At 42.8% G+C, this 136,589-nt stretch overlaps 2 protein-coding genes and 1 non-coding gene across 4 annotated transcripts; 1 reads left to right on the forward strand and 2 right to left on the reverse strand.

Moving 5' to 3' along the window:
* Positions 1 to 14,464: 14,464 nt before the first annotated feature.
* On the reverse strand, positions 14,465 to 14,536 carry TRNAE-UUC (transfer RNA glutamic acid (anticodon UUC)). Its single transcript has one exon. It is a non-coding gene; the product is annotated as a tRNA-Glu (tRNA).
* A 20,279-nt stretch (positions 14,537 to 34,815) lies between these two features.
* NUFIP1 (nuclear FMR1 interacting protein 1) lies at positions 34,816 to 69,229 on the reverse strand. The gene is made up of 10 exons (XM_019650296.1): positions 68,816 to 69,229; positions 66,695 to 66,777; positions 64,062 to 64,160; positions 63,238 to 63,300; positions 62,492 to 62,568; positions 55,887 to 55,979; positions 49,596 to 49,789; positions 43,154 to 43,270; positions 36,451 to 36,683; positions 34,816 to 35,105 (listed from the first exon to the last, which is right to left on the reverse strand). Exons 1-10 carry the CDS (start codon positions 69,201 to 69,203, stop codon positions 34,986 to 34,988), a joined length of 1,467 nt encoding a protein of 488 aa, XP_019505841.1. The 5' UTR covers positions 69,204 to 69,229; the 3' UTR covers positions 34,816 to 34,985.
* A 102-nt stretch (positions 69,230 to 69,331) lies between these two features.
* GPALPP1 (GPALPP motifs containing 1) lies at positions 69,332 to 97,949 on the forward strand. 2 transcript variants are annotated; one of them, XM_019650320.1, is made up of 9 exons: positions 69,332 to 69,512; positions 74,068 to 74,200; positions 74,986 to 75,093; positions 77,803 to 77,908; positions 84,757 to 84,888; positions 85,307 to 85,468; positions 88,828 to 88,926; positions 94,165 to 94,383; positions 94,990 to 97,949. In XM_019650320.1, exons 1-8 carry the CDS (start codon positions 69,425 to 69,427, stop codon positions 94,381 to 94,383), a joined length of 1,047 nt encoding a protein of 348 aa, XP_019505865.1. In that variant the 5' UTR covers positions 69,332 to 69,424; the 3' UTR covers positions 94,990 to 97,949. The 2 variants fall into 2 exon arrangements, with proteins under 2 accessions (XP_019505865.1, XP_019505866.1); XM_019650321.1 differs by lacking the exons at positions 94,165 to 94,383; positions 94,990 to 97,949 and adding an exon at positions 92,769 to 93,118.
* Positions 97,950 to 136,589: the final 38,640 nt, after the last annotated feature.

Raw genomic sequence — 136,589 nt, forward strand, 5'->3', positions numbered from 1 at the left:
CGGGAGTCGAACTGGCAACCTTGTTGTTAGGAGCACGTGCTCTCACCAGCTGAGCCCTCCTGCCACCTGTTGGCAGCTCAGTGGCAGCTCAGCTCAGGCGCAGCTCACTGGCCCATGTGGGAATCGAACCAGCGACCCTGCGACCCTGTTGCTCAGAGCTCACGCTCTTAACCAACTGGAGCCACTTCGCCGGCCCCTGAGTGAGCAATTTTTGGAGAAAGTGCCAGGCAGGAGAAATTCAGGTCCCTTTGGAAAGAGCCATGTCAATGTCCAGGCCTTGGAGAGCTCAGCGTTCCTTCCTTGAAGGCCCCATTCACCTTGAGAAACGATCTACCCTTTGAAGATTGCTCAGCTTCATCAAGCACTGAAGAAAATACAGGAGCAACTGATTTTGCTTTTTATCCCCGGCCTGCGGTACACCGTCCCTAAGCATGGCCTTGTCCCATCTTTCTCCAAATACACTTCTAAGCAATGTAACAGCAAGTGACATGGCGAGCTGGAAAGAGCCAGCATGCCGCCTGAGATGATCTGGGCTCCAGTCCCAACTCTGCCTCTGAGAAGTCCCCACACACTCTGAGAATAAGAACTCCCCCTCCTCCCCCAGGATTATTGTGAGGATTCATGTGGTCATTTACATGACAATGCTTTGCAAACTAGGGAGCGTTATTCTCCTGTCAGCTGCTGTTTCACACGCCTTAGCGCCTTCGCGTTGTATTCTGGACTCAGCTTCCCCGACACTAATATACAGATTCCTGCTACTCTTTCGTGACTCCCTTCATCAGTGCCCCTCCTTCCATCTTTTGTTCGTGTTCATTCAAAATCAGGGCTATGACAACTTCCCCTCACAGCCATGTTAGTTCCTTTAACAGCCTCTCCCTTTTCTTCCTTGTGATTTTTTTGTCCTGGTACAGGTGGGGTGTCATTTAAAGCTTTGTAACCTTCCCAGGTCCTTTCAGAGTCATCCTTAAATCCAAACCCCAGACATCCCCCTATTCCATTTTACCAACTTGGAAAATCAGACAGTGGTTTCTAACCCATATCAAAATGCTCTCTCTCAGCCTAATGTCATTAGCCCTTAGCTTTTGCATGAATTCTGTCCCATTTGGTGGTGGCCTTGGAGGAACCGTATGTAAGCCATGGGCGTCAGAATTCCCTTGAGGGTCTGGTATGGGGACCCTAGAGAACCTAGTCCTGTTGATCTGGGAGACTCCTCACACCCCAAAGCTTTCTTAGGCCTCCCAGATCCATTCCCCGCAGCAGGCCTCATCAAACCAAGGAGCTGGGTCTCTGTTCGCAGGCCTCCTGCCACAGAACACCACCTCAGCCTCCCAGGCAGTTGGGGCAGGATGGGGAAAAGCGGGGCGCCACTCACACCTGGTCTGGGAGGCAGGCCATTCCTCCCAGAACCCTCCAGAGGCAACTGAAGGGCGAGCGTCTCTTCTCCATCCGGCGGGCCACCTCTAACCATGGTGGCAACTGGCCAGCAGCGCTAATGCCCTCTCTGTCCCTAACAATCACAGAGGGCTTTGCAAGAGGGTCATAATCCTCCCTGGAGAGCGGGAATTCCAGTGGTTTCCAGGTGACATCATATGTGGGGACTGGGGAGAACAGCTGAGGAAGGTGAGCAAGGAGAGGCTGTGGATTCATTGGGAGTGGAAGTACAAACAGGCGAAAACTTGAGCACATAGGAAGAAAACTAACATTGCTTTTTTTTCCGCACTTCAGTGAAAGAGGTCACTGGGTCATTACGATTTCTTCATTGGAAGGGTCTTGCTGCCAATGGCAACGAACAGGGAAGCAAATGGGATGGATGACAAAACCCTGGGTTGCTATCGTGAGGGGCAGGGACAGCCTGGTGACACCAGCGTGCACAAAGCCTTTTCCAAGTGAGGGCACCTTGGCGGGGTCCTCGCCTTGCCGCCCTGACCAAGGCAGTGTGATCCCTGGAAACACACACAAAGGGCATCCCATTCAAAAGGGTGCAGCCCTTGAGCAAAGAGCCAAAGCACAGAGGGGCTTGGCTGCACCCCAACTCCCAGACTCTGACCTCTGCTTTACCAGGCGACCGTCCCTTTCTCAGAAGTGACTCAGGGATCCCAGGGGAACATGCATGTATTTTCAAACAAAGACACAGAGCCCTTTGGTTTCTACACAGGACAGAGCCTCTCTTCTTTCTATTTTCAGGCTTCTTAAATCACTCTACCCATCTTCCATAGTCATTACCAAATGGCACCGAATCCCCCGTGTCAGGTAGGAACAACTGCCGTTTGCTTGGAACACAGGTTCATTTATATGCTGAAATGTGACACATCTTAGCAATGGCAAATCAAGAAGCACTCTGAAAAATAAGTACTGGCAAAAAAAAAAAAAGTAATTTTATATCGTCCAAAACACTCAACTAGGAAATGCCATAATTTTCCCCTGCTACAATCAGAACTATCAGCAGGCCTCATCTTCCTCGTTCCGAGCACTCTTTAAAATGTGTGTCCCTTTCGGCTCCGGCAACTAAAGCCTGAAGTTCTTGTTGTTTGGGTTATGACTTCAGGACTGTTCAAGGGTTTTCTTAGAGTTGTTTAAGAAAGCATGCCCCTTTTTAATTCTCTCTCTCTCTCTCTCTCTCTCTCTCTCTCTCTCTCTCTCTCCCTCTCTCTCTCTCTCTCTCTCTCTCTCTAAGACTTTCATGTTATGGAAATATTGACCCATGAGGATTTACTTAAATCCTCCTTGGTTATAGGCCTCCGAAGACAAAGCCATATCCATGGTAACCACAGGCCGCCCAGCAGAAGAGCGCGCACACCAGACACAGAACATAATGGCTCTGTTTGCCGATGACTCAGATCTTGAAAGCACTACTGTACATTCCGACTGCAGCTCAGGGCAGGAGTCCAGGCTGTCCTCATCCTCCAGCCCCGGAATCTGTAATCAGAGCCACGGAAAGGGGGAGAAGCCCTCTTCCCAGCCCTTGGATGTTCCTGCTCCCTGGGAGGGAGGGATGTACCACTTCTCCCAAAGCTCTGGAGGGGTCCACAGGAAAGGAAACCCTGGGCCCCCACAGAAGGGCGCAGGGATAGGGGTGGGTGGGAGTGCACCTGCTGGGGGCCTCGCGGCCATGGGGGATTTCCCTGGCTAGCCGCATGCCCTCTGAGGCCATCCCTGCAGGTGAGGCCACCTCCGAGGCAGAGGCACACGCAGCAGGAGCAGGCCCTGCGAGAGCCCAGTTCACAGCCGAGTGTTTGGGGATTTACCCTTTGAGCCCGTTTGCACCAGGATGCCTCATTCCATGTGCCTTTTCCATGTGCCAAGAAGAGCCTGGGAAGCACACAAACCTGGGTAACACCAAGCTACACCCCACTTTCGGACATGGGTGCAACACAAGAACTCACACAGTTCTCATCAAACTGCTTGACGAGAACAAATGAGGACTCTCGGGCTGCCCACCCGGCATCCCTCCGAGGGGAAAGTGCTCTGGCCCAGAGCACTTTTGTTTACACCCCAAGCCCACCACAGCCCCCCCCTGGGAAGACTCCAGTTTCCAGATCTGGGAGGGAGCGGGGAAGAGGCGAGTTGAGGAGCAGCGCAGGGGCCAGCAAGCCATGCGTGTGTGGGTGTGTGTCCATAACCCCCAGGGGCTCCCAGCAAATGAGCAAGACCACCCGATGGCACTTAGATTGCAGGAAACTTCCATCTACCAAGGAGACGCAGAGGGAACAAGCCAGGGGCTCCCTTCCTAGCAGCTTGTGGGTTTATCGGTTTTCTATATCTGCCTTCTACATGCATATTTATTTGACTTTTTTTTTTAAGTTCCAGCAGTTAAAATAGTTTGCAGATCACAGCCCTAGAGATAGGAGAAGAGGACGGAGAGCAGGAAGAGAAGGAGGGGAGGGCAGGAAGCTTGGAGTGGCTGCTGGAAACCTCGCATGTCAGCTCAGTCAGCCATTCTCACATTGACCTTAACATGTAGGCACTGCATTTTCTGTGGTTGTTTCAGATGAAGAACTGGGATTTGAAGAAAAGACAGGATTAGGGCCAGTCGAGTGGCTCAGTTGGTTAAGAGCACGAGCTCTGAGCAACAGAGTTGCCGGTTTGATTCCCACATTGGCCAGTGAGCTGCACCTGAGCTGCGCTGCCGTTGAGCTGCCATGAGATGGCAGGATGGCTCAGCTGGTGAGAGCACATGCTCCTAACAATAAGGTTGCCGGTTCGACTCCCAATGGGATGGTGGGCTACGTCTACCCACAACTAAGACTGAACATGGCACCTTGAGCTGAGCTGTCATGAGCTACTGACGGGCAGGCGACCGAACTTGGAGTTGAGCTAGCTGCGCCCTCCACAACTGAAATTGAAGGACAACAACTTGGGTGTTCCCCTTCCCCAATTCCCCAATAAAATCTTTAAAAAAAAAAAAAGACAGTATTTCTCCCCCAGATCACACCCCAGGTCACACGCTGGCAGAATCAATCCCAAGTCGTATGTCAGTTGAAGTCACATCCCAGAGCTATTTGATTCTCCCTCAGCTTTATTTCTCAATGAAAAGAGTAGTTGTTAGCATAGGATTGCAGATGACAAAATAAGGGTTACAAGTCTGCAACAGCTTTGCCAAGATATTCAAACTATTCAGGGAACCACTAAAGTCCCAGCAGGGCCCAAGTTGATGTAGCCACTGTGACCAAACCTTCAGTGTCAGGTTTATGCTACATCCTAAAAGCTCCAGGCTGAAACGTGGGACTGTTTCTTGTCACCAGTACCCCAGGCACCCTTTGTGTGAGATGCCTGTGCTTTCGAGATGTTTATTAGGCTGCTCCATTCTCACCATCATGGACAGAGAACTTCTCGTAGAATTGCAAGGAAATGGAGCCAGCTCTCTGCATTCAGGGAATTTTCCACAGTGTCCTGGCCAGAAAAGGAGCATGGGCTCTGCGTATGAGGCAAAGTGAAAAGAATTTGCGAAGCGCTCCATTCTGAGCTGTGTGCCCGGCAACCGCTGACTGCCCAGAACCAGCTTTCACGCTCCAAAAAGGCGCATGAAAATAGCCAGAGTGCTCTGACCCAACCTGCTACTTGTTTGCATATGTCTGCTTTGGCTGAAATCTCACAGAGAGGGTTGGGTCTCCCCAGGAAAGGAACCAGTGAAGTCACACTGCCCCTTGGGCCACATCTTCTGCTCAGCATCTGTCCTTGAGATCATCTTACTCCTCGCCAACGGCTTGGGGCCCAAGAAGAAGTTGGGAGGATGAATCCGTGACCCGGACTTGAAAAGGGATCTGAACATTGGCTGCTCGCTTGATCCCTCAGAACATTCCCAGGAACGAATGGACCCAACTCAGCGCTGGGCAGAACAAGCAAGAAGTCAGTGGTGAGGAAAGGAACGGAGGTCCTCGCGTGTCTACCCCGGACTTCAACTGCAGTGCCGGGGACACGCATTTACACCTCACCATTTAAAACTAAACAAGCAAAACCAGGAAATGAAAAGCCCACGCAACCGACTGGAGTGCTGCCCCTCCCCCACCCCACCGCCCCCAAATAGTCAAGGAATACAGCTGTGGCTCCCTCTGTCTGGAGATGGAACAATAGAAGCTTCCAGTCTCTGCATCCACTCTACCTCCTACTCCCAAGCCAATCAGCCTCCATTCTCCAGCATCTAGCTTTATCTTTGTGCCACCGTGGGGGCAAACTCTTGTAGCCGGTACCTTGAATCTACACAGTCCTTGGGTTCCTATGCTCATCATGCTCACTTCTTTTAACTTTTCTATGGCAAAATATTTACAGGTTTTCATTTACCTGAGGGAAGAGCTATAGTCTTACTTGCTATACACGCCCCCCCCCCAACTTCCGCATAGGTCTCTTTGGAGACACAACCTGAGGAAAACAGTCATTGAATAGGAAACTGGAAATTTATGAACTCTTGAGTCTAACTTTCTGGGAAGCAGAGTGATTTCCTATGATACGTGCGTATGCGTATCGGTCCATGTGTATCGTGTCCTCAGAAGATCGTGTTTAAAAGATCAAGCACCCTCTCTAAACACCCAGGGTTTCCATTGTGTTTCTATTACTCTTGATATGAGCCTCGCATGGACTGAATTTCATTTTCCCTTTTCGTGATGTTATGTGTCATCTCTGACATTGGCCTCTTTCTAGCTTGTGAAAACACCAGTTGTTTTCTGCTAACCCTCAAATAAGAACTCAAATTATTGTGATTCTTGTCATAGAAATTCATTTTGACAAATCTCCCCAGGGCCTTTTACACCCAGCTGAAGAGGAGTGGGTCAAAACTCCCCAGGAAAATATTTAAAACAACAACAATTTGATTTTCATTTGCTAAAGAGCAACAAGGCAAGAGCACATTACCAGATGCAGAAGTCCTAACTAGATTCAGATTGTGTACTTGAAAAGTCCTTAAACACTAGAAAAGAGCTTCATGATTATTTGTTTGCTTGCTTGTTTTTCGGGTACAGCTAAAATGGCATTTCTGTGCAAGGCCCAGGGCATCTAGGTTTTGTTTTCAGGTGAGAAGACTGACTACCCACACGCATCACCCTGGGTGAGGGCACGAAGGGGTGACACAGTGGGCATGGAGCCTGTGTCTTCTGCCCCCCCCCCTACTTCGTGGCAGAGGTCAGCCCAGAAACCCAAGTCTAAAGGGCAAGAGCAACAAATTAAGGCCCACGGAAGGTTGACAGCTCTGAGATAGCCTTGTGCTAGAGGCCAGCTGAGAGCACTAGAGGACCTTTCATATCACTCAACACAGACTCCCGAGTTACATGAATTCATTTCAGGGGAATAGGTTACTGACCACGAAAGGAATTACATACTCCAAACAATGTACAAAATTGAAAGAAGTGTAAGGAACAAAAATAATAAAATCACTTGTAATTAATTCTACCCTCCAGATATAGCTAGCCACTGTTAACTTTTTGGTATAGTTCCTTCCTGTTTTTATGTATGTGTGTGCTTCTTTCTATAAACAAATTAATATGTAATACAAAGTTGGACTCAAACTATACATAGAGTTTTAGATCCTGCTTTTTTCTGTGTCATTAAATAATCTTGGCTATAAATAACACCACTGTATAATAGTCCATCATATGGGTGTACCAATCTGCTCATCCATTCTCCTGTGGCAGGATCTTTTTCTCACTTCAGATATTTTTAATGCTATATGGTGCTGTAAGGAACAACATCCTTGTTCATAAATCTCTATCTTTGCCCTTCCTGACTCTCCCCTTGATGCATATTTCTAAAGGTAGAATTACCAGATAAAATGAAGAAACACATTTATGGCTCTTGATATGTATAATATACTAAACGGTTTTCCATGAAATTTGTACCAACTCACCTTTCCAGGGTGTCCCACAATCACACACAAAGCATATGCAAGAAGCTATGTGCCAACATTAAAAAGCCCAATTTACAAAATAATGAGTAGCTCGGGGTCTTTGATTCTTCACATAATGCAGCAAAATCAGAGGGGACTGGAAAAGGTACAGGCTTTATTAAGCAAGACTTATATTAAAAAAAAAAATAACCTGACAAGCACCCCAGAGCCTCTGCTATCTTATATAGCACCTTCGTGCAAAGTGGAAAAAGTCACACCTTCCTCAATACACTTTGCTGCCATCTGCCAGAAAATTATCATAATATCAAATCTATGACAACTGCGATGGCACCGGAGGCCCTTGGAGCTGGGCAGTGCACAGTTGGTGCACTTGAGATGTCTGTCACTGCAGTCCTAGAGGTTTACATACAAAAGTTTGCTTCTGTCACTGCAGGCCAGATACAGGACAACACCCCTCTCGCCTTCCCACGCCTACACTCATGGCTCTCCCCTTTCTTTCCATCACCCACTGCTTGCAACAGCCAGGCGCTGTTCAGTTAGAAAACCCCTAGGCCCCCCATTTGCCTGCAAATAACAATTGCCCTTGTAGGTGTCTACTTTCACAGGTGTTCCATCAGCCTGAATTTCCTGTGCTCTCAGGCTGTTCCATTTAGAGGTCCCAGCGGTGCCTTGAATTTGTCAGAGGAGACAAATCTCATTCTCTCTGCTCCACTTCTCTGTCTCTCTGGGGATGCTTATCGTCTTGGGGTTGTCAACAAATCATCCCCTCCCTTAGCACCCCACCGCTGAGCCGATGCCAAATTCTGATTATCCCTCCTTCGTGCCCTGAGTGCACTGCTCTCTCCGCCCCCCACCCCCCCTTGAATCCATTAACCCCAATCAGGACATTAACGAGCACAGGTTGTGGAAAATTACTCCAGCTTCTGATAACTGTCAGCTTCACTGTTCCCACCTTGACTCAACAAATACGTTTGATGCTCACAAAATCTCCTGCCTTCGCCTATATGACCCTGTTCATCCCTGTATTAGAGCTTAGGATGGAAGACAGCACTGGACAGAGAGGCACCCAGAGGCAAGAAATAAATGGTGGGGTCCCTGCCTTTGGCAAATAGACTTGCTAAGTTTATACACCATGAGAGAGTCACAGTAGGTGACACAACCAGACTGCGACAGGTGTTGGGACAATGTAACTAGAACCCCCTGGGCATGGGGCAGGGTGGCAGGGGTGGGGAGTATGGAGGGGAGAAGGGAGGGGGGTTCCCTGATAAGAAGGCGAACTCCCCAGGTCCACTGTCAAATGTCGCAAGATCTGGACTAACTCCTGATAGGCACCCATTTTCAGCATGCAATTCGTAACCTTGCATTGGCGTTTCCAGTGGGAATCCTAATGCAGGCAACACCCCTCAGACTCGCTTGTGGTTCTGATGAGGCAGCCACCCCAGTGTCACAGACCCCAAGGGCCCATTGTTTCCCTTTTAAGATCAGAGCATGGTGATAGAGGCAGCCAGCCACAGGGTGTGGGCCTCGGAGAAAACCTGCTGTTCCCCACAGCCCCTCCTCACCCCTCTTTCTGAAACTTCCTCTTAGAAAGTCTGGAGAAAAAATGGCAGAGGCCGGAGCCAGTACGAGCCTGTGCCCTGAGCACTCGCTTATGTTTTGGCAAACAGTTCAAGGCCATAACCAATCCTGTCTCCTCCATCTGCATTGAGAAGAAAACGAGGGAAAAAATGGCTCGTAGTCAAGAACATGGCCTTGCCCAGAGACATCTGGTTTTTGCCTTGGCTTCTGGGAAGTAATCTATGTCATGCCTGATAGGAGTGTCTTTGTTTTAGGGCAGGGGCTGGCCACACCTGATAGTTTCAGGGTGGGAACTGGAGCTGCCAGAAAAACCAACCATGTGACCATGTGACTTGGGGGTAGGGGCTCTGAGTCACTTGTTATTAGTCAACCAAGGGAGTTCAGTCACATGGACAATCAACCAACCAATCAATCAATCAATCATGCCTACATAATGAAGCCCCAGTGAAAATGAGATGAGCTTCTCTGCTTGGCAATATTCCATGCGTATTGTCACACATCACTACTGGGACGGTAATGTATCCTGACTCCACAGGGAGAGAAGACAACAGAAGTTTGGTGTTTGGAGCCCTCCCAGCCTCTGCCCTGTGTGTCTCTTCCTCTGGCTGATTTCAATCTGTGCTCTCTCCCTGAAAAAGCCATAACTGTGAACACTACAGCTTTCAGCGAGTTCTGTGGGTCCTCCTAACACATCATTCAACTTGAGGGTGGTTTGGGGAACCCCCTACCCCCTATACCCGCCAACCTGCAGTTGGTGTCAGAAGTGAGGGCTGTCTTCGGGACTGTGCTCTTAAATTTTGTAATTTGGCCAACTTTGGCAAACGGGCTGAAAGCAAAGTATACTGTAATCTAGATTAGTCCATAAGGAAACGTTACGTATTTTATGGCAAAGTTGCCAAATTCTGAAAATGAGGTTATGGAAGCCATCTCCAGAGATCTGTTCAAATATTCTCATCTTCCTACAGAAGTGTGCTTGGTGTTGACCCCACAACTGAGGGCCAGGCCTGGAGATTCTCAGAGCTTCTCCAGTTCGGGGGGTCTCCTCCTGGGGCTGGAGCTCTCGTCCGTAAACCTCCAGCGGCTTCCCATCACATTTAGAATGAAAGTCAAACTCCTTACCTTCTTTATGCGTGTTTGTGTATGTGTGATTTCCCAACTAAAATGTAAACCTAGATCAGTGCTGGCATGTAGCGGACACACTATAAATGTTTGCTGAATAAATGAATAGCTCAGACAAAAGGAATATGAAAATGCTTATTTTTCCAGCAAGACTTTATTTCTGGCTTAATTTTTTTCACTATTTTTTAATTGAGATATGATGCACATACCATAAAATTGAGCCTCTTACAGTTCCGGGATTTTTGTTCATAGTGTTCACAAAGTTGTGCATCCGTCACCACTATTTAAGTTCTCTGTCTCAGCTTTAATCCCTGTTCCTCCTTCCCCTCCACCAGGTGGTTCTAAGGAGAACTGCTGATCATAATACCCTACACAGTCAACCAGAAGAGGCCACAGGACCCAGGGGAGGCCGCCTTCCTCCCCAGCCCTTTCCACCAGAAACCAAGGAAAGAAAGGCCTTCTGGAGGCTGGGAAAGCAGCAAGGAATGGGCAGTGCCCAGCTCGCCTGCCCTGTGGAAGCAGCTGACCCATAACAGATGAGGATGAATCTGACACACACGGAGACAGCGGGAGGGAACACTGGCTCTGGTCGTCCCCGAGGCCCGCCACACCACTGCACTTCCCACAGTTTGGGTATATAAGTAAGTCAATGAGTCTCTCTCGGGCCTGAACTAATTCCAGTGGTTTTCTATAACTTGATACCTAAGGTGTTTCTTGGGACAATCCAGTCCTTGTCTGGTTCCCACGTTCCCTCAGCACATGTTTATTAAGTGCTTACCGTGTGTGCAGGGCCCTGGCCTTGGAGTATACAATGTAGTGGGGCCATGGCAATGAGAGAGGAACGTCGGAGCCAAGTGCGTCACCCGCTGTCAGTGGGCAGGAGGGGCTTTCACAGGAAATAACATCTAAGCTAAGACCTGAACTTGGAGGGGAGTTTGTATCAGAAGAGAAGTGCACAGGATGCTAAAGGGAACCAGAAGAGGTTCCCACTGGCAGGAGGTAACGGAAGCTACATGAAGGATGAGACATTGGAACTAAGCCCTAAAGCATGAAGATGAGATGCAGCTACTTAGAGAAAGGGCGTAAGAGCACCCCAGTGGAGGGGAAAATGAGCAAAGGCCAGGTACAGGCACAGTGGGAAGGTACCTGGAATCTGGGGTGTGTGGAGAGAAGAGGGAAGGAATCAGGCTGCAAAGGTAGGTTTGGAGGGCACGGCAGGCCAAAGCCCTGAAGGTTTAGGCTCAGGGGAGCAGCCTGCTCGGCTCCAAGCTGTGAGAGGCAGTGGACCAGAGCCTGCAAAGATGGGCGTCGGAGAAACCAGTTTGGCGCCTATTGCAAGAGTCCAAGGAACAAGCCATCTGACGCAGCACAGTGGCAGGGGAAATACATAAGAACATGTGTGGGTGCCACTGAAGTGGTAGAAATGATCAGATGTAACGCTGTGATTAGAAGTGAAGGAGAAAGAGGAACTAAATGTGGGGGTGGGGGTGGGGGTGGGGGTGATGGCAGCCAGTGTCCATTGGCTCGGAACTGGGCCAAGCATTTTGTAGGCATTTTCTCATCCAACCTTCGCCAGCCTACGAGATAGGTCCTCTTATTACCCCCATTTTTTAGTTGAGGCAAGTAAGGAACACAGAGATGAAGTAATTTGTGCAAACAGAGCCTGAATGATACTTTTAAAAAATAAGGAAACCAGGCAAAAGAGACTTGGGAAGGAGGGTGAGGCCATCTTTGCACAGACTGAGTAGAAGCTGCCTATCTGGGTGAAGCTGAGTTCTGAACTTCGGTTTAAATGTGTCGCTGCCAGAGGGCAATGGTGTTACTTACATTTTCTTCACGCATACACAACAAAACAGAAATCCCAAACTTTCTTAAATCAGGATAGATTATCTTGATGGCTCCCCCCATCCACCGTGCCTGTCACTCTGTGACAAAAGGAAATTAGATTCACCTGATAAGCTTCGCTTTTCACCAAGCTATGTGGGATGATTACCCAGTACCCTGTGGTCTTCTAGGTGTTCGCAAATTGATTTTTTTGATTATTTGTTCCAGTGATTTTCCAAGTATTCAGTGTTTTTCCAAGTTCTTCAGCTTTACAATATGGGCAAATTAAAACCCGTATTTGCCTTCCCTTCCCTATATTAATATAACGTTTCTAGGTTGCAGTTATTTAGGATATTTTTGGCATGAAGAGTGTGTGTCAGGGAACGTACATACAAATATATATGACTACAAATACATATGCGAATGGGCATAAAGTGGCCGCACAGAACCCCTCAGAATGGATGACTGCGTGCAGAAATGGAAACATAGTGAGAACATACGGCTACTTCAAATACCCCAAATAAATTAAGATGATCACTTTCTAAAAATGTGTATATGCTACATAAAAAAACCCCTTAAAACCTCAAATAGAAAAATTGTTCTGTGTTCATGTAGCTTCCCTGTGAACATTAACCAAAAGCAAGATACATTTTTAAAATTCATCTTCTCTCTACCCTTCCCCAAAGCCAGGATTTGCGGGGAGTGGTATCTGGCCAGGACACCAGGCAGAGATTCCTTTTTGTGTGTGTGTGGATATAATCTAAAGTCCATGGAAACCAGAGGAATAGAACTAGAGACCAGATGCATCATGGGTGAAATGAGGGGCTCCATTAAACAACTGTTAAGGGCTTTTGCAGCTCAAATAGTCTATGAATCTAAAGACCTATTATAAGGATGATTAATGAGAATTATGGCAAAATGTTTTGCAAAAATGCAAGACTGTAAAAATACCAAATGTAACTCAAGCAACCATCTCCCCCACCAAGTTAAACTTTTCCTTCTATTAAGTACGTATGTTTAGAAGTATCTACTATGCTCTCTGAGCATCTTAAGTGTCATAGGTATCCAAAGAAAGCTTTTGCCAAAATCCTATTTTGTGAAAATGAATGGTTAATAGGATGAATAGATTTGACAGCCGTCGTTTGAATGAAACTCACCTGCCATATGAAAGCAAAAGCAAATCTCAAAACAAACAACAACAAAAACCAGACAAGCACAGGTCCTCGCCAGCAGCCTTCTCCATCAGCTACCCGCCCTCCCCACTTAGGCCCAGGAGCCCTGCAGACTCCCTAAACCCTAAATAATCCCTAAATAGTCCCTTTATTAAACTCTCTGCTAAGAATGTGTCATCAGTTTCCTACCAGGCCCCTTGCTAATACAGACATAGTAATATTACCTAATAACAAAATAAGGATTAAATTGAAAAAAAGTATGTAAAGCATTTAGCCTGGTTCCTATTACATACTCAATAAATATTACCTATTATTATTATTGGGCTTTTTATTTTCCCATCAGCTCTGTCCTACTTGATTTGATAAATACAGATTACCAGCTAATGATCTATTTCTCCTCCAGCCTCTTTATTAGAAATTTTGAATCAGCATATAGTTAGCCTAGTGTTTTTCTCATGAAGGATGACATTTGTTTTTGTGTCCCTCAAAATCCCAAAGACTTTAAAATGAGCAAATTTACAACAAAGTTATATGGTCACCAAGTCTTTTTCACAGTCATTTCTCAGTGTTAATGGCAGTCTGGGAACAAACTGGGGAACTTTCAGAGAGACACAAGTGTGCCGTCTAAACGCCTTGCGGTTTTTCCTAATGGCAGCTGTTTGGAGAGGTAAGCAAGGTAAAAAACAATTCTAGCAGAGGCTGCACCGACAGTTGGAAACTGTCTGGTCACATCAATACTAAGATTTCGAATTCTCGTTGAGTAGATCACGAATTCTTGACGTTTTTTAAGCAGGCTGCGTCCAATAGATGTTAGGGTGTGAGAAGAAAGTTGTTTTTTGCCTCATTCCTCGATATTTGTAATAACCTAATTTTCGTTTTTCCTCCCCCACTCCCAAAAAACTCTTTTATGAGCCTTTACAATAGATTGTACGCTGAACTACTCTGCCCTTAATACTATGTCTTTTCAGGGAATCTTGCTCTCCTTCTCAAAGAAATGGCTTCAGGCAACTATAATAAAAGCCTTGTCATGTCCTAAACTGCGTGTTTTCTTTTTCTTTCAAAGAAGAGCACTTTTTCGTCATTTGCTCCATATCACAATACAAGGGGAAATTACAACAGAAAAACCAATTGAACATATATGTGAGCACGGGACTCGGTGGCTCCCCGCTTTTTTATTTTTTAGTTTCAGATGCAATCCCTTATGCAGAAGCTGGCTTCACAGTGTAGAGTCACCGCCTCTCCTTTGCTGCCTGTGCCCGGGGTTTGCTTGGGCTTCACCCCCGCCCTCGCTCCAGACGTCGACTCTGTCTGTTTCCCCTCAGCCCCTACCTCCCCAGGCTGCTCAGAAATGAGGTTGTAGCGTTTTTTATCTAAAAAGACCAATCTTTCCCTTGTTAAGGAAAGCCTAGTTTTTCTTTAAAGAGAAAAGGGATTGGCGTTCCCACACCGGGAGTCGAACCCGGGCCGCCTGGGTGAAAACCAGGAATCCTAACCGCTAGACCATGTGGGAGACGACGAGGGCTGAGCCCAGCGGAGCCAAATTGAGTCTTTCCCACGGGCTTCCGCCCTCGTCGCCACGCCCACCCGCTGCCGGGCTCGCCCCTGCGCCTGCGGGGAAGCTGGCGGCGGCTTAACCCCTCCCTGCCCGCGCTCCGCCCTCTGCAGAGGCCGGGAGTCTCTCCCTCCGCCCGCGTCCATCGTGACCCAGCCCGTCCCGTCTCCGGACTCTAGATTCCACGCGTGCACCGATGTGGACGCTGGACTGGATGAGTCGTTATTCAGAATTCCTCAGCAGAAGTCGCGCAGCGTGCGAAAGGCCTGGGGCTTTGGGTTTTAGACTCTTGACTAGGAAACCAGAGCTGGGGTGAAGTGAGACCTCCCGCGCCGAGGCCAGAACGCAGCCGGCGGGCGGTCCCAGCGGCGGGCGGCGGCCCCGAGCGCGCCGTGTCCGGGCCTCTGCGCAGCCCCACGCCCGGCAGACCCACGTGGGCCCCGCACGGGGCGAAACGCCGCGGGCCCGCGCCCCCGGACCGGCTGGGCCGCAAATCCCCACGGGGTCCGCGCGCCCGGGGCCCTGCCCTCCTGTCGCCGGACGCAGGCCCCGGCCCGGCCCCGGGGCTGCCGGGCAACCTGCAGCTCCCCGGGGCCTGACGACTCGGCGGCGGAAGGCAGGCTCCGGACCGCCGGAAGCGGGCGACGGCGGTGAGACGTCGCCCCCGGAGCTGGGCCGCGGCCCGCCCTGCGAGCAGCGTGGCTGGTGGCAGCGCCTGTGGCTCCCAGACCCCTCGTCCGGGGCAGCGGCGTCCCTCCGGGAGCGGGGCAGGCGGCAGCTGCCTCCCGTCTGGAGCAGGAAAGGAGATGCCAAGAGCCCGTCGTTCCGGGCAGCCGGCGTGGGGACGCGGGTTCCGGGGTCCCCGTGGGGGCCGACGCCACACAGAGGTTCTCACCCGCGGCGGGCACGTCGGAGCCCGTCTGAAAACGGGTTCTGGTTCTGGGGTCTCCCTCCTCGCTTCTCACCTGCCAAAGGGACTTGGAAGGCCCTTGCTTTCTCCCTAACGGGGGCTCCCTAAGGCTTCAGGTGTGCCATGCAAGGGGGGGGACACCCGAAATACAGGACTAGGTGTGCATTCTGTTCCTGCGTTTATTCACGCGGAGGAGGCTGCCTGGCAGGGCGTGACCGTAGCCCAGCATCGCTGAGACAGGGACGCGCTGAAGAAAAGCTGGACCCTGCGGACTAGCGACCTACTGTGTGCACCGGACAGGTGCCGACAGGCGTGCTCCTCAGTCCTCACGGCGGACCGTCTCATCCGCCTCTGGTGGTGCTTCCTGTACCAGTGGTGCATCTCTTGAGGTTTTATTTGTTGGGGGGTTTTTTTTGTTTTGTTTTAATTTAATTATTTTATTTTATTTGGTTTTTTAATCAGTGAGACAGCTGTCTTCCTTTGGGCAACATCTGTTTTGGACACGAAACTCCCTAAAAACAAACCTCATCAACTGCAGAAGACCCCGCACCTGGGGTGCTGTCTGGGGGCTGAGATCTCACATGGACCTTTCAGCTTTGTGGTTCCACTTGACGATAGTTATTTCTTTAAGTATCTTAACAGTTTTAAAGATAAAAGTTCCCAACGTGACCCATACATTGGACAGACACCATCCTGAGGATGTTGCCAACATGCGATTTTACTTTTGTCTCTTACCGTCCCCAAACTGAAATGGGTCCCCTTCTTCCCGTGCCACCGGATGAAAACGTGCGCTCATTGTAAATAGTTCTCCACGGCCAGGCTTGGGCATGGCGTCAGGCCAGGGGCAGTGGTGACGAGGCTCCGGTGGCGTCGGCCCCAGTTAGTTGTGGGCGTCTCTTCCCCACTCTGGTCAGTGACCTCGCGTGGGTAGCCTGAGACGGCCATGCCGGAGCATTGCACCGCGGGACCAGGCCACGTCTCCAAGGCAGCGCCTCTCACCTGGGAGAGCTGGTGTGCCGGTTAAAAACTAGTGATGTGCTGCTTCAAGATGTACCAGCACGACGCAGCCAGAGGCCGCCGTCCAGGAAAGAGACGAACCCACGTCTCACTTGTTCCTTCTCATTTTCTCCCTTAGGGGCTCCAGGGACCTCCAAGATGGGAGGTGGGGTGGGCAAGAGAAAGGGGGACCAGACATTCCTACTGGACCGGTACTGTCAGAAGGCCTGCTTTCTGGGCCTGAACGTGTTTGGGGGCTGACTGTTCCTCAGTGGTTCTCTGTGGATTCACCGGAGTCTCCCCGGCCTGGGCCCCTTGACTAGTGTTCTCCCAACGCAGGTGTCACCAGTGGTACCACGATCACTGGTGGCTCTGTGTAACTGCAGATTCTCTAAGTGTAATTGCAGATTCTGTAAATGAGAACTTCTGAGAGCAGGGCCCGGGAGTCTGAATTTTAACAAGCATTTCTTCCCCTCTCCCCCAAACGATTTAGATGCCGCTGGAGTGTGAGAAACACTGAACTTCGGGACTCAAAGTTCCCTTTGATCCTAAAAGACCACAATCCCGGAAGCACCATTTCTATCATTTATCTTCCATACTCAAAAACCTGAAAGAAAAAAAAAAGGCTTATGGTTACCTGAGTCAAATCTAAACTCCCTGGCCAAGGCTTCCAGGATTTTCATAATCCAGCCCTCACGTAACCTGCTAACGTTATCCTCCCGTGCCCGCTTCGGAGAACACGTGCCAAGCCACCCCACGTGTCCCTCGTGCTCCTGCTCGGATCCCTTGGCTCTCCGTGCGGCCCTCCCCGTTCTTCTTTCCGTGTCTGATCCTAACTCCAAGGCCAGCTCAGGGTCTTCCTGGTCACAAGTCGGCCCAGTTTCCTCTGAATCCCAAAGCACAGGCCTTCAAACAATGTGATGCAGGCTTGTGCCTTGCCAACCCTGTTATTTAAGTTATTGAATAAGAAAGCCCACGAGTGAAAATCGGATTCCATAATCCCCCTGAGAACCCAGCCCCACACTCACTGCTTCTGCCAAGTAGTCCTTCCTTTTATCTAACTTAAATACTTCCTGCTGTACTTCTGTGTGGAAGCTGCCCCCTTTTAACCACCAGCATGAACAAAATGTTCCTAGCAGGAGGGGAAAAAAAACCCCAAATGTTTGAAGCGTAGCCAGAGCTGTAAGTGAGCTGCTTTTCTTTAGTTCCGTGCACACACAAAAAGCCTCGTTGTTGACAAGGGAACAGCTATTTCTGTCCCCGTGCACCTAAGGCTGACCCTCACTGGGCAGCCCTCCCATTTCATCCACCATTTGATACCGGAGAAAAGCCCCAAACATGTTATACTTGCCTGGCATCTACCTTAGTCAAAGCGGTGGGTGCGATTCAGGTCCCTGCCTGCCAGTCATTTAAGGAGTGAGGATGGTTTCCATTTCAGTGGGCCCAGGAGTCACCCTTTATAAGGGCATCGAAAATCCGCACCAATTAAACTCCACTCTCCCAAGGAGAGCTCTGGCCAATCCAGAGCCAGCCCATCGCACAAAGTTAACCTAGAAGCTCTTTTGGTAACAGCACCTGCCCCAGCTGGGGTGAGTTAATCTTCAAGGCCTAACACGGGGTTGTTTCTAAAACTGAATCTGAGCTCAGGAGGCTACTAGGATGAGTGCTTTCTCGGGGCTTCTTTATATAACTCTGCCCTTCACCTCTACCCCAAATCTAGCATCCCCTACTCATCCTATGACTCAGGGCAAATACCCTTGGACTTCCGAAACAGTTAGGTGCTGGTTCTGTGGGCCCACCCCTTCAGTCACGGGGCTGGATGAATTTCCCCACTTCCCTCTCCATGAGAGACTGTCAGCTCCTAGCGGCAGAGTCTGGGTCTCACTCTGTTGTACCCCAGATTCTAGCACAGTGTTTTATCCACATAATCATTTACTGAATGAATCCATCTCCTAAATTATCGTTTCTTTGTGGCCCCTCCCATAAAAGTTACTTTTTCCCTTAAATCAGCAAATAGCAAGAAGAAAATATTCCTTGGCCAGGTGAAAGTATCTTCACAGTGTAGCATCTTTCCTGACACAGCAGCAGCACTCATGTCTGAGTGGTTGCTTACTTGACTCATTCATGCATGCATGCATGCATTCATTCATTCCCAGGGGAATAATCTTGGTTTCCACTTGGCTCCTAAATGGCAAAGCAACTAATGGAGAATCTTAGTGGGCCGTCGGTTTACTATCTGAGCAACTGCAACACAGAACAAAAACCCACACTGCCTCCTAATATCCTCCTCGCCTCACAGACCCTCTCTTTTCTCCCCACATTCTCCCTTCACCTGCTGTGACCACACAGGACAGAGAAAGCTCTGGCAGACCATCCTCATCATCACCCCTATCGGTTTGCTCCTACCAGGGCTCAGCCCTGGGGCAGAGACGAGCACTTCTGATTTTTCTGGAGGACACACTCTGGAGCTGTGTGAGTTCAGACACTCCAAGAACTGGCATCTAGAAAACGTGTCCAGCACTGAAGTTTCCTGTTCCACGTGGCCGTTGCTCAAATATTAAAATTATGACCCTGTGAGACCTTCGATTAGTTTGCTTTGCCACTTAAGTGTTAGGTGGAAATCTGGAAATCAAGTTGGACCTTGTATGGGAGGTTAAAACTATTTCGGATTCATTTCTGGACTTCCCACCAGCGGTTCTGAGTTGAATGAGCTTCTAAACTCGTTTTCTTCTTTCCCTGTGAGATAACCTGTCTCAGTGATCACCAGTAGGTTCACAGCCACCAATATGTTCACAGTCATTCAGGGATTATGTCAAGTTCAGAGCTGATCATGGCACCCAGTATATACCTCACAGTGCTTGATATAAAAATAATAGCAATTGCAGATAAGATTCACTATGTGCCGGACAATTCTGAACACTTTAATATATTAGCAATTTAATTCTCACAATGACCTAATGAGATAGGAACTAATATTCCCATTTTATAAATCAGAAAACTGAAACACGGGAAGGTTAAGTAACTTGCTAAAGTCTTACAACTTATTGATAGTAGAAGCAGGAGTCAAACCCAGGCATTTTGTCTCTGGAATTTGAACTCTCAATATCAAACCAGTTCTACTATTATACATATTGCATAAAATAGGGTTCTATATTATCATCATTGACAATAATAATGATTATGACTTCAGCAACAATGACAACACACAGTCTGAGCCAGATGGCATCTTCAGGGGAGAGAGTAGATGTAGTAGGCTCCTCTTAAACCAATGAAAATAAACATTTCATGATCTAAGACTTCACAGATGCCGACACGAGCACAGAGAAGATGCCCCTAGTCCCTTTTCCCTCATCATCCACAGATTTTCAGAAATATTACCTCCTTCATGATTGTCCAGAAGTACATAAATGTTTTCCCTCTCTCAACCCAGTCTAGGATCAGAAATCTTGCTGGGAGATCCCAGATGGCAGAGCAGATAAACACTGTGCCTGCTTCCTTCCGTGAACACATTAAAATTACAACTAAATTATAGAAGAGTCAACCTGGAGTACCATCTGAAGTCTGGCTGAACAGAAGTTTTATAAGTAAAGATATAAAGAAGCCATGTTGAGACTAATAGGAGGGGCGGAGACGCAAAACAAGCTGTCCCCACACCTGCGTGTGGTGGTTGAGAACAGGGAAGGGATATCTCGGCCACACAGGTTCCCCCTGAAGTAGGGACAGACCCCAGCCCCACACCAGGCTCCCCAGCCCGGAGTACTGGAGCCAGGAAGAGGAGCCCCAACAATATCTGGCTGTGAAAATCGGTGGGGATTCCAACCATTCAAGTGGGACGAAAGGCTGTGGGAAACCCAGACGTCCTCTTAAATGGCCCACACACAGACTCACTCACTTGCAGGCTCTCACCTTGGGCTCCAGCGGAGGGTAAAGGGCTTGGGGGTCTCAGAGACATATGTGGGGGGAGACTGAGGAGTGTGGCATCAGTGGGAGGACTGGAGGACAGTCAGCATTTTCCTGGTGAGGGGTCCTCTTCCTAGGCAGCCAGCAGGCAGTCGTCATCTTTCCTGTGTTGAGCCCGCCCCCTACACTTATGGCCAAATCTGAATCTGATTGGCCTGGTGAGCTCTGCTGCTCCACCCTGCTGATTCAGCTGGAACCCTGCCCCACCCAACTCCTGCACCACCAGGTGCACTTTCATCGCCAGCAGCCAGCCCTGCCCACCTGCATTGCACTCTTTCTTAGAAAACTATTGAAGTTCATGGGCCCCAGGCAGGCAGCAACTGGCTTCCAGGTGCTCTGGGACTTTTGCTGAGTGGCTCCGGGCTCAGCACTGGCTCAAAACCAGAGTCTACATTAACCTGGTGACTACAACTCTTCCCAATCTAGTGACTCCCTGACACCCTACTTCACCCAACTTGTGTACCTCATGAGGATTTATCAGTGGCTCAACCTTAAGGGAGCCAGCAGGCAGGTGACAGCAGGCCTTGGGGTGTCCTAACTTTTTGCAGAGCTACCCCAGGCCCAGTACTGGTGGCAGATGTCCTTGGTTCACAGAGTGGCCTCTCCCACATGCCTCCAACTTTAGCACAGGCAGCAAACAACCGCAGGTTGCTTTGTAGCTTCTACCAGGTAGTCACTGAACAGTCACAGGCAGTGGGTGACCTGGCCCTGCACTGGAGCTCCTCCCAAGCAACCTACCAGAGACAGAGTTCAAAACAATAGTTATGAAGATGCTCAAGGAACTTAGTGAGAATTTCCATAGAGAGATGGCAAGCATAAAAAAGGACATAGAAACCATAAAGAAGAACCAGAGTGAAGAATACAATAACTGAAATGAAGAATGCACTAGAAGGAATCACTAGCAGACTAGATGAAGCAGAGGACTGAATCAGCAATTTGGAAGAGAAAGTAGCAGAAAACACCCAATCAGAACAGCAAAAAGGAAAAAAGAATCCAAAAGAATGAGGAGAGTTTAAGATACCTGTGGGACAACACCAAGAGTAACGACATTTTCATCATAGGGGTACCAGAAGGAGGAGACAGAGAGCAAGAGATTGAGAACCTATTTGAAGAAATAATGACTGGAAACTTTCCTAACCTGGGAAAGGAAATAGACATACAAGTCCAGGAAGTGCAGAGGGTCCCAAACAAGATGAACCCAAACAGGCCCACACCAAGGTACATTATAATTAGAATGGCAAAAGTTAAAGACAGAGAGAATCCTAAAGCAGCAAAAGAAAGGCAACTAGTAACTTATGAGGGAGCTCCCATAAGGCTGTCAGCTGATTTCTCAACAGAAACTTTGCCAGGGCAGAAAGGAGTGGCACAAAATTTTCAACTGATGAAAAGCAAGGACCTACAACCAAGGGTACTCAACTCAGTAAGGCTATCCTTTAAAGCCGAAGGACAGGTAAAGAGCTTTCCAGACAAGAAAAAGCTTAAGGAGTTCATTGCCACCAAACCAGTATTACAAGGAATGTTAAAGGGACTTCTTTAAGATGAAAAAAAAAATCAAAATTATGAATAATGAAATGGCAATAGGTACATATCTATCAACAATTGCTTTCAATGTAAATGGATTATTTAATCAAAAGACATAGGAAGGCTGAATGGATAAGAAAACAAAACTCTTACATATGCTGCCTACAAGAGACTCACTTCAAATTGAAAGTCACACACAGGCTGAAAGTAAAGGGATGGAAAAAGATATTTCATGAAAATGGAAACAAACAAACAAAAAGGCTGGGTTAGCAATACTTACCAGACAAAATAGACTTTAAGGCTGTAAGAAGAGACAAAGAAGGACTCAGTAAATTTCTTCAGAATTTATCCAAAGAAATTCAAAATTCTACTTCCAGGGGACCTGGGCGTCCATATATTCATTGCAGCATTTTTTACAATAGCCAAGATGTGGAGGCAGCCTGGGTGTCCATCTATTGAAAAATGGATAAAGAGGGGGTGGTACATATATACAATGGAATATTGATCGGCCATGGAAGGGATGGGTTCTTGCCATCTGCGGTGGAATGGTTGGACTTGGAGGGAACTATGCTGAGTGAAGTATGTCAGACAGAGAAAGACAGATGCAATGTGATTTCACTTATGTGGAAACTAAAGAACAAAATTAACAAACACAGAAACAAACTCATAGATACAGAAAACATTTTGATGGTTGCCAGATGGGAGGGTGGGCTTGGGGGGTGTGGGTGAAAAAAGGGAAAGGGATTAAGAAGTACAAATTGGTTGTTACAAGTTATTTATGGGGATGTGTGGTATAGCATAAGGAATATAGTCAATAATATTTTAATAACTACATATGGTGTCAGAAGGGCACTAGATTTGTTGGGGTGATAGATGGGAGGGGGTTGGGGAGTAGAGTGAAAAAGGTGAAAGGATTAAGAAGTACAATTTTGTTACAAAATAGTCATGGGGATGTAAAGTAAGCATAAGGAATATAGTCAGTAATATGATAACTATGTATAGTGCCAGGTGGGTGGTCAAGGGGATCACTTCTTAAATTATATAAATATCTAACCACTATGCTGTACACCCAAAATTAATATAAAATAATATTGAATGTCAACTGTAATTGAAAATTTAAGGAGGGGGGCAATAGTGAAGGGGAATAAAATAAGAGGTCCAAATTTCCAGGTATAAAGCAAATAAGTCATGGGGATGTAACGTACAGCATGGGAAATATAGTCAATAATATTGTGATAGCATGGTGCAGTGTCAGATAGTTGCTGGACTTATCATGGTGATCACTTGTTTAGGTATATAAACGCTGAATGACTATAGTGTACTTCTGAAATTAATATAAAATTGTGTATGAGCTATATTATTAATAAAAATCTTTAAACATTTTTTTTAAAGTCTCATAACTTTCTCCTATAACCTCTACTCAGAAAGGTCATTATTGTTCACTGGTTGATTAATTGATGCAATCAACAAACCAGAGAAAAATTCATAAGGCATCTGCCCTTCCAAAGTTTCAACCTACTTGACATCACATGGATGACTAATGAGCATCTCAGGCTTAACATGTTTAAAATTGAGCTCTTGAGAGCTCACCACCTTCACTCCCCCAAACCAGGTCCTTCTGGAGTCTTCCCCATTCCCATTCATGGCGGCTCCATTCTCCCAGTTGCTTCAGCCCCAAGTCCTGAAATCGATGGTGATTCCATCCTCCCGCTCATGCTACATCCAGTCCCTTGGGAAATCCTATTGACTAGAGCATGAAAATACATCCGGAAGTTGGGCCCTTTTCCCTATTCCTCTGGCCCAAGTCACCACCCCCTTGTTCCTGGGTCACTGAAGCCGTCTCACTCCTGCGGCAGCCCACAAGCCCCCGCCCCCACAGCCTTTTCTCAGCACTGCAGCTGCAGGGGTTTTAAAGACAAAACAGATCGTGTCACTTCTCTCCTCAAAACACTCCAATGGCTTTCCATCTTATTCAGAATAAAGGTCAAATCCTGACTATGATCTACAAAGCTCTACACGACAACCACCCATTCTGATCAATTATTCCAAACATCAGACACGGTAGCACATGACCACACAGCACTTCATCCTAGCAGCAGCAGTTGCGTCCACCACTGCTGGAGCGAGACGGGCCACCACCTCCCCGCCCTGCCCAGAGCCAGCAGCACAAACTGGTCAGCTTCTCCCCATCAGAGGTGAGTCCAGCTCGCAGGGCCCAGCCCCTGACCATTGTTCTCCCAGCCTTAGGGGGTGATCGCTGTTTCCCGTAATTCTTACCTCTGTGACACCTCAGCACCCCCTTTGTCTTTTCCCTAATTCCTGGCTAACAATGCTTTATATGAAATTCTCTGTTAAAATACACATGTGGTTTCCATCTCCTGATTGGACTGTGACTGATACAAGTCCAGTTTTGAACGTCTACACCTACTCTGCTTGCTGCTTCGTTTGTATAATGTGACCCCATTCATTGCCGTTCGTTCAACTACTACGTGCCAAACCCAGTGTTTGTGGCTGGAACACGACAGGAAACACAAAATTATGTGTTTTACACTGTGAAGTCTTGGCTGGAGCTTACAGTGTAGTGGAGACAAATGAAATGATCACACAAGTAACTATAGAACTGCAACTGTGGAAACGCTGAGAAGACAGGTACATGGTGCTGAGTGTGTAAAAAAGGAAGACCTGACTTTCCTCAGGAAAGCCTTTCCTGAGGAAGTGATGACTGAGCAGAGGTCCAAGTTTCAGCACGCAATAACAAGACATTTGGGAAAAGGCAAGAGCTTTCTAGGCTTGGAGAAGAGCAAAGGCCACTTGGCAGGAGGCAGCGGGGCAAGGAGCCATGGCTGGGGCGCAGGTCAGGCGACCTGCCCAGCATCACGATAAAACCAGGGTCAAAGGGGGGGGGGGACTAGCCCAGATCTACGCATTTCACCACACTACCAAGCCACCCTAGCCAGCCACCATCGTCTCCTTCCCACTCCAAACTTTCCACAGGGACAGAGGTCTGTCAGTGAATGCTCACTCCAAAGGGAAAAAATCACAAAGCAGAATGTGAAAAAGGACAACGGCTTTGAGGTACAGAAACTGTCGTGGGATTCAATTGGTGGTTTCTTTGTTGAGTGTGCCCAGTCTGGGTCTGTGGCGTCTTGGGGATGCTCTCCTGAAAGGTGTGGTCCCTGGACCGGCAGCAACAGCATCTCCTGGGAATAAACTGCAAATTCTCAGGCCCCACCCAAGGCCCCTGAGTGAGAAGCTTGGGAGGTGGGGCCCGTGACCTTTAACAAGCACGAGTGTGCAGGACTTTTCCTGGACACACATTGTTTGCAGCCGTGGTACCCAAACGGCCTGACCATCCTAACCACTGGGGGACCTTGTTAAACTATTCCTGGGCTACACCCCAGTGTCTACAAAAAATCAGAATCTCAGGGTAGGAACCTCTATTTAAATGATTGGTCTTGTTTGGGAGCCACTGTTCTCCATCAAAGCAACAGTATCTGCCAGTGACCAATTAATTTTCAAATGCCATTTTTTCTTGCCAGGTAATTAATAAGTACCACAGGCTCTACAAGCCAGACTCAGTACATAATTTGATTGATATCATCTATCTTCTCAGCTCTTTAATTTTAAAATAGTGTCTTTCACAGGTTTCTTATTTTGATGTGTTTTGATGAATGTCTCCTTATCTCACAGTCTCATATCATATCCACCAAAAACTATGAGGTCTAATAAGTGCTTATCAAATTCAAACCTTATTTTAGTTGCAGTCTAAATATCTGTTTTTGAAAATGTCCCCAAGTTTCAAAATATCGAAAAGAAAAGCACCCAGCCTTGTAATACAAACATCCATCTAATTCAAAACTTTTTCCTGCTTTTGCAAGGAAATAGATTTTCTATTATAGTGATTTGGGATTGTTTTAAACAGACAACCAAATAAAAATACGGGAGGAATTAAGACAATATTATGTCTAAAAACAAAAAACAGGAAATACTTCCAGAACTGAAAAAATACATATTATCCTAAGTTCATCTTCAAACAATAGCATTTTCAAGAATTTTTCCATCTTAGAATTTTTCCATATCCTGGGATTTATGCAGCTCACCTGCAAATAATATTGATTGGCCTACCGTAGGTAAGCAAGACAAGGATATATGACTTCCCTCAAATGCCGCAGTCCCAGGGAGAAGGAACAAAAGAGTGGTTGCTATAACATAAAAAAAGACCCCAATGATTGGTTATCTTCAGACAGTTTAGTGGTGAGGCCAGCGATCTTTGTGTAAATCAGAATTTGTGAGGTAGCTGCTGCTACCACTCCAATAAACAAGGAAGCAATTTCAGTAGTTTTAAGAAAATAGAACGCATAGAAAGAAAGAAAGAAAAAATAGCCTTAGTTATGTAACTCTGCTCTGTAAGATATTAAAAAGAAACCACTAACTGTAACATTGCATAATGATGATGAATTGTTTCCTATTATATGGTACCATTATCTTCAAAGAAAAAACAAAACAAAAACCTTCTATAGAGAACAAAACCTAGAAGGCAGTATCAAGAAGGTAAACCACTTTACCTGCAAAAATAAAGGGATTAGAGAAAGTCTAAGGTCGTCCTCTTCTATAATTCTACAGAATAGGGAATTTTTTTTTAAAAAAAGATAAAAGATCCGTCTTATACCATGCAAAATAAATTTAAAATCAAAATATACTACAAAAGTATCAGAATACATATATACGAATACATATAGTGTGAGCCAAAAATACGGTGAATGTTTAAATTAAAAAAATTTATTACAGTAAAAGACATTGCCATTAATCCCCCTTAAAATACTCCCCCTTGCTTTGAACACACTCATCCCATCATTCTTGCCACTTTCTGAAGCAGCTCTGGAAGTCCTCTTTTGTGAGTGCCTTTAGTTGTGCTGTCGTGGCTGCCTCGATGTCCTGAATCATTTTGACTTTGGGGAAGAGCCAGAAGTCACACGGTGCCAGATCTGGTGAATACGGTGGATGAGGACACACTGTAATGTTTTTATTGCACAGAAATGTCCATATACCAGAAGCGATGTGTGACACGAAGCATTGTCATGATGGAGGAAGATTTATGGTCCACTTTAAAACACACCTTCTCTCAACCGTAGCTCACACCCAGCTGACTGCACTTAAGTTGAAGCTTGTCACACACTGTTACTAAGGTTTCACGCTCCGCTTCCCGTATTGAAGATCCTGCCTTTCCATTGGATGGCACTCGGCAGCAGCATTCACTGTATTTTGTGAGCACAACGGAAAGGCTCCGTGTCACGTATTGCTTCTGGTTCAGCAATTTCTGTCAAGTGAAAACATTACAGTGTGTCCTCATCCACCTTATTCACTGGATCTGGCACCGTGCGACTTCTGTATTTCAGAAGTTCTCATCTCAGCAATGTCATCTAAATATAACCTGTTCCATTTGGAAGGTCCAACACTGCAGATCCCTCTACTGCTGCTCTGGACTGGACCAGGCTCACGGGATTTGGGGGGATTCCAAGGGAAGGTGAACCTCCTCACCCAATGCCACGTGAGGGACAGAAAATGAAGTCTGGGCACCACCTAGTCCTTACAGTTTCACATCTCAGGCATCTGAAAGGTAAGCCTCAACGGAACTCGGAGGGAATGCTTACCTTTTTTTTTTTTTTTATTTAAGTCTTACACACTGGCACATTTTGTGCATGAGCAAAACCAGTAAAAGGGTTTGTAATATATTGGTAAGGGCATGGGTGAAAAGGAATTCTCATGTACTTGTCTAAGAATAATTTTCAAAAAGTTGGGAACATAACATAGTAAGCACAGGCCAAAAGATTTATTTCACTTATTGCCAAAGGATGGCAAAAGATGACAAAAGAAGGTACCAGAAAATGCTGAAGTAAGATTACACAGTCAGATGCAAAGTGGTCGGTGTCCTACAAGGCTAAACAACTGTAACCTCCCTTCTCCTACAGAAAAGCAATATGTCACTCCACCCAATAAAAATCACTTGCAGCTTATCAACATCGTATAAGCTAACATCTGGTTTTAGAGTCTGGGCCCTAATCCATCGCAAACTGAAAGCATCAGTTAGCCACTAGGTAGGTTCATTAAACGATACTCTAGCACAGTGGGTTCTAAAACATTTTGGTCTCAAGGCTCCTTCACATTTAAAAAATGAGACTCTCTAAGAGTTTTTGTTTATGTGCGTTATGCCTAATACAGCATTAGAAATTAAAACAAAACTTAAACATTAATTCACTTAAAACAATACATTCATTTACATATTAACATAAGTAACATTTTTCTTAAAACCCTTTATTTTGTTAATACAAAAAATATTAGTGAGCTCAGTGGCATTGTCTTAAAGTTTTGTAAATCACTGGGACTTCAAAATAATTTAATGACAACAATAGAGAGGTTAGAGAGGCTAGAGCAGGAATAACCGAAGACAGCTAGTAAGAGTACTGAGAACAACCTGAGTTAATCTCTAAAAATCATATATGTATGTCCTCAACCTAAGACCTTGGAAAATTCTAGAAAACATAATAGCCAAACACACTTCCCATTAGCTGCCATAATGACAGCATCACACATCATGTAGCCTTTGGAAAACTGTACTGTACATTCATAAAATAAATAAGAAAGAAAAAGGCAAATAATGTCTTAGAATTATGAAAATAGTTTCAATTTGACAGATCCCATGAAAGGGTCTTAGATACCCCTCGGGGTCTCTGGACCACACTGAGAACCACTGCTCTAGTGCGACACTGAAAGGGCACGCAGCAATACACTTTATTTTGTCTCAATATGTTTTTTTAAAAGAACATTTTTAATAAGAATGTAATTTGATATAGCCTTTTAAAGGCCACTTGATCTTTGAACCTAAGACTCTTTCCTACAGAAATGTTCACAGGTGCACACACATACACAGATACACACAGTGTATCACTGTAAATTCAGCAGTGTTCTCTGTAATGTCATTAACATTAGAGAAAAACTGGAAACAAATTTCCCCACAGGGGAATGACTTAAAAAGTAAAAGCGTTTACATATATGCATGCAGACATATGCATATATTTATGTGCACATGCACAAATACTCATGACATATTGTTAAGTCAAAAAACCTGCAAGGCAATATCTATGATTCTCTTATTTAAAAACAAAATTCATATGAGTATATTTAGATACTTGTACATACATATATTTTAAAAGTCTGGAAATACATGCCTAACTGTTAACAGTGCTGTCTCTGGAGAATATGATAAGAAGGGAATAGGGCAGAACAAACCTCACTTTTTAATTTTATATACCACTGGATTATTTGAATAAAAAAAAAAGATTTTATTGGGGAATTGGAAGAGGGGAACAGTGTTGGGGAATTGGGGAAGGGTAACAGTCAAGTTGCTGTCCTTTTGTTCTTCAGTCTAGTTGTGGAGGATGTCGCTTCACTGGCCCATGTTGGTATTATCATTGCGCTCCTCCCGGCTGAGGCAGATGGGTTGCCAGCCACTGGACGGTCACTGACGGCGGCTCTTGGCAGCTCACGCTGGCTGCCGGCCACTCAAGGTAGCTTATAGCAGCCCAGCTCCAGGTCGAGCTGTTGTTCAACATCTTAGCTGTAGAGGGCACAGCATCACTGACCCTCACATGTGGGATCCGAACTGCTGCTCAGAGTGGATGTCCCAAGCCAACTTTTAACCAACGAGCCACTCGGCAAGCCCTATTTGAATTTTTACAATGAGCATATTACTTTTGTCATCCAAAAAAAAAAAAAAGAAGAAAAAAAAGCAACTGAAAACAAGGTAACTAAGAGGCATAGCAACCAAATGCCATGTGGTATCTTGGACTGAATCATCAAACAGGACATTTGTAAAAAACTGGTAAAATCCAAATGAAGCCTATAGTTTAGATTTACAAATTAAACAGAACATAAAAAGAATCAGAAAAACATACAGACACAAACTGCGGATACCTGGGCCAGGAAATGGTGGCGGGACCCGCCACTAACCAGAAATGAGAGCCGCTAGGCTCTGGGATATGGAAACCCACACGCCACCTTCGGAAGGTCCTGAAGTGAAGACATGCTCGTTTTCCAGGCTGCTACCGAGTCTGTCACCCGGGAAGTGGCCAACAGCAGACATCTGTCACTCTTTATGAAGACTCAGGAAGAGTTACAAACATGAAAGCCACAACTGGTGTGTCCCGTCTGTGCTGCCCTGAGGGGACAACCTATGGCAACAGCTGTAATGGACGGAATTTCAACTGGCGGTTTCTCTGTCCATTCTGAATGTGTCTTATTACTCCATTCATTCAGGTGCTGCTTTTCTCCTCTCCCCAGGTGAGGCGGAAATGATGCCCGCTCCGTGTGCCGCGCCCACAAAACCTCCGGTTATGCCACCAGGACCCCGGTCTGGAGGAAGCTTGTCCCCTGAAGCTCCTGCTCCCACGGTAGCTGAAATGGCTTCTCTTCTCCCAGTGACCATGCGGTCCACTTGTGCGTCAGGCACATAGTTACTGGACAAAGGACATGGAGAGGGCAACTTCACATGCGAATGCGGTGCGGGCCGTGGGGGCTGAAGCCACCCCTGGGAAGCTGCCCGGCGCTCCACCCACGGGCTTCCTGTCCCTGCAGAGAACGTGCTGACCACCTAGCAGCGGCCAGCTCTGTGCACTCGGCCCCACCATTCCCACTGAAATTAAAATACATTGTCCATTTCAGAATTGAAATGTCTATTTTTAATGGGAAAAAAATGCTAATAATAGTAAATATAATGACTAGGTTGAGCTTTTAAGTATGTCCAAAATACAGTTTTCCAATACGGCACTTTTGATTACAAAACAAGGCGCAAAATGGAACACACAGAATGATCCTGTTATCTTAAAAAGCTATAGAAACTTAAGGATAACTATTGCATTGTTTTGTACACCTGAAACTAAAAAAAAAAAAAAAAGTTAGAGAAACTTAGTTTCTCTGATTGGATAGTTGATGACCTTACGGGATTATTAATTTTTAAAGATATAGTGTTTTCAAAAAAGTCCTTATCTTCTAGAGATATGTACTGAGATATATAGGAATAAAATAATATGCTGACTGGGCATTTGCTTCAAAATTATCTCTAGTGGGTGGGGCAGGACAGGAGGAATGGGCGAGGGATGGAAGGTTGAGAGGCATATGAGGTAAAGACCAGCCACGGATTGATAATGGGGGTGTTATTACATTACTCTCCAGACTTTTGCATATGTTTGAAATTTCCCCAAATAAAATGTTTTAAAGAGTCATAAAAAAAGAAAAAAAACTAAACAAAGATGCTTACTTAAAAAACTAAGGAATACAAAGTTTGACAATTAAGTTCGTGAACTCGTCCTAGAAAAAGTCCTCCATACCTCATTGTATCACTACGGTCACGTTTGAAGTGCTCCCCTTGGGAAGCTATGCACCGACGCCAGTGCCTAGTCCACCCTTCAAAGCAATTTCGGAACTCTTTTTCTGGAATGGCCATCAGAGCTGTTGTCCTGTTACCCTTGATGTCCTGGATATCATCAAAATGTCTTCCTTTCAATATTCCCTTTATCTTTGGGTAAAGAAAGAAGTCATTGGGGGCCAGATCAGGTGAGCAGGGAGGGTATTCCAATACAGTTATTTGTTTCCTGGCTAAAAGCTCCCTCGCAGACAGTGCCGTGTGAGCTGGTGCATTGTTGCGATGCAAGAGCCATGAATTGCTGGTGAAAGTTCAGGTCGTCTAACTTTTTCATGCAGCCTTTTCAGCACTTCCAAATAGTAAACTTGGTTAACTGTTTGTCCAGTTAGTAGAAATTCATAATGAACAATCCCTCTAATATTGAAAAAGGTTAGCAACAGCATTGTAGCAAGTTCGCGAACTTAATTGTCAGACCTTTTATAATGAAGAGATTCAGGTAAGAGTCCAGATTAAAACAGTCGACCAACAATGAAGGTAAATGAAGGTAATGTTAGGGTACCAGTGGTTTTGAGAAACTCCTCTTGAATTCCTCAAAGCGGTTCTCAAAATGTGGTCCTTCAGAGAGACCTCAGAAAATCACCTGGAAACTTACTGGAAACACCCATCTCAGGCCACATCCCAGCCTCCTTTGGGGGTGGGGCCCTACAGTCAGTTTTAACAAGCCCTCCAGGTGATTCTGATGCCCACTGAAGTGTGAGAACCACTATGAAGCTAATGAGTCTGACACGAAACAAGCAAGTCTCAGCCCAAACCAAGCCCAGAGGCAACAATCAGAAAGGTAAAGCAACTCCAGGGAAACTCTCAGGTCAGAGTCAACAAGTGACAGAAAGCCGAGGGCTCCAGCTGAGATCATCCAGTCTTAACCTTGCCCACCTCCGAAACCCAATGGTTGGTGGGGTGGGAGACCGTTCTGTCCAGGGGGGAAGCGCTCCATCCTCAGAACAAAGCCCTTTGAGACACCACTCAAAATGAACAACAACAACAAAAAATATGTAGACCAGGGACTCTAGTCATTTTGGGGAAACCTGTGGACACTGTTCAGAATCATGTTTTTAAGGGCATAAAATAAAATACACAGGATTACGAGGAACCCAGCTGTTGGAATACAGTTACTCAAGCATTAAAATAATTTAAGATAACAGTAAAAAAAAAAAAAAAGACTAAAGCCCTTGGTATTTTGGCAAGAGATGGAGTGAGGATGGGGCAGGAGCCTGGCTCTCGTGGCCACTCCCCATCTGTGTGGACAAGCCCCTTTTTCTCAAAGTAAACGTCTCTTGGACAAAAGAAAGCTTGCACAAATGTGGGAAAAATCCACACCACCTACCAGTGCATTAATCAAGTGAGCTTCTTTCGTATGTAAGCGCGATCCTTTGAGGACCACAAATAGCAGTAAAGATAATTAGTAAACTGAACAAACAGAAGAACTGGCTATCAGTGGGAAACAGAAATAACTCAAGGAGTAGAAAATAATGTGAAAATTCTAACTGGTATCCTCAGAAATGAAAGGGTACTGCATCTATGAAAAAAACACAATCAGGACAAGAAAGCCATCTTGAATATTTAAAACAAATGACTAAACTAAACAAACTTTTTATTTGAGAATAGGCAAAGCACCCTTCCTCCCCGCAAAACTCATAGAATATTTATAAATATTGACCATAGATTCCGTAAAGTGGAAACCATACAGGCTACATTCAATAATTCCTGGGTTAAATATAAAGGCCATTGCATTTGAAATTACCCGAGAAAGAAGTAACCGTCATACCAGATAAAGACTGTCAGACATAGCTAAGGCAGTGCCTTCAATTGTTAGAAAACTAGAAGGCTGAAAAGTTAAAACTTCACACAATACGCCTTAAAGCAGTGACTGTGAAGTCCCCCGAGACGGTGGTCTGTGAAGGTAGTCTGGGAGTCTGAATTCATTTACGTATTTAAGGCCTACGGAATGTGCATGCTCACCAGAGATAAAACTGCAGGCTGGAGCCCGAGTGGAGAATCTCCGCTCTGTTTATAGCACTGGCTACTTCTTCCTCATGAAATGAACGGGGCTAGGAGTCAGCCACATCTTTGAATCATATAAAAATTAAACTGAGTTCCTCGAAATCAGGCGAGGCCTCATTTGTTTTTGTGTCTTTAACCCATGCACAGTACAGGCACACCAGCAAGCACTCCCCAGCACTATGTAACCTGAGCTACAGGACTGGACAAGTAATTTCCCCAAAGACGGGCTCACGGGAGGAACCGAGGAGGCAGAGTAAAACGGTCTGTCTGGTGATGACAAGACTGGGGAAAGGCTGACCCACACGTGAACTTCATCTCAGGTCTGTGAGACCCCAGTGTCCTGTGCCAAGTGTCCCAGGGCTCACGACAGGGCCTGGCAGGCAGCGGAGAGGACGGCTGGGAGCTGCTGTCAGCTTTCTTGCCTGTCTTCTTTCAGGGAAGCTCCGTGGACTTCGATCCTCGCAATGCCAGATAACATTCATTTTTCAACAACGGCAGGCTGCTTTTTAAAAACATAGCCCCTTTTAGCTGTATGTCAAAAGGGGAGACTTCTAGCTCTAGCTAGCACAGGTGACTAGAACATAAGACCCAAATCTCTGGTATTACAGGAGACAAAAAGATCTCAGTAGCTTTTATTTAAAATATTGGGTTGTCGGAAAAGTCATGACGCATTTTTGCAACGAAAAACACAGAAAAAAAGACGTCATGACTTTTCCAACAACCCAATATTTAAAAAGGGTTCAATTACTACCTTTATAGGATGAACTTTAATTAAATCTTAAAACTGAGGTAACTGTTTCACAAACTACTGTTTTTGCTATAAAAAATTAGTTGAATCAAGTACTATGGTTTATATCCTTTTTCATAGAGAAATAAAAAAGGTCCAATTCTGAACGATACCAAAAAGAATTACTTGAATTGAATCTAAACATACACAAATGCCATATCAATATTAATATGAAATTCATTTAAATGAGTATAAATGTTCAATATTTGAGCTACTTAAGTAGTATCAATAGTTGAATTTCAAAGTGTGACTTGAAATAAACAGAGAAAATTTAAATTTCAAGAGCTTCTGATGTTAATTTAACCTGGTTTACTTTTAAACTATTTCCTCCTAGTGTTAAAGAATGATTCTTCCTCTCCTGAAGTAAAAACAAAATAACTATCTCTCCCTAACCTACAGCTTTGCTCAGCTGAATTAAACATTTGCAAAGCTTTTTTCTTTAACACTAAACCACTATCTTCAATTCTTAACTGGCCCAAGACCAGACTTCCCCACATGACAGCAATACATACAAATAAATATAAATAAAAAGTAGAATTCTGTCAGCAAATATTACGTATAATCCCAACAATACAGACACCGTCTTAAAAATCAGTTAGGTATTTATTTGCATAGATTCAAAGGAAAGACTTAAAAATCCAACACAGAATCACATGAGACTTACAATTTACGAATCCAGTTTTAAAAAGTTTCCCCACTAACTTGATGGCACTGGGTTAAGTGCTTCAGTGATGAGAGCTGACACATCACACAGTTAAACATCTTCGGTTTTCACAGTTAGGTTAGCATTAAGTCCAAAAAAGTCTTTTTTGATTATGTACCGAACACACTGCAAAATCACATTTCTTTCATGGCGAATGTCTGGAGCTAAAAGCTATAAAACAATAAAAAAAAGAGATTAGCTAGTAAATGAAAAATACCCAAGAAACACAATTTACAATACTGTGTGCCTTCCTCATGTAAAGAACACAGGACAATAAAGATGTGTATCATATTTACTAATTATTTTGCTAAAAAACAATGCAAGAGCATTTCCTGCTAACTTATACCAAGACTAGCAAGGTTTCAAAACTGTACAAATGTTAACATTTGGGGTCCTGTCTAGGAGTATCTAATAAGGGACAAAAAAAAATAGGTTTAGAAGTCTGCAGTTCTTTAATCTAAAAATCACATCAAAAGAGGATCCTACCAAACCCAGATCTGTAAACAGCGTAGAAACTGATAAGCAGATCCAGTAAATATAGTACTAGAACTAACAGGTCAAAGTCCCACCATTCCTGGGCTTTTATCACTTCCAGTTGTGCTTATTGTGCTGAAAGAAAGCTAAAAAATCCCTGGTGTTCAGAGTAAGTATATAACGAAGGGATCATATATGACCAAAAAAGATAAAGTGACCACTCAATTTGTCTTCGGAAGTCATTCATGGAGTTCGGAAACATCACAGAGGAACTTTCAGGGGAAAAGTGATTTATCACTTGTAAGGTAAATATTCTTAAAATGCAATTTTCCCTATACAGCACTGCACTTTCCAAAACAGAGTACATTTCAGATCAGTTTTTACCAGAAGCGACTGTGCCTCCATGTAACCCTCAGAGACCAGCCACAGAACACTTTAGCTAGAGCATAAGCACTGATCCGACAAAGGGAAACCAAACAGACTTTTCACAGAATGTCGACAGTTTTACCACTGCACTAAAAAATCTGGACTATTCCTATTTCTATCACTCATAGACATGAAAGCCTTGGATCTTTGAACAGCTTCAAGTTCATTACTTAGAATCAAAAGATGCATTGCTTCCTCTTTATAAATTGAAGATAACAGATTTTTTAGTATACCACACTGAGAATAAAGCCAATATATCGCACAAAACACATAAAAACCCTTTTCTACCTTCAGCTTGCTCTTGTATTTAGCTGTGCTTTCAATGAAAACTCTAAAAGTGTCAGTATACCTCAATGTACATTTCAGTACCAGTTAAACCTAGATTTTTAGTTTAAGCAGTTTTCAACATTGTAATTATTCCCTATAATTTACTAAACACAAGCCATGTGCCAAATGCAGCTCCAGAATTAAGACACACAGATGAGTCTTCAAGAAGCACATCTCCAGCAACCTTAAAAAACACAAACACACAAACCCAGTGGCTCTACCTTCCTGATGTGAGAAGAGCACAAAGATGTAAAGAAATGTAAAGAAAATGTAAAGAAAAACCACTCACCATTTCCAGGAGATATGGATGGTGTGTTCTTGGTTCAAATAATGTGTGAGAGTTGTGATGATCATTTTTCCTCTTAGGGTTTGTCTTCCTGAAACCTCTCTTCTGGCCCTCATACCTGGCTTCTGAGGAATTTCTGACAGCCTCTTTAACATCTTGACTTGGTCTCTTAGGAGTATCGCTATGAAGAAGCTGGTCTTCTGCCAGACAGTCTGCTTCAGTCTTAATGGGAACCTCTAGTTGCGATAAAAAACAAACACAAACATTTAAAAACAAAAAAGAGGAAAGCCTTCCCCAAACCCAAAATACAATAATAATACCCCCCCACCCCCAACATAATACTGGCTACTTATTAATTGAAACTAGGCATTTACAATGTATTACAGTATTTTTTGCAATTGGGAGCTGTAACTGCCAAGACTTAAGGAGATTACCACAAAGAGCTACAGAAAGAGATTCCTACAGTGGAAATAATACCAGATGGAAACTTGGATGTACAGAAACGAAGAATGGAGAGTGCCAGAACCAGTCAATATGTGGATAAATACAAAGACATTTTTTTCTTGTTTGAAAAATCTTTTAAAGATAGTAACTATTTAAAGCAAAAAATAATAAAAATGTGGGGTTTATAGTATCTGTAGAAGTAAAATCTATGATAATAGCACAAAGGAAGGGAAGAGGAAAATGTAAGTATATTGCTATAAAATTCTTGAATTATTTTTTGAAAGTATACTGTGATAAGTTAAAAGTTGCATACTATAAACTCTGACCAATTCCTATAAAATAAAACAAAGAGGTACAACTAATAAACCAATAATTGCATTGCCCTAAAAATATAGGGTTAATCCAAAGGCAAGAAAAGAAGGAAAATAGAACAAAAAAACAGATGAGACAAAAAGAAACAAATTACAGCATCAATAATTACAATATACGTGAATAGTTTAAATACCCCACTCAAAAGGCTGGGGTGAGGTCAGATTGGGGGGCGGGGGGGGGAGACCAACTACACAATATCTACAAAAATACTTTAAATTGTAGGTAGTCCTTGCTTTATACAACTTGAACTGAGATTAAAACTCAGTTACAAAGGAACAGGGCACAGCAAGAACTGCCCATATTGTCACAGGTTAAAAGTAAAAAGATGGAAGAAGATACCATGCATACACCAACCATAAGGAAGCTGGAATGGCTGTATCAACATCAGACAAAGGAGACTTCAGACTATCAAAATCAGAACAGGGACTATCACTAGCAACAAAGGACAGTTCATAATGATAAAGGAGAAAACATAGTAACAGCTAACAACAGAGTGTCTATATACATGCAGGAAAAGCTCACAAAACTGAAAGGAAAAACAGACAAATCCATTATTAAAGTTGGAGACTTGAACACTCTGCTCTCAGTGACTGAAGAACAATCAGACAAAAATGAGCAGGGATACAGAAGACCTTAGTATCACTAACATCAACTCAAACTGACAAACAGCAGCCCAGTATACGTTCTTGTCAAGTTCACATGAACATTCGCCTTGTGTTGGGCTATAAAACAAGTCTCAATAAATTGAAAAAAATAAAAGCACACCAAGGATGTTCTCTGACCATAAAAGAATTAAAGTAAAATCAATTAACAGAAAACTATCTAGAAAATCTCAAAATATTTAGAAACTAAACACACTTCTAAATAACCTGCAAATTAAAGACCAAATCAGAAAAAATGGAAAATATTTTGAAATAAGTAAACATAAAAACATAATGTGTCAAATTTGTGGGATGCAGCTAAAGCAATTCATCAAGGCAAATTTGTAGCTTTGAATATTCATATTAGAAATGAAGAAAAATCTAAACTCAGTTATCTAAGCATCCACTGTAGTGAGGTCCACAGTGAGGGGAGACAAAATAACAAAGAGTGAAAATTCAGTACATTACATTAAGCAATAGAGAAAAATCAACAAAGCCAGAAGCTGGTTCCTTGAAAAAATTAATAAAATTAAGAAATACCTAGCAACACTAATTAAGAAAAAAGGAAAAATTACCAATTAATAATATGAGGAATCAGAGACAGGACATCACTATAGATCCTACAGATATCACAAGAAAATATTACGAAAAACTCTGTACCAATAAATTAGACAACTTACATGAAACAGAAAAATTCTTTTGAAAAACACAATTTACTACAAATGACTCCAGAAAAAGTAAAATATCTGAATAGTCTATACCTATTAAGGAAATTTAATTCATAATATAAAATTTTCCCCAAAAGAAAATGCCAGGTACAGATGGCTTCACTAGTGAATTCTACAAACAATAAAAAATTATAGCGGGCCAGCCGAGTGGCTCAGCTGGTTAAGAGTGAGCTTAAGAGCACAAGCTCTGAGCAACAGGGTCACTGGTTCAATTCCCACATGAGCCAGTGAGCTTCGCCTGAGCTGCACCCGAGCTGAGCTGCCAACAGGTGGGAGGATGGCTCAGCTGGTAGTGACAGCATGTGCTTCTAATGACAAGATTACCTGTTTGATGGTGGGCTAAGCCCACCTACAGCTGGGACTGAACTCGGCACCTTGAGCTGAGCTGCTGCCCAGATGGCTCAGCGGATAGAGCGTGAGCTCTTAACAGCAAGGTTGCCGATTCGACTCCCGCATGGAAAAAAAAAAGAAATCAATTCTACACAAACCCTTAAAAAAGAGGTGAAGGAAACAGATCCCAACTCATACCAAAACCAGACAAAGCCCTTCCAAGAAAAGAAAAACACAGACCAATAACCCTCATGAAGACGGAAGCAAAAATCCTTAATAAAATACTAGCAAAATAAATACAGCAATTAAAAAGGTAATACACCGGGCCGGCCGAGTGGCGCGATGGTTAAGAGCTGGCTTGGGACGCCAGAGGGCCCCGGTTCGGATCCCACATATGAGGGCCAGTGACACTGCCCTCTACAGCTAAGATGCTGAACAACAGCTCAACCTGGAGCTGGGCTGCCGTGAGTCGCCGGCGACGGCGTAGACTGCAGCCTCTGTGGCAGTGGGTTGCCATGGGCTACCGTGAGTGGCCAGCAGCCGCAGTGAGCGGCCAGCAGCCGCAGTGAGCAGCCGTCTAGAAGCCGGTGACTGATCTGCCTCACCCGGGAAGAGCGCAATGATGGTGCCAACTTGGGCCAGTGAAGCAACGTCCTCCACAACTAGACTGAAGAACAAAAAGACAGCAACTTGTCTGTTCCCCTTCCCCCAATTCCCCAGCACTGTTCCCATCCCCCCCAATTCCCAATAAAAATCTTTAAGAAAAAAAAAAAAGGTAATACACCATGACCAAGTAGATTTTATCCCAGAAATATCAGGTTGGATTGACATTTGAAAATCAATCAATGCATGAGGTGTAATAAAAATACGGTGTTTTAACTTTAAAAAACCTTATGACAGTAAAAGACAAATGGCCATCAATCCCCCTCAAAATACTCCCCCTTGTTTCCAACACATTTATCCCCTTGTTCTTGCCACTTTCTGAAGCAGTTCTGGAAGTCCTCTTTCGTGAGTGCCTTTAGTTGTGCTGTCATGGCTGCCTTGATGTCCTGAATCATTTTGACTTTAGAGAAGAGCCAGAAACGCACAGTGCCAGATCCGGTGAATAAGGTGGATGAGGACACACCGTAATGTTTTTATCTGACAGAAATTGCCAAATACCAGAAGCGATGTGTGACACGGAGCATGGTCATGATGGAGGATGAATAACGACACACTTTAAAACACACCTTCTCTCGACCGTAGCTCACACCTGGCTGACTGCACTTAGGTTGAAGCTTGTCACACACTGTTACTAAGGTTTGATGCGCCGCTTCCTGTATTGAAGGTCCCTGCCTTTCTGTTGGATGGCACTCGGCAGCAGCATTCACTGTATTTTGTGATCACAACAGAAAGGCTCCGTGTCACACATCACTTCTGGTATATGGCAATTTCTGCGCAATAGAAACATTACGGTGCGTCCTCATCCACCTTATTCACCGGATCTGGCACCGTGTGACTTCTGGCTCTTCCCCCAAGTCAAAATGACCGTGAAAGGTAAATGTTTTTAATCAATTCAGGACATCAAGGCAGCCACAACAGCGCAACTAGACACTCACGAAAGAGGACTTCCAGAACTGCTTCAGAAAGTGGCAAGGATGATGGGATAACTGCGTTCAAAGCCTGGGGGAGTGTTTTGAGGAGGACTAACGGCAATGTGTCTTCTACAGTAATAAATTTTTTTAATTTAAACATTCACTGTATTTTTTTTATCATACCTCATATACCCATTTGTCTTTCAAGTCTAAATTGCACTTTTTAGTTTATGGCTTTTTGAATGAGTCAATTTGGAGGTGCCCCAGTCATAGCTCAACCAGTCTGAAAAAACAAGTTTTAGAGAACTGTAAAACTGCGCTTAACTTCTAATATGACAAAAACAAAAACAAAACACTAACATGCAAAACCCAGGACAGATACCAAACTAACCCATCTGAAAATACCACTCACTGAAATTTTCTTTTCTATGTATAACTTAGCAATCCTGACGGTTCCAGAACCAAGCAAAGCCTCTTCTTTTGCTTCAGTCTTTCTTGAGGGACTCTTTCCTTGTTGAAAACTCTGGAGAAGCACTAGTCACGTTTAAGATCCTCTCTATACTTTTCTGTTAATCCCTAAGCTGAGACAAATCTTAACTATGAAGATACATACAACTGCTAACATCAGTGAGAATCAGACTGCTTCGCTCCATTTAGAATCCACTTAAATAAGCAGCTTTCTAAATACTATTTCATAGTTCAGAGAAGGCCACTTCATTTCCTTGGTTTATTTATTCCAAAGTCCCTATGTGTCAATATCCTATTCCACCGCCCAGAATTAACACTAAAAGGTAGAAATCTGCTAGTGACCTGGATGGCTTAATAAAGCTCAATTCAAACTACATAAAAAATTTTGCAAGGTTTAAGAATGTGAAGCAGGGGCTTTTCCTTTAGGCAGGGCATTTTTGACAATTCGTCAAAATGAATTCACACCAAACCCAACACAATCTTTTAATAGATAATACCCTCTGTTATCTGTAAGAAAAGTCTGTGCAGGAAGACAGTCAACTCCACACAGAGGACACCTACAACGGAAGGCAGTAGAGTTGGCTTCTTTAGACTCAAGTCCCTAACCTAGGCTGACATCAGCTCCCCCACATACTAGCTTTGCAAACTTATCCTCTCTAAGCTTCAGGGTCTGTGAAATGAAGGGGCGGGACCTCAAAGATCCCTTCCAGTTCCTTTCTTCCTTCTCATTAAAAAATGGTGGCAGCCTCAAAATGAAGACATGAGTATAAAAGTACTAAATGTTTTATCTTAAGAGAGAGAAGAAAGCATTCATACAGCTTGTTTTTGTGGGATTCAGTAATCTGGTAATAGCTTTCTTTGCTATCACCTGTCATAAATACAACTGATAAGCAGGAAATGTAATATGTGTTTAAAGGATAACTTCATCTTCATATCAGTGTATTGGAAACAAGAGTAAAGAAATAAATACTGTTTTTCTTAAAATTAAAAAAAAAAAAACAAGAGGAGACAACGATCTGTTAAGGAATACTCTGATACAGCCAAAGTAGTTTCCATTTCAATATTCAAGTAGCTTGTAACCAGCTATCACCATAAGCCATAGCCCATAAAAAGAAGAAAAAATTCCTACGTTACAGACAGATCTAAACATTATTTTTCTTGTTAAAACCCAACTCTTCCTTCTTTAACATCTTCCAACTGCGCAAACACGATCTCCAGCCTGGTCAACATTAAAAGTGCTGCCACGCTGTCCAATCGCAGTCCAACCTTCCCTTCATTCCACGTATTCAGCGTCAGAGGCTACATCCTATCCCCAGGACAGCTCCTGCTGGGGTTACTCATGGTGCCCTGAGATACACAGCCCTGAACGCTCTCAGGGCTGGTGAAGCCTGAAACAGAAATGGCTCTGCAGTCAGGTTTGCACAACAGCAGGACGCAGGCTTAGTCACTGCACATGCTCGACGATTATAACCCCAGGCTGAGGGCGCCGCCGCACCGCAACAGCTCAGCGGCCCACTCACCTACCAGGCGGCCCTCACAGAGACGCTGGAGATTAAGCCGGTTCATCATCATCTTTGAAGGTAAGGCCCGTCTCAGAAAGAGTCGAAAGGATTCATTGTTTCCCACCTTGAAAGCACACGCACCAATGCAACCCCAAGTAGAGGGCTAAGGGCCGCTGTGTTCCCCAAATGACATCGTTTTTGTACGTGTGCTCTATAGAGAGCACTGCCCTAAATACACTTAAGGAATTCTATCGCTCTCTGTCATAAAGGACCTCTTTCCACCTGCCAAAGGTGCTAAGCAGGTGAGAAAAGCAGAGAGAAAAAAATAACTTTCTTCGCTGTATCTTTTAGAGTTTTCTTCAGTTCCATTAGTCAATATACTCTCTTCTCCCCATTTTTTCACTGTATTGTTCACCTTGTTCTCCCACAACAGCAATACATTTCCCGTTTCTCCAGCTTTCCTTTGCCCCATGTTTACTTTACTTCCAAATCCAATGAAAAAGGAATTTGAAGATCGAATAAAGAATGTGCAGGACTCATCTTTCCTCTGATACACACACGTGAATGGACGCTACTGATGCCCAGCGTACGTCAAAGGCAAAGAGCAGTGAAACAAACCCAAGCATCACACGGAGGCCGGGGCTCACCTTCTGGCTCGCTCTCTGACCCTGACAGGCTGCCGTAGCTGCTCATCAGTGAGCACAGGGCTGGTGTCACTTCCTTGGGGATGACAGTACGTTGTGGTTTCTCCTCTTTATCAGACTCTGAAAAAGAAAGGAAAGGAACAAAGAGTAAAGCAGGACACTCAAAACATCTACCACCACAAAAAAGAAAGCTGACAGCCCCCCAACTCCCTCGTGTGTTAGTGAGGAGAGAGAAATTTCTGATCGTTTCCTAAATCCTCCCAAAGAAATCCAGGAGGCCTGAAAAATTTCCCCTTGGTTTAAATCTTCATGGCAGAGCTGCTTGTCCCAAAGGGAAGACACAGCTCAGTCACTTATCATGCTCCACAGGTTATGGGATTTGGGGCTTCTTCAGATTAATTTAATTATACAGTCTTTGCTATTAATTTATTTACTTTATTTATGCTATTAATTAATTTTATTAAGGTAGTAGGAAGGCCAGAAATTGATTTCACTTCACTGGATTAGGATCATTGATTCACTTAAGCCATTATATAGATAAAGGCTGAGGCAAAGAGTTTTGCTGAAATTAATCTGCCCAGAGTTTCATTATTTAGAACTTCTAAGAACTTAAGCAAACCAGCCAAGCATACAAGAGCCTGCCAAAGGTGAAGTGTTTGATCAGAGCCCAGCAAGCCAACTTGTAGCCCCACGATACCACTTATTACGTTTGTTTTTGGCAACTCTAAGATGCATTAAATCTATTCTAAACAACCAGTAAATATAAAGCCTAACAAGAATGAAGACGGCAAGCAACTAGTCTATGTAATGAACCAACTCAACCCACAACCTACATGAAATGTTTCAAGGCAGCACTTGCAGTCGGCTAAGTCGGTCTGGGGGAAACGGGGTACACGTTTATGTGAACGTGGGACCACCACCTTTGGCCGGTTGAAATTAAATCCTCTCTCCTGCCCATCCACACCGCCCAGCGCCACACTCTCCAAAAACTGCTCCTTGTCAATGTTAAGCTAACTGATCACCTTTTCTCCTGGAAAAATAAAGGGAAAGGAAAACATGCAGTATGGATATGCACCTACAACTAGTGGGTTAAATTGAAATCTACGACAGTGCTAGTGCAGAACGTTCATCCCATTGTCTGAATGATGATAGGCCTTCTAAGAACCAAAGGGAGATCTACAAAGTACAATACAGTTGACTACAATGTTCCTCAAAAGCACGAGCTCATTTCATCCTTATGAGGGATCATCACTTTCACTATTAATTACAGGTGATGAAACCAAAATTCAGAGAATCTGAGTAACTTTCCCTTCAGGTAACAAAACTATACAACAACTGTGTCAAATTTAAGTCCTGGTTATGTGACTCCAAATCCCAATTCTTAGCTAGTGAGCTAGAATATCCCTACAGACATAAGGTTTTCTTCTTAAAATGAAGCCAGCCTACCAAAATGTCCTTTGATCAATAATAATACTAATAAATGTCTTCTTCCAGCTAGCGCTCCATTTCTCTGTTCCCTTTTACAGCAAAATTCCAAACGATTTGATACAATTCACCAGGGAAATCATCAGGGCCTGAAACTTCCCACAGATGTCCGACCACTCCAGAATCTGTCCTGTCCTGCAACCTGTCCATCAGGCCCCACACCTGTGAAACGTCTTCTGCAAGTTCACCTGCTTCCTCTGTGCTGCCAAATCCAGAGGTCATTTCTTGTTTCTCATCTTACTGCGCGTAGCGACAACATTTGACAGTAATCATGTTTTACTTTTAAAAACATCTTCTTCACCTGGCTTCCAGAACCCCATCACTTGGCCCCCCGTTCCTAGTCTCCCTACTGAATTCTCCTCATTGACCAACTCCCAAAATTCTCAAGTGCCCCTGGTTCCACTCCTCAGCGTGCTTTTCTCTTAATGCCTCCTCCTATGATCTCATTTTATCTCAAATCTTCAAATCCAGGTGCTGGTGAATCATAAATTTATACCTCCAGACTTCAATGTCCCCCTGAACTCCAGAATAATCTAACTGCCCGTTCAACATCACTACTCAGAGTCAAAAAGGCATCCCAAAGGCTAGTTGACAGGTCCAAAAACAAGAGAATACTACAGTTTGGCCTGTCAAACTGTATGGGATGAACAGTCTCCATACTAATATTGTAGATTTCTGTTTAATCCCGTTAGTTTGATCTCTGCTCCAGCAGTCTCCATCTCAATAAATACCAGGTCTTCCTTCTCGACGGTTAGGCCAAAACCCACCAATCATCCTTGACTCTTCTTCCTCTCAAACGCCACACCCAATCAATCAACAAGTGCTGTCAGCTCTATTTTGAAAATACATCCAGAATCAGACCTTTCTCATTACTTCCACTACAACCCCAGTACACGTCAACATTTCTTGCCTGGACAACTCAAATAGCCTCCAAAAAGATGTCCCCGATACATCCTGCCCACTGCTCCCTCCAGTCTACTCTCTACCTAAACACATAAACATAATCACATCACCTGCTCAGCCTCAGAGTCCAAGTCCCTTCCTGGCCTCTATGGCCCTACCTGATCTGGCCTTCACTTGTCTCGTAACTCAAATACTGCCACCTTCTTCCCGGCTTACTCACTCCCATCCTGCTGTTCCCCAAACACATGTGAAGCATGCTCTCACCATGGGCTGTCTGCACCTGCTGCCTCTTCTGCTTGGAAGGCTATCCCCTTGGTAGCAGCTCCTAACTATTCAGATTTCATAATGTCACCCTGTCAAGAGATGCCTTCACTGATTATATAAAATATCACACTCTTTTCTCCAACCACTATTCTCTATCCTTTTACTTAGCTTTACTCATCTTAAGTCACTTATATCAACCCACATTTATTTACTAGGTCCACCCTCCACCAGAACATAAGCTACAGCAGAGAAAGGGTTTGGCTTTGTTCACATTGTATCCTCAGAGCCCAGAACAGGACATGAGTGCTTAACAAGTATCTGAAGAACAAACTGTTGCATGAATATAGACAAGTTCAGATCCAATTCTAACATTTTACATAACCACAGTACAGTTATCACAAATTAACACTGGTATAATACTACCTAAGCTACAGATGGTATTATATTTTACCAGTGTTTCCACTAATGTCTTTTTTCTATCCAGAATACAACCCACCAAACCACATGGCATTCTGTCATCACGGCTCCTCATGTGTGTCTTCTCCAATCTATGACAATTTCTCACTATTTTCTTGTCTTTCATGAACTTGACATTTTTTAAAGATTACTGGTCAGTTCCTGTGGAATATCCCTCAGCTTGGGTCTGTCTGGTGTTTTCTGAAGATTAAACTAAGAATACTGATTTTAGGCAGTGGCCTCGTATCACATCAGCGGACCCATGACAACAACTTGACTTATTACTGGTGATGTTAACCTTGGTCACGGGGTGGTCTGCCTGGTTTCTCCACTGTGAAGTTACTGTTTTTCTCTTTCGTTATTCTATTTCTTGAAATGAGTAACTAAGTCCAGCCAACACTCAAGGAGATAGGAATTAAACTCCACCTCTTAGAGTAAGGAATATTAACATACTTTGGAGATATGCTAATTAATATTTGAGGGAGGGTTTTTTTTAAGGTTTTATTGGGGAATTGGGGAAGGGGAACAGTCGAGTTATTATCCTTCAATCTTAGTTGTGGGTGGGCATAGCCATCCCATGCTGGAGTCGAACCGGCAACCCCGTTGTTAGGAGCACGTGCTCTCACCAGCTGAGCCGTCCTGCCACCTGTTGGCAGCTCAGCGGCAGCTCAGCTCGGGCGCAGCTCACTGGCCCATGTGGGAATCGAACCGGTGGCCCTATTGCTCAGAGCTCGCACTCTTAACCAACTGAGCCACTTGGCCGGCCCTTGAGGGAGATATTTTGAGGTTATATAACTAACTTATTTTACCTTAAAGTGTTACCACTAATTTTACCATCCATCAGTGGCTCTTGCCTGAAACAGCCATTTCCTTCATCTCGTCTACAATTAACTGAAACTCTTCTATCTGAAAGGTTGCTCCTCCTCCCTCATATTTGTTTCTCTCAGTATGGACTCGTGGACATTTGTTTTATTCTTTCGGTTATAATCTATTATTAATTTTGTGGCTCGAATTGTTTCAACTTTGGATAGTGGGAGCACATTCCAGTTGGTCCCTATGTCCTTCTTACATGCCCACATCCTGATGTTTTCTAGCACTTTCTTACCGTCTGGCACTATATGAGATGCTCTAGGCTCACTTTGTCTTTTCCCTTTCCCAACTTCAGTCATTTCTCTAAAAAGCCCTGGTTCCTTTAATTGGAGAATGGTAATAACACTTTGAAAAGGGGTACTGTCCTTTTGGCTTGATCAAAACATCCTCTACAGGGCCGACTGAGTGGCTCATTGGTTCTGAGCAGCAGGGCCCCAGTTCGGATCCCACATGGGCCAGTGATGCTGCGCCCTCTACAGCTAAGATGGTGAACAGCTCGACCTGGAGCTGGGCTGCCGTGAGTTGTCGGCGATGGTGTAGGCTGCAGCCCCTGCTGCAGTGGGCTGCCGTGAGCAGCTGTCCAATGGACGGCAAGCGACTGCCTCACCCGGGAAGAGCGCAATGATCACAATACCAACATGGGCCAGTGAAGTGACGTCCTCCACAATTAGACTGAAGAACAAAATGACAGCAACTTGTGTGTTCCCCTTCCCCGATTCCCCAACGCTGTTCTCTCCCACAATTCCCCAATAAAATCTTAAAAAAACAAAACATCCTCTATAGCGATTTTTCATCTCAAAAGAAAAAGTCTGTTCCCAAAGTCCCTCGGATTTACCTAGCAGTTCTAACACAGTCATTTTTAGCAGCTATCCTGGAAAGACTACGCCGAAGGCACCTATACTGGCTGACAACATAATACTCAACAGAGTTCTCTAGTTTTTTAATAAAAACAGCCAAAACATCTCTCTAAACTAAAAACAGCATAAACATATTAGCAATGAAGATGATAAAATGAAAATTTAAAATGATTATAAAATATCAGCTTAAATAATTTCTTTGTTAAAACACCAGTGACATTTTTCTTAGGGTAAATCTCACCTCTTATACATACCATGCTCCCACTAACCAAAAAAATAATACGATAACCTAAAAATGATCACCGGACTATCAGTTTCTGGAAGGCAGGGAGCGAGTCCTCTGAACTATACCGCTGGGGAAGCCAAATGGAGGAACTGAGTAAGTCCTTATTAAAATGAAAACAGAAAAAAAAGAATGCCCTTTGAATATCTTGCTTAACTCTAAGCACTCGTCGTAAAAACTTGGCATCTGGCTTCTTTCTAAAACTTACTTCTTCCCTAGTAACACTCCTCAGCAGAAGAGGATGCGTGTGCAGTTAGATGAAGCTTCCTGATGCTACTGGAAGGAAAGGTGGTAGAAATACTTACATCCACGTTTGCATTTTTCAGAAGGGGAAATGAAATATAGCCTCAGAGGCTGAATGATATCCGTATGGGATAGCAGCATTTGGCCCTTTCATTTTTGTTTTTTTAAAGATTTTTATTGGGGAATTGGGGGATGGGAACAGCTCTGGGGAATTGGGGGAAGGGGAACAGATAAGTCGCTTTCCTTTTGTTCTTCAGTCTAGTTGTGGAGGACGTTGCTTCACTGGCTCAAGTTGGCACCATCATTGCGTTCTTCCAGGGCGAGGCAGATCAGTTGCTGGCTTCTGGACGGCCGCTCACTGCGGCTGGTGGCTACACACGGTAGCCCACGGCAACCCACTGCCACAGGGGCTGCAGCCTATGCCATCACCGGCGACTCATGGCAGCTCAGCTCCAGGTTGAGCTGTTGTTCAGCATCTTAGCAGTAGAGGGCAGTGTCACTGGCCCTCATATGTGGGATCCGAACCAGGGCCCTCTGGCGTCCCAAGCCAGCTCTTAACCAACACGCCACTCAGCCGGCCAAGCAAAAGTAAACTTGCCCCATAAGTTTTAGAGGGAATTTAAGGATAAACTATAAATGCAGTCTATGCTCTGAGGAAGAACAGTATTCCTCAGATACAATGAGTTAATATTATTTGCTCAAAGGGACTGTGTTCATGCTTAGCAGCATAAGCAACACTGGCCTCCACTGGGATTACTATTTTATAGGTAGGGAAAACAGTCACATAATTGGGCAAATTTGAATCTACAGTATCAATACATTCAGATCAATCTGAAGAATATTTTCAAGATTACATCATACTATGGAAATTATTCAACATATATTATCTTTCTTCCACATCCTGCCCGGCTCATGTACCCACCCCCAAGATTCTGAAATAATGTTTTTGACCAGAGACTCCTATTAAAAATAAAAACAGAAACATCATTCTACATTTTTACATGTTTGCATTAAAGTCTCCACAAACAAGGCTGTAAGCAGCAGCTTGGGCATCACTGTGTACACTGCTTTCCTAGTTACTCACCAGAATCTGTGTTCACCAAAACACCCAAGGGGTCTGCATTTGCCACGGGGGGGCCTTCAGGCTTCGAATCACATGGGCCACTGCCTGATCCAGTGGCCGCTCTCTGTCCTGCACGGTCATTTTTCCACTTGTGATGTCTGCCAGGACTTCTGATCTTTGCCGTCTGTGAATGTCTGGACATCCCCTTCATCTTGCTGGAGTAAAAAAAAAAAAAAAAAAATGCAATTCTGAGTCTAAAAGGCACTGATCTTCCAAGAAAAATTTGAAAAAGACTACTGAATGCAAAAGAAACCTAGCTGTCAATTAATCACTTGTAGCCTAATACATTAAAGAGACCAGAATAAAATAAATTCAATGGCTTCCAAAGACACAGAACTCTATGGAAGAACTTTAAAAGAATAACATACCACAATATACCATATTTTATTGACTCCAAGGTGCACATTTCCTCCCCTATTTTAACCCCTCTGAACGTGAGCTATGCTGTATAATCAACAGCAGGGGGACTGAACTGGCAGCATTCTTTCATTCCTATTGTACACAGAAGTGTTTCTTAGACTTTATAAAGTATGTTAACTCTTGTCTACTCATTTTTAAGGAGACTTAAAGTTTCTGAAGCATTTACAAATATGCTGCCTTGTTTGATCTTCAAGAAAGCCCTTTGAAATTGATTAGACAGGTGCTATTCACTTTAAGGAGGGTAAACTTAAAGATATAGACTAAGCACAACTGCACAGCCAGCTCAAATCAAGTGCCCTCTCAACCGCTAAAATTACTCCTCTTTGAAGGAAAACAAATACTTATGTGAGCACATTCTAATGTAAACTATGTGTAGAAAAAAAGGCCATTAAGAAAAGGTTTATTACATACATTCTTGTATTATATACAAGGTATCCTTTGGTGGGGTTGAGTTTTCACAAAAATACACGTTTATCCTAATTTGTCATTTATTGGGTAAAATTCCTTCTTTAATTAATAATGGAGGCTGCAGTTAGGAGTCCACAAGTTAGAAATATGGGCTCAACTCCCAATCTTGCCACTCAGTAGTTGTGTCTCTTGGGCGATACTACTATCCTTGAGTTTACTGCCTCATCTGTAGAATGGGAATCAGAGACAGAGAGAATTACTGGGAAGTGCTTTGCATCTAGAACAAGGTAACACATTGGGCCCTTAGTAAATGATAGCTATTATAATACCATTTTCTAAATAATTTGCTAACCCAACATATTCAGTTAACATCTCTGCAATACAGAGGTTCCCGTTAGAGTCACCATAATCCTTACAGAGTCTCATTCCAAAATAGCACATATATACTCCAATTTTTGCAGAAAACCATGGGCCATTTTCCAATGTCCACCCAGAGATGCTGGGCTGATGCCTCAGTAAAGGTAAAACACAGTTTCTGCCTGTGGCCCATCCCCATGGGGAAAATGAAGAGATGCCACTTTTCTTGGGCGCCCACTCAGGCGCTTTCCCTGTGTCCACTCGGAGACGATGCCTGCATCTGAGCACAGCTGGCTTCTGAATGATCATCTCTAAGGTTATCACTAATGAGCAATGAGTTACGGATGATCCGTAACTGATGAGATCGGTAAGACTTGGTTGAAAAAGTGGCATAATTAGTGTCTGCATCCCACCCCACCTTTAAGGGAGTAGTTCTGTTACACCACTGATAATCTTTTAAAAGGAAAGTTTATTTAATCAACACTTAAAAATAATTACACAGAGTATAATGTAAATAAAAATATAGATGCACCTGAAGTAGAGAGATTAGGAATAATCATAAAAAGCTAATAGAGAGGAAAATAGAATATTAAAAATTATTCAATTAAGCCAAAAGAAGGCAAGAAAGGAAACAAATAGGACAAACAAAAACAACAAACAGGGGCCGGCTGGGTGGCTCAGTTGGTTAGAACACAAGCTCTGAGCAACAGGGTGGCTGGTTCGATTCCCACATGGGCCAGTGAGCTGCGCCCGAGCTGAGCTGCCAACGGGCGGCCGGATGCTCAGCTGGTGAGAGCACGTGCTCTTAAAAACAAGGCAGTTCAACCCCCACATGGGATGGTGGGCTGCGCCACCCCGCCACAACTACATTGAAAGAGGGGATTGGGTTTGGAGCTGAGCTGCACCCTTCACAACTAAGAATGAAGGACAACAACTTGACTTGAAGCTGATGGATCCTGGGAAAAACACACTGTTCCACAATAAAGTTTAAAATAACAAAACAAAACAAATAGGACAATAGTAGACTGAAACCAACTATATTAGTAATAACCTTAAATGTAAATAAACTAACCCCTAGCTAAAAAACAAAGATTTTCAGCCTGGATTATAAAAAAATTAGACCAAGTTATATATTCTATAAAGACACTTTTAAATACACAGACCCAAAAGTTGAAAAGAGGTTGAAAACACTCCCCTTCCCCCGCTGCATCACCCTGAACCCTTGTCATAAGTCGGGTGACTGTTTATCAGATCTGTTGGTGGCACTGACCAACACTAAGATCTTCATCACTCCTTCTTAGCTATTCTAGAACCGTTGCATTTTCATATTTAAAGCTGTTCAATTTTAAAGGTTATCAATATCGCACTTTTCCACCACCCTAACAAAAAAACCAAAAAAAATCCTCCACAAAAAAAATCCAACTGGCTAGGATTTTGATTGGGATCAACAAAGCACAAAAAACATGAAGAAAATAATACCAAGGCACATCATAATAAAATTGTTCAAAATCAGCGATGAAGAGAAAAAAGCAGCCAGGGAAAAAGGGCATTTTATATAAAGGAACAACATAATGACGACATTTCTCACTGGAAACAATACAAATGAGAAGACAGTGGAACAACATCTTTCAATTACTATAAATTTAAAAAAAAAATGTTAACCTAGAATTGCATATCCAGAAAAAATTTGCTTTCAAAAAGGCAGGCAAAATAAACCTTTTCAGACGCACAAAGCTTAAAGAAGTCATCTCCGGCACTATACCTTCACTACAAAAAATGTTAAAGGAAGTCTTTTAAGCAAAAGGAAAACAGTATCAGATGGAAACATGGCTTTATCTTACACTATCGAGTGGGGAGTACCAGAGACGGTAATTACACGGGCCCCCCAGCCACCAGCCATCAGCTAACCAACCCCCCACTGCGGCTGAGCCTTGTCAAGACCAGCAGGTGTGTCTAACTGACCCCAGCTAGCCCGGGGTCTGAGCGACTGCCCAGTCTTAAACAAAAAGGACACCCAATAATAGAGTGAAATGGCAAGTCACAAATTGTGAGACAATATCTGCAATACACATACTCTACTTAAAAAAGGATTGCACCAGAAAAAATAAAAATAAATAAATAAAAAATAAAAAAAGGATTGCACCTAAGTAAATAACTGCTACCAATTAAGAAAAACAACTCAATTTAAAACTGGTCAAAAATGTGAACTAGCACATCATGACAGAATATGAAAATGACCAATAAGCATATAAGGCGTCCAATATCATTAGTCCTGATGGAGATGGTATGACATGAGGAAACGGTGTAACAATACCAAGCACTGACCAGGACCCAGAGCAATTAGATGCAGTCAGTAGGAGTGTAAATTGGTACAACCGTTTGGAAAACTGTTTGGCCATGTCTACTAAAGCGAAACATGGATGGCCTATGACCTAGCGCATACACACACACACACACACACACACACACACACACACACACACACACAATCTATCTCCAAGAAAACAAGTACTTAGGTCCACAAAAAACATGTAAATGAATGTTCACAGCAGCTTTCCAAACTGGAAACCATCCAATGTCCAACAGTGAGAAGATATATATTCTCACAATTGAGGTTTATACAGCTATAAGAATGAACAATTTACAGCTACACACAATATAAATGAATCTCAAAAATAATTTTAAGCCATAGAAATCACACACCAAATACAGAGCACACGATTCCACTTATATAACGTTCCAAGAATAGGTCAAATAAATCTGTGACGGTAGAAATCAAAGAGGAGGTCACCTTTGTGGAGAGGCACTGAACTGGGGCTTAGATCTTTGTGAGGTGAAGACCTCCAGTAAACAGTCACACGCTGCATGTGACAGACCGCCAGTCAGCGATGGACCACACATACAACAGGGGTCCCGGAGGACTATAATGGAGCAGAAAAACTCCTGTCACCCAGTGACGTCGGAGACATCTAACATCACAGCACGTGTTACCCATGTCTGTGATGACGCTGTGTAAACAAACCTGTGCCGCCTGTCATCTAAAGCATCACACATACAATGACATACAGGACATAATACTTGATAATGATAAAAAATGACAATGGTATAGCTTATGTATGTACTACACCACAATTCTAATTGTTACTTTAGAATGTACTTTGCACTTATAAAAAACTGGATGTAAGGGCCGGCCGAGTGGCGCAATGGTTAAGAACTGGCTTGGGACGCCAGAGGGCCCCGGTTCGGATCCCACATATGAGGGCCAGTGACACTGCCCTCCACAGCTAAGATGCTGAACAACAGCTCAACCTGGAGCTGGGCTGCCGTGGGTGGCCGGCGAAGGCGTAGGCTGCAGCCCCTGTGGCAGTGGGTTGCCATGGGCTACTGTGTGTAGCCAGCAGCCAGCGTGAGCAGCCAGCAGCCAGCGTGAGCGGCCAGCAGCCGCAGTGAGCGGCCGTCCAGAAGCCGCCGACTGATCTGCCTCGCCCAGAAGAGCGCAATGATGGTGCCAACTTGGGCCAGTGAAGCAGCGTCCTCCACAACTAGACTGAAGAACAAAACAACAGCAACTTGTCTGTTCCCCTTCCCCCAATTCCCCAGCGCTGTTCCCATCCCCCCTATTCCCCAATAAAAATCTTTAAAAAAAAAACAACAAAAAACTGGATGTAAGACAGCACGCTGTGTTATGCTGGCAGCCAGCCTCAGACTTCACGTGTTTCCCAGTTCTCTTGATTGCATCATTTCCTCCTGTGCTTGATTTAATCTCGTGTTCCTATACAAATTCAGTGTGCGATGTGTGGAAAGCCTGCAGTCGTGCACAGTCCTGTCCAAGGCCATCGCCCCCACTGCCACTCCCTCCGTGCCTCCCCCAGAGCAGCGCCAGGTCCTGCAGGCTCCGCTCCTGGTGGGGGCCCTGCACAGGTGCACCTTACCTTTTATACCATATTTTTGCTGTGCCTTTTCTATGTCAGTTATTTAGATACACAGATACCACCGTGTTACAGCTGCCTACAGCATTCAGTACAGTGACACGCTGTACAGATGTGTGTAGCCCAGGAGCAACAGCTGTACCACACAGCCTGGGGGTGCAGTAGGCTGTATGTACCATCGAGGTGTGTGTAAGTGCGCGCTATGATGTTCACACAAGGACAAAATCACCTAATTGCACATTTCTCAAAACGTATCCTATCATTACACAGCACATGACTGTGTTATTAATCTGTGTGGGGTTTACATGGGCGTTCGAGCAGATTGGTGTATGTGTGCATGAATTCACTGACTTGTACATTTAGGATCTGTATATTTTATTTATATTAACAACACACTTCAATAAAAAATAAAATGAAAACATTCTGAAAAAAATCCTATGATGGTGAGGGGTGGTGAAAACAGCGTGTCTCCTACATTGCTGGTGGGAGAGTAACTAGCACAGCTTTGACGACCGATATTTGGCAGTTAGCTATCAATATAACAAATACACTTCTACCTGTTGAGTCAGCAAATCCGTTTCTAGGAATCCATCCTCAGATATATCTGCACATGTGTAAAATGCATGGGCAGGGCAATAATGGCAACTTTTAATTAGTAAAAGATTGGTACTGATTTAACTGTCTGTCAATAGGAAATTGGTTTAAAAAAAGACACCCCATGGGACATCCTTAAGCTTCCCACACATCCTTAAAGAATGAGGAGACTTGTTATGTGTTCATATGGGACAATCTCCAAGGAAAGTGTTTGGCTAAAAAACCCAGAAAGAAAGACGATTATCTATGTGCTGCACACTTCCGGACTATCTATGGAAGGTTAACATGGGCTGCCTTTGGGGAGAGCTGTTTAGCTGGGAGACAGAACAGAAAAGACTTGTTAATTATTATTCTCCTTGAAAACCATACAAATAGAGGGCATTACTTTTATTTTAAAATACAATTAGAATAATTTTTTAAGTAAAAGAGTTACAAAAGCAAAGATTTCGGAATTGAGAGTGTGGAGATGTTAAGACTGTGGTGTGTGCCCTTTGCATGATCTGTAAGTGCGCGTGTCTCCAGCGCGCAGCGAGGACGCACTCACCCGTACTGCGTCGTCGCCAGCACCGCCCCGCTCCTTTCCTTTTCTTCCTTTAACTTTTTCTTCCTTTCAATATTGGCCAGAGTTGGGTAGTTTCTACAAAACAAAGTCAAAAAATTATAAAAGGGCTTTTAGAATACAACTTTAGTTACAGTCAAGCAATCGCTGCATTAGCAATTTTTGTTTAACAACCAACACCATAAATCATCATAATTTATATAAACCTTTATATAAAACCTTTGATTCCTTCTAGACTAGCCACTAGTCCACAAACTTTGCTACCAGTCTATGGGTAGATAAGGAGCTTTACACTAGAATTTAATTAAATGGATCATATACTGTGCTCAAACTGATCTCATTCATCTGTTTGGTGTGTGCCCATAAGTAGTCAGAAAAAAAATAGTAAGTTTATGTACTCACTTATGCAAATAGATACGAGGTACATCCAAAGTTACCAAGATGCAGAAGAGAGAGTTCTCAAAAAAGATAGTCTATCAGGAAAGATAAGAAAAGTACACAGACAGCTTTGACAAAGGGCAAAATACAGGAAGTAACCCAAAGAATGTAAAGATTGGAAGGCGGGGAGGAAGATCATACCAAGCTGGAGAAATCCAGAAAGAAAGAAACGTGCAAGAAATTGGCAGTAAGTGGTGCGAACACAGAAATCGGAAGGAAACGCTTCCGTGATCTAAGCAGAGCAAACAGCGCAGACAAACCACAGCCTCAGAAGGAGGGCACGATCCAGGGGATGGCAAGGGGTTCATTCTGTATGAAACACGGTTACAGGCAACGCGACCAGAAAGGGAGGCTGAGGCCAAACTGTGCCCCGAATGGAAGACGAGAAAGTTCATATTTAATTCAGCGAGATGGCAAGCCACTGAAAGTTACGAACAGGGAGAGATATGTACAAGGCAGTGATTAAGATTAAAGCTGACCGCAGTGTGCAAGATGAATTGCTCCGACAAAGCTTTCTTTGTTCCTTGGCACAGTCGTATGAGAGGCAGGCACCAAACTCTGGTGGTGAGAAGAACAGATCTTAGAAGTAGAAAAAGCACAGAAAGAGGGGAACACAGACAGCTACCCTTCATCCGGGCTGCTCATCAGAGTAAATTCTGAGAAACAACACCAAATCGTGTTCTGCCATTGTTTCTACCTCCTCCTTTTTTTTTAAACATCTGCATCACTGACTTGAACGGCGCAGACAATATGAAGCCTACTGGTCGGCCACACTGGAAGACAAGAATGGAAATGACATTGAGTAAGTGGTGAAGTAATCAGAAAAAAGGCAATGGATTTCAACGAGGACAGTGAAAAGCAATCTAACGAGCCAAGAAACATAAACTCCATAAATAAAAGATGATGAATACACAAGCTATAAATAAACATTAAAAGGAAAAGATCAAGGTCGTAAGGAGAGAAAAATCTGACAGCCCGTCAGCACCACATGACTACACTTTTGGAAAGCAAACGTAATCTAAGGTTATATGAAATGGACTCTGGCCCACAGTCAAGTGTGAAATCTTCCTCTCACGATACTCAAAGTGCTCAGAAAACTCCCAGGGCACTGTGTCCAGTTTCGTATTTCTAAACTGAAAAGGAGGGCTGAGGAAACATAAAACTTGGAAGGGATTCAAAAGAGACTCAAAGATGATTAACAGGATGAAAAATAAAACCTCTGACGAAAGATGAAGGAACTGGAACTATTTGCAGCCCTTAGAAGAGAAGCGACAATAAGCGACCTCACAGGGAGGATGGCAGCCAGCTCCTCTCAGTCTGAAGACAGACTGTGCAGAAGCAGAAGGGATGAGAAAAAAGGTGCCGACTTTCACAGGCCCCACGGCGTCTGGGCATGTAACGCACAGCTAGCTACTCAACACCTTCACATCTGAGATTTGCTCATCTTACTACTTGTGTTTCTGCAGCGTTTTTCTCCTGCATACTGCAGACCCTTATGATGTTAGGCCATATGCTAAATAAGATTCGGTACTATAGGGTGCCATGTGCATGCAAGTAGATGCTACGTAAGTGCTTCTCAATGGTAAAGGACAGAAACGTGTGTTACAGCAAGTGGATTTTAGGTGAGATGTGAAAGAATTCCTTAAGAGACGTCAAGAAAGTTGAGGAAACTCCTTTGGTGGATGGAAGTCTTAAAACAGCTCCCTTTCTCTTTCTGACAGATTAAAGTATCTTTTCTAAAGCGAAGGGATCTTTCAATATTCCTTGCAAAGCTATAAGAGTCCATTGTGCAGTGCTGAAATTAATAAAAATCCTCTCCCCAAATTTATACCATTCTCACTTACACAGAACCTAAAAAGTAAAAACTAAGGAAAACAAGGGTATTAGAAGCAAATTATCCCAAAACAGGGATGCCAGAAATACAAACCCGAGTTACACACAACAAGCAGAAAGCCCCTCCAGCAATGTGATGATGAGATGTGGGAATAAGGAAAAGTCTGGAGCTTTGATAAGCTCCACAGGTCAAGTTCCTAAAGTATACTTGAAATCACAAATCCAAAGACGCTGAAAAAAATCACCAGCTGTCTTACATTGCACAGTTACATACAGATAAACCTTAGCCCAATGATTTTCTGTTAGGGAATGGATGTTGCAAAGTTATAAAGAGCGGGACAAGTGCTATTTTCATGGTGGGTTTCTCTATTTTTATCTGCTAAAACCCCTTTTCTCCCTGGGGTTCCATCGTCCCCAACACCCCAAGTGGTACTGGTCCTGAAACCACAGTCCCCTTTCCTTCTCTCTCCCCTCTTCCATTTCGTGCCCCCTTCTCTTTTCCTTCCCCTTGCTAAGCCTTAAGCATCCAGTGACAACCCTTAAGCACTAGTCATTAAATGGGCAAAATCATGCCAACCCTGATGTTGGCACGTATCATCCTGGTTACGCTCTACTCTCACTCTCGCCTCAATCCCCAAATCACTGCCCACTTACTGACTCTCCCCCAAGCCTGTTCTCCATGGAAACAGTCTGTCTACTCTCACTCAACCACACCCGCTTCAACACCAGCCACACGCCTGTGCTTTCACTTCAAAGCCTCTCTGCACTTCAAAAGGATGGAGTATTCTTTAAGGGCAGGCCCCCTCTGGTGGAATTCTGAAAGAGCTGGGCACACAATTTTAAAGGCTTTCCGCAGAGCTACAGTAACTGCTGAAATGAATGTCACAAAACTACGCCACCTAGTGGGCTCCCATCTGCTGTAAAACATGTCTCGAGGTTTCTAAAATCAAGGTTTTGGAAACAAACCTCTACCGCTGGCTTTCCCTCATGTCAAATCATACAGCATTTGTACCTCATAGGTCAAGAATTAAGGAAGAATCACCTTTTATTTTTTTTCTGATGGGATTTTTTTTTTGGCAGGTTATTAGTAGAAAGCCTTAAAGTTTCTAAGTAAATACAGTGGACACCTTTGAATTTGGCTAATCGGAAAAATATAAAGGGATAAAGGCAAAAAGGTAAAAAGGTACTTTCTTTAAAGGAACAACACACCAAGCAAATGTTCATTCAGCATTTTCTTCCAGCTCTAAAATTCTTACTGCGGGAAAAATCTTTTACAAGATTTTCTAACAAACAATCACAAAGTCTATCTTTCCTGCATGTTAAAGAATACAGTGGCTTCCTCAGAAAGAATGTAGTTCTCACCAGAAGGATAAACTTCAAGACATAAGGACTATTCTGCCATGTCACTGTGAAATTTACTCTTTTTAGGAGTTTAAATAGCATTGTTAAAAAATTGAGAACAGAAATTTACAAGTCAATGTATTTCCATAATAGGTTTTTAAAAAACTGCTATTGGCGAGAATGTAAGTGTATTTTTGAGAAATCTACCAAATGTACCAAAAGAAATGTCTCCTATACTTTTTATTAATAAAGGACACTTACAGAAATTATGTCTGAACATGGTAAAGAGCGAGAACTAGAGAAACAAGATATAGAAAAACCTCAGATGGATGCAACAAGCACCAAGAGATAATTTCACAATATCACAGCTACAAAATAACTTCATGCAAAATTGTCATCTTCACCCAATTCCCTGACTCTCATTAAGCATTTCATAATTTCACAAATCTGTAACCTCACTTACTCACTCCACACATTTTGCCCCGTCTTTTTCCCAGGTACTCTGTCCCTGTCAGTCACACCTTCAGCCTACATTCTAGAAATTGCAACTAGACTCTGTCCCCTCTGCCGCCACCTACCCCACATGAAAAGAATCACCAGTAAACATATTAAAATAAACACTTGTTCCTCTATCCTTTGTTCGGAAGGCTAGAGCTGCTTCTACATATCACTTAGAGCTCTGAACTTCAATAAGTGCCACCAAGCACTGAGGCAAGTGCTCCCACCTGTTCCCCCTTCCTTACCAATGGTCTTCAGGGATGGTCCACCAACTGTGCTGTCGCTAAAGGTGGCCAAGCAACCTGCTTCTAGCCAGTCAGAGCTACCCGCAGTCTCCGGGTGGGAGCTAAAAACAAAGCTACTGTTTTCCTAACGAGAAGGGGCAAACTCGGCTATGCGTGCCTTTTGCACTTTTCTCTTCTTCCTGCCTAGAATGTGGCTTAATACACGGATATCTGGTGGCCACGAAGATGAAAACCACCTGCTAAGAAGCAGCAGGCGAGGGCGTGTGCCGAATGGCGCTGCTGAGCAGCAAGGGCAGCCCCGGACTCGCCCTACTTGGGAAAACCCTCCCCTCTGTGCCAAGCCTGGGGGTGAGGCTGCTGTGCCGTTCCCTGGAGCACAATCTTCACACGCAAGCGCCACTGTGTTCTAGCCATCCTCTTCAACCCGGATGCTTTCCACGCCCAACGGGGCGCATCTTGATTTAAAAACTCACCTCCTAAAAGGTTTGGCCACTTCTCAGAAACTAAACACATGCTTGTCACATGACGAACCAATACCACCCCAGGTATTCCCCCAAGTCAAACGAAAACCCGCGTTCTAAGCAAAACCTGGGTACCAATGTTCATGAAGGCTCCATTCGTAATCACCAGGTACTGGGAACATCTGAAATGTCGCGCAGGTTGGAAAAGGATAAACAAGTTGTGGGACATCCATGCCATGGACCAGAATAAAAGCAACAGAACGGCGCGAACTACTTGCTGCTCCGTGCAACAGCGTGACTGAAGCGCAAACGCACTGCACTAAGTGAAAAGGTCGGACTTTCGAAAGCTACAGACTGTATGGTTCCATTTATATGCTGTTCTGCAAAGGTTCGAATATAGGAACAGAAAACAGATCAGTGGTTGCCAGGGACTGAAGGTGGGGGAAGAAGTTGACCACTGAGGGCCTGAGGGAATGTTGGGGGGTGGGTAACAGAGCCCTATTCTATATCTCGACTGTGGTGGTGATTACACAACTATATACATTTGTCAGAACTCTGCATTAAAAGGGGTGAATCTCGCTGTATGCAAAATATGCCTTAAAATGAATGGAGAGGAGAGGGCAGGTACTACACCTCTTATAAGTCTTGCAAAACAGACCGGTGGCCCTGCCTTGCAAAGATCCCAAGTATCAAGTACCCCTTCACTCGACATTATTATCCCTAATGGTTAAACTTCCTGCTTCAGCTGCTTGTGGTCTCATGGCCACATGATATACATTTATCCTACATTTCTTATTACAGTGAGAGTCTTAAAGGCAAGTCTACTGCCATCTGTTTTTGGTGACTTCTGTCACATATAGTAAAATCTCTTCCTTTTCAAATACTGAATGTTTGGCTCTGATTTTCTGCTAAACTATTGTCAAGAAGTTACTCAAAGAGGGCCATCCAAGTGGTTCAATTGGTTAAGAGTTGGCTTAAGAGCGCGAGCTCTGAGCAACACGGCTGCTGGTTCGATTCCCACATGGGCCAGTGATGCTGCGCCCAAGCTGACCTGCCAACAGGTGGCAGGATGGCTCAGCTGGTGTAACAAGACTGCTTGTTCGATGGTGGGCTACGCCCACCCATAACTAAGACGGAACTCAGCACCTTGAGCTGAGCTGCCGCCCGGATGGCTCAGTGGATAGAGCGTGCGCTCTTAACTAGGCTGCTGGTTCGATTCCCGCATGGGATGGTGACCACGCCTACCCACAACTAAGATTGTAACACAGCACCTTGAGCTTAGAGGCCACGAGCTGCCGACAGGCAGCCAGATGGCAACTGGCGCCCTCCACAACGAAGACTGAAGAACAACAACTTGGCTTGTCCCCTTCCCCAATTCCCCAACACTGTTCCTCTCCCCAATTCCCCAATAAAATCTTTAAAAAATAAAAAATGGTTCTCACTTTTGTAAAGACTGTTAAGTTATTTTTTTAAAAGACACACATGCAAAGAAGTTCATAACATGACCATAATAAGGGACAGCTATGCTAAAGAGGCAGAGGACATACCAGGTACCATATTCAAAGAAGGGCAAGGTATTCCTTTAGGCCGATAAGGGAAAACACCCCTGAAGTGGCAAGATTTCAGCTGAGCTAAAGCAGTGGGAAGAATTCCAAAGATGGAGAAGGTGCGATTTCCAGGAGCTGCAGCTTGAGGAAAGCCATTACGTATTTCGAAATACTCAGCCTCGCCACAACAAAAGCAAGTTGTATCACGAGCTCTAAACTCTGCTCACCTCCTTCTTTCCTCCCTCCATCTTGCGACCTCCTCTGGAGTGTCCAGCTTGATCTTCTTCATGCCAGGCGCGTGCATCTAGGGGAAAGCAGCCTGCTGAACATCAGGAAGCACATTCACGCTGGTGACCGATTCTCTAGCATTATGGAGGATACTGGAGACTCTGGACCCAACACTAAAGTCACTAGCAGAGATCATTTTAAAACTAAGTAAGCAGGTTTAGGCCATCCTTATTATGACCTTTCCTGTAAAGGATCAAGAAAAATTTCCTGAGTATTTAGATTAGTGCTATTAATAAGAAAAAAAGGAGTAACAATTTTGGTTACAAAGTAAATATGTCACCCATTTCTCAATTGACACTAAATATCTACATGAATGACCTAACAACCAAAATTGAGGGAGGTAGCTAAAGGAATAATGAATACATGAAACAATTTAAAGCAACATGGTGTAGAAAAACTGCCATAGAATTTGGAGTCAAGAGACTCAAGCGCCAGAATCAGTTTTGAGACCCTGGGCAAATCATCATTTTATCTGTTAAACAGGGCCAATATTTATCTACTTTAATAGTGGTTTGTGAGGATAAAATTGAATAGATATAAAAATGCCTTATGAAGTACAAAGTATTGCATGAATGCTACTTATTAGGCTATGTAAATGCAGAGCTGTTAAGATAACAGATCAATAAATAAAAAGAGCATGTGTCCAAAAAAAAAACCAAACAAAAAAAAACAACCCACAACTTACATTTCTCCAATGGAATTGGACAATCTTCTCATGTGCATTAAAAGAGCAATCTACTTCAGGACACTGTAAGAGATTTGAAAAAAAAGACTATTCCATGTTTTCCATATTAAATATACCCTATTACTACATAAACAAGACACATTCTGGTCATATTATATGGTTATCCCGTGTATGTGGTGTTACCAGTGTAGTTATGTTAATAGCAAAACAAAGATCGCTCCAAAATAGAGCTGCATTAAAAAGAAATGACAATTTCAGTATATAGTACAATAATACATATCACTGACTTCACTTGAATGCATGGCACCAGCAATGTTGTAAAATGTTTATTCCTAGAGTTGAGGGGCATTCCTACAAACTGAAAAGGAACCTTTTCCAAACTAAGAACTTTCTTTTTAACTTTACTTCTCAAATACTCTGGTTAAAAAATTGTGTTTAAGTACTTAATAAGGTCCAGACCATCCTTAAAGTGTGATGGGCCATGGCACATTCTACAGTGCAGTCAAATGGCCAAGGGCAGCACTGAAGGAAAAGGAACTCACGAGGTGCACAGAGCCCCTGGAAGGGAGAACCAGCCCTCTCACACAGAAGAGGGGCCCCACATGTACTAACAGCTGCCAGGCCTCCCTTCTTTACTAACATCTACCTCTTCCTGAAGCGGTGGGCTCCCCACCCTCAAACTGCAATCCCAGGGTGACTGTCCCAATTTGTCAGGTCATCGAACATTTCTATGAACTATAAACTTTTAAGGAAAAGAAGCTCAGAATTTATACCAAATCTACCCATTTTGCGCAATAAATTTCAAAACAACCAAGAAAACGTACTTTTGTATGTTCAGACATGTGTTTATCATACTTTTCTTGATTTTTAAAACCACGATCACAGGTATCACAAAAATAGTGAAAAACTGGTTCCTTTCTTTTCTGTAAACAAAAATGAAGAGGCATTAGGCTTTTGATGAAAAATTTTTAATCAATAATAAAAATATAACTATCCTTCTAGTAATATATATTTTGATTTTTCACATTACCCTTATACATGGGAGAAACTCCTGAAGACATTTCTAATGAAGGGACAATTCTGTTTCTTTCTTTTATTTTACTTTGAGCAAATATATTAGGAAGAGCCAAGCACAACAAAAGTTTTTAAATCTGAGTAGAGCTAATATAAATAGTGAATAGATTGCAAAATCGTAATCTAAGACTTATAGCATACGTCAAGATAATCTAAAAATAAATACTGTGTAAAAACAGCATTTCATCTTTTAAGAAAAACTACTACATATAGGTATATATTATATATACATACACATACCACAGAAGGGGAAAAAAGAATCATTTAGGTAAAGATTAACTATTTTTATTGCCAATTTGCCAGTTTTATGCTTAAACATAAAACAAAAAGAGTACTACAATGATAAACCATATAGGAAATAGTCTTCATTTGTTAAATGTTCAGATAATGAAATATAGAACATAGCACACTTCTGCAATATTTTCTTAATATTAGCTACATATTTTCACGCCAAAATAAAAGATACTAATTTTATACTGCAGACCTTACTCAACTTATTCTAAACTAATGACATTATTTATAACTTTAAAAGTTGAAAGACCAGGTGGTAAGCTACATCAGAATAAAGGAAGCCCATTTTAAGACCTGGTTTCTGAACATAACCAAGAGTTGTTTCTCATTAAAAAGAATACAACTGATTTTTTTTTTCTGTATTTTAGATTTTTTTGTGGAATTGGGGGAGGGGTACAGCGCTGGGGAATCGGGGAAGGGGAACAGACAAGTTGCTGTCCTGTTCTTCTTCAGTCTAGTTGTGGAGGACGTCACTTCACTGGCCCATGTTGGTATTATCATTGCGCTCCTCCCGGGTGTGGCAGTCGCTCACCGGCCATTGGACAGCCGCTCACGGCGGCTCACGGCAGCTCACGAAAGCTCATGCCAGCTGCCCACCAGCCNGTGCTGGGCCTCACTGGGAATTTCCTTAAATTTCAGGGCTTTGTTTTAAGGCACTGAGCAGCCACTGAAGGAGGGGTTAGGGGTTGTCTCCAGAAACACATTTTATACATAGAGTTTTTTAAAAAAATAGTTGTAGTTGTCCATAATCTGTTTTACAGCTTGCTTTTTCACTTAGCTGTATATCATAAACATTAGAGCCATTTTTAATTGCAAGATGACTAGTCATTCAACCATTCCCTTGTAATCAGATAGAATTTTTGAACTGTTTTTATTTTTATAAGTTACATTACTGCTGATTAACTTGAACATAAAGCTTTTTACTTCTATTTAAAAGTAATTCTGTGCCAGGATATATTCCTAGACATCAACCAGCAATATGTGGCAAAATAATTTCCTTCTAAGATGGCTATTTGATAGGTGAAAAATCATTATCTTCTAGTTTCAATTTACATTCCTTTGATGACAAGGAAAATGTAATAGGTCTCCATATTTTTCTTTTTTTAAAAAGATTTTTATTGGCGAATTGGGGGACGGAAACAGCGCTTGGGAATTAGGATAAAGAGAACAGACAAGTTGCTGTCCTTTTTGTTCTTCAGCCTAGTTGTGGAGGACGTTGCTTCACTGGTCCAAGTTGGCACCATCATTGTGCTCTTCCCAGCGAGGCAGATCAGTTGCCAGCTTCTGGATGACCACTCACGGCGGCTGCTGGCTATACATGGGAGCCCATGGCAACCCACTGCCACAGGGGCTGCAGCCTACGCCATCGCCGGGGACACACGGCAGCCCAGCTCCAGGTTGAGCTGTTGTTCAGCATCTTAGCTGTAGAGGGCAGTGTCACTGGCCCTCATATGTGGGCCCTCTGCCGGGGCCTGCTGGCTATACATGGGAGCCCATGGCAACCCACTGCCACCCACACTGCAGCCTATGCCATCGCCAGGGACACACGGCAGCCCAGCTCCAGGTCGAGCTGTTGTTCACCATCTTAGCTGTAGAGGGCGCAGCGTCACTGGCCCTCATGTGGGATCCAAACTGGTGCCCTGCTGCTCAGAGCTGGCGTCCCAAGCCAACTCCTAACGAACGTGCCACTCGGCCGACCCACAACTGACTTTTAATTCCATCCCTCCCCTCTCAATCTTCTAGTAATATGTATATATTACATATAATTTATATACTTTTTACTTCATCGAGGTTTAATAACATTTACTCATCTGTAATCATAATTCTCAATTACATTTACTTGATACTACATTGACATGGATTCAATGTTTACACTTTCTACAATTTCTCCATTTATTTCTCAAAAAGATTTTGCTTGAAATTTTTACTTACAGCTAAGATCCTTAAAGATCCTGCTATAGCAAAGCTGTGTCAAAAGTGTATGGAAAACCCTGAGAGAGTTATGATAGCAATACAAGACAGGAAAGAGCAATACAGGGACCAAAGTGTTCCACTCAAGAACATCTTCAAAAATACCTTTAAAAAAAAATACCTTTTTCTTCTGTTTTCTACTGGGAGGGCTGTTGAAGTCAGTGACCTTTGCATCATATTTTCGTGGAAGATAAGAATGTTTAACTGAAAAACAAAAAGCGATCCATAAATGTTTGCAACAATAACAATTATTTAAACTTTTATTTGCTATAGAATGTCACAAGTACTTGAGTTTAAAACAGTGGTAACCTACCCCTTCTAGGAAGAATAGTAGTTTAAACAAATTAACAAAGATTAAGACTAGTCTACCAAATAAATATTTTTCAAATTAATACACAGTGGTAAGATTAAGTGTCCATAGATGCTTTAGGCGTCTAAGTAAAGGACAAGCTAACCTGATAAAATTCCTTGTAGTTATTTCAAACATTAGAAATGTAAACAGTAAAACCCTTAATACAGCTCTTTCGCCATCAATTTTACACCAGGAAAACAGAACCTTGTGAACTACATTTTCCCTCAGGTTCTTTTCCTTTCTTATTGCCATGACCCAACTCTGAAACCCTGACCTAGGTTATTGGGACAACCTTCTAAATTGTTTTCCAGCTCCTAAGACCTGTCTTCCAACAGGCCCTGCACACTGACACCGCAAAAATAATCCTCCAATTGTCACAATCCTGCTCAAACTCTGCAAATGACTTCCTAGCATCCTTCAATGAGGTCCCTGTTTATTTTCTCACCCTTCTCCCATACCGTCCCCCTACGCTGCCTCCGTCACACAGAACACTGCAATCAGCAGGACTCACCTTGTACTGACACACCTCTTTGCTTCTACCTAAAAAGTATCTCTTCCTAAACATCTCCCAAGACACTTCTTCCAAAAGCTTTTCCCAACTCCTCCACACTCTGAAATCACCTTCCATGTGCCTCTATCGCCAGTCACACTGTATTGTGACTTATATTTATGAACCCATCTGACCTGACAGGGTTGCCTTGGGCATACTCATATTCCCAGCATTTGGCGCACAGTAAACACTGATTTGGGTTCAATTTGGTGTAAACTGAATCTTATGCGGAGTTAGAGGATGGTTTCAAGAGACAAATCTCATGGCTTTCGATATGATCTATACGCTGACGACACCCAAGTTTACAGCTCCAGCCACACATCTCCCCTGAAAGTACAAATTACTGGCCAACTGCTTAGTCAACATCTCTGCTTGACACACATATTCAACTCCTGATCTTCTGTCCAAATCTGCTCCACCCACATCCTCCCCACTTGTTTGGCAAAAAACTTTGAAGTTATTCTTGTCTCCTCTTTACCTCACACCCATATCCAATCCTTCAGCAAACCCTACCTCCAAAATACATCTAGACTCCAACTACTTCTCATCACCTCCTGAGCTCCACCCTGGTCCAAGGCCCCGATACCTCTCACCTGGAGAACTGCGATAACTTCCTAACCCGTCTCCCTTTCAACCAATTCCCATCAGTAGTCACATTAATCCTTTTTAAACATAAATCAAATCATGTCACTCCCCTGCACCACCTATATCACAACCGTAAAAACCAAAGTCCCATCATCTCCAAGGCCCTGACAGGTCTGGCCTCTTCCCCAATTTTCTACAGTTCTACCCCGGGCTCAGACCTGCAGCCACACCGGCTTCCGTTCTGCCCTGTAGCTCCTGCCTCAAGGCCTTTGCCACTGCAGTTCCTTCCGCCTATACTCCCATTCCCCCAGATGTACCACCATCTGCTCCCTCACCGCCCTGAAGTCTCTGCTCAAATGGCACCTTCCTTACGACATTTAAAAGTGCACTACCTGTCATCCTTCTTTGCTGTCTCTCCCTCCATAGCACCCACGGCCTTCGAACACACACTGCTTCACCTTGTTTGTGTCTTCCTACACCAGAGGTTATGCTCCATAAAGATAAGGATTTTCGTATGTTTCCTTCACTACTGATTCCCAGTTCCTGATACATCGTTGGAATTCAATGAATAACTAAGTTGAGTGAACAGGCGAGGGAAAATCCTGTCGGACAACTTGTGAGACATTAAGGACCAGGCTGCAGGAGTGCAGCGCAAAATCAGAAATGCAAAGAGAAAGGAAAAGGAGAAACGGGAGAGGGAAAAAAGGGGGGTGAGAAGAAAGGTAAGGGGGTTATGGAGAGGAGGAAGAGCCTACCCGGAGTGTTGGGGGGCTTCTGATGCCGAGGAAAACCACCAGGAGACTGTCTCCAGTACCATGATGTCGAAGCCTGGAAATTCCAGGAAGGGTTGCCGTTGATGTGAGGCTGAGACTCAAGGCGGGACTGGATGTCGAAGTGGGGCTGCGCCCCGGGAAGAATCGGGGCGTCGAAGCGGGTGTCCACGAGGGGCTGCACCTCTGAGGAAGGCTCTGTCCCTGCTACGGGAAGCGACGGCGAAGGCGGTGGTGGCGGCGGCAACATTGCCCAGAGCATCCAATTGTCCCGCAGCGGGGCAGGGTCGCTCTGAAGCCCCAACGTGGGGTTCAGCTGCGGGGCTGAAAACCACCCCGGGGAAGTCACGAAATCACTAGCGGGCTCAGCCATGCCACCCGCCAGGAAAGGAACCCAGCGTGCGAATGTGGAACAAGATTTATGCGTCACTTCCGTTATGGAGAATTACACGGCTCAGCCAACCACAGGCTGCTACGTCACTGGTCGGCGCCGGAAAAACTTTCCAGCATTTGCGACGGATCGCGGGCTGCCTTTTGGGTAGGTTTGACTGTGCGTGGATTGGCTTGCCTGCGTTAGCGGTGCCCCAGCCGCGCATGGCGAGGGATCTGATCGGCCCAGCGCTGCCTCCGGGCTTCAAGGCCCTCGGGACAGCGGAGGACAAGGAGCGGGACCCCAGCCCCGGTAAGCCGCCGCGCGTCCCCTGCTTGCCAGGCGCCCCCGCCCTCTCTCTGGCCCGGCCTTGCTCTCTGAGTCAAGATCTGAGGCCTGGGCGAGCGGAGGAGTGGGGAGTGGGCGCTGCCGCCCCAAGTAACTTTCCTTCCCAAGTCGTAGCAGAGGGGAGGAGGCCGTGGGGGCTCAGAAACGAGTTTTAGCCTGGGGATCATAATCATGTGTTCCCATTTCGCGCAAAGGGGGCTGGACGCTCTGCGAAACGATCCATACACATCCAGTCATTTAATCATCCCCGCAGCTGTATACGGTAAAGGTTATTACTGCTGTCTACGAATGAACTTCCAAAGCTATAGAAAAGTTTTGTAAGCGTTTATTTGGGTCAAATTTTTGAGGACGTGCCCTGAAGCAAGATCTCAGTGGACTGAGAAAATGCTCCAGAGAATGACAGTTTTGCAGTTCCTTTTATGTATTTAGAATCAAAGGCATAAATGTAAGGAAGTTACATGAAATCCATTGGTGGCAGATTAAGGAGGAAGGAGAAGGCAAAGCGGGAAAATCTCTTGGCTAGAATAAAAGACAACATGAGGAAACATTTCTTTTATGTTGGTGGGTACGGGATAGTTAACATTTACAGTAGAGAGAGAACAAGATAATGAGGGGCTCTGTGGTCTTGTGCTCTGGGGCCTGCAGTTGCGCCTTTGAGGGATCTAGAAAAAGAAAATTTCCTCTGATATTTCAAAGGTATACTATTCCAGTTACATAAGAACAATGGACAGGACTCACTTAAGGTACAGATTGACCTTTGTTAGCTAAGGAAGCTATAGGCCTGGGGTGTGACTACCTGCCATGACCTGTCCGCTTAGGAATTGGACATCAGACCGTCCTGTGTGCTTACTTCTGGTTACTGAGCTTGTCGGGCCTGCCATGTGGCTTCCCCTGAGTTTGTCAGGTTTATTACATAGCCTCTTTTTCGTTATAGTCGGGGATACTGAGGCCCAGGGTGTTGCCCAGATCACACAGCTAGTAATAAGTGGTAGATCCCTGATTAGAGCAAAGCCGGTAATCTTTTTTTTTTTTAAGATTTTTATTGGGTAGTTGGGGGGATGGGAACAGTGCTGGGGAATTAGGGGAAGGGGAACAGACAAGTTGCTGTCCTTTTGTTCTTCAGTCTAGTTGTGGAGGACGTTGCTTCACTGGCCCAAGTTGGCACCATCATTGCGCTCTTCCCGGGCGAGGCAGATCAGTCGCCGGCTTCTGGACGGCCGCTCACGCTGGCTGCTGGCCGCTCACGCTGGCTGCTGGCTACACACGGTAGCCCATGGCAACCCACTGCCACAGGGGCTGCAGCCTACGCCGTCGCCGGCGACTCACGGCAGCCCAGCTCCAGGTTGAGCTGTTTTTCAGCATCTTAGCTGTAGAGGGCAGTGTCACTGGCCCTCATATGTGGGATCCGAACCGGGGCCCTCTGGCGTCCCAAGCCAGCTCTTAACCATGGCGCCACTCGGCCGGCCCACAAAGCCGGTACTCTTAACGTCTGTGTCTTAATTACCTTCTGACGTACAATGCCCCCGACTCTTGGAGAAGATGCTTTGCTCTGTAGCCCCCGACCTGCCTTCCCAGCCCCTGGTTCTGTCATTGCATCTGACACACACAGCCCAGTTCTTGAACCAGTCCGAGTTTCTGCACAGTTCCTCAGTTCACTAAGCTCCTTCTGGCCTCACTCTGCACTTCTCGACATGCCTGACAAACTCCTTGAGGGCCCAACTTAAATGTCACCTCAGCGAAGCCTTACCAAGCTCTCCCAAGCATTGTCATGCCTTCCTCTTTACCCACAGGTTTTTTTTTCTACTTAATTACATCGCTTTTGATACATTGTTTTTTGAATAACTTGTTGATTTATCTGTGTCCACCATTGCACTATGTTTTTCTGGCCTTAACACAGTAGGCACTTATCATTTGCCAAATAAGTGCCTCTCAGACTCCTCCATGTATATCTATCTCCTTTAATGTTTGTTCTGATTTGTAGACTTGGACTGACTAAAGTTGGAAGAGAGTAACTCTCCCATTTCTCAGTCTAATTTGACTACCCAGGGGCCACGTTTCCACCTAGAGGTTTCCTTCCAGATCACCTTTCTGTCACAGCTCTTAAAAAGTCGGGCTTTTATTTTAGCAAGGAAGGTTCCATTCAACCATGGTTGAATAAAAGTGAGGTTAACCAAGTTTTTCAGTTGGGTTCCTACATGTATGTTGCTTTTGGTTCACCATATTCCCAGATTTTAAACTAAGGCAGGATTTGCAGGTAAGCAACCACCATCTCCCAAGTAGATATTTCTGTTATTATTTGCTTCCATCATTCTACCAGCAGTTGCTTCAGGTATTCCTTTCTTTGTCCACTGTCTCCCGTTCGCTTGTTTTGTGTGTGCATTCACTCCCACCCCCACCTTCATTCAGCACTTAACACTGCTCACCTGTGTATATCCCCCTGTACCTTGCTCCAACCTGCCTGGCACATAAAAGATCCTTGGTCATATTTGTTGAATGACTACCTTTTCATCAAGCACAATATCTTGCACATGTCATTTTTAACACATAATCCCCCTTATTATAATTCCATTCCCTTCATAACCGCCTAGATGGTTGATCCTAAAACAGTTGCCACAAATCTTGAGATACCAGATTGTGATCTCATTATTCTTCTACCTGGACTTTTAAAAAGTTTGTCAATACTAGTATCCTTGAAATTCACTATAGCCCCTGGGGCCATCTTCCAGGCGCTACCCACCTCCCTCCCCATCCCTCTTTCAACCAAAGGGTAACCACCATCCAGGTTTACAACATCATAGGTAAGTTTTGCCTGCTTTTGTGCTTTATGTAAATGGAAGAATACAGTACGAACTCTATAAATTTGACTACCCCCATTTAAGTAGAGTCATGCAGTATTTGTCCTTGTGAGACTGGCTTATTTCACCGAGCGTAAGTGTCTTCACGGGTCATCTTTGCTGTAGCAGGTGTCAGAAATCCCTGCCTTTTTACGGCTGAATAATATTCCATATATGTGTAATATTAACTGACATAATCTACAGCCTGATGAGTTTAAAACTGTTATTAACCTCCGTTTAGAGATCGTGATTATAACACAGGAAGGTTCAGTAACATCCAAGTCACACAGCTAGAACGTGGCTGCAATTCAAAGCCAGAGACTGGCCCCAGAGTGCAGTGTGACCCCTGTATACCATCCAGCTTCACCTCGTCCTCGTGCTAACTTCGCTTTAGCCACACAGGCCTTTTGGTCCCTCGAGCACGTCAGTCTTGTTTTCTCCACAGAACTTTGGCACTAGCTAGTCTTCCTTCTAGAATGTTCTCCCCTCAGGGTGTTGCATGGCCACTGTCATCTCATCATTTACGTTTCCATGCAAATGTCTTCTCAGAGAGGCCTTCCCTGACGAGTCTTTAAAATTACCCTCCCCCATATTCAGTCATCCTGTTTATTCTTTGTTACGTTCTTTCTCTGGAAGTATTTACCCAGTATTTGCTGGATGGGTGGATGGATGTTGACTGTAGAATGTTGTCTAGCGCATATACAGGCTCTGAACTCAGACTCCTGTGTTCATATCCCAGCTCCACTATTTAGTTGTGTGACGTTGGCAGGTTACTTTCTGTGCCTCAGTTTTCTCATCTGTAAGATAGAAATAATAATACTTCCCTAATAGAGCTATGGTCAGTAAAATGGGTCAATGCATGTAAGTCACATCAGAACTTGAGACATGCTTTTCTTTTATTTATTATTTTTAAGTTTTTGTTAATATTAATTGTGAGTGAATAGCATACCTGGGAAGCTCTTTGAAAAAAGGCCAACTGAGTCAAGCCATTGGGGAAACAGCCCATGAATCTTCTCTTAAAAAAATATATTGGCAATTCTGATATACATCCAACCTTGGAACTAACTATGGAAGCAGAATTTCAGCATCACTGCACAGGATCAACTTAGACAGCTGTGTCTAAGTGACATCATAACAATCATGCAGTGACATCGTGCATTGTAATTGTGCTAGAACATAAAGTGACAGCAAGTCTCTCTGTTGAGTGGCTCAGAAGAAGGAATGAAACCAGAAACCAGAATGGATAGTTTGATATTTGATATATTAGAATATGGAATGGCAAATTTGTTTGGTTCGCCCCATTATGTAAGTATTGTCTACCATATGCTGTTTGTAAGAAAAATAATATCATGAAACTGTTTCAGCAGTTGCACAAACAAAATCGTAACCAATGCAAAGATTGCAGGATGTCAGGGAAATTGTATGCTCTTGTTAGACTTATAAGTTTGGGTATTAAAGTTTTTGTGAATCTCCTCGTTATACTGTGCAAGACCTGGTTTGTGCCTTCCTGGAGTTGGAAGGACAAAACCACTCTACACAAAACAGGAGCAAATGAGATTAAATTCTGTGACAAGTGATAGCCAGCCAGTGCTGTGAATTTCAGAAAAGAACGTACAAAATGTCACTGAGGGAGTTCACTGAGACAGTTGTGACTAGTTCCGACATACACGAGAAATCTTCTCTAGTTGCAGGACCAGCCCTGCCCCCTGATTATAAAAGCAGTAGCTCAGAGTCATCAGACAGCGACGAGGACAGTAGCTCTTTGTGCGAAGAAGGAAATGGAGACTCTGAAGACAACGACACTGGCCCAACTGCAAGGTCGGTCACTTACTGAGATGGGAACCAAGCTCCAAACCTAGAATACATTGTCTGGGGCAGATGGCTAGTAAGGGGATGTCAAAATTGCATCTATACAGCACAGGAAGAAATCATTTCACATGACATTTCCCTGTGAACTATCCCTTCTACAAAAAAAGTACTCTAGTAGGACATAGCTGTGGACATATCTAGAATGTCAATAAAATCCCGAGAAAGAATTTTTCCTTAAGGTATTATTAAAGTGACTATTCTAAATAAACCATAGAATTTCTTTTTAAAAATCGTATGTGCAGTGTACATATTTTGTTTAAGTTAAATGAATGATTTCCCTCTAACCTAGCCTTACCACAGGTCCCTGGGAATAAAACATCAAATCTTTGTTTATTATTGGGTAGCAAGGTTTTTTTGATACATTTTAAAGATTATGAGACAGAAATAGCAACATTAAACCCTTCCTTAAATGAGATTAAAAGCTAGTCAAACTTTTTGCTCAAAAACTTCTAGCAAGTAGACTATTGTTGGAAACTTCATTGAGTGGCATCTTAAACACCACAGAACATATAGAAAATGGATATATTACTGCTGTAAAGAAGAAAACCAATTGGTAACATTTTAGGCCAAAAATAAATTCCAGGAAAAGATTAGAAGACTTACTGTGTATCCATTTTTTATTTGGCAAGATTATTATTTCAGTATTTATACAGCTAGTTGAAGTTACAACTTAAAATTTCTCTGTGAAAAAAATGTTGATGTAGATGTGTAAAGTTATACCACTGTGTTTTCAGAAAACAGAGGAGAAATCAAGGTGATGACGGTGATGATGATGATGATGAAGGGTTTTTTGGACCAGCCCTTCCTCCGGGATTTAAAAAACAAGATGATTCTCCTCCAAGGTGATAATGTGTAATTTTTCAGGCTAGTCTTTTCTAAAGATTTCAACCAGTGTCTGTTAATTCATTAAAAAGTCTGACATTCTTTTTTAACTTCTATGTTTATATAACATTTGAAATTCATATAATAAAAATAATTATTTAAATAATCATTTAAATAAAAATAATTATAAGTTTTTCTATAATAAAAATATTTATATGTTTATGACACTTTTATAGTTTATTTAAAAACTTCCACATCTCCTATTTGTACTCACAGACGTGTTTGTGGTGGGCTGGTTAGAACAGTATCCTTCTTTCCCCTTTTTTTTAAACAGATCAGGTTGCATACAGGGTAATGGTAGAGCTGGGGCCAACAATCCTGGTGTTTAACTTCTAATTCAGGCATTTTTAATTATTTATTGATAGAAGAAACAAATCCCCATGTGCCAAATTAGACAATTTGACTAACTTTTCTGAACCTTAAATTTGTCATGTATAAAATAACAGCACACACCTTACAGAATTGTTGTGATTGAAATTTCATATTTATGTACATATCCATGTGTCTGTATATCTTATATGGTGCCTGGCCCAGAGTAAGCACATAGTAAATATTGATTCCTGTCTTCTTGGAATTATAAAATTTTTAAATGCTGAATATGAAATTACACACTAAATTGTAATTCATAACACTATATATTAATATTTAAGAACAAGTAAAAAAGGATGTTCATTTTATAGTCAGAGTTTATCATCACATTTGTCAGCTCCTAAATTTCAGAAATAGCAGGAATACACAGTCTACTGCTTATATGACCCCCAAGCTAAGAATGATCTTTAAAGGGTCACTAAAAAAACAAAGACAAATATGTGACAGAGACCCAAATGTGGCCCTCAAAGCCTGAAATTTCCTATCTGGCCCTTTACAGAAAATTTGCTGAGAATATAATATTTCTTTTAAGAAAATAAATTATTAGATGTATAGCAGTCTCTTCTTGAGAATTCTATTTTGGTAGTAATAAAATGTATGTGTGAAATAAACAGGTGGCAGCATATAGTGTCGGCAGAACCCTTTTATGCAGCCATGAGATTTACTGTCTTTTAAGATTTTATGTATCAGTAATTTTGTCCTCACATGCCCTGAAGCCAGAGCATTGAGCTGTAATTGCATTTGTAGATCTGCTAAAAATTACACTCAGACAAAACCAAGGTAGTGCTTCCTTACTTATAAATGATAGCTAGTTTGATCTTCCTAACAATGCCAGACTGCCCTGTTTTTCATACATAAAATTATTTTGGCCCAGAAAGGTTTATGAAGCAAGAACAGAGGTTATGCAGTGGCTCGGATCAGCACCCGCACCGTCTCACTCCCAGTGCTGTTTTTCCTCTGCCAGGAGGCCTGTCTGTGAGGCTCTAAATGAACAATTGGAAAATTCAGCTTAGGACGCCAGAACCATCTTGGTTGCTAATACTGGCCCGGTAACATCTCTGGAGAGCACTTTGGTACAAAACAAGGATGAAGAAACTTAGAAGTATGAAAGAGAGTAGAAAATACCTTTTACTTTTTCTCTACACAAAGTAAGGCATACTCTTTTTAAGACCCAGAATTTAGGCGCTTCTCCCTTTTGGACTGATGATAGTTCCCTCACAATGTGGCAGTAGGGCAACTGGAAAGAAAATGAACTTTCCGTCAAGTAGACCAGGGCTCCAGCTCAACTCTGCCACTTACTGGTTTGTGTTGTCCTGGAGCATTATTTTGCTCACCTAGAAAATGGAGTGATGTGTGCCAGGCAGGGCTGCTCCAATTCCTTCAAGCAGAAAGGTGCGCTGGCTGCAGTGCGGTTAGCCTGGCATCTTTCCGGTTCCTGTGAGTCTCAGGTGAACTCTTGCCCTTGTCCATGTCCACGTGATCACTGGATTATTAGTGAGGACAATGCTAGATGTTTGTACCACCTGGCACATGTAACCGTAAACTGTTTACATCCGCTGTACACATGTGCTGTGCCTGACCTTGGAGCTCAATTTATACTTAAGTAGTTCTGGCTGTGATTATAACGCCCCTCAGGTGGTTTCCAGTGGACAGTGAATATCAAAACTGAACGCCAAGACAAAATAGAAAAATATCTTCATGGGCTTTAGTCCATAACGAGGACTCTTTAAATATATATATGTATGTATGTATGTATGTATGTATGTATGTATTTATACACACACACACACACACACACACACACACACAGAGTAATATCTTGGTTTGCGAGCATAATTCGTTCTGGAAACAAACTACTTGTATTGCAAGACATCACTCATTTACCACGTTAAAATGATTAGAAATGTTTGCTCGTCTTGCAGACACTCGCAAACCACATTATTCTCAATCCAAGGTTTTACTGTGTGTGTGTGTGTGTGTGTACACACATAGATAAGATTTTTAGTTAACATAGTTCTTTCAGGAAGTGGGCATATGCCACTACCATAAAGATTGAGAATTACTGGGTTAGTATCTAATCATAGACTAAAAAATAGAAAGTAAAAATGCAAAAATTAAACTTTTTTAGGATATTAAGTGGAAAAATACCAAGTTATAGAATTAAAAGAATATGTTAAATAAAATTCTCATTTTCAACATCTGTCATTATCTGGTTTTTTATTCTTTTTTGTGAACTTTGATTCTGAAAACTGCTTTTTTTAAAGTCAGAGAAAATGATAAAGGTACATTTTATTTTTCAGGCCTATCATAGGTCCTGCATTGCCACCTGGTTTTATTAAAGCTACACAGAAAAGTGACAAAGCCAGAGGCGACCCAGGACAAGTATCATCGCATTTCAACTCTGAGGTTTGGAAAATTTTCAAGTAAAGGATAAGATGTAGTACATTCAGCTTTGCACAGTAATAACTACAATCATTCGATTCATATGTTGTGTAAGACCCGGTCATATTCAGATTAACTTAGGATCATAGCATAGGAAGATGAAGCCAAAAGCTTGTCATAGACCTGAGGTTCTGTTAGAGGAATAACATGATGTTGGCAGGGTATTATCTACTCATGCTTCTTAAGCTTGACAGGAAGCTTCAGAGTGCTAGCAAATAGAATGTGATGAAAATGTTAAGGAATCGGTGTGATTTGACCCCGAACAGAGAAAGCTGGGGAATTTTTCAACAGTGATCTCTACCTTGAAGTGAACTCTCTCCTCCCTAGCTCTGGTCCCTCTATGTATCAGGCACTGGTGGGTAAGTAATTTTATGGAAAGATAGAGTAAATGATTTGGGAGTCCAGTGTGAAGACTGTTTTCTTGTTAGAAGGCAGGTCTTCAACAATAGCTGAGATTTATAATTTGTAAAGCATTTTTCTCGTGTGGATATTATTTTTGTCTTCTCCACGGCCTTATGAGATGGATATGATTCACATCTTACAGATGCTGAAGACCAGAGACATTGGGTGACTTACTCAAGATGGCACCATTTGTACTTACCAAAGCCAAGGCTTAAACCCAGTTCTTAAGACTTAAAGCACCCATTCATTCTGTTACCCTACGTGGCTTCCTGTATGTTTATCTCCTTAGAATTTGGCAGCTGCACTGCGGTTGTTAGTAAAGGAAATACAAAGCCATTGCCAAGATCATGAACTTCCAAGTCATTTGTTCATGCTTTCCACAATATTTATAGAGCACCTACCGTGTGTCAGGCATATAGTCACAGAAACAAATCAGTTACCAAATTCCATTGTTGCTAACCTTCAAAAGACATCCAGAATCCAGCCACATGTGCCACCACCCTGGTCCAAGTCCACATCATATGTTGCCTGTTTTATTGGTCATTGTGCTTTAGCCCGTGTTCCTCTACTGCCTCTTCTCAACATAGCAGCTAGAGCAGCCTGGGGGAATGAAGTCAGGTCATGTCACTCACACTGAAAACCATGAATCGCTGCTCTCTGCATACAGCCCAAGTCCTTACAGCCCTCTGCAGCCTGGCCTCCACGAACTCCCTGACTTTTTCTCTTATTTTGATCTGATCACATTGGCCTGCTTACTGGCCCTCCGCAGATATACCAGGCAGGCTCCTACCTCTGAGTCTTTACAAAGGTTAAGATTCTCCAAAATGGCCTTTCCCAGGTGTGTCTATGGCTGGCCTACCAGACCTTCAGGTTTTTTGCTGGAATGCCACCTCAGTGAGGTAATTTCTGACCTCCTAATTTAAAGTTGCTAATTCCTCTTCTCTTTACGTCTATCCCTGTCCCTCCTTTAATTTTCTCCATAGTACTTATCACTACCTAAGATACCATTTATTTTACTGCTTCTTTTAGTTTATTATTGACCTTTCCCCACGAGAATGTGAGTCCATGGAGGACAGAGATGTTTGTCTCATCTCCAGTAGACATTCACAGTTTTTGTTGAATGAATGAATAAGTCAGGCGCAGCCCCTGCCCTCACCGCGCTCACAGTGTAGTGGGGAGTATATACATTAGACAAATACTTTCTAATATGAGGGACTCAAAAGGTGAGACAAAATATAGCAGAACCATGACAGGAAAACTAAACTAACCTGAAGAAATGAGAAGTCTTTTTCTCTGAGAAAATGTCTAAACTGAAGATGGATGAGTGGGAGCTAGCTCAGCAAAAAGGGCAGGAAAGCTCGCTCCGGAGAGCACAGGTAGCTTATTTGAAGGCAGAGAGGAAGGAAGTTAGGGTTAAGGAAATCCGATGTGGTTAGAGTGGAAAGATGAGAAGGGTAAAAGAGAAAGGCAAGAGGCCAGAGCCACCCGAGCGAGCGTTGGATTCTGGCCGAGCTTAGTTCATTATCAGCATGCAGGTGGTTCTCTTACAGAGTTGTTGGTAGGATAAATTAGAACAGTAGGTATTCAGCTTATAATAACGCTTTATTATTACTATTGCCATCCCCACTCCTGATGCCATGAGAGTAGCTTGGAATAATTTACACCGAGTATAAGGAATCCTTTCTGGCAAGGTGGTGAAATACAGGAATGAATTACAGGTTTTGCACTCCAAATTCACCATTTTGCAAATCAGATTCACCCTTTTGCAAATCAAATTCACCTTTTTGCAAATCAAATTCATCCTTTGGCAGATCAGATTTTTCCACAAAAATGTTTTCTTAATCTTTGTGATAAAAATAAATCCAATGTTAAGTTATTGTTAAAATTAAACATTTTATTGCATGTTCTTAATAAACATAAAATACTTATTTAACATCAGAAATACTTATTTACTTCTAGCTTCATTTATAAGGTTCTCCTGCCACTGCTTGTGGTAATTTCATATACATATTCATAAAATAATTATGACAATCTGTAGGAGTTGCAACGGCATGATTAATAACATCTACTAAAATTCATGGTTTGATTGATAAGCCAAAGTATTTCTTGCGCAGAACTTAATTTTTGAAAAACGAAGGCACAATCGAAAGTTAATACACCAGCTCATGGACCGTGCCAATGGTTAGAGGACGAAATGTTCCTCTAATTGCAGCAGTAAACATTCAGGGAGTGGTGTGGCATGAAGTTATTGCACATTCTACAGTTCAAATATTTTTTGCAAATTTCTTCAGAGGTTATTGCAGAAATTGGATGGAGATAATCTGGAGGTAGTGTGGGTCGCTTTGGACAACGTAAGTCTCCACAAAACCCAGGAAGCATGTGATCTTGTTGGTCAGACAAGACACACTTTATTATGTATTCGTACCACCATACGCTCCACTGATGAACCCCATTGAAGAAGTTTTTTGAAAAATTAAGTTCTGCGCAAGAAATATTTTGGCTGACCCATCAAACCATGAACATTTACTAGATGTTATTAATCATTCCGTTGCAACTGTTACTCCTATAGATTGTCATAATTATTCTATGAATATGTATATGAGATTACCACAAGCAGCAGCAGGAGAACCGTTATAAATGAAGCTGTAAGTAAATAAATATTTCTGATGTTAAATAAGTATTTTATGTTAGTATTAAATACAAGCAATAAAATGTTTAATTTTAACAATAACTTAACATTGAATTTATTTTTATTACAAAGATTAAGAAAATGTTTTTGTGGAAAAATTTGATCTGCAAAAAGATGAATTTGATTTGCAAAAGGGTGAATTTGGAGTGCAAAACCTGTACCAGAGGACAGATTTCCAGCCACGTGAAGACTGAGCTACACATTCAGGCCAGGCTTTGCCTGCCACATTCACAGAGGAATGCTGGGGGGAAACAAGATGGCAGCAAAATTAATACACAGCTAAGCTTAAAAGGAAGAAAGGGAAATCTGCAGGTGCTGAGAACCTTGAGAGAAGTCAAAGCCAGAGCAGTAAACAAGTTCCTCAGCAGAGGGCCCCACATGAGCCCTAAAGGATTGGTCTGGGGACAGGACCCATAGGTTTGAGGTCACTTGGGCAGGGAGGGTGACTTGAACCCTCCAAATAAAACCCACAGCCTCCATGCACTGCTCTGTCTGCCTAAAGAGTACTAGAGAGATGAAACCCGCTGTCCTTAGGAAAGTCTGCATCAGTCTAGGGCCTTTTCATGCTATTTGTAACCTGCTTTCCAATGATCCACACACAAAAAGTGTGTGTCTGTCCAACTGCCTGTCTGCCTCACAGAGAGAAGGGTGGCGGGGGGCTGGGAGGAAAGGTGAATGTGCTAAAATGTTAGCAAGGGATGGATCTGGGTGAGGGTACATGGGTGTTGGTTGTACTTGTCTTGGCACTACATCTTTCAAAATAAAAATTTTGAATACTAAGTCAACTTTACTCACACCTGGAACTTTGTCCTAACTCACCTTGACAGCAAATGGGTGCTGATGTAACTCCCTAGGTGGCATCTCCTCTACTTTCTCTAGCTTCTCTTAGCAAAAGGGAAGGGGTGGAGGTGGGGTAGAGGTTGTACCACAGTATACCTGTTTAAGGTCCTCTTAGCTCTGAATACTCTGCTTTGCAATTTCCCTTTAAACCTTGTTCAAAAGACACTTCTTTTTCTGCTTTCTTATTTTCCTTTCTCAAAGACAGACTCCTCTTAGTCTCATTCACAACATACGAGTATACCCCCAAACGAAGACGTACATGATAATACTATTATAATGGTTAACATTTGTTGAGCACCTGCCGCAAACCATACACTGCAAAGCACAACAGTGGTATTTGTTTGACTTAGTTATATTTGCATAACTACATGAACTTAATTTAATCCAAACAGTCATCCTGGGGGATGGTATTTCAGCTAGAATGCTTTTAGCTGCAAGTAACAGAAAATCCAACTCAAAATGGAACTTTGTCTTAACTTCCTTAGTTAGCAGATGGGTTGTTTATATAATTTCCTGGTTGGTTTATAATCTATAATCTCCAAATAAGGAAAATATATTCCATACATAATAAGAGGTCTAGAGGCAGGGTCGTTCATTCCAGGGTTTGTTCATTTAACCGCCAAATGGATCGGCGAGGGCTGCAGTTTTTCTATCTTCTCTATCATCTACAACGTGTGCATTCCTCTTAGGCTGACCCTTTCAGGATACCAAGAAGCCTGTCAAAGTTCTAAGATTCACATGCAGGTAGAAACATCCAGACATAAAAGGGGATCGTCCGTGTCCTGTGCCCCTTTTTCAGAGGGAAGAAAACCTTCCTGGGTTTCCTGGAGACCTCTTCTCGCGTTTCTTTGGCCACATGGAATCGTAAGCCCATGCCTAAGCCAACCAGTTTTTCAAAAGGAATGAGATCAAAGTGTTTGGCTTAGAATTACCACCATTTTCCCAGGAGTTAGAGAAGGTCCCAGTTTCCTGAGAAGAAAATGGCTCCAAAAAGGATGAACAAAGACAGTGTTGTCTTAGCAAGAGAGTAGTTATTGTTGAAGCTGTTATAGTCCCCATCTGAAAGATGAAAACGAGGCCTAGAAAGGTTCAATAACAAGCATGAGGTCACAGGGATAATTATGACAAACTGAGCCCCTGAAACTTGGTCTGTCTTAACTCTGCAGCTCAAACTACAAACCAGCGGGGTGTGTATTATATTTCTGGATAAAATAACTCACCTTTTAAAAAAATTTAACTCATCCAAGACACCCACATGATTTAATACCTAGATTGATTTGGGGTTGTGATTCGGGTTTCTCATTTTCAGTTTAGTGTGTTGGACCCGATTTCCTGTTTCTTCCCCCATCTAACTATTTAGTTTATGTCTCCCAACATCCCAAGCAATTTTTATTCCTAAAAATTTCAGGCATCATTCTACTAAGACATGCTGAAATTTCCCTTCATAAAACCATCCCCTGTTAGATGGAAGTATAAAATACCATTAACTTATCCCATCATTTTAAACTTCAATGCTGTATTGCTATCATGTCTCTTATAGTTTAAAAGTTCATTATATCTTTTATATCTGCTCATGTCACCAAGTATTATAATTGCAGGGGATTTTACATCTGTTTAAGATAATGTCTTTGACATCAAAGAGTTTTTTACTGTTGCAGAGATAAGCTATAAACACTTGAAGTTAAATCACTAACAGTTGAAATAAAACAAAAGGGGCTGCTGAAGTATAAGTAGAAAAAACACTAGCTTTGATCTTAGAATATTTGCGTCTTAGATACTAGTTTTTATAACCTCAGACAGATGTTGAACCTTTCGAAATATTAACCTAGGTTTCCTCAAAAAGAAAACAAATAATGCCATTTCACAGTTTTGTTATGAGGATCAAATTGGGCATCGTATACTATAGTCCATAGTTATTGATAGAGAGATGAGGGAGAGGGGGAGAGAGGGAGGGAGGGAAGGAGGGAGGGACTGAGAATGATCCAGAGAAGCCACAAGACAGTCCATAGGTATTTGCACCAACAGCAATCACTTATAAGGGTTCAGAGAAGAAACCGCAGATGGCAAGTTACCTTTCAGTGGTTAGTGGGGACGTGTCAACAGTACAAATGATGCTGGTAGTTGGAAAAATAAGAGGAAGAAACTGCCTGTCAGAGCTGGAGGACAAATGTGTTTTATTGTTCCTTTTAATGTGTCTTATTTTTGAGGACAAGGACTGCTTTAAACCCTACTGTGTATAGCATCTAACCCTGAGGGTCACATAAAAGCCCTTTATTAAAGTGATTTATTGAGAACAAATTGAATTCAACCGTTGCAGTACTGTTACATCTTTGGGGTAGGTGAGGTATGCTGGGAATCGCATGAGCCCATTCGGGTTGGCGTTCGTGAGGAATAGCCCAGCATTGCGGTGTCAGCGGGCTGTCCTGAAACATAAAGCTGCTGCCGCTTCCAAAAACGTCTCGTTTGTGTGCATGTTATTCCGAAGAGCTTTTTCTGTGCCAGGAATGCAGATGGTCTCAACTTGTATCATCTCTGACTAATCGATAATAATTACCTAGAATATCATCGTGAGGAGAATTGTGAGGCCACATCTTTGTCCGTCAGGAAGAGAGCAGAAATAATGTGATGAGGTCTGCCGTGGGCATAGGACAAGAGGCGGGACGATCCCCACGCTGTGATTTGCCGTCTCTCTGCTGTGCACTTGACAAAGGCACAGAAAGGGTTCTCATCACTCAGTGATCACCCAGCAATATATTGCTGGCTTTTTTTTGTTTTATTGTCTCTAGGTCATCCATTTCAGCTAAATTTTAAATAATTTAGGGTCATTTTCTACAACCTGCAGCTCTGCTCTTGGTTTAAAGGGAATGTCTTGTTTCAAAAGGAAACAGAGAGCAGTGAAGACGAGAACATTGTTGGACCAATGCCTGCAAAGGGGCCGATTAACTATAGTGTGACAACAGAGTTTGAAAAAAGGGCCCAGAGAATGAAGGAAAAGCTGACTAAAGGAGATGACGTAAGTTTTAAACATATCTACTTTACTCTGAGAGATAGACTACATTAAAAATCTAAGTTTTAAAGACATTTAAAATGTGTGTGTGTGTGTGTGTGTGTGTGTGTGTGTGTGTCTGTATATATAAAGAAAATTTTGGAGCTGGGCAACCCAGAAGCTATGAAAGGAAAAAACTGGCAAGTTTGCCTGCTTAAAATTTTTTGTATAGCAAAAAATAAAGTCAACAATAAATTAGGTGCAACTACTTGTATGTGACAAAAACATCAATCCTTTCTATTAAATCCTTTGTCTTAAAGTCTGTTATTAACTTTAAAGCCTCAGTTGAGAAACATAATCACTTATAAAGTATTTTATATATACACACACACACACACTCTCTTTCCAGGCTACTTTTTTTTTTAACTTTTTGTTTTTCTTAAAGGATTCTAAACCAATTACAAGGGAGTCGTGGATGACTGAGCTTCCTCCGGAATTGAAAGGCTTTGGTCTTGGGCCCAGAACGTTTAAGAGAAGAGCTGATGACAAATCTGGAGATCGATCAGTCTGGACAGATACCCCAGCTGACCGGGAAAGGAGAGCGAAGGTGAAAGGGTTTCTTCACATATTTCTGTCCATGTTGACTCGATTTTGAAAAAACAAGGCAAAGTTATATAAGGGTACTATTTTAAAAGTATAATTCCAAAGGGGAAATACAGATGTCCCCTTGAAGGAAAGTTGGAAGGAAAGTGACACCAATTGCTTACTATTTCCCAATAAATTGTCTCAATTAAATCTCTAGAAACCCTTGAGACATGGGTTTCTTGACCTCCTTTTATAGGAGAAACAACTCTATGACGTCAACTTTTCTGGAATTACAATGCTGGTAACTGATGAACAATAATTCCATTGTAGACCTTTCCAACTTTAAATTCTTGCAGTCAGAAACTCCACAACTGGTCCTTACACAACATCATACTATCTCCATGACAGTGTATCTTTTAAAATACCTTGAAAAAACCCAACGTCTAGATAGTTAAACAATACATAGAAACTCCCAGGTGCAGTAAGGTTCATGTTACTGTCAAGATAGGCAAGAAGCACTTTCGTTACTAGTGCTAAAGACTGTGTGGTGTCACTTATGTGTGGGATCTAAAAAATAAAAATAAAAAAATAAACAAAAAAAGCAAGCTTCATGGATATAGAGAACAGATTGGTGGTTGCCTGAGGTGGGGGTGGGGGATTGGGCAAAATGGGTGAAGGGGTTCAAAAAGTACAAATTTCCAGTTATAAAATGAGTAAGTTCTAGGGATGTAATGTACAGCATGGTGACTATAGTTAATACTGTATTGCATATTTGAAAGTAGCTAGGACACTGGATCTTGAAAGTTCTCATCACAAGGGAGAAAATTGTAACTATGTATAGTGACAGATGTTAACCGAGGCTTACTGTGGTGATCATTTCACAATATATACAAATATCAGATCAGTACATTGTACACCTGAAACTAACACAATGTTATGTCAGTTATACCTCAATAAAAAAGCACTTTCATGAATAATTAAATGATTTACAAAATATATACCCAAAAAAGTATGCATAAAATGCATTATTATTTTTAAATTTTCTTTTCTTCAGTCTTTTCTATTTACTAAGAAATATTTCATAGTAAATTAGGAGTTTAGCCAATGTCCCCAGCACTACTCCTTACACTTACTCTAGCCAAAGGTTTTAATTCCGTTAACATAGCTTATTTAAATCTTAAATATTTAACTAATTGGCACCTTGTGATTATAGCTTTGTTGGTTCTGACTTAATCAATTGCACACTGAATCCATTCCACTCTGTTTATCTTGTCCCTGAGTACCTAGAATTGTGAGGATTTCTGTTTTCACTCTGTAATTATAACCTCTGCATAGGCATTCTGTTGTTTGCGGGTAATAGAAAGATGAGAAGGCTCCTTAAGGAGCCTTCACTGTAGTGGAGAATTGTTTGTGAGATGGTGTTATTCCTAAAATGTGGATGGTATGCTGAGGTCTCCGCATTTTAGCCCCCTGCCCTGAATATGTGGCAACTTCTTAGGTTCTCTTTCACCCTGAAGATGAAAGGAAATCCGAGAGTTGTAACAGGAAGGTGAGGCGAACCGACACACATGGGGGCAGAAGAGACAACAGAAGATGTGGGATAGCCGTGGGCCCCCTCTTTGCATGACTGGTGTTGGAAGGCCTGTCTAATCTCTCTTACCTGCTTTCTTGTAAAAGTAACATACTATTGGTGTTTTTATAACTTAGCCTTTAAGATTATCTCCAGAAATACAGTTAATCCCCTTGCTCACAGGGACTTTGTATCCATGCCTACAGTTACACATGTTTTTTCTGTCCTTCTGCTCCTCGCGGTGGGTGAGTAGATGCTAACCTACAGGCAGACATGCAGGGAGTCTTGTTCAGAGGAAAATGGAAATAGTAGCTCGGCAGTGCGACTGTGACAGAAGTGGTTGAGACCCAGTGACCGAGCTCTTCAGACCTAGTCCTTTTCAGGCCTGAAAACGTTTTGTTCAGTGTTTACAGTGGACTCATAAAGGGCTTATGAACACCCCTCAGATTGTCTGTGGTACTGTATTACAGCACGTAGCACCACAAACTTGCATATGTGTGGTCTGCACTGTGTAGTTTCACAAAGCTATTCGTTTTCTGGTGGTTTTGATCCTGTATAAAGTTCATGACTAATTTTTAATTTTTGTAACAGATCTTAGTCGTTTCCTTTTTTTGTTTTCCAAAATTCCTTTTTGATAGGCTGTGTCCACCACTTCAGCCCACTTGTTTATATTTGATTCCCCAGCATACATCTCCCATACGACTCCTGTTCTCACATTCACTCGGCCAACATTACCTGAAAGAAGTAAAATTGCTCTTTAGCGAGAAATAGAAGTATGATGCATAAATTAATCGAATAAGATCTGTTATGTTCTCACCTCCCAGTCCTGACTAGATATTAACTCTTAATATTAAATGGTCAGGTCTCTATCTCCATCTACCATAAAATTGTTTTTCTCTGAATATTTACAAATACAGTAGAAGCATCAGTTTTCTGGGAAATTTTTTATGGAAAAGTAAGAAATGAGCTATTCCTGTTTTTTAATGTACTTTATTAAATACAGTGTTGTTGCAGGCCATTATTAAGATAAAAGTTGTATAAGGGCCTGACTGGTTTTCTTCAGCAAATATCAACAGTATAAAAACATGCTTTGAGAACAATGGTTTTCAGTTGTTTTTATGGGAACCGTCTTCATTCCTGGTTGGCACTATGTTCTCCAGAATTTTTTTTTCTAACTAAATTTTATTGGAAGTTTACATACTTCATTTGTGTGTGTGTGCTATGGTAAATGGTTGTTTGGGGTTTTTTTTATTTCAAATTCCACTTGTTCTTTGTTGGTATATTTTGTATATTGACCTTGTATCCTGCAGCTTTGCTATACTAGTTCCAGTTTTTTTATTGAGTCATTGGGATTTTCTACATAAACAGTCTTATCGTCTGCGAATAAAGATAGTTTTATTTCTTCTTTTCCAATCTGTACACCTTTTACTTCTTTTTCATAATTTGTACCCTCAAGAGTGATTTTCAAAGTTTTGAAAATGAACACAAGATTTCTTTTTAAGCCTTATTTTTTCTGCTACATTTCATCGTTTGTCAAACTCATCTCTGAGTTCAAGACATAGGTGGTTCTTCCAGTTAGTTGAATGGCTAGAGTTGGATTTGTTTGTTTTTTTTCTTGGGTTTTTTTTCAGGAAAATCTTAGAACACTAATAGATCTCTTATCAAGTATATTAACACTTCCAGTCGGAAGAGGTTCGCCTGGCTTAGTTTAGTCTCTGATTACTCAATATGAGTAAAAATACTAGTGTTTCTTTTTTTGTTTTCTCTTAATTATATGGTTCAGTAACGTGTTATCTGTGTTCATTCCTCAGGAGACCCAAGAAGCAAAGAAGTCATTCAGTAAGAAGGATGAGGAGCGTGTATTGTCAGGAAGGGAGAAGAGATTGGCTGAGCAGGTGTCCTCGTACAATGTAAGTCAGAGAATAAAATGTACTCATATAACCTTTTTCTGTGTCTTTTAATGCTCTTCATTTGTTTTTTACTTGTTTCTCTTTCTTTCACATGTCTTCTCTTTATCTCAGTCTTTTACTATATGTCTGTCCTCAAAAATATTCAACCCTGTTGTGTATACATATTTATATAAAATCCTTTTGTGTAGTGTTTTTTCATGTATCCCATGTAATTTTTTTGGTTGTTGTGGGGTTTTTTTAAGTCATAGATCAGAAAATTAATTCGTAGAGATCAGTAGCATGTGATCAGAAAGTAAGCTCTTTGAACTCCTATAGAGCCTCAGTCCATACATGTCAAAATTATAAGCAAGTTTGGAATGTTTCATGTAAAGATTTAAATATGGAAGAAAAAATATTTTTAAAATATGGTTCAATCTAAATTTATTAACTAAACAATCAGTATTCATTTGGTATAGTGTTATTTTGTTATATTCTCTCACTTGGGGGGAATAAAAAAACAACTGGTGTTCCAGCTCAAAGAATAAATGTAATCACTAAACCCATTGACCCCTCAAAGGTGTTCAGGAAAATTACCCTCTGTTCCATTCCCAAGGTATTAGTTAATAAGTTCCACAAACATGAAAACTGTAGTGAGAACTACTTATTGGACATTTGCAGATCAGTACCACAAACGGTGAAGCACACATAAGACATTTTTGGAAAGTGACCAAAAACTCAATCCCCATGGAATATTTATGAACACTGACAAGCTCAAAAGTCATACCTTAACAAAATTGAAAGAGTCACCATTCAAGCTATATTCTCTGACCACAAGGAATTTAAGTTAAAATTCAGAAAACATAAAAGCCCTCTATACAGGGCCGGCCGAGTGGCTCAGTTGGTTAAGAGTTGGCTTGGGATGCCAGCTCTGAGCAACAGGACCCCGGTTCGGATCCCACATGAGGGCCAGTGATGCTGCGCCCTCTACAGGTAAGATGGTGAACAACAGCTCAACCTGGAGCTGGGCTGCTGTAAGTCACCGGCGACAGCGTAGGCTGCAGTGAAGCTGCCGGCAGCTACCGTGAGTGGCCGGCAGCCAGCGTGAGCTATCGTGAGCCACCATGAGTGGCCATCCAATGGCCAGTGACCAAAATCTACCTCACCCGGGAAGAGCGCAATGATCACAATACCAACATGGGCCAGTGAAGCAACGTCCTCCACAACTAGACTGAAGAACAAAAGGACAGCAACTTGTCTGTTCCCCTTCCCCCAATTTCCCAGCACTGTTCCCATCCCCCCAATTCCCCAATAAAATCTTTAAAAAAAAGCAAACCTTATACAACTGGAAATTAGAAAAATTCAAAGTTTAAACTTTCCATCAAAGAAGACATGATAATGAAAACTAGAAAATACCTAAACTTAAATGATACGAAAAGTATGAGATGCAATATAAAGCGGTACTTAGAGGCAAACTTTATAGTCATAATGAGTTATGATAGAAAAGAGTAGTCGAAAATAATTGAAAAGGCACAAGCCGTGCCTTTTTCCAAATGGGCATTTCTTATAAAACTAAGAATACACCTTCCCTGTGACTCTGCAGCTTCACCCCTGAATATTTACATAAGAGCAAATGAAAACGTGTCCACACAAAAACTTGAACCTTCTGTGTTCATAATAGCCTCAGAAAGACTTGTACAAGAATGTTCATAGATGCTTTATTCATAAGAGCTAAATTTGTAAACAGCCCAGGTGTCCACTAAAGAGAAAGAAAACCCAAACTGTGTATACAATGAAATACTGTAATACCCTGCAATAAAAAGGGACAAATTACAAGTAAATGTGACAACGTGGATGAATCTCAAAGTCGTTACACTGAATGAAAAATGTCTTACATGAGACTTCCTATCCAAATCCATACTCTATGATTCCATTTATATAATGCTGTACAATAAATAAAATGAATCTATGGTGGAAAAAAATCAGAATAGTAGCTGTTGGAGTGAGAATGGGGGGGTTCACTAGGAAGGGGCATACGGAGCTTTCTGGGGTGATGGAATTGTTCCAAATCTTGATAGAAGTTTGAATTGTAAAACTTAGTGATGGTAATATTAAGATTTGTCCATTCCATTGTGTGTAAATTTACCTTAAAAAAAATTGTAAACAAATATTGAACTCTAAGGCCAGCCAAGTGGCTCAGTTGGTTAAGAGCTGGCTCAAAAGTGCAAGCTCTGAGCAACAGCAGTTCGAGTCCCGCCCGAGCTGAGCTGCCAATAGGTGGCAGGATGGCTCAGCTGAAAAAAAACAAATATTGAACTCTAATGAAATGGATGATGAATAAAGTACTTAGGGGTATATGTAATGATGTCTGCAATTGACTCTAAAATACATCAAAAAAATTCGGGTTCTAATCTCAAGCTGAAATTTTGGTTACTTACAAGAAATACTTTTCAAAATATTAACACAGTCTTAAGACTAAACTACCCTGTAACTCTTGGTGTCGATAAATCGAACACTATTTTAAAAATATTACCATGAAGACAAAATGAAAACCAAACAAGTGGAATCTTAGTATAAATTTTCAAGAGCTACTAAAACATCCCATTTCACATAAATTGCTCTGGCTTTTATAAATTGTTATAAAACACATATATTTTTGTTAAATGATTAAATTTGGTAAGTCAGCAAATTGGCCAATTAGGAAATTGATCTCTACATGGATTTGCCTTCGGTGTGATTTTTAATGAACTGACTGATTCTAGGGTTTTTATTATTTTTTAATAGTACTAGTTTGGTCATGTATGTAACAATGTGCAAATTATGCTACACCAGACAGACAGTACAACTGAAAGAACCGATGTAACAGTTGATTTCTTTTCTCCTAACAAATTTGAGACCTTGAATTGTTTGAATTGATTATAATAGTCCAGTGGTGTATTGTGTTCCCATCTTTATTGATGTTTAATTTACTGAGGCAGATGCTTTTTTTTTTTAGATTTTATTGGGGAATTGGGGAAGGGGAACAGTGGTGGGGAATTGGGGAAGGGGAACAGCCAAGTTGTTGTCCTTCAGTCTTAGTTGTGGAGGGCGCAGCTAGCTCAGCTCCAAGTCCATTCGCCGTCTGGCTGCCCATCAGCGGTTCGCAGCCGTTCAGCTCAAGGTGCGGTGTTCAATCTTAGTTGCAGGTGGGTGCAGCCCACCATCCCATGTGGGAGTTGAAACGGAAAACATTGCTAAGACCATACGCTCTAACCACTGAGCCATCCTGCCACCTTTTGGCAGCTCAATTCGGGTGCAGCTCACTGGCCCATGTGGGAATGAAACCGGTGGCCCTGTTGCTCAGAGCTTGCACTCTTAACCAACTTAGCCACTCGGCCGGCCCCAAAGCAAATGCTTCTTGATGAGGTTATGTCCTGATAAACCCATCATGAGCTGAAAATATTAAGTAAAAAATGCATTTAATACACCTAACATGCCAAACATCCTAGCATAGCCTAGCCTACCTCAGAACATGTGCTCAGAACACATATTAACCTACATTTGGGCAAAATCATCTAACACAAAGCCTGTTTTATAATAAAGTGTTGAGTATCTCATATAATTAATTATGCATATTGCTTACACACCATTGTAAAGTCAAAAAATCGTAAGTTGAAACATCATAAACCGGGAACTGTCTGTATAGGGGATCAGGAAATTGCAACCTGCCAACTGTAGTTCTGCATTTTTGTTTGCTTTTTTGTACCTTCTGTACAGTTTTACTCATCAGTATAAATCCTTTTTCTCAGTAGGGTTTTAGGTGAAGTAGGGCCTCTACAACTTCATTTTTTCTCGCATCTGCAAACTTTGTTCTCTGTTTTCTCCAGCTTTTTCTTATGTGTTCAGGCCCTCCCCTTCGAATCCTTGATAGCCTGTCTACCTTCATCGTTATTATCTCATTAATGAATTATTTTCTCATCTGCGGGAAAAGAGTGAAAATGTGGAGAAATGGTGTAAAAGATAAGTTTTTATATTAATAGTCTATAGCTTGTTATAGTACAGCATTTATGTATTCATATGTAATTGTATTTCTGTTACATTAGAGTTCTCCATCATCTCCTTCTCCTTCATGTTGTCACCCTCTCTCCTCTCTATTAACACCAAACTACCAGGAAGAATGATCTACAAAGTGGGTTCCTCTGAGGGGTGATCTGTACGAGAACCTGGGTGATTTCGGGGGGGGAGAGGGGTAGGGAGATGGCAAGTGATTATTATTTTCTATAAAGCAGAGATTACTTTTAAAATTTTTTCAATTACAGTTGACATACACTATTATATTAGTTTCAGGTATACAACATAGTGATTAGACATTTATGTAGATTACAAAGAGGTCACCAGGATAAGCCCAGTACCCATCTGACACCATACAGAGTTATTACATTATTATTGACTATTTTGTAACTGCTAATTTGTACTTTTTAATCCCTTCCCCTTTTTCACCCATCCTCCCCAACCCCCCTGCCACGTGGCAACCATCAAAATGTTCTCTGTGTCTATGAGTTTGTTTCTGTTTTGTTTTTTTGTTTTTTAGATTCTACATATAAGTGAAATTATATGGTGTTTGTCTTTCTCTGTCTGACTGACTTCACTTAGACTACCCTCTAACAGGTCTACCCATGTTGTAGCATATGGCCTTGTTTTTGCTTCAACCTGGTACCGCCCTTCCCTTCCCAGTCACCCGTGTGGGTTCCACGGACTAACACATCCGTGAAGCTTTAACCAGGCTCCCAAGTGAGGATGTAATTGCTCTTTCTTTCTCACCCATGTTCTGTTTTTTTTTTTGTAGCTGAACCATCCTGCCATCTGTGGGCAGCTCAGCCTGGGCCGGGAAATGAACCGGTGACCCTGTTGCTCAGAGCTCATACTCTCCAGCGAGCTCTTAGCCAACTGAGTCACTCAGCTGGCCCACCCATGTTCTTTTTGTACTCGAGTTTCGATACACAATGCTTTTCATTATGGATTAAACATTGGTTTCTTCTCTGTCTGGTTCTTTTTTGAGTGTGTGGCATGTAGTTAGTAGATGTCTTCATTTTGGTTGAATTGAATTAGCCTGATACTAATTTTCTTAATAGATGCTGTCTTGGATTCTGAAAACCTATTGGGGTTTGTAAATAGCCCCTCTAATGTTCACCATTAACACTTAACTATTTTGTTTCATTATCATAGTCTGTCAATAATCTATATAAACTAAGATGTTTATTTCTACTTTGTTGCATTCCTCAGGAATCAAAAAGATCAGAATCTCTTATGGACATTCATCATAAAAAATTAAAGAAGAAGGCTGCTGAAGATAAAAATAAGCCCCAAGAGAGAATACCATTTGACCGTGATAAGGACCTCAAGGTTAATCGGTTTGATGAAGCTCAGAAAAAAGTCCTCATAAAGAAATCTCGAGAACTGAACACCAGGTTTTCACATGGCAAGGGCAGTATGTTTTTATAAGTAAGTATATTTCAGTGAGGTATATTTTCATACCGATAAATTTGAACTTTTCTAAAAATACATTTTTTCCTATAAATATGTGCAAAAATCCATTTCTTTTCATAAGGAGTAGATTATAAACCTCTGAGTCTTTTTTTTATAAGTAAACTGATTTTTGAAAATTCAGTCTTTTTGGGCTAAAAATGTGGTTTATTGAAAAGTAGCCTTGTCCTCATAATAGCCTAACAGTGCATTGCTATTAAAAATGCTAAAATAAAAGTTTAGTTTATGAGAAAAGGCAAAGGAAACTGGTTTATTCAAGGAGGAAGAAAGGAGGTTTGCTCATATCTTTGAGTTAAACAGAGTCACAATTAGAAAATGTTTGTTGCTTTTAAAAGTTCAAGACGTTAAGGTTCAAAACCATTAGGTCATTCGTTTATAGCCCAAATTCACAAGGGTTCGTCATGGTGATTAAGGAATCACATAAAAGCTAGGCTGCTTTTTAACATCTTCATGATTTTTTGAATTGTATGAAACCTACATCAATATTAAAATGTGGCTTTAAGGGAAATACAGTTAAAGTGAGAAATATTTTCCAACTTACTGAATTGTCTTATTCTTACTTAGGGGGATTTCCCTGTGCAATGAAGAAAAGTTGAAGAATACTCTTATCTGTCTACCTTTATTCCTTTGCCTTGAGTTTCCCGAGGTTAGAGATTCCTTACTTTAATTTAGTCTTAAAAACCATACAAACTTACCTTGCTCTGTTTGTTTTTTAAAGTCATGTGGAAACATAAAATCAATATTTCTCATGTAGCATAGAAGTTGATGTGTCTTTGGCTTCTGAGAAAGCGTGGGCTTTTCTTCAAATAATTAAGAGGATTTCCCCCCACGCCCTAATTTTCGTGGTGTCTCAAGTGCCCTCTCAGACCTAGTCAGGACGACGCACTGAGCCTCTGCCATGCCAAGACCTCCTCGTCAGAAATCGCTAACCTGCCCTGGACAGTGTGCCAGGTCCCTGCAGTCAACCCATGAATTTGAAATGATTTGGGTTTTCCCCCAAAACTGCAGCAGTCAATACACATTTCCTTGAAAACAGAAGGTATGGAGGTCTTGACTATTTTGTTAACAGTTTGCTTGTTAACTCAGGGCTTTTTATTTGTTGTTTAGGTTTTCTGGTCTGTTTGTTTTTAAGTCAGAAAGAAGGGTCTCTGTGTTATCTAATGTGCGAAGGAAAAACTATTTTGATTTTTTTCAACTTTAATAAGTATTCCTAGGGAGAGGCAACCTGCGGGACACGATGTGCCGTTAATCATTTGCAGTGTGAAGACCACAGCTCAGCTCCGCAACCACCCAAAGCTCGCTGAGTCTTTAACTCTGCTTGACCCTGATCTTACTTTACCCTGATCTTACTTTACCCTGATCTTACTTTACCCGTTTATATTTAACAGATTTTAGCTAACTTATTGGGGGCAGGTCTTTTATGTCAATCATGAATAGGCTTTTAAAAAAAATGAAACTCGGTAATCATGACCACCGTAGTGGGAGCATTTTAAGTTTGGAATGCTGTAAGGTGTTAAAGAGAAAATTCTAAATAGTGAAAAGCCTGAATTCAAATTTCGTAAGTGATAGTTCCTTACAAATTGATACTAATTGTTCTGCCAGTCCTGTGTTCTAGTCTTGATAAAGCATAAGGTTTTAATGGGAAATCAATTGTGATTCTGATTCTAGTTCATTTGGGCTTTATGAAAAATTGAGTAAACTGTTCAAATAATGGTACAAATGATTCTCTTTCTACTCATAGCAGTGCAATGATGTTTTCCATAATAAGTGTAAATAGTAGCTTAATCAAGGGGTGTTGCTGTTAAAAAGATGAATTAGTTTCCTAAGCAAATGCATGAAAAGGCTTCTCGTCTAAGCAGTAATGAACAGAGCTACCTTTTGACGAAAAATGTCATTTTTCATGGGTGATATTTTCTGGACACACATCTTTATGCAGCAGCATCCGTTGCTTTTGTTTAATTTTGTTACGATTTTTTTCCCTCATGGAAGGAAGAAACGTTTTCTAGTTCCTCCTTCTTCTACAAATTCTTGACATGTATTTTTGGGAAATTTGGTAATTTTTAAAGTAAAAATGTCACCTGTGGCTACTTTTGTCTTGCTTTCTTCATCTCAAGGGGGCAGGGATAGTTCTATATTACTGACTGTTTCGCCCCTCACCCGTGGCCCGCCCATGACCCTAGCAAAAGGGAGAAAGGCCTCTTCTTTCTGCCTAGTACTTTCCACAAGTTACCACCTTACTGCCACCTCAAATCTAATGCTCTTTCATGCTCCAGTGAGGCCAGTTTTAGTGAAATATAAGGCCAGACCAGAGGTCTTCTGCCCCATGGAGACACTAAACCCAGTATCACAACACTGACAATAAAGGAACCAAGTAGCTATGTGCACAGAATGGAAAGGTGTTCATTCCATTCCCTCCCCTCCTCCAAGCTGCAAAAGGCCTGATTCAATCAACACATCTGGCAGAAAATTGAGAGTGTTGACATTTTCTAATAAGACCTTTTTAGTGTCCTACGCTTCTTAGCCAAGCTTTATAAAACTGTGACCTCTTTTGAAACTTAAAAAGAGCAACAGTAATTTCAAAAAATGAAGCAGCTGCTTTGATGTTGTTTACTGATGAAGGTGACATTTAAGTTCATTATACCTGAATTTATATGATTTTGTCCACTTCTCTAAATTGTCCTCTGAGATAGATTTAGATGCTTCAAATTTACCACATTACTAATAAATAAATGGTGGCTTTAGCAAGTGGAGGTATTGGGAAGGGAGACAAAAGGTGAGAGATGGTGGCTAAATCCATAATAAGACTGTTGTATCAGATAAATCCTTTTTATATTGTGCAGAGTGTCTAAATTAAGCCCTGCTCTCAAGCACAAGCCACGGTCTTACTAAGAGTTCTTAATCTTGTTTGCATGTAGCAATCACTTGACATTTAATCACTTGAACATTCAATGGTTCTTTGAATTCATGGGGGTTTTTTAGAAGTGAGGTTGAGATTTTCGTGGTACTGAGGCTTACATGCTCCAGAAGAGATTAACGGTTATTATATAAATTATTTGATCCCAGAGCATTATGGCACTTTTTGTTTCTTAGATAGTGTGGATAATGTTAATGTTATTAATCAGAACTGTGTGATCATGAAAGATCAATTTCAGACTATTTACAAGCGCCCTATCACTTCTCTCTCCACTTTCTCCATGGCGACGTTAGGGAAAAAATTCCCTGTTGAGTTATATACCAAGGAAGAATTACTGGGGAGGCAAGTGGTCAGAGATAGTGCCATGTGACTTCAAACTCACATCTTCTATTTCAGAATGTTAATTTATTTTCCTTTGATTTTTCAATGCCATCATGTGATTTAAGTACAGTTACATTGGTCATGCATTTCCTACTATAGGAGAGGTATATTTTTTGCATCTTGAAAATCTAACTGTGACTGTAGTGTGTACAAAATTAAAAAGCTATGGACTGCCCCTTTCAATCTTTTCATTTTGAATTTTACAATTAAAAGACTTTTTAGAAAAGAATTCCTGAGGTGTAATTTTTTATATATAAATAAAGTTTCATCTATATCAGAGAAGTTGTGTTTTTTTATTTTTGTTTGGTGTTAATATTATTAGCTTATCTGAATTAGGCAATATCAGTAAAGAGAATATCCTATAACGATTTATTCTGACCAACCAGGTCACTAGGGGCTATTGTGAAAAAGTCTTTCACCCCAACTCTCTTGCTGGGTTTTCATTAGCCCAATATAACTACAAATATTAACTATCTATCAGAAATGCAAGGCAGGCCAATTGGAAATGCTCTTAAGAGCACCATGGCACAAGGGCTGGCACCGGACTATAACCAGGGTTCTCTTGTTTTCATGTCATAGGGCTGTATGACAGTTGGTGGGGTTTTTTCTGGATTGGTTGGTTATGAGCTTCTTTCTCTCTCTCTCTTTCTCTTTCTCTCTCTCTTTCTCTCTCTCTCTCTCTCTCTCTCTCTCTCTCTCTCTCTCTCTCTCTCTCTCTCTGGATTTCCCAAATTTTGTCAGAAAGCATGTATTTTTTATCATTTGGGGAATAAATTAACTTTTTTTCAGTCCTCATTTTTTATTATTTAGGGTCAGAGTTAGAAACAGAACTACTGTGGAGACAGGACTGGGGAAGTGACCAGAAGAGACGCTTTGCAACACAGCAGCTAAGCATTAAATGATAGGAATCTGGACCCTGGGTCAAGGAGGACGACGCTGGAGTTCTCAGACCAGTTCCTACCATAAGTATTTCTTGAAGAAACGATGTTTGTTCCTTCCTCCAGTGAACATATAAATGCCCGGGTGTGCGCTAGGCGCCGGAGCACAGCGGTGACCCAGACACTCGTAGGCCGCCCTCCCTAAGAGGAGATGCTGTGTGAGTCACCACGGGGTGTGCGCAGGTGGGTGTTGCAGACGCCCTGCCTCGTGCTTTGTATTCTGGTGCGAGAGCAGAAAAAGGCAAGAAAGTGTGCACATGATGGTGCAGCCCACACTGCTGTGTGATATGTAGGAAACTTGGGGGATCCTAAGCATTCTCTTCACAAGGGGAAATGTTTCTCCTTTTAATTTTCCTCTTTTTTTTACTGCATCTATATGAGAACATGGATGTAAGCTGAACCTGTGTGGTCATTATTTCACAATATAGGTAAATCAAATTATCACGTTCTACTCCTTAAACTTACACAGTGATGTATGCCAATCGTTTGTCAATAAAAATGGGGGAAAATCAAGTAATTGCAAATTGTAGGTATAAAGAAAATGGTAGTGAGAGACTGACTAACGGAGTTGAAGATGGGAATCCTATTTAAATGAGGTGATAAGAGCTATCTCTTTGAAGAGATGTCTTTTAAGCTGAAACCGAAAAAAGGAAAAAGCAGCTAGCCAGCAGTGTGAAACATGACTGACAACATATGCAGAGGCACTGAAGCATCATCACTTCTGTGGTGTTTGAAGAACCACACCAGTGTGGGTGGGCGGCACTGAGAAGTCTGCTCAGGGGTGGGCCTGCTGATACCCACACGCCCAGGCGAGCACACTTAACTCAGCCCTCCAAGGTGAGAGGAACCTCCCAGAGGAGCACGCTTAGCCACGCCATAAACGCACAGGGGTTGACCAGATGGCTCTTACTACCAAACGTCTCCCTCCTAGCCTTCAGAATTCCCCAAGCATGTCTGAATTCATGTCCTAGGCCCTTGCTCCACAACCCTGTATGTAACCCCACTTAAACAGTCATCAGTTATCAGATATCAGTCCAACCAACTTCTGCTTGTACTCTATCACCAAAGTGCAATTATTTAAGTAGAGCTGTTTTTGTTTTGTTCTTCAGAAGGTTATAAATTATGGTTCAGTTTTTCCTCTTGGACCTAAATTATTGAGAATGATATACATTCTTTTTTAAGAGCTAAATCACACCACGTGAATTCAGTTAATACCAGTTATCCCTTAGAATTCCAGACTTGGCAGGCCTGATCATTTAAGGATTGAAGAATACAGTAGATATTTCCTAAATTTGTAACCCTTAGACCACCTCCATCAGAATCACCTGGGGAACTTGTTTAAATGCAGATCCCCAAATCCCACTCTCTTGATGGGAGTCTGAGGTCAGAGTCAGGAAATCTCCATTTTTAACAATTATTTCTTCAAGTTTGAGAATCATTGCACTATTTGTTTTACTTGTTTTATATATATATTTTTTAGTTTTCACAGAAATCATTTGTATTTCTACCAGTGATCACAACACCTTTATATTTTTACATTTTTTTTCAATTTTTTAAAAAGATTTTTATTAAAACATAGCTAACGTACAATATTATCTTAGTTTCAGTTGTACACGATAGTTATTCAACATTTATATACCTAAAGAAGTGATCCCCACAACTCCAGCAACCATCTGACACCATACCACGCTATCACAATATTATTGACTATATTCCCTATGCTGTACATTACATCCCCATGACTTATTTGTTCAATACCTGTAAATTTGGACCTCTTATTCCCCTTCACCTTTTCCCCCTTTTTTTAATTTTTCAATTACAGCTGACATTCAATATTAATTTCAGGTGTACAGCATAGTGGTTAGACATTTGTATAATTTAAGAAATGATCCCCTGACTAGCCTAATGCCCACCTGGCACTATACATAGTTATTACCTTATCATTGTCTATATTCCCTCTGCTTTTCTTTACATCCCCATGACTATTTTGTAACTATCAGTTTGTACTTTTTAATCCCTTCACCTTTTTCACCCTGCCGCTAACCTCCTCCCATCTATCACCCCAACAAATCTAACACCCATCTGACACCATACAGTTACTACAATATTATTGACAATATTCCTTATGCTGCACCCTACATGCCTATGATTACTGTATAACAACCAATTTGTACTTAATCCCTTTCCCTTTTTCACTCACCCCCAACACCCCTGCCACCTGGCAACCATCGATATGTTCTCTATCTATGAGTTTGTTTCTGTTTTATTTATTCAGTTTATTCTTTAGATTCCACATATGAGCGAAATCACATTGCATCTTTCTCTCTCTGTCTGACACTCCACTCAGCATAATACCCTCCAGGTCCATCCATGCTGCCTCAGATGGCAAGAACCCATTCCCTCCCATGGCCAAGCAATATTCCATTGTATATACGTACCACCTCCTGTTTATCCATTCATTCATCAGTGGACACCCAGGCTGCCTCCACATCTTGGCCATTGTAAACAAGGCTGCAATGAATATATGGAGGCACACGTCCCCTTGAAGTAGTGTTTTGGGTTTCTTCGGACTAAAACCCAGAAGTGGGATTACTGAGTCCTCACTTTTTTGGATTCTTATTTCTTTTTGCTGTTCCAAGTGGTTGTTTTCTGCTACCTTGTCTTCCAAATCGCTGATTCAATCCTCTGCTTCATCTAGTCTTCTGGCGATTGCTTGTAGTGCATTCTTCATTTCAGTTATTGTATTCTTCACTCTGGTTCTTTTTTATGGTTTCTGTGTCCTTTTTTATGCTTGTTAGCTCTCTGTTGAAGTTCTCACTAAGTTCCTTGAGCATCCTTATGACCATTGTTTTGAACTCTGTATCTGATAGGTCATTTGCCTCCATTTTTAGTTCTTTTTTTTTTTTGGAGTTTTCTCCTGTTCTTTCATTTGGGACGTATTTCTTTGTTTCCTCATTTTGGCTGCCTCTCTGTCTCTATGTATTAGGTAGATCTGCTGTGTCTCCCAGTCTTAGCCCGGTGGTCTTATGTAGTAGGTGTCCTGTGGGACCCAGTGGTGCAGTCTCCCTGGTCTCCTGCACTGGGTGCTCCAGGTATGTCCCTTGTGTGGGTTGAGCCTTGGTTGCTATGGGCACATCAGTGGGTGGGATTGACCCTCAGGCTGACTGGCTGTTTGGCCACATCCACAGCTACAGGCTGCTGTGGGGAGGGCTTACTCCACTGAGTGGTATTTGCTCCATTGGGCTCTGGTGCTGCTTGTGGAGCTAATTGGGCAGTGCTCTGCTGTGGTCTGAAGCCAACCTCCAAGTATGTTGGTTTTGGGACCTCTTGAGAGGGACTCCAGTGCAGGCCCAGGCCCACTGCCTGTGACGAGCCAGGGACTACCTAGTAAGAGCTACAAAATGATCTGTGATTGTTCACTGCCTCTGCTAACACTGGAGGTGAGTGGGAAAGGCCACACTGTGAACCGAGGAAGGCTGCCACTGGTACAGAGCCTAGGGTAGCTCTGCAAAATGCCAGGCCCTCCAAGGCCTGCTGTCACCTGCCAGCTCCCTTAAGGTTCAGCCACTGATAAAGTCTCATGCAGTACACAAGTTGGGTGAAGCAGGGTCTCAGGGAGTCACTAGAGTGGGAAAGAGTTGTGGTCACCAGGTTAATGTAAATTCTGGTTTGGTGCTAGTGCTGAATGCAATGCAGGCAGGGCTGGCTGCTCTTGGAGAAAGTGCCTCCACGGCTGGCCGAGTGGCACAGTTGGTTAAGAGTGTGAGCTCTGAGCAACAGGGTCACCGGTTCGATTCCCACACGGGCCAGTGAGCTGCACCCGAGCTGAGCTGCTGCTGAACTGCCAACAGTTGGCAGGATGGCTCAGCTGGTGAGAGCACGTGCTCCTAACAACAAGGTTTCCGGTTCGACTCCCGCATGGGATGGTGGGCTATGCCCACCCCCAGCTAAGATTGAACACAGCACCTTGCGTTGAGCAGCTGTGAGCTGCCGACGGGCGGCTGGATGGTGACTGGACTTGGAGCTGAGCTAGCTGCGCCCTCCACAACTAAGATTGAAGGACAGCAACTTGGCTGTTCCCCTTCCCCAATTCCCCAATAAAAAAAATCTTTTTAAAAAAAAGTGCCTCCAGCATTTGGGGAGTTGGGTTTGCGGGGGTCCTAGCTGAGTCAGCAGGACAGAGCTGTGGAGCTCACCAGGCCAATCAGATTCAGATTTGGCCGTGTGAGGATGGGCTCAACACAGGAAAGATGGCATCAGCCTGCCGGCTACATGGGAGAAGAACCTCACACAGGGAAAACGCTGACTGTCCTCCAGCCCTCAACCCAAAGCAACACAACCCATTCTGCCTCCCGTATGTCTCCAACACAGCCCAAGTTACTCCCTGCGCTGGAGCCCAAGGTGAGTGCCTGCAAGCGAGTGAGTCTAAGTGAGGGCCTTTTAAGAGGATGCCTGGGTTTCCCGCCACCTCCCATCCCACCTGGACGGTCGGAACCCCCACTGTTTTTCATAGATTTTGTGGGGGCTCCTCGTCCTGGCACCGCTACTCCAGGCTGGGGAGCCTGGTGTGGGGCCGGGGTCCCTTGCTCCTCTGGGGGGGGAACCTGTGCCGCTGAAATACCCCTTCCTTTTCTCAACTGCCACACAGGTTTGGGGGTCGCCAGTTCCGAGTCTTTGCCCCTCCTACCAGTCTCAACGTGGCTGCTGCTTTGTATCCTTAGTTATAAAACTTCTGTTCAGCCAGACTGTACATGGTTCTCCAGGTTGACTCTTCTATAATTTAGGTGTAATTTTGATTTGTTCATGGAAGGAAGCAGGCACGGTGTTTATCTGCTCTGCCATCTTGGATCTGTGTTACTTCTCATTGCACTATTATGTATGTTTTTATAAACAGTCCCCCTTCTTTATTATACTCATATGTTCCACTTCTGTTAAATATTCTTAATACGCAGTGATTTTCTGTCAATAGCTACAATCACCAGTACGAATAATACTTGCGTGATGAAGCGTGGATTATCATTTATACCAAGGAAATTGATGCCTAAAGGTTTTCAATACTTAAGTTTTTACCAGCCAGATGCTGCGAAATTCAAGATTCTACTCTCGGCGGTGATTCAGTTTCATTACACTTTGCCTTTTCTAAGGCATCTTTTATTTATTTATTTATTCATTTATTTATTTGTTACAGTGAAAAAACTTTATATTTAGAATTAAGCAGCTGGACTCAGTTCAGATGATCCTAATTTTGTTGGCGACATCCTAGGGAGCCAGCTGAACATATATCCCTTCTCTCCATCGGGCCCGATCAGCGTGTTGACCTTGGCCACATCAATGTCATAGAGCCTCTTCACAGCCTGCGATCTGGTGCTTGCTGGCCTTGACATCCACGATGAACACAAGTGTACCATTGTCGTCTATCTTCCTCATGGCTGACTCGGTAGTCAGGGGTAACTTGATGATGGCACGGTGGTCAAGCTTGTTTCTCCTGAGGGTGCTTTTCCGAGGGTATGTGGGCGCCTTCAGAGCCACAGGGTCTTGGGCCTTCAGAAGGTGGGTGACGTGTGGATCGCTGTGTGTGTGTGTGTATGGCTGTGGATGCCTTTCAGCTCTGCTTTCTTTGCCTTCAAAGCCTTTGCTTTGGCTTCGGCTCTGGGAGGGGCCCGGGCTTCCTTCTTTGCTTTTGGCACCATCTTCTTGAAAAGGCTCTAAGACACCTTTTAAAATGGAGAAGTCTGTAGAAGGAATAGTTAGGATACAAGACCCTTGCCCCTGGCTGGCTGGGGCCCCATGAGATCACGGAACGCCCTAGAAGTGCTGAACATCGAAAGGGTGGGGGGAGCAACAAGATGCTAAAGACGAACTCCAATGGTGGCCTCAGCCTTGTGACTGTTTTCCTTGGGGGAAATTCATCAGTTAACGATACTGAAGGACTTTGAGCTCTTAGATACTGGTGCTTTGGCAGCTAAGGTATTACTCTAACTGAAGAACTTCAAAAACTGGTGAGTTGACTTTTAGATCTGTTCTGCATTTACTAATAATGATAACAATAGGTTTTTTAAATGTCAAAAAGCAAAGGTGCATGATTGTTTTCAGACTGAAAAATTTCAAGGACCTATGCTAGAATATTGAAAAGGATTTCAAATCTCATTTTTAAGTCTGATGACCACCTTGCCACTGTCCAACCCTTTGTAGGACTTCCCTTTAGTTTCTTTAGGATGGGGTAATGTTGGCTGAACAGGCCATTTGATGAGGTATTTAACCCTACAATTTTCCCTTGATACAATCAGTGCTCTGGGATACAAATAAACTTGTTCCTTTTATCACTGGACTCAAAAGAAGAAATGAAGTTGTCTGTATATATAACTTTTGATGGTTTTTGTCTTTTGAGATGATGGCTGGAAGCAATATATTTTGCTCAGCTCACCTAAGAATACATAATACTGTACTTCATTCACACTATATACTTAAAGAAAGCAATTTATTAGCCAAAGGTTGCTACTTTTTTACAACAGGTACAGACATAATTAATTTGTTATTGGCCAGAAAAATAAGTCGAGAAATTGTGGCCATTCTTCAATCTTCATTTTAACTGGATATTTTATGGTCTCTTAAATTCATCTTTTTTCCACAACAGCCTTGTGTACTGGTTAATAAAATTGTCATATTTAAAAACTGAGATTCTTAGAGTTAAAAATGTTTGCCAGTCAAAGCAGTTAATCAAGACAAGATTAGAATTCCCCTGTCAATTTATAAGATGTTAGTTGATCCATTATACTCTGACCCTTCTAGGAAGATAATATGAAAAGATGGATTCAGAGTATTTCCTTTTACCAGATAATCATAAAGACCTTCTTTAAAAATCAAATTTTTATGCCTTTCAGTGAGCACATATCAATACCCAGGCCTACAACTTTAGTTCAGCATTTCCAGAACTCAGGAATATCTAGATTTAGAGAGATGAGGGACAAAGTTGACAAACATGGTGTGGACCAATTTTGTCAACAAACACCTCTAAGTTTTTCAAACTTGGGTGTTCATCAGAATCCCCTGTGAGCTTATTAAATGTATAGATGTCCTAGCCTGACTATCAGATTTTGATTCTATCTTAGGTTCGAGGTTGGGCCCAGGCATCGATTCTTGTCAAGCTCCCCAGGTAATTCTAATGCACTCCAAAGTATGAGAACCGAAATTGGTTTAGTCCAAACATGGCATATTAAGATTTCTAGAATAAAAAAAAGTCAGATTGCTGTCACGTCAAGCTGTGGTCACTGAGTCTCTTGATTAGAGGCTAGAAGGCAAACTCATTTCCCAGCATCCTTTGCTGCTAGAGCACAGGTATATGGCCTGGGCTCTGTCAACCAGATGCGCCTGCACAGGATTGGGACTCCAAGGGAAGAAACAGGCATTTCCAGAATCACCTGGTGAGCATAGTGATGGAGGTGGCCAGACTTTCAACAGTGGCAGCGGTGGCACTTCTGTTACCCAGTTCCAAGCATCACTGGTGTGAGCCACCATGTTGGAGCCCCACGATGTGTGTGGAGTGGTGGCAGTGCCGGTGCTTCACTAGAGGAGCACTGCAGTGTAGGTGGACATATTCCTGGTCATACAGCTTCTGGGCCTGCTTAAACTGACCAGGTATAATGTTTGTCACTAGGAACCCTGACTAGCATAAGGGAGTTACACCATGCAAGTGACAGCAGCCTCAAATCAAATACTGGTCCTGCCACTAGCTGTGTAAACTTGAGATAGTTTCTTAACATCTCAGTTATGATTTGTCTTAAAATGGGGACAATAGTATCTTGCAAGGTGTTGCAAAGATTACATGAGGTGACACATTTAGGCAATTAGCACAAAATCCATCAGTAAATGATCATTGTCATTATCATAGACCCCTGGATAACGGGCCCAATCAGACAATTTTGTAGACAGACACACTCATTTCTAATGACCTCAGAAAATTCCTATACTTATCAGGACTCTTGGAAGCAAGTGATAGAAACCTAACTCAAACTGGCTTAAGCAAAAAAAAACCAAAAAAAACAATTCATTCACTCATGTAATGAAAAGTCCAGAAGGCAGCCCTGGCTTTAGGTACAACCGGATGAGTATGCCCAAATTACGTCATCAGGATTCTTTCCTTGTCCCTCAGCCTGCTTTCCTTTGTGTGGAATTCATCGTAAGGTGGGCTTTCCAGGTGGTGACAAACATGGACAACAGCACCTCGAAAGTGACATCCTACCAGCTTATCAACCCAATGAAAAGAAAGCTGCTCTTTCCCACCAGTTCCAGCCAAAGCCCAAGGACTGATGCTAATTGGCTCAAAAAACCTGTCTGGTTACTCGTTCACCCCTGAATCAATCATGTGGTCAGGAGATAACAACGCACAATAGCCCAGGCCAGTTCATGTCTCCACCATGGCACCATGGATAGGTTAAGCCCTACCTAAACCACATAGACTGAGAACTTGGGAGGGTGGCTCCCTAAAATAAAGTGAAGGTGCTATCATTGGAAACAAGGTAGTGCATGCTACAAAAGCAAAAACATCTGATGTTGCCATAGACCCCCTCTTATATTTTAGTCCCATCAATTTTTTAATAAGAATACCAGTGTTTTGTTTACGAAAACAGGATATCACCCAACCTACCTGTCAGTCCACCAATGTTAGCGTCTGGCCATTGCAAATCCCCTTTTTCACTAGGTGTCCTCTAGTCCAGTTCTCATGGTTATGAATCTTTGCATCAAGGGGTGTAAGGAGGGAGTGTGCACACACCTATGTGATGTGCGTGCAGGGGTGTAGGAAGGGAATAGGTGCATGCTAACTGCTTTAGAGATAACTTAGCCAGGGTATGTTCTGCCTAATAAGACAACACCGCTTGTCCTCTACTTATTTGCTTCTGTGAAATCCTCTGACATGAAGAAGTACATTTAGCACAAAGTAGATGAGAAATGAGGCCATCACAGTTTATTCAGCACCTGGTGCTTCAATTTATGGATCACAATACAATTCAAAATGATTTAGTTAGCCTTTTCATTTGCAAACAAGACAAGAAAAAAGAAGAAAGAGAAATGAAAAACGGTGATGAATTGCCAGCATTAACCCAATCAAGAGCACAGAAGCTTCCTGACACTGCCAATTAATCATGTGTCTTGGATAGAAGGTGTCCAATGTCTGAGGCAGCTCTCGAGAGAGATTAGCCAAAGTTGGGGCCAAAAACCCCAAATCACAAAACTGGGAAGAAGTAGGAAAGGGAATGGGAGCATCTCAGATTCATCTGAGCACCCGACCCGGATGGAGATCGGGGTCTGGAAGAGTGCCAGGGGCAAGTGTAGTCGGATGGATAGTGACCCCCAAAAGACACATCCACCTTGTACCTCAGAATGTGACCTTATTTGGATTAAGGGTCTTTACAGATGCAATGGAGGATCTCAAGATGAGATCATCTTGGATTTAGGGTGGGCCTTACATCCAGTAGTAATTGGTGTCCTTATAAAAAAAAAGGGGGGGGAGAGATTTGAGACACAAACATGCACCAGGAAGAAGGTCCTATGAAGATGGAGGCAGAGACTAGAGTTACGTTGCCACAAGCCAAAGAATTCTACAAGCCACCAGAAGCCAGAGAGGCACAGCAGGATTCTCCCCGAGAGCCCTGGGAGGCAGTGTGGCCCTGCTGACACCTTGATTTCACACTTAACCTCCACAACTGTCACAGATAAATGCTGTCATTTTACACTACCAAGTTTTGTGGAGATTTTTTTGCAGCAGCCCAAGAAAACCAACATAACAGGATAGGAAGCAAATTCACCTTCGCTTCTTCAAGCCCAAGATGGGGTCTGGTGTTAGCAACTTCTAGTTAAGCATTGTCATTAAAGGCACCAGTGGCCCACTGGATCCGTCAGGTGCTCTGCAGGTTCCTAGTCCCTGTGCCATAATGGTCTCTAAAGGCACCTGGAGGTATTGTTACCAAAAGAAGGAAATATATTCTGATCAGACAGAAACTTGAAAAGAAAAAACAAAAACAAACACTACAATCAGTAAGAAGCCTGTCATAGAGTAGTTATAAGTGGATTTTTTTAAAGTGTTGTCAAATGGAAGTAGTTCTTGAATAAACACTTGTTTATAAGTAGCAACCAAATATGTCACCATAATGCTGATGGTCCCCTGCACATGGCAGTTAGGTAATTTGTAAATGGATCATTCTAAAGAGAATAAAAGGTGGGTTTTGTTTTTCCTTTCATAGGTAACTATTCTTAAATGAGCTTCTTTTACACCTCCTCGCAAGCAATTGCGCTTCCGCGTGGGCAGTAATGACACAATTTAGGCGTTAATAATACAAATTATACTTATTAGAATATGAACTTTGAGTTCTCAATTGTAGTGCAGATAAGGGTTCAGGAGTCATTTAAATCAACTCAGTGTGTAGCTAGAGCCAAAAAAAAACCAAAAACAAGAACAAAAAAACTAGTCAAGTATTTGGTAATACAAGAGAGAAAAGAAATACAAGAAAAAAAATTGTGCTACATTTGGGCAAAACTATGGTGTGTCTACCTAGAAAACCATTTCCTGGTCTAGTTTCTATACCTCAAGAAAAGACATAAAAAAGAAGGAGGTCTAGAGAGGAACAACTACATTGGCCAACTCCTGTCTAGAGGCACTTACGGGGCTCCCACAATACGCCGGACATGGAAAACACCAAGTCGTGGCCCTCAACTTCACAACCTAAGGAAGAGACACACACAGCTACCACAATGCAGCGCGGCAGCACAGGACAGAGATACGCACAGGACATGATGAGATCACAGGAAGCCACCTGTCCCGCCAAGGGTGAGTTGAGAACAAGACAGAGAGCGAAGGCAGCAGAGGGGTGGTGGTGTTGGGCTATGCGTCTGTTGAGGAGCGAGAGAGACCAGTTTGAAAGGAAAGAGCAGTGAAGGCGAGCACCAGGGTAACTAAGAGAAAACAACCCAGCTGAAAGGCTGGAATTAAAGGGCCATGTCTAGGGGTTGACCTTGACTAAACAGGAAGAGGACTCGCACATCCTCCAATAATGGAGAAAAGGAAATGAGGGTGGTTATGGGTATAGATACATTTTTTAGGTAAAGGCCAGGAAGTTAAGGGAGGTTATACCCGGCATACTTAATTTGCTGAGGTTAGAGATTTTTTTTTAACCTTTTGGGTGTTGAGAATCTGATGAAAACTATGGATGTTTCACCTCTCAAAAATACACATTACCCCAGTTTTTACATCTAATTTCAGTGTCCCAACCTCCTGAATCCCAACCCATGGACACCAGGTAGAGAGCCTGCAGCCCACTCAGATAAGACAGGTCATTTGCTGAGAGGAAGGGGGAGAAGCTGGAAGATGTGGACTGAACACCACAGGGCAAGCAAGAGAGACCTGAACAGATGGGCAGGAGGCATGATGAGTTGTCTGGACGACCCAGGTCAGGGCGTTAAGATCCAGATAGGAATGGCCATAAAGGAGCACAAGTCATTAACACAATTCCACACTGGGTGAGGAAGAAGAGAGACCAGGTGAAGACTGCCAAGCTGGGAGCAGGGGCTGTGTGAGCGGGAAGGGATACCACCTCACACTGGACAAAAAGCATGCTTGAGAACCTGAAAAAACCTTGCTGATGCTGGCACGCTGATTAGCTCTTTAGATCTGTCAGAAGCTGTCCTAACCTCTTTTCTCTTCGTGGACCCGTTTGTGTCTCCTCGGCTTTCTCCCTCCGCATACAAACATGCTCAAGTCTCTCCCATAGTTAAAAACAAAACAACAGTAACAATGAACCTCCCTTCAAGGACAAGGTCAGGAATGGAATTAAAGCGCATCTGTTCTAGAAAGTTCTAAGACAGACACAAATTCAAAGAAGGCATTTTAAATCAGTGAAAGGGGGAGAATGGGTTACTCAATAAATGATGTTGAGACTCCCGGGTAGACATATGAGGGAAAATATAGGTTGTATCCTTGCCTCACTGTAGAACAAAATAAACTCCAGCTAGATGAAATATTTTTAAATGTAAAAAAGGGAAACCATAAAAATGGAAGAAGACGTGGGAGACTTTACTTTTATTATCTCAGAATGGGCAAGGACTGCCTAAAGATAACATGATACTGAGAAGCCCTGAAATAGAACGTTGATAAATTGGACTATATTAAAGAAATTCTGCATAGAAATCACAGGCAAAAAACAAATGAATATTTGCAACTCACATCACAGACAAAAGGCTAACTTCCTTAGCATCTGAATAGCTGATAAAAGTCAATAAGAAAAATTCAACAAGAGAAAATCAGCAAGTCAATAGATAAATAAGCAAAGGTTATGAACATATGATTCACAGAAACAAAATAGTTTTTAAATATATGAAAAGGACCTCAACCTTACTCATAAAAAAGAAAGGCAAACTAAACTACAATGAGATGACGTTTTTCCCCTAATAGATTAGCAGAAAACAAAAAATGTTAAAACACGCTGTGTTGGCAAGGGTGGTGGGAAATGCATTCTCTCCCACACAGTAGGAATGTACAATAAATCAGTGTGCCTCTTTGGAGGGCAATTTGCTAATATCCTTAAAAATTACATATACCAGAACTGTCATTCCACTGCTAGGAATTTTTCCTATAGATATACTTGCACAAATGTAAAGTGACGTGTCATTTTTAGTTGTGTATTGTTTGTAATAGCGTGAGATTTGGCATAACCTTCATGCCCATCAACAGGGGACTGGCTAAGCCCACTGTTGCCTCCATTCGACAGAGCATGACCCTGCTGTTTAAAAGAATGATGCGGTTCTGTATATCCTGATATGGATGTGTGTGTATGTGTGTGACTTAGACTATCTCTGTAAATGCATAGAAATCTGCAGGGAGGACAGCCTTCAGCTGTCACGGCCTGTGGGCACTTTAAACACATGACCACATAGACTCCATTATTCGCTTTAAATCCAAATATGCCTGTAGAGAATGCACAAGAAACCAGTCGGTGTGACTGCCATGTTCCAACCTCCCCTCTAGCCCCCTCCTTCTGTGAATGGCACCCCCCGTCAATAAAGTCACCCAATCCAAAGCCCAGGAGTCACCCTTGAACTTGGCTATGAATATAGTGCCATAAAAACGACCTTTGCAATATACGAATTTGATTATGTCGCTTGCTCCCTTACTTAAAATCTCTCAGTGATTCCATAGCCTTCAGATTAAAGGGCAATCTCTTCTGACCAGCTCACAAAGCGGTCCCTGCTGGTGGGAACGGGAGATGTTTTGTGCACGTTCCTCCCAGCCTCTCTTCGTGCCACTCTGCACACACACACACACACACACACACACACACACACTTCTGTCCAGTGAGCAGCCTGGTCCTTCCCGTAGGTGCCTACCATCTCTGCCACGGGCGTCCCTAACTGCCAGCTGGTGATGCTGTGTTGCCTGGTCTGATACCCAGAGCTTCTCCCCCCGGTTCCCACAGTCTGTACCTGCTTCTGACTGCAGAGCTGTTTTGAAGGTAGCAGGCATACGAACGCATTAAAGATAGGTGTCACTACATTTTGCACTCCGGTTTATCTCGATGACAGACACCCCCCCCCCTTTGATGAAATACTGTCATTATTTCATCTTGCAACCTTGAGGGACAGGATCCTTGAAGATCCAGCTCAGAACTGCCTTCTAGTTCAGTAGCTCACGCAGCTTCCCAGCCAATAGGCCCTTCCCTCTGTCATTCACTCTCCTGTCCACCCTGTACTATCAGGACCCGTTCACTTGTTCTGTCCTTTCTCCATACCCAGAGCGTGAACTCTCTGAAGACAATATCTTATCTTTTTTATTAGTGCTGTTTCTAGGGCTTAGAGGAAATAACTTAGATACTCAGTAAGATTTGTAGGAGGGAGGGAGAGAGGAACGGACACATTAATGCATGGAGAAAGACTATATTTGCTTCCTAAATGCAGTCGTAAAAACTTGTAATTTTTTTTTCTCGAGAGGGAGGTAGAAACTGGAAATGTGAGCGATACCACAAGGAGGCACTAGAATTCCACATGGGCTCCCTCTGCCAAGAAAATCCAGCTCCACTAAAGTGTCTTGACCTGGGCTGGTGCCTCCCCATGGATGCCTGGTGGAGCCGCCATGGGCCGAGAGGGGTGATGTGAAATGAAGGCCGTGGGGGAACTCCTGCAGGGACGCTGCGACGCCGCTATGGCAGAGACGAATGAGCACTTTTTAAATGGATGCTCACACAGAAGCACCCCCCTTCCACCTCTGGTCAGCATCCCACCCCAGCCCCGGGGAGCCATATCCAAACAATAGCATATTGCTTCCTCACCCCAGTTTGCCTCCTCCACTAATTAAGCAAAATACTCAGGCTCACAATATAGGGACTTCATTCCATTGCCACAATATTTCCCTGCTGAATCCTCTCGTCCTCATTCAATAATAGACAGAACTGTCTCAAATATTATTACTGTTTCCCCCTTTTTTCTTCCCACGAGGTCACTGAAAGTTTCACCCCAGACCTTCAAACCCTAGATATCTGCGTAGGCTGAGGAGGAAGAAAAAATCCTTTGAAATTTCAAGTATACCTAACATATATATCTAACTCCTGTGAGGGACTGGGAAATGTAACCATGGAAACTAGAGCATGCCTGTAACCATGGAGACCCATTTAAACCAGCTGTGCCATTACCGTCTAGAAGCTGGGAGGGCTATGGCTGTCAGAAGGACGGTTAATATGGTTGGATGATCTCACGTGTTTTACAGACGTGTAGGTAATTCCTGGCTTCTACTTATACTTGAAAATGTTAGGAAGCCTTTTGCTAGGACTTCCTCTGCTAAACTAATTTCTGAAAGATCCCCCATCTTTCTCCCTCACTCTCCTCCTCCTCCTCCAGAGCCATCACTTAGTCAGTCAACAAACACAAGCTCATCACCTTGGTGTGTGGGCACTGCAGGACCCCACCACGTATGTATCCCAGATAATAAACACTGTCTGTCCCATCAGCTTTAATGCTGAGGCAAGTCCCAGAATAAAGGGTCCATTTATGAAAAGGCTTCTTTACCAGAATCCATAAGAACTCGGCTTTGTGTTGCCAGTAAAGGAGATGTGACCTAGACTTGTCACTAGCCAATGCCACGGAAGTGCTTCACAGTCAGGCCTTTCTGTTCATCCCATTTCTCTCGGTCTTTCCCTGGGCATGTTACAGCCCCGTCATCACCCGTGCAACACAGCTTCAAAAGCCTCATGGCACTTTGGTCTGGGAGCTGCTTTGAGGTGTGTTTTGTATACCAGTGTGGTTGAGAGGCAGAGCGCTGGAGTCAAGTCACTTGCGTCTGCCACTTACCTGTGTGTGACCCCAGGCAAGTGATTGGACCTGTCTAAACGCCGAGTTTCCGAATCTAGAAAAGGGAAATGAAATGAATCTCTTTGGGTTAATCAGTGACAGCTTTCAATGGCTATGCAGACTTATACTGAGGCCAAGTTTTTTGTTCTTTTTTTACATTTTATTTATTTATGTATTTATTTATTTATTTTGACATTCAACATTATTTTATATTAATTTCAGTGTACAGCATAGTGGTTAGACATTTATATACTTAAGATGTGATCCCCTGGCTAGCCTAGTACCCACCTTGCCCTATGCATAGTTATTACCACATTATTTATTATATTCTCTGTGTTTTATTTCACATCCCCGTTACTATTTTGTAACTACCTATTTGTACTTCTTAATCCCTTCGCCTTTTTCACCCTGCCCCCCAACCTGCTCCCATCTATCACCCTGATAGATCTAGTACCCATCTGACACCAGATATACGAAGGTTGGACAATTAAATTCACAAACTCATCCAGGAAAAGGGCTCCATACCTCACTGCTGAATATCACTATGGTCACCTTCAAAGTAGCCCCCTTGGAAAGCTATGCACTGATGCCAGCGCCTAGTCCACCCTTCAAAGCAATTTAGGGACTCTTTTTCTGGAATGACCATCAGAGCTATCATCGTATTACCCTTGATGTCCTGAATGTGATCAAAATGTCTTCCTTTTAATATTTCCTTTATATTCGGGTAAAGAAAGAAGTTACTGGGGCCAGATTAGGTGAGTAGGGAGGGTGTTCCAACACAGTTATTTGCTTACTGGCTAAAAACTCCCTCACAGACAGTGCCATGTGAGCTGGTGTATTGTCGTGATGCAAGAGCCATAAATTATTAATGAAAAGTTCAGGTCATCTAACTTTTTCATGCAGACTTTTCAGCACTTCCAAACAGTCAACTTGGTTAACTGTTTGTCAAATTGGTACAAATTCATAATGAATAATTCCTCTGATCTCAAAAAAAGGTTAGCAACATTATTGCAACAAGTTCACGAACTTAATTGTCAGACCTCATAGTTATTACAATATTATAGACTATATTCCTTATGCTATACCCTAAGTCCCCATGACAACTGTGTAACAACTCACTTGTACTGCTTAATCCCCTCCCCTTTCTCACTCATACCCCCAACACCCCTTCTATCTGGCAACCATCAAACTGTTCTGTGTACCTATGAGTTTGTTTTTGTTTTGTTTGTTCTTTATATTCCACATATAAGCAAAATCACATTGCATCTGTCTTTTCCTGTCTGACAGAGAGACTCAGCACAGTACCCTCCAGGTCCATCCAAGCCACAGCAGATGGCAAAAACCCATTCCCTTCCATGGCCGAGCAATATTCCATTGTATATATGTATCACCTTCTCTTTATCCATTTATCCATCAATGGATACCCAGGCTGCCTCCACATCTTGGCCATCGTAAACAATGCTGCAGTGAACATATGGATGCACAGGTCCTCTCGAAGTAGCATTTTGGGTTTTTTTGGATACTACTTAGAAGTGGGATTACTGGGTCCTTCTTTATCACTTGTTACAGCTTTTGTTTTGAAATCTATTTTGTCTGGTATAAGTATTGCTACTTCTGCTTTTTTTAAATTAATTAATTTATTTTTTATTGGGTAATAATGTGTTTTTTCCAGAGCCCATCAGCTCCAAGTCAAGTCATTGTCCTTCAATCTAGTTGTGGAGGGTGCAGCTCAGCTCCAAGTCTAGTTGCAGGGGACACAGCCCACCATCCCATGCGGGAATCAAACTGGCAGCCTTGTTCAGAGCACGCATTCTAACCAATGGAGCCACCTGGCTGCCCCCTTTTTATTATTTTTTTATTTTTATTTTTTGCTTGTTTCCATTTTCATGAAATATCTTTTCCCCATCCCTTAATTTCAATCTGTGTGTGCCTTTCGATCTGAAGTGAGTCTCTTGTTGGCAGCATATGTAAGGATTTTGTTTTCTTATCTATTCAGCCACCTTATCTTTTGATTGGAGCATTTAATCCATTTATATTGAAAGTAATTTTTGATAAATATGTAATTTTTGCCATTTTATTATTTATAACTTTGATCTCTTTTTTTTCCTGTTTGTCTTAAAGAAGTCCCTCTAACATTCCTTGTCATACTAGTCTGGCGGTGAGTAACTCCTTTACCTTTTCTTGTCTGGGAAGCTCTTTATCTGTCCTCCAATTCTAAATGATAGTTTTGCTAGGTAGAGTAATCTTGGTTGTAGGTCCTTGCTTTTCATCATGTTGAATATTTCCTGCCAATCCCTCTGGCCTGAAAAGTGTCTGTTGAGCAATCAGCTGACAGTCTGATGTGAGCTCCCTTGCAGTTAACTAACTACTTTTCTCTTGCTGCTTTTAAGATTCTCTCTTTGTCTTTAAACTTTGTCATTTTAATTATGATGTGTCTTGGTGTGAGCCAGTTTGGGTTAATTTTGTTTGGGACTCTCTGCACCTTCCAGGCTTGTGTATCTATTTTTTTCACCAGGTTACAGAAATTTTCAGTCATTGTTTCTGCAAATAGGTTTTCAATTCTTGGGCATCTCTCTTCTCCTTCTGGTGCCCCTGTGATGTGAATGTTGGTACTCTTGAGGTTGTCCCAGAGACCCCTTAGACTATCCTCACTTTTTTTTCTTTTTTTTCTTTTTTTCTTTTTGCTGTTCTGATTGGGTGTTTTCTGCTACCTTATCTTCTAAATTGCTAAATTCAATCCTCTGCTTCATCTAATCTGTTGATTCCCTCTCATGTATTCTTCATTTCAGTTATTGTATTCTTTATTTCTGACTGGTTCTTATATTTTTATTTCCATTTTTATGTTTCCTGTCTCTTTGTTGAAGTTCTCACTAAGAACACTGAGCATCCTTATAACCAGTGTTTGGAACTCTGTATCTGGCAGGTTGCTCATCTCCATTTTGTTTAGTTCTTTTTCTCAAGCTTTGTTCTGTTCTTTTATTTGGGACATGTTTCTTTGTCTCCCCATTTTGGCTGCCTCCCTGTGTTTGTTTCTATGTACTAGGTAAGGCTTTTATGCCTCCCAGTCTTAGTACAGAGGCCTTATGTAGTAGGTGTCCTGTGGGGCCCAGAGGTGCAGTCTCCCTGGTACCTGAGCTGGGTGCTCCAGGTGTGTCCCTTGTGTGGGTTGTGTGTGCCCTCCTGTTGGAACTGAGCCTTGGTTGCTGTTTGCATGTCAGTGGTCGGGCTCATTGCTTGTGAGGACTGGCCATGACTACAGTGGAGGAGCTGTGATTCAAGAGCTGACCCTACAGAGCAGGGTTCGCTCTACCATGACTCTGGTGGCTGCCCAGTTTGCCCCTTTGGGTGTGTCATCCTTGGCGGTGGGCAGATGATGCTCTGTCTTGGTCAGAAACTGGCCACCAGATATGTCAGTCCTGATGCCTCCTGGGAGGGGACCTGCTACAGGCCAAGTTTAGTCACAGCGTGTCCCTACCCAGGGACACCTGGTATGAGCCACAACAAAGCAATCTGCAGAGGGGCATTGTCTGCACTGGAGGTGCCTTGAGAGGACAAGTGCAAACCAAGGCCATTTGTCATGAATGCTGGGATTAGGGCTGCTCAGCCAGAGATACGGGACATGCTGAAGCCAGATGCTGCTTGTTTGGGTTTGTGAACACTTGAGAGATTTTATGAAAATCTGCAGCATGAACTCAGTTTGTACAGAAAAGCCACTGGAAGCAGCGTGGGTGTGCCTGAAACTTGGGTGGGGTGGGGTCTCAGAGAATGATTAGTGCAGGGCAACTGATGGAGACTCAAATATGGAGGCTGCCTGTGTCTGAACACCAAGAGGCAGGAGGGCTCAACAAAAACACAATGGCTTCGCCATCTCCTCCCTCCGGAGAATGCTGCCCATCCAGCCCTCACCCTGCAGCCAGACAATTCAGGTCCTCCCCATATGTCCCTGGCACCTTTTGAGCTGCTGCCCCAGCACTGGCGTTCAGAGCAGTTGAGTCCATCAGCAAGTAAGTTAGTGCATGGGTCCTTTAAGAGGAGCACCTAGGACTGCAGCCACCCTCCGTCTCACTCAGCCACAATCTCTGCTGGTTTTCACAGCCAGAAGTTGTGGGGACTTCTCTGCTTGGCATTGTGGGCTGGGGAGCCTGGTGTGGGGCTGGGACCCCTCACTCCTCTTGGAGGGTACCTCTGCAGCTGAGATATCCCTCCTGATTTTTAATGGTGACATGTGGGTGTGGGACTGGCCTGTTCCATATCTCTGCCCCTCCTACCAGTTTTGGCATGGCTTCTTTTGTATGTCTGTACAGGTGATTCTCAATGGGGGTGGTTCTGTAGTTTAATTGTAATTGATGTGGTCCTTAGAGGAGGTGAGCATAGTATTTACCTACTCTGCCATCTTGACCAGAAAAATCACACTGTTGCCAAGTTTTATCTTCTGGTCTGATCTGTGTCCCCAGTATCACTCAGCAATCTTTCATGTTTTTAATCCCTTCTCCTATTTTACTCAGCAGCTGATCCAAATATAAACAACTTTTAACCATGCATGCAAAACCTTCTGGCTCAGCAGATAATGATGGTGGAGATGATGATCACAACAGTTGTTATATGGTGCTTATTATACACCAGGCATTGTTCTAAGCCCTAATTCTTACAACAGTCCACTGAAGATTATTATCATCTCCATTATATAGATCAAGGAATTGAGGCACATGGTGTTTAGGTAAATTTCCCAAGGTCATAAGCTAATGAATGGCAGAAAGAGAATGTGAACCCCAGCAGTGCCTTGGGCGTCTGCCCTCAATACCATTGAATCAACATCAAATGACTGTGTCCTGACTCACTGTGACTATAGAGTCCATAGGCACGGACTCCCCCAAATTGCTCCTGTTTAACCCCTCCCCTCATCACTACTGACCAATAGTTTTATCAGCATCTTTCCCAGTGGCCTTTCTCAACATTTCAGAGGCAGGGACCAGCCTTCCTCCAAATCCCCATCCCCCATCTCACCCACTTCGAGTTCTTTGCTCTCTTATCTACCCCTGTCTTCCTGAGCCTCAATCCTTCCTCTTGTTTGGCACCTTCCTCTCAGTATATAAGTAGATCCAAGTCTGTCCTATCTTTTTTTTTTTTAAGTGACTCCTCTTTTAAGTTTGTCAATCTCTCTCTCCTTTCCACAGCCAAGTCCCTAGAGAGTTCTCTACCTTTGTCTTTAGACTTCCTGACACACCATTCCAGTGCAATTGCTCTCCCAGTGGCCCAGCACCCCAGAATTGCTAAACTAAATGGCCCTCGCCCTGCTCATCTCTGCAGCATTTAATTCTATTGATCACTTTCTCCCCTTTACAACTTCCGCCTGGCCATGACCTTCTTTTGTTCTTCCACTCTCTGGGGTTTCTTCCTCCATCGCCTTTGCTTGCTCCTCCTGTGCTGTCTACTCTGTACATTTGGATGTCCCTGGAGATCCTTAACCTGCATCCCCCCAGTTGGGGACTGTTGGTATCATGTCTGCATCTTTAACCAGAAGTTTCTTCTGAGCTTCAGAGAGGTAGATAAAAATGAGTATTAACCATCTTGACCTGGAGAGTCCATGGGCTTCATCCTCAGCTCGTCACTACCACCCACCCAGGAGCCCAAGTCACCCAGCAAGAAGCCATCTTCCAGTCCTTCCTTCTCACTCACATCACCAGTACCTCTTACATGTTCATCTTAAATAGCTCCTCTCTGTTTCTCATCCCATCCCCTCCACCACTGCCTTAGTCCAGGCTCTCATCCTTTGTCTCCTAAAAATATTAAAATCACCTCCTGACCAGTCTCTCTCTACCTTAAGCCTCAACCTCTATCAACCATCATGATACCAGCAAGGTCTTTCTAATATGCATATCAACCCGTTGCTCAAAATTCCCCAAAGATTCACATTGCCAACATAAGGAAAACGAATTCCTTTGCATAACAAAAAAAGGCCTTCCTGAGCTGACTGCTGTCCCTCTCCAGCCTCTGCAGTTGCCTCCCCACCCCCCTCAGCACTGCTTTCCCTGCTCTGTGGCTACAGTGCTGGCCTGGATGTAATGGCCGCAGGCATTGCGCCTCCTCACTTGGCACATTCCATCCCTTCTTTTTGGACCAGCTCCCCCAGTCTGTCCATCAGGCACTCCTCATCCGTATTCCCTACTTCCCCACCATCCATCCCCTTCCCTATCCTCTCACAGCCTGGCCTCCCTTTTGCTTTCTGCATATTCTCATCCAACAATTATCTTATTATTCTATATGTGTTTGACTGGTCCGCCTCGCTTCCTAGACTTCCTGGCTCCTTGAAGGCAATTACTATTTTTTTTGCCTTGGTATTTTTGTTCCTCCAGTGTCCAGTAAAATATCTCCACAATGGCAGACATTTATTAACTATTAGATATTAATATTGTTATCGACAGGATGGTAGAGAAAGTCCCTTGGCAGCTCACACTTTCCATCGTTATCATCATCACTATCAACATCAGAAAGCTCACAATATGTGGTGATGGAAGGAGACGAGACTTCCGGGGGTGAGCACACAATGGAGTATACAGGTGTCAGGTCATAAACTTGTGCACCTGAAATTCATATAACCCTATTAACCAGTGCTACCCCTCCCCCATAAGTTTAATAAAAACAAAATAAAGGAAGCACACATGAAACACTGTTGATAACTAAACAAAGAAAGTTGACCATGCAGCAGATAGAGCCAGAGGGATGTGTTAGTATAGGTACCCACATGTATGATATAAACCCATTGGCATACAGACATCACCAATTCACACACTAGGTGAGGGGTCGCAGGTCCCTTCAAACTCTGACATTCTGTGAATGAAGGCATTAAACCAAGACATCCAATCAAATCAGCTGCCATATGAGTGCCTATCTCATACGAGCAACTTCACTAAATGCTGCAGTGAGTGGACATTCTCAGCCCTCGTTGGGCCCTCAGTGCCCCGAGGTGTGTCTGTGATTCCCAGCCTGCACCAGCTTGCGTGCTCGGCCCTGCAGGCTCTTTCCTAGTCTTTAGCTCGTCTCCACCTTATCAAGCTCCTCCCTACTCTCTCGACTTTATGTGTGCCACACTGGAGTTGAAGGAGGCTTTGGACAGCTAAGCCTCAGACACTCCTTCTGCCTAACCAAGATAAAATGGTTGCACCCAGGAACAATTTATGATATTTAAAAGCCCTTGAAGAGATATCTTGCACTCCCAATTTCATAGCAGCATGAGTCACAGTAGCTAAGAGGTGGAAGCAACCCAAGTGTCCATGGACAGATGAAAGAATAAACAAATGTGGTCTATACATAAAGTGGGGTATTGTTCAGCCTTTAAAAAGAAGGAAACCCTGACACAGCTACAATATGGATGAAAATTGAGGGTATTTAATAAATGAAATAAGCCAGGCACCAAAGGACAAATACTATATGATTGCACTTATACAGGTATCTTGAGTAGTTAAATTCATAGCGATGGAGAATGGTGGTTACAAGGGCTGGAGGGAGGGCAGGGAAAAGAGGCTTTATTTAATAGGTACAGAGTTTCAGATTTGCAAGACCAGTTAAGTACTGGAGATCTGTCTTACAACAGTGTGAATGCATTGACCTGTCCACTTACTTAAAAAGTGGCTAAGATGGTAAATTTTATGTGGTGTGTTTTTCACAACAATTTTTAAAATTTAAATAAAAAATTAAACCAAAATATTTAGAGCACAAGCACCATGCAATCCAAACAGACACTGGTCCTTATGAACCCCACTGGGCAATCAAAACTGGCTACAAACTCCCAGAATGGCTGTATGGTTCAGACAGAGTAAGAAGCAAAGGAACTCATCAAAGGGACATGGGACAGCCTTCAGGCTCCCTGTGAGGGCCAACACCAGGCATCTTGCTCTGCAGCAGGAATAATGCTCACAGTAAGGCCTTAGAAACACCGCTGTTGCCATGGACACTGGACCTCACAGCTTCCTCTACTGGATGCTGCCAAGATCATTGTCATCGCCGGTCGCCAGAGCAGGCCTCTGCACTGCACCTGCCTCTTCCAAGTACCAGCTTCTAGTGAATGTACCTGACTGGCACGTGCCCTCGTTTATATTCAGGGAAGGCTGGGAAAGCAAGTATCTGGTACTCTCTGATTCTGTGGTGAGTACAGGCTCTGGTCAAACAAAGCAAAGGGCGTCGGAGTTTAGATGGTCAGCATGACTGGCCTTTCCACACGTCTCTTCTCCTACCACGCACTCGTACTCGCCTCACTTTCCTAGACCTCAGGGGACGGATGGCCGAGGTTAGCAAATGAAAACACAATGTGCCCAGCTAACTTTCAATTTCAGATGAACAGCGAGTCATTTTTTAATATAAATCTGTCCTATACAATATTTGGAACACACTTCCACAAAAAAGCTATTTATTGTTAATCTGAAAATCAAATTCAACAGGGCACCCTGTGTTTTATCTGACAGCCCTCCTCAGAGGTGTCTTTTCTGTGTTATGTTATGTTATGTAGAAACATTATACCAGGGCCTGCTTCCTGGGGGTGCTCAAGACGCTACTGTGCAAAATCCGTGTTCAAGAAAATAGCCCAGCTGCCTGATGCTGGTTTTGAACACCAAAACTTGGCAATTACCCAGACTCCCCCTTTGTTCCCTTCCCGTCACAAATGTTCATCTCCTCCAAGTCAAATATCTGCCTAGAGCCATGCGGGGTGAAGGTTATGTCTTTGGAAAAGCAAAGGAGAGAAGCACATTAAAATTTAAAACCTGATTAACCCCCTCGCAATAAGAAAGAGCAGAGTAAGCAGCGCAGAAAGATTTTATGAATTTTTCATACTAGACACTCTCAAGTTTACCATGACTACGCTTAACAGGGCTTGGACGGGAGGTGAGACTAAAAAGCAATGTCTGAAAGCGGCTCTATGGCTCTCTCAGCCCGCGTGGCAAGCTGGCTCCATCACCCAACTTACAATTTCTTCCTTTAATGGGAAAAGGCAAGTGATTTTCAAAGCCACTGCATTTCAATATTTTATAGACAAAAATTATTGGACTATTTCGTAATGTTATTTAAAATCATAAATAACACACACAGCTTTGCCAAATTCTTCAAAGGTCACCCACACAAAGACTTTACTCATTTACCCAAGTTTTACAGGAAGGATAATCAGACCTTCCCAAACCAATGCTTTCTCTGGCCTGCCAGGGAAATGTGTATCCACAGTGGATATTCCAAGGACAGACAATAAATAATGACTTTTAGTGCTGGTATGAATATATTTCACTAGCTATAAAGATCAGGTCCTTGGAAGAGAACTAATTTATGTGTTTGCTTAAATTGAACCCTTTTCCACTCCTCCAACACTCCTTGATCCTCCACTGTTGGGGCCTTTGTGTGTGCTGTTCCCTCCTCCTGGAACTCTCTTCCTTGCTTGGTCTGATTAACTCCTTTAGCTCTCTGCTCAAAATCATTTCCTCAGGAAAACATCGATTCTCTGACCCCTGAGAGTAGACCAGGGCTCCTTTTTAGGCTTTCAGAGCTAACTCTACCTTTTCTTTGTAAGTCTTTTTCATGGTTAATAAGGATACAGTTAGATTCCAGAGTAAATAAAAAATGGTACCATCCAAGAGATTTTTTTTCCATTTCTTCCTTCTCACTCAATTGCCATATATGCTTTTACCCTAGGGAGCCTCTCATAAGGTCCTATTCTATTATTATAAATAAGTAATTTGGCTCCCTCCGTGCCAGGCAGCAGGCCCTTCCCTTGTCAGTCAGGAGAGAGGAAATCTGTCTTCGAGGTCAATATTGCTTAATTAAGGCTGCCTCATCCCTCGGCCATTAACAGGAGTGTTTCAGAGAAGATGGAATCACAGCTAAAGGGCACCTCTTGACCTGATGAAGGAAGTAGTTAACTTTTTCTGCATAATTTTAAAACATTTTTTTCTATACCACATAGAATGTTATGTAAATGCATATCATTGGTGCTTTTTTTATTTGGGTGCAATGTTTTTGCTTTCTTCTGTTCTACTTGGCTCCTTCCTTCCTTTCTTTTTCTTCGTCCTCCCTTCCAGCACCAGCCATTCCCACACCAACACACACACAAGCCAGGTCACTAACTCAGGATGCCTCCACCCACATTTTTCTCCCTGTTCACAAAATCATGTAGAGAGATTTGGACGGTTTGGCGTCATTTATTTATTTATTTATTTATTTATTTATTTTGCTTTACAGAGTGAGATCATATTATACACACGTTTCTGCATCTTTCTCTTCTCATTCGACAATGCCTCGTGGAAAGCTCTTCGAGTCAATTAGTTTAAATTTAATTCAGTCTTTTTAATGGCTGAATAATCATTCTTGGTTCCACTATGCCATAAATTATTCAGCCGTGGGCTTTGTCTCCAGCTTGGTACCACAACGAACAACGCTGCATTAACGCCCATGAACATGTGTTTTTATGAATAGTGGATTTATGCCTGGGGAGGTAGATTCCCAGGTGTGGGCTTGCTGGGTCAAAGGCACACTAGTTTTTAATCTTAATAAATATTAGCTTCAGTTGCAATTGCCTCCTTTCCTAGAGCCTTTCCCCCTCCTGTGCTCCCTCTAGTTCTCCTTTCCCCACTTCTCTGCTACATCCTTTCTGTCTTTTATTTTTTATAATTAAAAGCTTGACATGTTCATCTTTGGTCTAATTTTATAGGCTAGAGTGTAAGCTATTTGTGCTAATGTATGAAAATACAATAATATTATAAAATTTAAAAAATCATTATCATGTTAAAAGGCTCACCAGGAAGAAGCCCTCTTCTGCAGAGGACCAGGTAATTAAGAATGTGACTATAAATATGCAGCATGATACCTTGTTTTCTTCTCTTTCTCTATTGAATCAAGATATATATTCACAACCACCCACGCACTATGGCAACTGAATATTATCAGTAGCAAATGATGCGATCCCTCCGCCAGTGTTTCCTGGGTAATGCGTTATATGGGACACATTTCCTGAGCATACTCTGCCCCTCAATCCCACTCCTAGTACTATTTATTCACTTGGCAAATATTCATGGGTCACTGCTATGTCCTAGGCACAGTACTAGCGGGGGGGGGGGGGGGGCGCATATCACAATAAATGATGAATATGATCGTGATCCCATCTCACAGAGCTTACTTCCAGCTAAAGGGAAATATATTAAACTAATTACATGTGTGTTTAATATTTTTATTGTGATACAATACATATAACATAAAACTTTTAGGCCATTGTCATTTGTCTCTTATGAAAGCAGCCTATAGTCAGTGAATGCAGATTTAAACATTTTTAAGTGTACAGTTCAGTGACATTAAGCATATTCACATTGTTGTATAGCCATCAACACTATCCATTTCCATAACTCTTTACTTTGCAAAACTGAAACTCTATACCCATCAAACAGCTCCCCGTTCCCTTCTCTCCCAGGCCCTGGCAACCGCCATTCTGCTTTCTGTCTCTATGACATTCCACTTATGTAAGTGGAATGATACAGCATGTCTTTTTGTGACTTATTTCACTTAGCATTATGTCCTCAGGATTCCTCCATGTTGTAGCATGTGACAGGATTTCCTTCCTTTTTAAGAATGAACAATATATTATTATCTGTGTGTAGACCATATTTTGTTTATCTATTCATCAGTGGACACATGGGTTTCCACTTTTTGGATCATACTTCTTAATTTTTTTCTTTATTTTTTTCCCCTCCAACCTGGACTTATTGAGCTGGATAAAGGCTGGCAAATTATTTCTCCCAAATAACTTTCACTACGCATTCCCAAGAAGAGTAAATGTATGTTTTAACTACTATATAAGAAATACTGGGCCGGGTGAGTGGCTCAGTTGGTTAAGAGTTTGCTTAAGAGCACAAGCTCTGAGCAACAGGGTCTCTTGTTCAGTTCCCACATGGCCCAGTGAGCTTTGCCCGAGCTGAACTGCCTCTGAGCTGCCAGCAGGTGGCAGGATGACTCAGCTGGTGAGAGCACATGCTCCTAATGACAAGCTTGCCTGTTTGATGGTGGGTTACTCCCACCTGAGGCTGGGACTGAACTCAGCACCTTGAGCTGAGCTGCTGCCCACATGGCTCAGTGGATAGAGCATGTGCTGTTAACAGCAAGGTTGCCAGTTCAACTCCTGCATGAAAAAAAGAAGAAAAAAAAAGAAATATTAACCAGACTTTTCTCTCTAGCTATTTCCTTTCCTTGATTCCTCCCTGATGAAAAAGTGAAGCTGTGCTCACTGCCCCCAGGGAAGATATAACAGGGCAAAACACTTTTCTGAGTGTTTCTCGGGCTGCTGTTGTCCAATAGCCTAGGTGCTTAAGGAACTAGAACCAGATAGCACTCTAGGTGTCTTAACAGACAGATTCTTGACCAGATATCACTAAAGACAAAGTGATCACTCCCAACACCTTCCTTTCTTCCTCCTTTGTATGCCTATGGAAGCTTAGCCCTATAGAACTATAGGACCCTTTGGGACCCCAAATTGACTGAAAGTATATTTCTACCACCATGGATGAATGGGATCTTGAAGTATAAATTTATATTTCTCACTCACCTGAGCTGTAGACTGAGATCTCTACACCTATGCACAATGAATGATTTAATTACAACGTATAACAACTGTGAATGAACGACTGCTTTCCACGAGAGCCTATGACGGGCCTGACCTGACTGGGGGGAAGGGGACAGCAGAGGATCAGGTCAGGCTTCCTTGGACTTGAGTTCAGATATCAAGGATGGATAGAAAGCTTCTTGATAAAGGACGTGGGCCAAGCAGTCACGTCTCACTTCCAGTGCTGCTGGCCCCCAGCATTCCCGCGTCCTTGGCCCGAAAAACATATTCCCACCATTGCTCTTTTTACCAGGAAAACGTGTCCAGCACATCCCCCTGCAATAACCCCAGCTTCCCAATTCTGATTAGTATTGTTCAGATGCCCAAAAATTCGTGTGGATGTCATCATTTCTAGGAGTTTTTTACATTGAGAGTTCTCTAGATGTTTTAAGATGCCATCTTGATCTTTGCAACATATCTGCTGAACATCTGAGCATTCTTTATAAAACAACATAGACAAATAAGCGCACATATCTTTTTCTCTTGTAGTATTCTTATTCAATCCTACCATCTATCCTTCGTCATACAAAGCCATAATGTTGAGAAGGAAATAAAGGAAAAACCGTTTCCCCACATCATTAATTACTCCATTTTTAAGCAGACACAAACACTTTTCCTCTTTGGCTTTGGATCAACTACTAGGCTGCCAGCTGGGACTGGTGGGGTGGGAGTGGGGGGGCAGTAAAAGCCTTAATCACCAGAATGAGCTTTGTTCTTTTTAAGGAAAATAAGACTAAATTAAAGGCACACTAAGATATTTTTCTCCTGGTTAGAATAGGCATAAAATTTGGTGATTAATTTCTCATACACCTACCACTGATTTTTTTTGTCAGTTGCTGTAATTTTAGTAAAAATTGATTGAAATATAAGCAAATTATAATTTAACTGTTTAGGATAATCTATTTTCTGCACTCCAAACTCATATCCAATTACTTAACTACATTTCCCTTAAATATCTCATGGGCATTGAAAAGGGACAAAACATGGCTTTTAGATTCACAATGCTTCTGAAACCATATATGTGGGGTTTTTTCCCCCACACCAAGCAATTTTCTAATTCTCTGTGGACACCAACGAGGTGTCTGACAATTTGTTTCAATTCTGACACTGTCTACCTGGAGATAGCATCAGATGCCACAAGTTAAGAGCTCAGTCCTTCAAGACTGCCCCCCCTTCAGACACCAATCACAAGTCCCAGGTTGCCAACTGGTTGTAAATCAGGGCTTCTCACGACCCCCTACTCGGGCCTGATAACTTGCTAGAATGGCTCACAAAACTCAGGGAAACATTTTACTTACTGTTACTAGTTTATTATTAAGGGTACAACTCAGGAAGAGTCAAGTGGCAGAGATGCACAGAGCAAGGTATGGGCGGAGGGGTGCGTCTGTGAAGAGCTGCCTTGCCCTCAGTGGGTACGCTACCCTCCCATCACCTCCATGATTTCAGCAAGTCAGAAGCTCTCCAAACCCGATTGTTTAGGGTTTTTTTGGAGACTCAGCCCACAGGTGTGATTGATTGACTCGTTGGCCATTGGTGATTAAATCTATTTCCGGGTCCTCTGTCTCCCCAGAGGCCAGGGTGGGGGAGGCCAGCTAAAAGTTCCGGCCCTCTAGTCACATAGTCAGTTCCTCCAACAACCAGCCCCAGCCTCCCAGAGTCACTTCACTAGAATAAACTCAGAGATGGTGGAAAAAGGCTTATTATGAATAACAAAAGACACTCCCCTCACCCTATCAGGAAGTTATGGGGGGATTTAGGAGCTCTGTACCAGGAACTGGGAACAGAGACCAAATGTATATTTCTAATTATGTCACAGCATCTCAGGGTAATTATGCCCAAAACCGAAGTCCTGATCTTTCTCTCTAAATTAATAAATATTGCCTATTTCCCCCATGTGATCTATTTCCAAACTCTGGAAGGCATTTACGTACGCTGTCCTCCCTGCCTAGAATGCTTCTCCCCACTCCTTATCTGACTGGTTCTACCCATCGTTCAGACCTCAGCTTAAATGTCACTTCGTCAAAGAGGCCCTCCCAGCCCCTCTCCCAGTCTAAATGATATTCTCCCATGTTCTTCTTCATAGCACCTCACATTTTTTAATAGTGTGTTTGATGATTATTTGTGTCTTGTCTGGCTCGTCCACTGGCGTATGTGAAGCAACAGGAGTCCTGACTCTCCCTATGAGGACCCAGCCGAGTGCCCGCCATACAACAGGGCTCAGTACTTGTTGAATGAATGAGTGAATTAATTGTCTATTTCTGTGCTTTTTAGAATAAGCTCCCCAGAAATTGTTCTCCTGGATGATGATATATGTTTCCTGATACAAGGGTTCTGCGGTCAGATAAGTCTGATAAATAACTGAGTTAATCAAAGTTAAATAGGTTTCTGTACTGCAGGATTTCTCAGGGCTTATAATTTGCTACGGACATTGCGATACTTGAGAGGGAAAATGAATGTGAGGCTTGTCAAACACGTGAAATTGTAGAGCGCTTATATCACGGAGTATCTTTCAAGAGTGTTCTGTGGACCACACAGGGGAAATTCTAGTACCCAGTAATTACTTAGTATTTATCTTAATAAATGCCCCATTCATTAAGATAAAGTTTTTTTCAGGTCACTATCTAAGCCTTCTGTATTATTTCACTTACCTTTTTTTGAGACTTTTTTTTAAAGAGCAGTTTTACGTTCACAACAAAATTGAGAGGAAGGTACAGAGATTTTCCATACACCCCTCTCCCCTCTAAGCACAGCCGCCCCTGTTATCAACATCCCCACCAGATGGGACATTTGTAACAAGTGATGAACCTGCACTGGCACGTCGTCACCACCGAAGGTCCACAGTTTATCTTAGAGTTCACTCTTGGGGTTGTACTTTCTATGGGCTTGGATACATGTGTAATGGCATGTACATGATTAAGGTTCCTCCATGTTTTTGTACAACGTGATAACTCATTTATTTTTAGTGCTGAATGATACTCCGCTGTCTGGCTGGACCAGTTTATCTGTTCACCTACTGAAGGGCATCTTGCTTGCTTCCAAGTTTCAGCAATGATGACTAAAGCTGCTATAAACATCTGTGTGCAGATTTTTGTATGGACATAAGTTTTCAACTCCCTTGAGCTGAAAAGATACCGAGGAGCATGATTGCCAGATCATATGGTAAAAGTATGTTTAGTTTCATAGAAACCTCCAAACTGTCCTCCAAAGAGGCTGGTGGCAGATTTGCCTTCCCGTCAGCAGTGAACTCTCAGAAGGGACTGTCCTTCCTGTAGCTCCACATCCTCACCAGCATTCCATGTTGTCACTGTTTAGGATTTTGGCCCTTCTAATAGGTGTGTATATTTCGTTTATTTTTCAGGCTATCCCTCGATGTTATGTAATTTATGGATCATCCAACAGCTTGTAAGAGTCAGGATTTAAATCTGGTCACATAGACGGCAAAGCCTGAGCTCTGAATTATGTAACCACACAGACTCTCAGAAACAGCCTCCAGGCTCTTCCACGTTATCTGCACATGTCTCCTGTCATGGAGACAGATGCTCTCCACATGCATGTCTGCAGCTGCATGTGTCACACGAAAACTTATTATTATTACTCTCTTTTCATGCAAGTAGTAGTTTTCTATTGCTGTGTAACAAATTACCACAAAATTAGCAGCTTATAACAATCCTCATACGTGAGCTCACGGTTCTGTAGCTCAGAAGTCCAAACGTGCTTGACTGGGTTCTCAGCTCAGGGTTCTAGATGACTGATTGGAAAGTGCTGGCCCAGCTGTGTTTCTCTCTGGAGGCTCTGGCAAAACACTCGCTTCCAAGTTCATTCAGCTGGTTGGCAAATTGAGTTTGTTGTGGTCGTAGAACCCAGGTCCATCTTTCCTCCCTTGCTGTCAGCCAGGGGAGGCTCTCGTCCCCTAAAGGCCACCCACATTCCTTGCCACATGCACCCCTCCATTTTTGTTGAAGAATCTCCCTCACGTTGAAGCCCTCTTGCACTTTAAGTCTCTGACTTCTGTTTCTGACACAGATTTTAAGAGTTCATATGATGAGCTAAGGCCCATGTGGATACACTTTCCCTGTGTTAAAGTCAACTGATTTGGGACCCTAATGGCATCTTCAGAACCTCTTGACAGCAGTACCTAGATTATTGTTTGATGTACTAACTGGGAAAAGGTATGTTTTGTATATCAGAGGCTGGTGTCTTGTGGGCCACCTTAGATTTCTGCCTACCAGAAGGCATGCATACTCTTTCTTCACTAGATTGTAAGCCATCCAAAGGCAAGAACCACATTTTTGCTCTCTTTGTATCTTTCATGTCAGTACTTAGCATAGAAAAGGCACTCAACATTTCTTGATGGTTAGTTATCATCATCCTATCACCATTGTGCTCATTATGCATAGAGTCCTCATTGGAATTTTTTTGTCCTTAAGCTTTCATTAATTTATTTCACTGTAAGTCATGCTTTTCAAAATAATGACTAAAAAAGTTGAGTTCTAAGATCCAAATTCAACTTTTTTCAGAAATTTCTGTGATGTTTGGTGTCAATACTCTCGGAAATGGGGAGGCAAGTTTCAAAATTTGATGGATTTTGAAGAATGTAGCTATGCACCAAGATCTAGAAAACTCCATAATTTCTTCCCTTGGCTATTTTAGAGTAAAAATATCAGAGAAGGAGTGTACTAGTAACCTTGGGTGCATTCATTACAAATTTCTCATGTTCATGGATATGTGCTAAGCAGAAAGAAGGGTTCACTATGTACTGCCATGATGACTTTCTGTCAATGAAATCTGGTGCTTACAACTGAGTCCTACGATATGCAAATGGATAGATGTTGCTCTCTTGGGTAGATATCACAGAAACCTCTCTGGTTTCTCAAGAGTGCTTTTCATGAAAATAGGCAGTGTCAATGATACCATCCCCATTTGGCACATATTGGATTATCAGTACCTGACAGCAACTCTCCAACTGAGTCCGGAAACAGTGAAACAAGAGACAAACTGACAATAAATTTTTAAAAACTTAGACTGCCAAATTGTCAGACTTGTAACTGTGACTGTGGGCCATGCCCAGCCGTGTTCTACTCTTCATTACAAAAATTAAGAAATGGAGGCATGGAGCCACAACAAGAATAGTTCCCAATTGCGATTCAGCTAAAATGATTAGGACAGATAAGGAGGTAAACAAGGACAAAAGGGACCCAGAAGATTTCACTACAAATGTGAATTGCATCTATCAGATCCTTGGTGGCCTTGCAGCTCTGTTTCTATGTTGAACCAAGTGGCCCATTTCTACCTCCACTCCTGCACGTCTCACTGGTCTCCTCAGACCTCTCCTTTGCACATGCTGTGCTGACCTAGTTCCACCTCCTCCTTTTATAGACACAGCACTAGAAGTGCACTGTGTTTTCCCACAAAGGACAGAGGTCCACCTGCACCCAGAACCAGTTTCCAAACTCCCAGCTCTGTGAGCACTGCTTTGTACCGGCCTTCATGTTGTCTTTGGACCATATTCACTTCCTTTCACAGTAGCACTTTACTCAGACTGAAACCAAGATGGAAATCTTCAATTTCATCTTGATTCCTAGGGTCTCCTCTACCCCCAGCCTGCAGAGGAATGACAAAAACATTAACATTAAGTGACCAAGTGGAAGAAGAGGAGTCCATGAAGGTCCCTGAAAGAATAAACAGCTAGAGGGAAAGCAGTTAAAAAACATTTTTTTAAGGCTTTAGGAGAAGAGAGAATTTTAAGAAAGGAGTGACCACAGTGTCAAATGCTGCATTGAATACAAGCAAAATATATGTCCATTACATTTGGACATTGCAGCACTACTTTTAGTAAGAAGAAATCACAAGGAAATTTAAAAATACTTTAAGATGAATGACAATAAAAACAATTAAAGCTTGCAAATTTGCTTAGAGGGAAATTTATGGCTATAAGCACCTTCCAATAGAAAGAAGAACCCTAATGACCTAAGCTTTCACCTTAAGACCTTGGAAAAAGAAGAGCAAGTTGAACCCAAAGAATAAGGATTAGAGCAGAAATTAATGTAACAGAGAATAGAAAAATAATAGAGAAAACTCCATGAACCCTAAGTTGGCTCTTGGAAAAGAGTGGCAAAATTGACAAACCTTTTTAACTAGACTGACCAATTAAAAAAAGAGAGAGAAGATTCAAATTACTAGGATCAGAAATGAATGAGGGAGCACTGGTATTGACCTTCCAGAAATGAAAGGATTATAAGAGAATACTATGAGCAAATGTCAGCAAATTAGATAACTTAGATGAGATGGACAAATTCCTAGAAACACAGAACTTATCAAAACTGACTCAAGAAGAACGAGACATGAGGCTAAATGCCTGATGGGTGCCTGGGAGGTGAGGCGCTGCAGACATGCATAGACTATTCTTTGAAGAGGTTGGCTGTGAAGGCAAAAGGAGATGTGGTTTATTAGAGAAGGGTGAAACCCAGAGAGCCAGGCTCAGGGTTTCTTTTTTCTTTTCTTTTCTTTTCTTTTTTTTTTTTTTTGGTTCTGTTTTTAGGATGCAGAAACTTGAACACAGTTTTGTAAGGACCAGTGGAGATGAGACGTGGAGGACAAAGAGGAGAAAGGAACAGGATGCCTGAGGACGCAGGAGGGGGGGTGTATCCAGGAGAAGGAGAAAGTCAGTGCCTTGCCTGCCCTCAGGCGCATGGACCAGGGAGTGGGGAAGACAGTCAGCCTCTACGTGGGGCGGGTCACAAGGGAGGCAGTGTCTCCAGGGAGAGTCAGACTTCCATTAAGGCAAGAAGGTGCAGAGGGTGTATACTGAGACCGTATTTTCAAGTGAACAGGTGTCTAGGAAGACATAAAGAGAATGATTGAAACAGAGGCCAGTAGTAGTGGGTGGAGGTACACTTGAGTCTCATCACCATGGAAGCAGACAGAGCTGTATTCCATGTCAGCCCTGAGAGTCCTCCTTTCCTGGTCCTCCAGACTGGGTTGAGTGACCTACCCACACCCAGGCTACCCTGTGACTCCTCTATCATAGAAGCTAATTGTGTTGGATAATAGCATGTTTACTTGCCTATTTCCCTCACTAGATCATAACAGCAATTAGTATCATCTTTCCATAGCAGTTTTTGCAGTTTTCTTTTCTCACTTATTTTTTTACATCGTCAAGTCAGTAATTATAAAGAGGAGCTTTAAAAAAAACTTTTATTGTGGAAAATTTGAAGCATATACAAAAGCACAGGGAATAGTATAATGGCTCTCGTGGGCACCCAGGTTCAGCAATGGTCAGTTCATGGCCACACTTCCTTCATTTATGCCCCGCCCACACCCCACCCTCGTTCTTTTCTGCTATTAGGCAGCGGAGTTGCAGGTAAGGAAATAGGGGCTGAAGGGCTGGAGACGAAAGAGGAAAAGTAATTCAAACCAGGAGAGGGGATTTGCACCGTCAAATGAGCCTAGTGTGCTATAGTCTGCAACTGAGGAGAAAAGAAATGAAAAGGCAAGGATTTCTTACAAGAATTCGTTGTCATTTCTTGGATCCTGAGAACAGGAATGTGGCTAGGCTGGGCTTCAGGGAGGAACTGAAACGAAGGCCTGCGCAGCTCGCAGGCCTCTCTCCATCTCCCATTTCTGCCCCTCCATATAGATGTGGCTCACTCCTCTCTCTCTCCGTGGACTTATTGCTCCTGTATCCTCCGCAGGCTCACAGTGAAGACGGCTGCTTCACAGCTGGTACATTTATAAGTTGCAGTTCCAGCCACATAATGAGAATGACCTAATTCTTCCTGCATCCCAATTAAAAATTTCCAGAAAAGAGAATCTTAACAGGGCAGCAAGCGCGAGCCCTAAAAACTGTGGGTCTTATGCTATAAATGCCAGAGGTCCTCTTCTGAGATCTGTGGATCGGGGTGGCAATTCCCCAAAGCAGTGAATCCTTGTGAGCTGGGCGGGTGTCGACAATACTTGCAAATGACAGCACAAGAACAAAACTGACATTCAGGCACAAGTCAAAGGACCCACGTGGAGATTGACTGACTCCCAAAATCTGGGTTCCCACCATGGCCATTTTGTCTACACCAAGAAGCGCATCATTTGAAGTCAATCTACAAAGACCCAGAGCAGTTTTCCAGCGGAGTGGGCGAACAGTCTAGACAGAGGAAATAACATTGTTTGAAACAAGGAGGCATTGAAACGAGCTTCCTGAATGAGGAGTGCAAGCCCCTGGTGCAAATACTTCACCGAATTCATACTGGGGTCCCAATGGGGGGAAGAAAAGCAGTCAGAGTACTTGGGGTCAGATTGTGAGAGACTTTGGATGCCAGACATTTGAGCACAGCCCTGTCACATGTCACCTACAGTTAAGAAAAAGAAATGCAGTGGTAGAAACAGCAGCATCGCCACTCGTGGAAAACCATTAAAAACAAACATGGTTGCCAATGGAAATTATTCCTGAACTTCTACTGGTCTTCACTTAATTTGTATTTATAGGCGAATGTCTCCCAGACAAATCAGAGAGGTTGTTAAGCAATCACTGCCCTGGGCGAGCAAATGACGCAGCTTGTTCCGTCCCCCTCCTCACCACCTGCAGAACAGGAGGCAAAGCACCACACCGTCACCCGCGGCGAGGTTGGTGGACATTATAAATAGAGTCCATGGGGAAGGTGCGTGGAGCCTCCCAGGAAGTCAGCGCACCGCGAATTCCGCCTATGGACTGGGGGTAAGAAACCCTCAGAAAGGCAGCGGTATGTGAACAAGCCAGGCTTCCAGTGAGATGCTGTGAATTGCGGCACTTCTGTCTGAAGCCCAGTTTTTCAGCCTAAGTCACGGATGAAGGCCGCCCGCCCGGTCTGTGCTGCTCACCTTCCCACACTAATGGATTCAGCCAGCATCTGGCTTCAATAAGCTTTCGCGTTTTCCCCTCGACTTTGACTAGCTAACCAGGTTCCTGTAGTAACACTACTGTAACCTATGCATAATGAACTCTTCCGCTAGTCCATTTTTATTTCAACTAACACCACAACAAGTCACGAGCAGAACGTGATTAAACTTTGCGGTTCTAAGTAGCAAGAGTCCGGTCATGGTTCATCAAAGTGAAATGACAGGACCAAGAACAACACATTGCTGGGCGGAGGACGGAAGAGGCAGCGAAGACCTCTGTAGACACAGCTCTGCCACGTCTGCATGTGGAAGGCCGGAAGCATGGCTTCCTTTCTCTGTGCCCCGTCATGTTTCCAGTCATGGCAGGAGGGCAGTCTGTGTCCCCTTACACAGTGAGGAAAGCCATGAAAAACAAGTGTGTTTTAAAATAGAAATAATAACAGACTCCCCTTCTTCCTGAGTTAGTGAGAAGATCCGATGAGAGTAGCTGAAATTTCTTTGTAAGCTGTACAGGGCTAACCTGAGCCGTCACAGCCACACCTAAAACCCTGCAGTGTCTCCCCAAGGACCTTGGAATGAGGCTAGAGTCTGCACGGCTTCCAGGCTCTTCCTGACCCGGGCTCACCTCTGCAGACGCACCCTGTCTCTCTGCCACCTCCCACGCCAGGCTTCACCTGGTCAGGCCCCTCACCAGCCAGATACCCCATGGTCTTTGTTCAGGCCAGTCCTTGACTGCACGCTCCTCCCCTATCCCCCCTTTCACCCTTATTTGGGTGGGTGCTCTCTTGGCAACTTGTGCTTCCTGCCCTCCCCCAGGCAGCATCTCTCAGTAGCACCACTGACATTTGGGGCTGAGTAGTTTTCACTAGGGGACTGTCCTGTGCATTGTGGGATGCTTAGCAGCATCAATGACCTCTATCAGCTAGGTGCCAGTAGTAACCCCCTCTAGTTCTGACAACCAAAAATGTCCCCTGACACCACCAAATGTTCGGTGGGGAGCAAAATTGCACCAGTTGAAAACCACCACTCTAAGGTACAGATTATATTAGGCCAATGATACTCCAGATGCATCAGTTGCTAGAGGAGGAGGAGGGGGAGGAGGGGAGGAGGG

Source organism: Hipposideros armiger, unplaced genomic scaffold, assembly GCF_001890085.2.
Source record: "Hipposideros armiger isolate ML-2016 unplaced genomic scaffold, ASM189008v1 scaffold_139, whole genome shotgun sequence".
NCBI classification, from domain to species: domain Eukaryota; kingdom Metazoa; phylum Chordata; class Mammalia; order Chiroptera; family Hipposideridae; genus Hipposideros; species Hipposideros armiger.

Coding starts and splice junctions, on each gene's coding strand:
- NUFIP1 (XM_019650296.1), bottom strand. CDS start 69,203: ATGGCTGAGCCCGCTAGTGATTTCGTGACTTCCCCGGGGTGGTTTTCA. Junction 66,778..68,815: donor GAAGCCCCCCAACACTCCGG/GTAGGCTCTTCC, acceptor TTTGTTTTTCAG/TTAAACATTCTTATCTTCCA. Junction 36,684..43,153: donor GTCAGAGAGCGAGCCAGAAG/GTGAGCCCCGGC, acceptor TATCGCAACTAG/AGGTTCCCATTAAGACTGAA.
- GPALPP1 (XM_019650320.1), top strand. CDS start 69,425: ATGGCGAGGGATCTGATCGGCCCAGCGCTGCCTCCGGGCTTCAAGGCC. Junction 84,889..85,306: donor AGCTGACTAAAGGAGATGAC/GTAAGTTTTAAA, acceptor TTTTTCTTAAAG/GATTCTAAACCAATTACAAG. Junction 88,927..94,164: donor AGCAGGTGTCCTCGTACAAT/GTAAGTCAGAGA, acceptor TGCATTCCTCAG/GAATCAAAAAGATCAGAATC.